The following is a 122639-nucleotide window of genomic DNA, read 5'->3' as shown; positions in this document are numbered from 1 at the left end:
TGGCTACACGCCTGAAATGGATCAAGTCCATTTTATCTTTAAAAAGATTACACTGTAAGCTATAGTAGAGTGTTTCAGTACAAGCGCTTATATGTAACCTTTTTAGGTTTTGTTAATCCTTTTACTTGGTTCAAAATCAAAACAGTATTAAAAAGTGTACAGTAAAATGTCTCACTTGGTTCCTCACCTCCAAACGTACACCTGGGCCGACGCTTTTATTTTTTAACTTTTCCAGGTCTGTGTGCAAACACGAATACGTGTATTTTTATTTCACCCTCTTTTTTCATTTAGTGTGTCTCAGTGATGGCGCCATATCGTGTTCGTTCAGTGTGTCTCAGTGATGGCGCCACGTCGTGTTCGTTCAGTGTGTCTCAGTGATGGCGCCACGTCGTGTTCGTTCAGTGTGTCTCAGTGATGGCGCCACGTCGTGTTCGTTCAGTGTGTCTCAGTGATGGCGCCACGTCGTGTTCGTTCAGTGTGTCTCAGTGATGGCGCCACGTCGTGTTCGTTCAGTGTGTCTCAGTGATGGCGCCACGTCGTGTTCGTTCAGTGTGTCTCAGTGATGGCGCCACGTCGTGTTCGTTCAGTGTGTCTCAGTGATGGCGCCACGTCGTGTTCGTTCAGTGTGTCTCAGTGATGGCGCCACGTCGTGTTCGTTCAGTGTGTCTCAGTGATGGCGCCACGTCGTGTTCGTTCAGTGTGTCTCAGTGATGGCGCCACGTCGTGTTCGTTCAGTGTGTCTCAGTGATGGCGCCACGTCGTGTTCGTTCAGTGTGTCTCAGTGATGGCGCCACGTCGTGTTCGTTCAGTGTGTCTCAGTGATGGCGCCACGTCGTGTTCGTTCAGTGTGTCTCAGTGATGGCGCCACGTCGTGTTCGTTCAGTGTGTCTCAGTGATGGCGCCACGTCGTGTTCGTTCAGTGTGTCTCAGTGATGGCGCCACGTCGTGTTCGTTCAGTGTGTCTCAGTGATGGCGCCACGTCGTGTTCGTTCAGTGTGTCTCAGTGATGGCGCCACGTCGTGTTCGTTCAGTGTGTCTCAGTGATGGCGCCACGTCGTGTTCGTTCAGTGTGTCTCAGTGATGGCGCCACGTCGTGTTCGTTCAGTGTGTCTCAGTGATGGCGCCACGTCGTGTTCGTTCAGTGTGTCTCAGTGATGGCGCCACGTCGTGTTCGTTCAGTGTGTCTCAGTGATGGCGCCACGTCGTGTTCGTTCAGTGTGTCTCAGTGATGGCGCCACGTCGTGTTCGTTCAGTGTGTCTCAGTGATGGCGCCACGTCGTGTTCGTTCAGTGTGTCTCAGTGATGGCGCCACGTCGTGTTCGTTCAGTGTGTCTCAGTGATGGCGCCACGTCGTGTTCGTTCAGTGTGTCTCAGTGATGGCGCCACGTCGTGTTCGTTCAGTGTGTCTCAGTGATGGCGCCACGTCGTGTTCGTTTAGTGTGTCTCAGTGATGGCGCCATATTGTGTTTGTTCAGTGTGTCTCAGTGATAGTGCCATGTTGTTGTGCCTCGAGGTATTCCATGGCACTCCACAGTATGTGCGTCTTGTTTGGCTGATTCCCAGTTAATGGACACTTGCGCTGCTTCTGGTCTTTTGTTAGGACAGATGTTGCTTCAGTGTCAAACCTGATGACATTGTTCCCTGGGTGTTGGTAAATCTGCGCGCCTGCGCATAGCCGATGGTGTCCTGCATAAAGGCTGTTATTGTAGGTGCTCCCACAGCACCGCATCCGGCTGCCACCTGTTTCCTCACAGCCTTGCCAAAACCAAAAAACCCAAACCCATTGCCGTCGAGTTGATTCCAACTCCTAGTGACCCTGTGGGACAAAGCAGAACTGCCCCACAGGGTTTCCAGGGAGCGCCTGGTGGATCTGAACTGCTGAGCTTTTGGTTAGCAGCCGAGCTTTAACCACTGCGCCACGAGGGCTCTGCAGCATCCTTGTGTCCCGTTTGCTCACAGCCTTGCCAGAAAAGGGTGTTAATAAATTTGGAGGATTTTACCAGTCTGGAGATGGAAAAAAATCTGTATTGTTTAATTTGCATCAAAACCATACGAAGATATATATGCCTTGAAAAGTCCTGTTCTCCCCAGTCCCTATCCGCTCTCCTTTCCCCCCATAGGTACCTGTTTTTATTAGTTTTTTGTATCCCCTTTGTGCTCTTTAATCTTATAGTCTTTTCTTACACAAAGATAGCATACTGTATATATGCTCTAATATGCTTTGCTTTTTTTTTTAACAGTATATCAGTAAAACTCAACCCTGTTGCTGTCGAGTCAGTTCCAGCTCACGGTGACCAGGACACAGTATGACATTGTCCAGCTAATCCCCTATTTGCTGCCACCTTGTCTCTAGCCGTCTGCGGTTTCATACAGTGCACGGTAAGTGACCTTACACGATGTCACTTGGTGCGTGTGCAGGTCCGTATTCCTTAGAGTCCCAGAGGTGGAACTGCTGGGTCCTCAGGTAGCTGCAGTGTGGGACTCTGGGAGATACTGGCAGGTTCCACCCAGAGAGGCTGCATCAGTTCTGGTCATACCAGGAGTGTCTTAGTGTCTGCTTTCACCTGTCTCAAGCTTTGCCAGCACAAGTGGGAGTGACTGAGCATCTTTTCATGTCTTAGGATAGTCACTCTTTCAGTAGTCACATCCTGTGGCGGTTTTTTTTCTGTGGGATTGCTGGTCTTGTTATTTTTCCTGGGGTTTCACTTACCTTTACTTGTGATGGGGTTTTCATATTTTACAATGACGTCTTTTGCTCAATTTAGAATTCTTTCAGTGGGGGGGTACAGCTCCTTACCTCACTGATGTGACTGCTCATTCCTCGGCACAGCGATTTGTCTCTGCCAGCTAGCTCATGAGGCCTCCGTTTACTTGTAATTGGGGGTGAAAATAGATAGCATGGGGGAGGGGGGGCAGTTCTGGTGAGGTGCAAATGAGGTAGGCCTAGGAATCTGCTTTGTAACATGCCCCCAGGCAACCCAGTACACACTTAAAACGTGAAGAACCACTGGTTCCTTTAGAAATGTGAAAAAGTCCTCTGCTTTATACAGTATAAAATGGCACTGTCCCTCTTTCCATAACCAGCATACTTGCACTGGGTTTGGGGTTTGGTAGAGGTGCACTACGATGGCACTGGGTTTTGGGTACTGGGTAGAGGTGCACTAAAAATTGTACCAGATCTCATGATTTAATTCATGTCACACAAGACTCTTCAGACAGGGTGGCACACTATTGATCTGAGATCAAGTTATTTAGTGCTCCGATTTAGCCTGTGCAGAGGAGGTGAGAGGGTTAGGAAAAGAATTAGTACCTGCTCTGGTCCAGGCACAGAGCCTGGTGGCACAGTGGTTAAGAGCAAAGGTCAGCAGTTCACATTCACCAGCTGCTCCTTGGAAACCCTATGGTTCAGTTCTACTCTGTCCTATAGGGTTGCTATGAATCACCATCGACTTGACGGCAAGAGGTTGTTTATTTGGTTTCTGGTCCACACACACGGAGAGCAGCATTTCCTTCTGATGGAACCTGCCAGAGCTGGTAGGTGCTGTCGAGTTGGTTCCGACTCATTACAACAGAACGAGATACTGCCTGGTTCTGTGCCATCCTCACAATCTTTGTTATGCTTGAGCTCATTGTTGCAGCGACTCGTGTCAGTCCATCTCAGTGAGGGCCTTCCTCTCTCTCGCTGACACTCTACCAAGCATGATGTCCTTCTCCAGGGACTTGATAACATGTCCAAAGTATGTGAAACGAAGTCTCGCCATCCTCACTTCTAAGCAGCATTCTGGCTGTACTTCTTCCAAGACAGATCTGTTCGTCTTTCTGGCAGTCCATGGTATATTCAGTATTCTTTGCCAACACCATAATTCAAAGGCGTCAGTTGGGCTTTCCTAATAAAGAGGCCATTAGGATTCAAATGCCAGTCTCTGAATTCTTTTTTTCTGCTACCACACTCCCTCATTACATACAGTTGTCCCTCAGTATCCATGGAGGATTGGTTCCAGGATCCCCCTTGGATACCAAAATCTTTAGATGCTCAAGTCCATAGTATAAAACGGTGTAGTATTCACATGTAACCTACACACATCCTCCCGTGTACTTTTAAATCAACTCTAGATCACTTATAATACCTAAAAAACCCACTGCAATCAAATCGATTCCAACTCATAGCGACCGTACAGGACAGAGCAGAACTGTCCCATAGTTTCCAAGGAGCGCCTGGCAGATCTGAACTGCCGACCCGCTGTAACACTTAATGCAATGTAAGTGCTACGTGAATAGTTGTTACACGGTATTGTTTAGGGAATAATGACAAGATGCTAGGTGAACAATGCTTCAACACTGAGTGCCGGAGAGAGACTGAGGCTCTGAGACGGCGGAGGCTACAGCAGGGGACGCTGCACACCACTTTGTTTGCAGGCATTCAGAGGAGTGCTCTGCAAGCAGCAAATTGAAGTTTGCTTTTTGCAACTTCTTTTTTACCCCAAATATTTTTGACCCATGGTTGGTTGAATCCACAGACACAGAACCCACAGATACAGAGGGCCAACTGTAATTATGAATGTTCATGTTATGCTGTTTTATAATCTGATAGGAGAAAAATCAGCATGCCAGTGTGCTTCTGGCAAATTTAATCCTTATTGATCTACATCAGCAGTTCTTAAGATACGCCGCCTAGCTCAACGTTAAAAGCGCAAATTCTCAGGCCCTGCCTCGGACCTACGGAATCAGAAACTGGGGGTGGGGATGGGGCCGGGCAAGTTTAATAAGCTCTGCGGGGGAATCTGATGTACACCCACACTTGATGTACACACACACACACACAGCCACAGTGTGTGCTTTTTCAAAATACATCCCCAGCCAGATTCTGATTCAGCCCGACTTAGGTCTTGCCTTGGAAACCCCGGTGGCGCTGTAGTTAAGAGCTACGGCGCTAACCAAAAGGGCGGCAGTTCGAATCCACCAGGCAGGCGCTCCTTGGAAACTCCATGGGGCAGTCAGTTCTACTCTGTCCTATCGCTATACGTTGGAACCGACTTGACAACAATGTGTCAAGCACAGTGAAACCTGTGAGAGCTGGAACTCAGTGGGACTGCCTTGTTCTTTGGGTCTCACAAGTTTTCTGCCTTTGATAGGGTGCACTCTTTCTTACCACTTTTCCATCGCTCTCTATTAAGAATCCTACCTTGTAAACACCAAGTTTTCCTTCTCTGACACGTTTCCACCTAACATGGGTTCTGGCATTTGCAGGTTTTACTGTTTGACGACTCCTACTGCTGTTTTGGACTGCTGTTTTCTAAAAGCTCCCTGCACCCCTCAACCACAGAGGCAGTAAATCATGATTCTCATGGCACTGCCCAACAAGTATGTCTATTCCTAGTGGTGGCACTATCAGTTTCTTCAGTTTTCCAGCCAAAAGAAAAAAAAATTAACTCTTAACTTACAATTCATCTCAGACCAGCCATCTTAGACAGTCTCTGCTGTTTACAAAGTATTATACACACTATGGTTTTACATACTAATGATGAAATGGGGTATCATACCACAGTAAATATTTAGCGTGAAAACCAGATTTGTAACAGTCCTTCTTCTAAATCACAGATTAGAGTTAAAATCCTGACTTAATAGGATGGAAAAGTATTGCTGCTGTTCTCGGGAAATAGTCTGTCCCCTTTAGAGACATCGTGCACATGGATGGAATGGATGCACTTTGCGATATACCAAGCACCTTCACAAACTTCATTTCCTAAAGATGGTGAGATGCCCAGAAACAGTTAGTATGCAAATTAAAGCGGAGTCCTACTTACTGTCCCAGAGCTTCGTTGAGAACTATTTTACGTGTCAGTTTATTACAACAAGAGTCGTCAACGTTTATTCAGACTTCTCAGCAGCTCACAGGCCACTCCACCCCCAAACCCTGTGTGTGATCCTCAGAATGTTACTTAGTACCTTTGGGGCTACTTACTCATCATGGAAAAAAAAAAAACAATTTGTTCCCGTGTCTCTATCACTTAATTTGTACAGGTGTCACAAGCTCCTATTTCAGTTGCACAGTTGTTCATGAGTTTCTCAAAATCTGGCAGTGCACCACAGTTCTTTGAAAAGCAGGAGGAAGAGCCTGTTAAATGTACTTGGCTAAATGCTGGAGAATCAGTAGCTCCTGGAACCTAAGTTGGGTTGATATTGTGCCATTCCAAAAAGTATTTCAATAATGAAGTGTTTGTTTTCCCAAAGCTGAAATCCAAGTCAGTGAGAAAGTGAGAGTACTGAGCAAGACTATTCAATGAAACTGGTCTCAGCTGAATTTTAAGTGAATAGTTTTTTTTTCCTAGCCAGAAAACTGGAAAACAGCAACAATGTTGTTGCCACCATCATTTTAGATGTCTGAAGGCACTCCTTTTTTAAAAGGACTTAGGTCATTGTTTGCTGTAAGCAAATGTACTTATAAATCTCCTACTCTCATATGGATAAGATACACAGTATTATAAATCTAGCTGTCCACTGCTCTTTCTCCAGTATTACTAGATTGGAACTTGTAATCATCTTAAAACCACTAGGGTTGGTTTTCTTTAACTTCTGCTAAGCTAAAGAAGGTAATTCCTTTTGAACAGATTCTTTCTCTGTAAAGAATATACTATGGAAGTGCTTCAGTAAATGAGGAATTAGTCATGAATCCAACAAGTAAACAATACAACAAATAACAGAATTCATTATAAAAAGAACTTTAATGTAAGGCACTGTTGTCCAAGAGTTAAAAGAATAAGAAAGTCCACACAATACTGCCTCAAACGTGTCATCTGCACCACCACAGACATGAGGGTGGTAACAGCTCCCACTCCCCAAGCCATCTGAAATGGTATTCCTCGGTGGTGATACTGCCCCTCAAAGCACTAACTGGTGGTTTTTCTTTAAAAAAAAAAAAAAAAAAAAGTCTAGTTATTTTAGTAACAGAAGAACTACCGAGTGTCTTCGGAGGATTTAAAAAACAAAAACAGAAAACTATACCAGCTTTTCTGGCCTAGAAAAAGCTTTGAAGCTTTCTAAGAGTTCCCATGTTTTTATGAGAGTGCCAAGAATACATTTTCTCTGTTGTCTAGTATGTCCCCACAATAAAAAGGGACAGAGTTTCCAGATTGCCCTTGGTTCAGGTGGTGCTTAATGGGAAGTTAAGAGCTACCTGCACAGATAGGCTCGAGAATCAACTTTCCATTAGCCCCCTGAAGAGTCAGAACACTCGAATGATGTCACATCACGGAGAGTATCACAAATTCTTAAGAATGTCTTCATTTACTCTCACGGAATACAGTAGCACTCGAACCTCAGGAAAACTGGATTCATGAATCATCGGAAGCCTGCAACGTGACTCTGAGACAAGAACACCCACTTGGTCCTCAGTGCTCAGCTGTTCTTTCGCAGCAATGGTTTTCTGGGGTAACTGTTCCTTCTATGGCTAATTACCAACAAGACACCTAAAGACACATTCTTCCAAGATCTTACCAGAAATTCATCTAAAGGACAGGGTCATCCAGGAAAGCAAAACTCTGCTTTACATAGACAGTGTTGTTTATATGCACTAGACCAAGCAATCCACTCAGGGATTTAACAGTTTTAAAAATTAAACCAGGGTGCGGCTGACCAATGGATGGCGTGGTTCCCATGAGGCATCACTTTGACATTTTAGTCTCGGAAGGGGTTTCCCCAGTATCCAACGTCTTCAACAACCGGAAAAGGCCAGCAGCTTCTCGTATCCTACTGAACTCAATACAGAAGGCCTGCACTTCTATAAACAAGTCCTGCACGTTAATAATTTTGTTACGGATCAGGGACTGGAGGAAGACACAAACAAGACGCACCAAACGATTCTGGAAAAAAAAAATTTTTTTTAGTGTGCTCATTTTGTTGGCATGCATTTATAAAATGTACAAAAATTTCTGTTTCTCACCTGCATATATTTATCCTTAATTTGCTCACAAGTAGAGATGCAATTTGATATATAAAGGTGGATGAATTCAGGAGGTAGATCAACAGCTGTAGTTAGTCTGTTTCATTAAAAAGTCAGAAAATTTAGGCTGTTAAGTTTTATCTGCTAACACTTAAAAAATGACTCACTGTTAACCATAAAAAACAATTTCCTTTGGTCATTTGACGAAAATTTCTGATCTACGAGCCAGTTAAAAAAAAGAGAAATTCTTTTCTAGTTTTAAATACACTCTGGCAAATGAACCTAAGAGCCACACTCGTTCATTCACAAATGCTCAGTCCGTACTTAGCATTACACATCACAGTCAATCGTTCACCAGGTCCTTTTTGAGCACTCTGTCCCTGTGTGCTCTTGGCTGAAATACGTCATTGTCTCTTCCAAGCTCTAATGATACTGGCCATTACTATATCCATTTAAGTCAAGTTTATTGAATTCCTGTTACCTGTAAGTGCAATGAAGACAGTGGAGTGTCTGAGGAACGTTTAATAACTAAGCAGGATGATACATAACTGAGTACTAAAATGACGGGTGTGCAAATAGTGGAACGTAGGTGAGAACCGCTGGGAAGTCTTAAAAGGCAACTGACAAATGTGGTCTTTACCGAGGAACACCGCATAAAGGCTTGGAATCGGGCTAGCGAGGCAAGCTCATGAACAGCAGCAAAGACAAGAGTGGGAAAGGCCGATTTCAGAGTCCTGAAGGCGAATGCCAGTACGGTAATTCCCCTTATCCGCCGCCTGAAAAATTTCAAATGAGTAGGGTAATGAAATCTCAAGTCTTCCCGCTCTGTCCTGCCTGGGGACCATATTCACATAACTGTATTTACAGTATATTGTTATAATCTATTTTTTTTGTTGTTGTTAATCTCTCACTGTGCCTAATTTATAAATTAAACTGTATCACAGGTATGTATGTATGTATAGGAAAAAACAATAATACGTAATAGTCTGGTACCATTTGCAGTTTCAGACATCCATGGGGGGTCTTGGAACTTATCTCCCATGGCTAAGGGGGGACTACGGTATTTCCCAAAGGATTCTATGGAATGATTTAAGAAAAAACAAAGAAAAATGGGGTGCAGGTTGGTACTCCATGCTCCCGTGAGTCTGGAAAATAGTGGGTTACATTAAACAGGCTTCCTTTACGGCAGAGCCTTCGTTCTGCTAATATTCTGTATGAATTTCCACAAGAAGATTCACACACATTGCATGTTCTAAACTCATCTGACCACGGAAGTTTCTCTATAAGGAAGAGGAATGAGTGCTCCCTAGAACACGGCCCTGGAAGTCACTTGTGTGGGTCACCAACCAAAGTGTGAGTGATCCCTGGAACACTGCCCTAGAAGTCACTTGTGTGGGTTAGCAACCAAAGCTAACACTTACGGATGATTCACTATGACAGGCAGGAGGGACGCGCAGGATACCAGAACCCCGTCCTTGAAACTTAAAAGATAACCAGGGAGGTAGAGTAATCCTGATAAAAAGAGCAGTTTTTTTGGACTAAGTTCCCAATGTGAGATAAGGGCAATAACTATTACAGGGGCAATAACTAGTAAAGGGAAGGTGTGACCGCTCAGAGTTTAATCAGTCCGAAGGACTTGGAAAGAATCCAGCCCTGAAAGAAGAGTGAGTCCTAACTTAATAGAAGGGCCTTAACTGAACAAGGAGAACGCAGAAATGAAACAGCATGTTTTTAACAAGCAGCTGACCAGTTTTACTAGTGAAAAGATGACAAAATTAAAACATAAGCTGAAGGTCTCACGCTTTCTGCCTTCTCCACCCCCTGAAAAGAGTGCACCCTCCGCCACTGCACACATTTCCATTACTCCAGTTTCAGGCAGGCTGTTTTGAAAATGGTAATTTGTCTAACCAGTTGATTGGATTAAAAGGATATCTTCTTCAGTACCATTTCAAGTAAACCAAACCAAACCTACTGCCATCGAGTCGATTCCGACTCATAGCGACCCTAAAGGACAGAGCAGAACTGCCCCATAGAGTTTCCAAGGAGCACCTGGCAGATTTGAACTGCCGACCTATTGGTTAGCAGCCGTAGTACTTAACCACTATGCCACCAGGGTTTCCCCATTTCAAGTAGGTGGAAATAAATCCCAAATGACAAACATGCTAAAAAGCAAGCTAAAGAATGAACCTGGACCCTTACCTCACACCATATATGAAAACTAACTCAAAATGGATCACGCACCTAAATGTAAGAACTGAAACCACCAAAGCCTTACGAGAAAACACAGGGGTAACACTTTGGGACCTAGTTTTCAACAGTGGATTCTTAGTTATGACACCGAAAGCATGAGCAACAAAAAGCGAATAGATAAATGGGACCGTCAAAATGAAAAACTCTCGTTCATTAAGAACTTTTATCAAAAAAGTGAAGAGACAACCTAAATATTGGGAGAAAATTTTTGGAAACCATATACTGGATAACAGTTTAATATCCAGGATATATAAAGGAGTCTTAAAACTTAACAAAAAGATAAAAAGGGCAAAGAACTTGAACAGATAGTTCATCAAACAGTATATTCAAATGGCCAACAAGCACATGAAAAGATACTCAGCATCATCAGTAGTCGTTACTGTGTACCATCAAGTCGATTCCCACTCACACTGCCCCACAGGGTTCCCAAGGCTGAAATCTTTACAGGAACAGATCACCCGTGGAGCTGCTGGTGGGTTCAAACCGCCCACCTTTCAGTTAGCAGCTGAACGCTTAACCACTGTGCCACCAGGGCTCCTTCAATAGTCATCAGGGAAGTACAAATCAAAGCCACAGCTGAGCTAGCGCTTCACACCCAACAGGAGTTAGTGAGGCTGTGGAGAAACGGGAACCCTCACTCATTGCTGGTGGGAATGTAAAATGGTTCAGCAGCCGAAGGAAACAGTTGGGCAGTTCCTCAAAAAGTTGAACGTAGAATTAACACACGACCCAGCTATTCCACTCCTAGGTAGATACCCAAAAGGCTTGAAAGCAGGGACTCAAAGAGATACGTGAACACCGATATTCACTGAAGCACCTTTCACAACAGCCAAGAGGTAGAAACAGCTTAGATGTCCATGAATGGATGAATGGATAAGCAAAATGTGATACGTACACACAACGGAGTATTACTTAGCCATAAAGACACATGAAGTTCTGATACATGCTATGACATGTATGAGCCTTGAAAACATGCTGAACGAAATAAGTCAGTCACAAAAAGACAGATACTGCATGACCCCATTTATATGAAAGAGCTGGAATAAGCAAATAGATACAGACCAAAGATGATTAGTGGTTACTAGGAATGGGAGGCAGGAGGGAGAACGGACTCAATCCTTAGGGGACACCGAGCTTCTGTTTAGGGTAATGGAAAACCTGGGAACAGGTAAGAGTGATGGTTCAACAACATGATGAACAGAACACCTGGGAAGACTACTGAACTGGCCAAAGCTCTGTTACATAGACATTTACCACAATTTAAAAAAAGTGCTTTAGTTGAAGTTGTTGTTTGACACTCAGAATGATCTGTCCATATAGTAGAGAAACCATGTAATTTATTACCCAAAGACAGGACACCAAAGGTAAGAGAACCCAGAATAACAAACCTAAATCAGGACCATCTCAGCAAACCGGGGCTTATGGCCACCCTATACATAAACAATCCAGCAGGCTTCCAAGCTAAACTCTACCTAAACAAGCCTATTAAATCCATAATCTACCTAAAATGTGTTTGTAAATAATGTAAAATGTGAATTACAAATAAATCATGAAAGCACCGTATAGCGCACAACGAAGGAATACACTGGGTTTCCCCGACAGCCAACGATGGCAGAGTAAGGAAATCGGGAGTCAAGGTTGGGAGGAGAGAGCAAGGAAGCTCTATGATTTTCCCAGGATTCTCTCAGATCCCGTGATTCATATTTTTCCATGCTACAGCCATTCCTCACTAAGAATGCAATAGCTATGTTTATACAGGGGTAAAGGAAACAACTATGTAAAGAAAGTAAACTTTAGCTACGAAGCTTCATTTATGCTTCTATTAATGCTAAGTATGTTTGAAAGGCTACCTTCTCAGAGTGCTCACTAAACAAACAAAAACCCCGGTGCTGTGATGCCAATTCCGACTCGTGCTAAATTCCCAAGCAGTGAGCACTGAGGCTCAGGTTATCTCTTTAATGGACTATCTCAGGCTAACAAATAGTAACAGGAAAAAGAAAATGGTTGCTAGTTTTTCCCCCGACCATTTAATCAGATGCACATACACTGATCAAATACAAAAAACCGGCACAGTGAAACTTACCGATTTACAACTTCCATTGAGTGTAAGGACATGTCCATATTGACCAGGACTGAGAAATACTCAGTTATCTGGCTCGACTGCATTAATTTCAGCAACATTTCTATGGCAACTAGAGGGTTGTTTTCCACGAGATCAGGAAGTTTGGCGGGAGTCAGGCCAATATGATAAACAAGTTTGGGATCTTTTTCCAACTCACCAAGGAGCTAAACAACCAAATAAAAGACAGAGAGGTTCCTGAGTAAAATGAGAAATTCTTTCATCCCTGTATGCAAAAAAGCAAGTATTTTAAACAAAAATTATCTGTATCAAACCAGCTTCATCAACTCCTCCCTCAAACCCATGAATCATCACGTCTTGGTATTTTTTAGTTTACACTGAATTGTAAAAACATGAAGTGGAAACATCTCAAGGCCATGTATGAACATGCTAGTGATTTCCTGAACATTAAACCAGACTCAGTATTTCAACAATATTGTCCCGTAAATCCTTTGTAGGTTTTCTTTCATTTGTTATAACCCAAAATAATCTTAATTACCAACTAGTGCCCCAGAAAAGCACACACCGTAGGAACTGAGGGACACCTGAAACAGCAGCCCAGGCCGGCGCTGGCCAAGAACAGAGCAGCTGAGAAGGCACAGGGTGGAAGTGAATTCGCCTCTGCTTAGCTCTTCAGGTTGCAGTGTTCACGGCTCAAGTTAGGCTCGCACTTTGTAATTCAAACAGGTATTCTCGAAAACTTTTTTTCTGCCAAATAAGTACTTTTTCTTTTAAACGTTCTTATTCCTATCTATTTGTACATACCACAGTTGGCTGGGTTTCAGGATGGTCTAGAAAAGCAGAGTGAATGGAACTGCGAAGTTACTCAACTTGAAAATAATGGTTCTGGTGGTAAAGCAGGTTGGAGATGTGTCTCCCAATAAATTCTAATTTGCAAACGGAATAAAACCCACCAGCCAAAAACCTTCTGCAAGAAGGTCCTGGCTTTTCCCTAGGTGGGGGGGGGGGGGGGCCATCCCATCGTACATTTAGGCCACAGGGACCATGCTGAATCTCAAACCCACCACCAATCAGCTGAGTCACTTGGAAGCTGGTTTACTTCTCTGCGCCTCATCTTCCTCCTCTACCAAGTGTCAGTCAGTCCACTTACTCTCAGAAGAGTTACTGTCCAGCTTGAATGTAACAATGTACAGTGCCTAGCCTGTACAGAGCAGGAGCAGGCCTGCCAAAAAAGAGGAGATCCAGCCTATCCCACGTCTCCCAGTCCAAACTGATCACAAACAAAATATGAAGCATTTTTAGTCGTCAGACACTGTGCCCTACCAGAGTAAAATCACCAAAAGGGGAAGGCGGAACAAAGCTTCAGAGATCCAAAAGGCCTCTGAAACTTCCCACCTCTTGGCTCATGCTGACAGTATTATTTTATTGGTCATTTACCACTTCATGAAGAATAAAAATGAACGAACTCTTCCCATGGTCCAGAGGAGAAAATGCCCGCGATAAATACATACCTGTGTTTGCTGAGGAGAAGATAAGGGGCTTCTGAAGGCTTTGGCCATTATTCGCTTGATCTCCACACCAGTGCTGTTCTTAACACACATTGACTTATCCCACTGAATGGTGTGCTCGGGCTCCGTGGGGTTCAGCCACGCCAACTCATCCTCACAAACGTGGAGCGGAGGCGGAGGACGAATGAACTCTGGCCGAAAATGGCCTGTAATGACAGGAACAGCTGACTGCTCTCACCAGGAAGCTAACATCTCTCCAAGTATCCACCTCACACACATCTCACTGAGTGACGTGCACTAGTGCCTCTTTTAGTAAGGATAATGTGATAAAGCTCTCAAACTTCAAAATCACAAGTAGGAATGATATAGAAAGCCAGGAGTTCACTCAGAATACAAATAAGAAAATTAAGCACTGATGAAATATTATGCCAGAGAAGAAATCTATAAATTTTTGGAGAAAGGAGAGAAAAGCATCACCATGATGACAATTTTTAATTCACAGATGACACCACATAGGTGCTGAAGGACACAACTACTAGACTGGTGTAGATCTTCTGATGGGAAAAAGGAAATAAAGGTCTTTGTCTTCATGAATCCTGTTTTAGTTATAAAACTCTGTTCAGAGACCGCTATGACTTGTTAGTATATCTTTGCATCTTATAACCTTCAAATAGCAAAACACATGGGGATGAAATGGCAGGAGAAAAAAAGTGTAACTGACTTGTGACATTCTCAAATATATCTGGAGACTTTCATGAATCCCCACAGTCACAAACACCATATTTATTTTTACAAAACAGGAAAATGAAGTGACTCAAGACCTCTTAATCTTATTAAACAAGATTGGTCCCTAAGTTATAAACCTACTAGAATAAATGCTGGCTGGGACCAATTTCACACCTCACTTTGGTTCCTGCGTAGGGCATAAGGTAGTTTATTCCTATCATGGATCTAGGCTCTTGCCAAATTTGAGATTATACTCTTTGATGTATTGAAAGCTTTATCTTCTGGCTGAGAATTGCTTTCTTAGGCGTTCATACTGTCTCTTCACTTATATCACCAGAATTTGTATCTCTTTTCAGGCCGTTTACAAAAAGCAAAAAAGTGTTTAGCACTTCATGAGACTGACTACTTAGGTGACAAAGAGACAGTTCCAATGAGATGGGAATGGCTGGACTCACTCACCGGAGTGATCTGCTTTTCACACACCCTCCTGGTGGCCCATGCAATTCAGAGTCAAATATTGAAATGGAGATATTAAATAGAAACCATTGCATGTCCCAGGCCTTCAGGAACACTGTGACTACCTGAAACTCAAATATTAAATCCATTTATGCCGGAGATCTACTGGGAACCAGGTGGCACAAAAAGTCACGGTGTCAATTTCAAACTCATGGTGACACTATAATCTGGAGAATAAGTTCTTATCCCTAAGCAGAAAGCAGGCCTTCATCATTAAAATCACACAGAAACCTATAAAACCAAAGATGCAGCTATATTATTACAAACTCAACAGGTATTTTCTTTGAATTAAGGTAAATCGAGACGAGTAAAATCAGTAACACTTCAAAATGGAAAAGGTGATGACAGTAACATAATTGAATAAAGATGTATAAAACAAGAAGGTCATCAGCTAAAATAGAGCCATTTCAGTAAAATCAAAGAATTTATATCTTCAGGTATACCAGGGGAAAAACAAACAAACAAACGAACCCCACTGCTGTCAGGGCAATTCAGATTCATAGCGACCCTAAAAGACAGAGTAGAACTACCCCATAGGGTTTCCAAGGAGCACCTGGTAGATTCGCACTTGATCACTGTGCCACCAGGGTTCCATACTGACAACAGGTACGGCATTTAATAAAACACTTGATGTGTACATTTTTCTAAGAAGAAACTAACTTTCACTGAGCCCCTCTACTACATTCTAGACGCTGTACTAGAAAAGTTCACGTTAAATTCAAGTTAAGTAGCCAAGAAAACAACGCAATGTCTCAGAAAACAAGTGATGGGATGCTGATAAAAGAAAACCAAGGCTATGAAATTGATCCTCGTGTACTCACTTTCAATAGGAGGTTTTGGTCCACTGACTAAAGCTTCTGTGATCTGAGAGGCGACCGAGCTGTCAAATCCAGAATTGGAAGAATCCGGGTCTGGGTCACTGAGAATACTAGGGAAGCTAGCTTTACTCTGGGTTGGCAATTCCGACTGGCGCTCTGGAAAAGGTTAAAATAAGGAACATTTAAAAATTGAGGACAATGTAAGAGTGAAAAGACAAGCCATTAATTGGGGAACGTGTCTCCAACATATATAAACAAAGGGCCAGACCCAGCATACACAGACGTATCAAAAAAAAAACAAAAAAAAAAACCGTTGCCTTTGAGTTGATTCCTACTCATAATGACCCTATAACTGCCCCATAGGGTTTCCAAGGAGTGGCTGGTGGTTTCGAATTGCCAGCCTTTTGGTTAGCAGCCGAATTCTTAACCACCATGCCACCAGGGCTCCTCTAGACATAAACTCCTACAAATCCATCTTTTTTTTTTTTTTTTTTTTTAAAAAAGGACAAAGGACCCAATAGGAAAAAATGGGCAAATGACTTCCATGGGCACTTTACGGGGAAAAGTTTGTTCAATTCCACTAGAAACCACGGAAAAACCAGTTAAAACACAAGATACTGTTATACACCCTCCAGACCGGTAAACCTGAACCAACCTGACATAATCAAACACAGAGAAAAACATACAGTAATGGGAACCTGCACACTGACAATGTGTGTACAAAATGGCACAGAAGCACTGGAAACAATGTGACGTTCCCTAGTAAAACTCTACAGGTACACATTTTTCCACCTAGCACCAACACTCTAGGAGTCTGTAAGAAAGTTCAGAGCTCAGCATGTCCGTCAACACAACAGTAGAACAGATAAAGAGCTTGGTCTTCCACTGTATGAACACACCACAACAGCAATAAAAAATAAGCAACAACAGTTACATGCCTTAACAAGGATGCACCCAACAAACACCCAACAAAAAGCACAAAGTTGGCTGTGTATAACCAAAAACCTCATGGGATTTGGACCCTTGGTTTGGAGGTTCAGGGTCATGGTTTCATGGGACATCCCAGTTAATAGGCCTAATGACGTGTTTAGTGCTTCTGTTCTAACTCCTAGTTCACTGTGCAGTGCCTGGGGTCTTAAAAGCTTGTGAGCAGCCATCCAAGGCATAACAGTGGTCTCTATTCACCTGAAACAAGAGAGGAAGAAGGAGAGTCAGGAATAGGAGAATATGGAATGCGTGGCTAATTGCCTCCATGAGCATCTGCCTCTTGTGCCGTGAGACCAGAAGAACTGGATGGTGCCTGGCTACCATTAATGAACACTTTGATCAAAGATTCCACAGAAGAATCCTGATCAAAACGGGGAAAATGCAGAACAGAAATTCCAATTCTCAGGGACTCCAGACTTCCTGGAGCCAAGGGTCTGGTTGAACTCCTGAAACTACTGTCCTAAGATAATCTTTAAATCTTAAACCAAAAATATCCCCTGAAGTCTTCTTAAAACCAAACAATAGTTTAGCTTGACTAGTAAAAATGTCTGCCTTGAGCATTATGCTCTTTTAGGAATGATCTGTATGGTAGCCAAGAGACAAGAGCAATCCAAGGATTAGCTAGGAGCCTTAGAGGGCAGTGAGTTTATGTTAATGGAAAAGGAAACAACTAGAAAAGGAAGGCATGAACGGTTGCACAAGTTGAAGAACGTAATCGATGTCACTGAATTGTACATGTAGACAGGGTTGACCTAGTATATGTTTTGCTGTGGGTATTTTTAACAACGATAAAATTAAAAAAAAAAACAAAAAAAACAAATTCCACATACATAAAGCTCAAGAACATGCAAAATGATCCTACATGGTTTACAGAAACACGGACAAAACGGACTGAGAACGATCAGCACAAAAGTCAGGCTGGCACTCTAACCAGACTCGCAACAGCTGGTACCACACAGAAGGGAAGAAAAGATATGGAGAACACAAATTCTTATTTAAAAAAACAAAAACAAACAGATAAAGTGGAACAGTGGAGGACAGAAGACTCCCTGAGGCTATCACCCTGAGACACTCTTAAAACCAAGCCGATGCCTGAGATCACCTTTCAGAGAAACAGCAGAGTGGCCCACAAAATAAAGGATATTACCCGTAAGATTGGTGCTCTACTTAAAAACCGTCCTATGAGACCAAAAGGGCAACAATTACTCAAAAGCAAAGATGAGAAGGTACACGGGCAGGGAAGCTAGAGTGCTGGAAAGGGAACAAAGAGAACACAATTAAGGGGAGTGCCGACTCACTGTGATGGATGTAACTAATCTCACTGAATAATGTATGGAAATTGTCAAATATCAAATGTGAAAACCGAACTTGCTGTGTACACTTTCCCAAAAACTCAATAAAATATTATTAAAAAAAGCTTAGTGATGGCAGGAGGAGCCACATAAGGGGCCTCTGGGTCCCAACAATGCTCAGTCTCTTCAGCTGCACGGTGAGTGGATCCTCTCAGTTCACTTCATTTTAATTCCTTAAAATGTACTTGCACGTTTTAGGAAATATCACATTTCAGACTTTGTAACTTTAAAAACAGAGGGCTAAATTCCTAATTACCTGAAGAGCTACAAAAGTCAATAAAAAACCATCAACCCAATGGAAAAATGGCCACATATGAAAGGATATTCAACTTCATTCGTTTAATAAGAAAAACACTCATTAAAATTATCTCAAGGTGCCATTTTTTTGGTCTCAGATTGACAAGAGTACAAAAAGTTAGACAACACACTCTCTTGGTCAAGACAGGAAAAATTTTTTAAATTGGTAAACTAGTAAGTAATATGTGTTTGTCAAGAATTTTTAATAAAACCTATGATGTGAAGAGGCAAAAACTCTGCCCCTTGTAGTTACTTATGTCTAAATTGTCTGTCTGTTTTTTTAAAGTTAAGAAAATGCAAACTACATAATCCATAAATGTACCTCTGGTCCAGGGATCCCACTGTAAGACATCTGAATTTCAGGCCTTCACAGAGGCAATCTGTATAGCTAGCTCCAGGGCAGACAAGCGTAGCTAATTGTTTATTTAATTTTGGACTTGTGAAAACGAAAGGGTCAGGACATCTTCAGTCTGGATGGAGGACAGCAAGAAGCAAGCCTGACCTCTGCCAAGCTTCTCAATCCTCATTTAGTCCCGTATAGGCAGTCCCAGGGTTACTAATGCCCGACTTACTGACGTCCTAGGTACTAACAGACTACCATAAAACCTATCGTGTTAAAAATCTGAGTTAAACACAACAGAGAAACCCTGAGGAAGTAGGAGAGCAGTGGGATGCAGACCCCAAATTCTCATAAGACCAGACTTAATGGTCTGACTGAGACTAGAAGAACCCCGGTGGTCATGGCCCCCAGACCTTCTGTTGGCCCAGGACAGGAACCATCCCTGAAGCCAACTCTTCAGACATGGATTGGGCTGGACAATGGGTTGGAGAGGGATGCTGGTGAGGAGTGAGCTTCTTGGATCAGGTGGACACTTGAGACTATGCTGACATCTCCTGCCTGGAGGGGAGATGAGAGGGTGGAGGGGGTTAGAAGCTGGCGAAATGGACACAAAAAGAGAGAGTGGAGGGAGAGAGCGGGCTGTCTCATTAGGGGGAGAGTAACTGCAAGTGTGTAGCAAGGTGTATATGGGTTTTTGTGTGAGAGACTGACTTGATTTGTAAACTTTCACTTATAGTACAATAAAATTTTTTTTAAAAAAAACCTGAGTTAAATACAATGGTTCTAAGTAACACACCCATGCGCTACTTTGTGCCACTGGTGAAAAAACTGCGTGGCTTCAGCAGTTCCTGGGCTCGTGGAAGGAGACTACTGTCTGCCACTGTAAGTCAGATCACACTGCTGGTAACAGTGTGTTGAGTGTGTAATTTCGCACGTGGCTTCAGCTTTCCTGTTATGTACCCTTGTCACCAGGCCTCCAAAGCATACAGCCGATACAAGTACCGGTGATGCATCAATAAAAGGAAAACGACCATGACTAAAGAGCCGGTCAATGAAGACCTCACGGAACTGGAGCAGCAGATGACAGCATCTGAGGAAAAAGACAGGGACCTCAAAACTCTAGAACCGGAAGTTTCTAACAAAAGACTTAGCTAAAGCCTTTCGTCTCACTGAAGCAGGGATGGCAAAGTGAGAGGAACAAGATCCTAACACAGAGAGGTTCACCACTGTTTACCGTACCGTTACCGTGAGCCTCAGCTGCTACAAGGATGTTTACGACAAGAAAAAGAAAAGCTCTGTAGAAACTTCTCTTGATGCCTACGTCAAGAAACGGATCCCAGTAGTAAAGCCCTCTCTCCAGCAGCAGCAGCAAACCCTGACTCTCCAGCACCAGGCCCACCATCCTCTCCTGCTTCATCCAATTATTAATGTTATCGTAACGCCACCTCACCAGTGCCCCTTCCGGTACGCAAGACATCGACCGAACCAGAGTGTTAATCATGATCTTTCTTCTTTCTATCTAAACTGTTTGAAGAACTTTTTTTTTTTTTTTTTTTTACAGTACTGAGTACCTACACACAGATTCTCTCTTCAGTACAGTACTGTATGTACTTTTACTACTATTACTGCATTATTATGTTTAAGATGTCTCAAGTTTTATATGCATGTCATTGTTGTCAGGTGCCATCTAGTGGCTTCCGACTCATGGCGACCTACCTCCCAACCACGTACAACAGAACGGAACACTGGCTGCTCCTGCACCATCCTCACATGGACTCTACTTTGAGGAGACAACTCTTTCCCAGTCCTCTTTTGACTGCCTCCCAGCCTGAGGGGCTCACCTTCCGGCAGTACATCAGACAATGTTCTATTGCTATTAATAAGGCATTTGCTGGCCAGTTTTTTTTAAAAATTAGATCGCCAGGCATTTCTTCCCAGTCTTAGTCTGGACACTCCACTGAAACCTGTCCACCATGGGTGACCCTGCTGGTATTTGAAATACTAGTGGCAGAGATTCCAGCATCACAGCAACACGCCAGCCACCACAGTAGGCCAAACTGACAGACGCGTGGTGGCTGATACACACAGAAGGGTAAAATATATACTATACACTAAGGCAAACATTTGACTGACACTAAGTAAGAACCGCATGTACCTGTTTCAACTTACCTACAAATGTGACTGAAACACAGACAGGAATGGATCTCGTTCGTAACCTGCCTGTATTCATTTCTGAGCTCAATGTACCTTCAAAACTTTCTCAGAGGCTGACTCAAGTCCTCCTAAGTTGAGAGGGAGGTCGGATTTTATTTCCACTTTCTTAAATACTAACAGAGCCATCAGCATACACATCACTTCTGAAGGTAGGGTGATTAAAATTGCCTATCAGCTCTATACTCTGTTTTCATACTATCTCTGGTGAAAGGAATGCTCATTTTTCCCCGTTATTAAATTATATCTGGCACTAGTGGCTAATACTTACTTTTGTGTACCTTCAACCTTAGAAGTCTTAAAACAATTTCTCTTGGTTTCAGAATATAATCAGTGCTGTACTGCTGTACCTGACTGTTAAAAAGGGAGGCTCAGAACGCACCAAGGAAATGAAGTTTATCGAAATACTCGGCTTATATAAGCAAGCTGCCTTATATCAGAAGCCAAGTATCACAGGTGCATGAGGTCTTGAGGATGAGGCGCTGTCAGAATTCAGTACTGCAGTTCAGTTAATCCCAAGTTCTCTGTTCTTTGTCAAGAGTTCACAAATCTGGCCATACATCGGAATTTCCCTAATGAATCAATCTCAAGGGGTAAGACAGAGGCGTAACTAAGGCATGGCAGGTAGGGCTCAGCCCTGGGCATCCCGTGAGGAGGGGCACTAAAGAGCAGTTTATGCTGGCTGTGCAGTTTCCACCGCCAGCTGTGAGAGATCGTTCAACAATTTAACACCAGCTGCCACAGGCGCTAATTTCTGTGGACACCACTGCTGCCCAGGCGCTGATATTTTTGCTTGGGCCAGGCAAGCAAAAGGTGCACCTTCTGAGCCTTCAGAGCTCAGCTTCTCTCTGACCACCCAGTTCCAGAAGGTTCCCCTATTCTTTTCTATACCTATCCCAATACCTGTTTGCTTCAAGAGCACTCACTGATTTGCTTATATGCGTAACACAGAGGTGGTCAAGTATTTATAGGATAAGCAGAAAGCAGAAGGTAGGAAGGGGAGCTTGTATGGCAATGCCTTGGTGAATACAATCAACTCCCAGAGAAAACTCTCGATTAAAGAACCTGTTTTTCAATACCGAAGGGCCTACACGCTCTGCTTATTTACCTGCCAAGCTGCAAGAGAAGACAGTCCGAAATACGCGAACAACCGACAACTGCTGTTACTTTTACATCTTGACACCACTTTGAAACTAAAGTTTAACCACAATCCAACCACAAGGGAAGGGTTCTGAGAGGACAGAAAGCTCTACTAAACTGAAAAAGTGACTCTGTGATACAGAAGTAAGAACCCTGGCAAGACCTTTGCAGGCGAAATTTATTATACTCTTTGAGGTGACTTCACACACATATACCTAAATTCACGATTCAGTACAAACACTCCAAAATTATGCGTCAACTATTTATCCATGACTTACCAACTTAGGGCTAGTCACACTTTGGCTCCCTTTACTGATGCACGAAAGTTACTTTTGCTATTTCACCCGCTGAGCTACCTTTTCATGTACTTTTAGCCCCAATGATTTCCTAGAGTTTTTCTATTTTTCCTTCTTTAATCCTATTTGTTTCAAGTCACCTGATTTCCTACAAAGGCTGAAACCACGTGAGCTCACTGGCAGTGAACAACGTCATCAGACACGGGATGGCACAGTTACATACGGCCCACCAAAACAGCATGGGACAACATGCCTTCCATCATCAACAGTGTCTTATAACTGAAGAAATTACTTTCAGAAAAAAATTAAAAAGGAAAAACACTAAAGTTTACCCAGCATTCCCCTAAAATTGAAAACACAATCAAGTGAAAATTCAAAATGAATTTATATGCCACATTACCATCAAAATGAAGGTCTCGGTTAAAGATTCAGTACTGAAACTACGGTTTTTTTTTTTTTTTTAAGTGGAAGATGCTAACCTTTTGGCACAGTAACAAAGACCTTTAAGTAGAGGTCACAGCCTTGAAACCCCTATGGAGTGCAGCTCTCTGCACACACGGGGTCACTGTGAGTCGGAATCGACTCGGCCGCAACTAACAGCAGCACAGCACAGCAAGAAAAGACGCCCAGTGCCTCCACACCAGAATGCCCGAGCCACCAAATCCTCCTTACCGGCTAAGGCTGGCTGAACGCCCAGTGCCTCCACACCAGAATGCCCGAGCCACCAAATCCTCCTTACCGGCGAAGGCTAGCTGGACGCCCAGTGCCTCCACACCAGAATGCCCAAGCCACCAACTCCTCCTTACCGGCTAAGGCTAGCTGAACGCCCAGTGCCTTCACACCAGAACGCCCGAGCCACTAACTCCTCCTTACCAGCTAAGGCTAGCTGAACGCCCGGTGCCTCCACACCAGAACGCCCGAGCCACCAACTCCTCCTTACCAGCAAAGGCTGGCTGAACGCCCAGTGCCTCCACACCAGAATGCCCGAGCCACCAACTCCTCCTTACCGGCTAAGGCTAGCTGAACGCCCAGTGCCTTCACACCAGAACGCCCGAGCCACTAACTCCTCCTTACCAGCTAAGGCTAGCTGAACGCCCGGTGCCTCCACACCAGAACGCCCGAGCCACCAACTCCTCCTTACCAGCAAAGGCTGGCTGAACGCCCAGTGCCTCCACACCAGAATGCCCGAGCCACCAACTCCTCCTTACCGGCTAAGGCTGGCTGAACGCCCAGTGCCTCCACACCAGAATGCCCGAGCCACCAACTCCTCCTTACCGGCTAAGGCTAGCTGAACACCCAATGCCTCCACACCAGAACGCCCAAGCCACCAACTCCTCCTTACCGGCTAAGGCTAGCTGAAGCCCGCTAATGTCCACAGACTGGCCCATGTTTCCAACGTCCATCAAAGCAATCTGGCGAGGTGTCTTTTTGAAGAGTTCCCTTGGCGGTGCCAGCATTAGCTGGGAAAGAAAAAACTTTTCTGGTGGAGTTATAGGAGGTAAAAATCCTGTAAAGGAAAATGTAATATGATTTCGCCAAAGGTCACTTTTAAAAATTAACATGAATGGGTAAAATTAGCATTTGCGACTTGCCACTTCACCCCACTTTTTTTTTTTTAATTGTACTTTAGATGAAGATCTACAGAACTAGCTTCTCATTAAACAGTACACGTATCGTTTTATGACACTGGTTAATAGCCCCACGACATATCAACACTCTCCCTTCTCGACCTTGGGTTCTCTGTCACCGAACTTCCTGTCCCCTCCCGCCTCTGGTCTTTACCCCTGGGCTGGTGTACCCCTTCAGTTTCATTTTGTCTTACAGGCCTGTCTCATCTTTGGCTAAACGGTAAACCTCAGCAGTGACTTCATTACTGCGCTAAAAGGTTGTCCGGGGGCCGTACTCCTTGGGTCACCCCAGGCATTTTTAAACCCTAATTCATAATTAAGTTTCAGGTAACCAAAAATATATACTATACATACAAATGATGTAAATATACCTTAAAAAAATCTATGACTTGTAGCAATATGAATGAAACTTACGGTTTTTGGAACTACTAAGAACTTTATTTTATAAAGCCTTTTACCTCAATTCAAGTAGAGATTAAAGCTTACGTCATCAAACACAGAAATCGCAGCACGCAGAAATGCTTCTCTTTCCTTTCTGCCGCTTCCAGTGATCGCGCAGAAACTGAAAGAGGCGGCCATCGCTACCAATGCGAATACACCTCACCCACTTGCTTCAGTACACAGTGCGGCCACAAAATCCCCACTTCGGCGAATGTTCCTTCCCTTCTGTCCCACACCCGACAGCCCCTAACCCTCATCTGTCCTACCCCGCCCCCGCTGTCTTCCCCTGCGGCCCAGACTACACGAGAGCCTTCCTGATCACCCCCGGTCCACCGGCCCCAGGCCCCTAGTTACCACAGTGCTGCAACTACGCTTATCTCTCTCCCACCAGACTGCAGGGAAACTGACTTACGCACAGGAATATCCTCAGCCCTACCACTGCATCACCTGCGAGCTTTTTTTTTTTTAAATAGATCTATCAGATGCTTCCAACACTCGTCGGTCAAGTTTGCTATACTGTGGTGGCTTGTGTGTTGCTATGATGCTGGAAGCTATGCCACCAATGTTTCAAATACTAGCAGGGTCACTCATGGTGGAAAGGTTTCAGTGGAACTTTCAGAGTAAGGCTAGGAAGAAAGGCCTGGCAATCTACTTCTGAAAATTAGCCAGTGAAAACCTTATAGAGCATAATGGAACACTATCTGACTCACTTGCTTTGGACACCTTACCAGAACGGATCAATTCCTAGAGAAGGACATCATGTTTGGTGAAGTAGAGGGCCAGCAACAGTATGGGAGACCCTAGGTGAGATGGACTGGCACAACGGCCACAACAATGGAATCGGACATGCAGGTGATCAAGAGGATAATGGAAGACCAGGCGACATTTCGTTCTGTCGTGTGTAAAGTTGCCAGAAGTCTGAGTCGGCCTGACAGCAGCTGACATCATCAGATGCTTACCCTCGACGTACAGTAACAGAAGTTCTAGGAGTGGGCTGGCAGACACTGAGACTTCCTCTTCTGTGTATTTACGTACCATCTGTACCTACTTCAACAGTGATGGGAACAACGGGTAACATCGTAGGAACTTTTACTCTTCGTAACAACCCTGCCAGGGAGGAATTATGATTATCTGCATTTTATAGATAAGAAACTGAGTTGCAGAGAGGTTAAATAACCCATCCAAAAATTCCTTCCCTAGCAACTGCCTCAGCTCCATTGGCAAATTTGTAGGTACAGTACAGTCTATGGGCTGGGATTTGGTTTAGAATCACTGCGTTTGAGAACTGCATTATACAAATGAGGGTTCTTTTGCCGGACCAGCCCTTCAGAATTCAAAGGGCCCTCTGACCTAAATCCTACACTGTCCCCATCCTATAATAATGGCACCCTAGGGTGGTTGGTGGGTTTTGTCCTCACACACACATGCTGCATTCACTTTTGAGGGGTTCTCAAACTTTCTAAAAGCCAGGTTGAGTACCAGTACCCTAAGAGCACCTCAGTCCAACAAAAATGGTGCCTTTCTTAGACAAGAACAGTGCAGGAAACTCATCAGGAGGTACTTGAGATCCAGAGGGGCTGCCAGGCAGAAGACTGATCAGCCTAAAATGTAGAAGCCCTCACATGCCACCAAAAAGCCCCCAGGGAATATCTCAAAAGCTGCTGCCCTAACCATCTCTCCGTATAGCAGGCTCTACCATAGGGCAACCTACCATCTCCCACGGGTTACGGGCTACAAGCTGTTCTCCCTTGTTTACCTGCTTCGCCACTACACTTGTCCTCTTCTAAGGCCCCTAATCCCTGTCACCATCCACTCTCTACCCTTCTCCTCTCCTGGCTTTAAGACTTCACCCAAAGTCAATCCCCACAAAGCACTGGCTGCTCGAGTTCTAGAAACAAACAGAAAGTGCAGCCTGGCATCTAACCCACTGACCTGATCTTACCAACGCTGCACAACTACACGGTTTACATCGTTCAGCAGTCCTGCATTTTCTAATCGGGTCGTCCGTCTGAGACTACCTCCTATCCTCTGCCCCCATCCTATTATCCAAGGTCGACCAACCAGCTGCAAAGTCTTTAAACGCTGTTTAACCACAGGTTTAGCTTCTTTGGGTTCTTAATATTGACCTCCATTTACTCATCCGAGAGTTAAAACCGGGGCCAGATCCAGTTGTGTCTTAATGCTTAACTTCAGACACTTCAAATGGGCTCTAGAAAACGAACCGTTTTTGAGGCACTGAACGTGGCCAGCCTCACACAGAGCTGCACAGGACACGTCGAGAGAGCTTATTTCCAACCCCACGAATCTGTAATTAAGTTCCCTCTCTCAGACGTGAGAACAGATGGGCCAGGAGATAGTCTAACTTCACGAAACCCAAACCCACTGCCGTCGAGTCGATTCCAACTCATAGCGACCCTACAGGACAGAGAAGAGCTGCCCCACAGAGTTCCCAAGGAGCGCCTGGCGGATTCGAACTGCCGATCCTTTGGTTAGCAGCCCCAGCACTTAATCACTACGCCACCAGGATTTCCATAACCTCACAGGGAGACTTACTGTCACTTTGGACGAATTCCCAAAAGCGCAACGGGAAAACGGCCGAGCCCATCCAGACACCCAGCCACCCCCGGGGCACCGGCCGAGCCCAGCCACCCAACCACCCCCCGCCCCCGGGGCACCGGCCGAGCCCACCCCCCCAGCCACCCAGCCCCGGGGCACCGGCCGAGCCCACCCACCCAGCCACCCAGCCCCGGGGCACCGGCCGAGCCCACCCACCCAGCCACCCTCCCGCCCCCGGGGCTCCGGCCGAGCCCACCCACCCAGCCACCCCCCCGCCCCCGGGGCACCGGCCGAGCCCACCCCCCCAGCCACCCAGCCCCGGGGCACCGGCCGAGCCCACCCCCCCAGCCACCCAGCCCCGGGGCACCGGCCGAGCCCACCCACCCAGCCACCCTCCCGCCCCCGGGGCTCCGGCCGAGCCCACCCACCCAGCCACCCCCCCGCCCCCGGGGCACCGGCCGAGCCCACCCCCCCAGCCACCCAGCCCCGGGGCACCGGCCGAGCCCACCCACCCAGCCACCCTCCCGCCCCCGGGGCTCCGGCCGAGCCCACCCACCCAGCCACCCCCCGCCCCCGGGGCACCGGCCGAGCCCACCCCCCCAGCCACCCAGCCCCGGGCCACCGGCCGAGCCCACCCACCCAGCCACCCCCCCGCCCCCGGGGCACCGGCCGAGCCCACCCACCCAGCCACCCCCCCGCCCCCGGGGCACCGGCCGAGCCCACCCCCCAGCCACCCCCCCGCCCCCGGGCCACCGGCCGAGCCCACCCCCCCAGCCACCCTCCCGCCCCCGGGGCTCCGGCCGAGCCCACCCACTCAGCCACCCAGCCCCGGGGCACCGGCCGAGCCCACCCCCCCAGCCACCCCCCCCGCCCCCGGGCCACCGGCCGAGCCCACCCCCCCAGCCACCCTCCCGCCCCCGGGGCTCCGGCCGAGCCCACCCACTCAGCCACCCAGCCCCGGGGCACCGGCCGAGCCCACCCCCCAGCCACCCCCCCGCCCCCGGGGCACCGGCCGAGCCCACCCCCCAGCCACCCCCCACCCCCGGGGCTCCGGCGCAGAGGCGGCGCCCACCTGAGAGCGGGGGCCGGTCGGGCTCCTGGCCGCCGCGGGCGGGCGGCGCGGGGTTGAGCAGGTGCGCGAAGCTGGCGGCGAAGGGGTTGGCGGCGAGCGGCTCGGTGCGGTACATCTCCCAGAGCAGGTAGAGCGCCGTGAGGCGTTGCGCCGCGCTGGGCAGCAGGTCGGGCTGCTGCAGCAGCATGACCAGCACCGAGCCCAGGCGGAAGTGGTCGGCCTTGCTGAAGTAGTGGTGGAAGGCCGTGGACAGGCCCTCGAAGGTGCTGCCGCCGCCCGCCTCCTCCGAGATGATGCTCAGCAGGCTCGACAGCTCCTTCGGCGTCAAGCTCATCCTGCCCGCGGGGCCCCCGGGGCCTCCGCTCCCCGGCCCGGGGACGCCGGCTCGAGCGCCTCTGCCGCCGCTGCAGACTCCCGGGCCGCTCCTGGACGCCGACCCCGCCGCCTCCCGGACCCCGCTTTGCTCCGCGGCGCTGAGAAGCCGGCCAGACGCCGCGCTCGTCCCGCCACCGAGCATCCACCTCGCCCGCCTGCCCTGCTTCCTGGCCGGAGTGGCCCTGGCGCCGGCTGGCTCCGTCCCCGCGGCCGTAAAGCGTGCTGTGGCACGACAGCGTCGCAAACAAAACACGCCGGGAAAGCCAGGGCGCCGGGGAGGCAGCGCCGAGCGAGAGCGAGGCTGTGGAGCGAGGCCGCCGGAAGGATCGGGAGGCGTGGGATGGGCGGGCTGGAAGCGGCCGGAAGTGGGGGCGGGGCCGCAGGGGGCGCGCGGATTGGGCGGGCGGGTCGTGGCTCGTAGACGTCACACGGCGGGACAGCCCGGCGAGCCTGGGTTCCGCCTGCTGCCAGTGCCTGCGCTGCTGGGAAGGCGGGCTGTGTAGGCGCCCCCGGCGCAGTGGTTGGCCGGACGGTCCCAATAAACAAACCAAAAATCAAACCCACTGCCACGGAATCAATTCAACTCGTAGCGACCCTGTACAGAGTGTGACTGCCTCCTAGGGTTTCCAAGGAGCCGCTGGTGGATTCCCACAGCCGACCTTCCGGGCAGCAGCCAAGCGCTTCAAAACTGCACTCCCCCTCCCCCCAGTAAGTACTGGCTACTGTAGTGTTTGGATTCTGTGTAGTTTTCTTAATATAACATCCATGGCTGTTCATTGTAAAAAATCTTAAAGCGTATAACTAACCAAACATTTCCCATATCTAAAGCTAATTTGTCTTATGCTGTCGTTTGCAGAAATGGAATCCTTGCCGTTTGGCTATGCTACTTTTTACTTAGTCTGCCCTATCCTGGCTGCGAAAATGCTAATGTTTGGCCCAACCCAAAGATTCTGATCCAGGCAGCTAAACAAAACAAGCCTCCCACGTGACTCTAACATGCTCTTTGCCAGACTTGTGTTTCGGTATAACTCATAGCGACCCTATATGACCGGGTAGAAGAGCCCCATCGGGTTTAAGGAGGAGCTGGTGGATTCAAGCTACCGACTTTTTGGTTAGCAGCTGAACGCTTAACCACAGCACCACCAGGGCTCCCAATTGGCTCTCAACTATGCTATCAACTCAAGTAGTTAAATGCCTCCTTAATTCTTAGGGAAATTTTAAGGGAGAGAAATTGCTGGGCCAATGAGTATGCATATTTTGAAGACTTCTTCAATTTCCTGCTCAGTTGCCAAAGATCCCACTGGCCAATTAACATTCCTAATATCAGCAAAGATAATTTGCTAATGTTTGGAACATTGGGGAACTGGGTCAGTTAGCGTGAAAGTACTCTTGTTTTTATTCTTTTACTATAATAAACATAATTGTGTTTGAGCCATTACATTCTGGGGTCTATTTGTTACAGCAATTAACCTACCATACACAGGTTTTACCGTTTTGTATTTTCAAGATGCTTTAAAATATTTGAACATTATTGATTACAAAAAAAGAACTAAGTATTGTTCTTTCTGTGGGAGTATTTTCAACATGAACATGACGTCAGACTTTGCTTGTGTTCCCACAAACCAGTTCTCAGGCCCTAAGCCATCATCAGCATAGGTTTCGGTGGTCCTCCTTCATACTCACCTCATCCTTGCCCTCAGACTTCCCACCTGCATTTGGTCATTTAACAAGTACTGTTTTGGGCACCTGTTATCTATGAGGAAACCCTGGTGGCACAGTGGTTAAAGTGCTACAGCTGCTAACCAAAAGGTAGGCAATTCAAATCCACCAGGCGCTCCTTGGAAACTCTACGGGGCAGTTCTACTGTGTCCTATATGGTCACTGTGAGTCAGAATCAACCCTATGGCAACAGGTTTGGTTATTATCTACAAGTTGGAATCCTACAGCAATGGATTTGGTTTTGAGCACCTTTTATCTGCCAGACAGTGCTATAGGCATTGCTGAAAGGCCAGGGACAAAACAGAGGCATTTTTTGGAGCTTAGAGGAGTTTGGTGGCCCCTGGAGGCCTCTTGGTCAGCAGCACAGTAACAATCAGTGCAGGAACCCCCAGGAGAGAATCATTTTCATCTGATACTTGAGTTTACTATATAATTGAAATATCCCACTGAAACCTTTAAAACTCTTTGTAAAATAGAACACAAATTTTCTTCTCTTTTTAGACTGTGTGTACAGAACACAATTTATCCTTGTTATCATTAGAAATATGCTGTAACAGAGTAATGTCTTAGTTATCTAGGGCTGCTATCACAGAAATACCACGAGTGTGTGGCTTTAACAAACAAATCTATCTTCTAACAGTTGAGGAGGCTAGAAGTCTGAATCCAGGGTACTGGCTCTAGAGGAAGGCTTTCTTTCTCTGTAGGCTGGCAGAAAGGCCCCTTTGAGCTTCAGCTCCTGGGAGATCTTCATGAGGCTTGGCTTCTGTCTTCCCCCATCTCTGCTTCTTTTTGCTTGCTTGTTTAATCTCTTTTATACCTCAAAAGAGATTAACTCAAGATATACCCTAATCCTGCCTTATTAACATAACAAACATAACCTAATACTCATTGGCTAGATCTTGAAACGTTCTTTTTGACAATGAATGCAACACCATTCCTCTTCAAGTTGTCATTCCCAGCATAGTAGACTATATGATTGTCCCATTCAAAATGGCCAATGCCAGTCCATTTCAGCTCAATAATGCCTAGGGTATCGATGTTTATGCATTCCATTTCATTTTTGATGATTTCCAATTTTCCTAGATTCATACTTTGTACATTCAAGGTTCCGGTTATTAACAGATGTTTGCAGCTGTTTCTTCTCATTTTGAGTTGTGCCACATCAGCAAATGAAGGTCCCGAAAGCTTTACTCCATCCACGTCATTAAGGTCGACTCTACTTTGAGGAGGCAGCTCTTCCCCAGTCATCTTTTGAGCGCCTTCCAACCTGGGGGGGGGGGGGGTCTCATCTTCCGGCACTATATCAGACAATGTTCTGCTGCTATTCATAAGGTTTTTACTGGCTAATGCTTTTCAGAAGTAGACTGCCGGGTCCTTCTTTCTAGTCTGTCTTAGTCTGGAAGCTCAGCTGAAACCTGTCCTCTGTGGGTGACCCTGCTGGTATCTGAATACCAGTGCCATAGCTTCCAGCATCACAGCAATACACAAGCCCCCACAGTACAACAAACTGACAGACACCTAAAGTACAACGCTGTCAATGATAGGATAGTATCCATATGCCTACAAGGAAGACCAGTTAATACGACTATTATTCAAATTTATGCACCAACCACTAAGGGCAAAGATGAAGAAATAGAAGATTTTTATCAGCTGCTGCAGTCTGAAATTGATCCGACATGCAATCAAGATGCATTGATAATTATTGCCGTTTGGAATATGAAAGTTGGAAACAAAGAAGAAGGATCAGTAATTGGGAAAGATGGCCTTGGTAATAGAAACAATGCCGGAGATCAAATGATAGAATTTTGCAAGACCAACGACTTCTTCATTGCAAATACCTTCTTTCACTAACATACATGGACCTCACCAGATGGAACCCGCAGAAATCAAATTGACTACATCTGTGGAAAGAGATGATGGAAAAGCTCAATATCATCAGTCAGAATAAGGCCAGGGGCCGACTGTGGAACAGACTATCAATTGCTCATATGCAAGTTCAAGCTGAAACTGAAGAAAATCAGAGCAAGTCCACGAGAGCCAAAATATGACTTTGAGTATATCCTACCTGGATTTAGAGACCATCTCAAGAATAGATTTGATGCATTGAACACTAGTGACTGAAGACCAGACGAGTTGTGGAATGACATCAAGGACATCATCCATGAAGAAAGCAAGAGGTCACTGAAAAGAAAGAAAAGACCAAGATGGATGTCAGAGGAGACTCTGAAACTTGCTCTTGAGCATCGAGCAGCTAAAGCAAAAGGAAGAATTCATGAAGTAAAAGAACTGAACAGAAGATTTCAAAGGGCCTCCCGAGAAGACAAAGTAAAGTATTACGATGACATGTGCAAAGAACTGGAGATGGAAAACCAAAAGGGAAGAATACATTGGGCGTTTTTCAAGCTGAAAGAACTGAAGAAAAAATTCAAGCCTTGAGTTGCAATAGTGAAGGATTCCATGGGGAAGATATTAAAAGATGCAGGAAGCATCAAAAGAAGATGGAAGGAATACACAGAGTCATTATACCAAAAAGAATTAGTCAATGTTCAACCATTTCAAGAGGTGGCATATGATCAGGAACCGATGGTACTGAAGGAAGAAGTGACAAGCAAGGCTCCAGGAATTGATGAAATAGCAATTGAGATGTTTCAACAAACAGATGCAGCGCTGGAGGTGCTCACTCATCTATGCCAAGAAATATGGAAGACAGCTTCCTGGCCAACTGACTGGAAGAGATCCATATTTATGCCTATTCCCAAGAAAGGTGATCCAACCAAATGTGGAAATTATAGAACAATATCATTAATAACACACACAAGCAAAATTTTGCTGAAGATCATTCAAAAATGGTTGCAGCAGTATATCGACAGGGAACTGCCAGAAATTCAGGCTGGTTTCAGAAGAGGACATGGAACCAGGGATATCATTGCTGATGTCAGATGGATCCTGGTTGAAAGCAGAGAATACCAGAAGGATGTTCACCTGTGTTTTATTGACTATGCAAAGGCATTCGACTGTGTGGATCACAACAAACTATGGGTAACATTTTGAAGAATGGGAATTCCAGAACACTTAATTGTGCTCATGAGGAACCTTTACATAGATCAAGAGGCAGTTGTTTGGACAGAACAAGGGGATACTGATTGGTTCAAAGTCAGGAAAGGTGTGCATCAGGGTTGTATTCTTTCACCATACCTATTTAATCTGTATCCTGAACAAATAATCCGATAAGCTGGACTATATGAAGAAGAATGGGGCATCAGAACTGGAGGAAGACTCATTAACAACCTGCGTTATGCAGATGACACAACCTTGCTTGCTGAAAGTGTAGAGCACTTGAAGCACTTACTAATGAAGATCAAAGACCACAGCCTTCAGTATGGATTACATCTCAACATAAAGAAAACAAAAATCCTCACAACTGGACCAATGAGCAACATCATGATAAATGGAGAAAAGACTGAAGTTGTCCAGGATTTCATTTTACCTGGATCCACAATTAACAGCCATGGAAGCAGCAGTCAAGAGATCAAAAGAGGCATTGCATTGGGCAAATCTGCTGCAAAGGACCTGTTCAAAGTGTTGAAGAGTAAAGATGTCACCCTGAAAACTAAGGTGCGCCTGACCCAAACCATGGTATTTTCAATCACGTCATACGCATATGAAAGCTGGACAATGAATAAGGAAGACCAAAGAAGAGTTGAAGCCTTTGAATTGTGGTGTTGGCAAAGAATGTTGAATATACCACGGACTGCCAAAAGAAGGAACAAATCTGTCTTGGAAGAAGTGTGGCCAGAATGCTCCTTAGAGGCAAGGATGGCGAGACTGCGTCTTACATAGTTTGGACATGTTGTCAGGAGGGATCACTCCCTGGAGAAGGACATCATGCTTGGCAGAGTACAGGGTCAGCGGAAAAGAGGAAGACCCTCAGTGAAATGGATTGACACAGTGGCTGCAACAATGAGCTCGAGCATAACAACGATTTTAAGGATGGCGCAGGACCACGCAGTGTTTCGTTCTGTTGTGCATAGGGTCGCTATGAGTCGGAACAGACTCGACGGCACCTAACAACAACAATCTCCATTGACATAGCCTAATCATGCCTCAATGTGACAAACACAACCCATTCACAAATGGGATTATAACCACAGGCAGATTTACAACACACATTTTGGGGGGACACATTTCAATGCATAACAAGTAATGAGGAGTCCTTGGTGTTTAGCCAGTCAGGAAGTCGAGACCTTTGAGCATTGTATTTCATACACAGTTTATCTGAGAAATGAAGGCTTGGTACATGAAAGAAACTCTTACAGTAAACGAAGAAATTGGATGGAGCCAACGAAGGAAGTGTCATCTGGGTGCTAATATTAGTGGCAATATGCATGCCTCATTTTTAAAGCGAAGATGTCCTTTCCCTGCAGCAGGAACTAGTAAGACAGAGGTCCCCAGGCTGTGGGAAATTCCACTGCCTTAAGCAGTTTGCTTGACAAGCCCTGTAGCTTTACATTAACATCCTGGTTCCCCTTTTCTTAACTGCTGCCCAGAACTAGATGAAATTGGCTGAAACTGGTTTAGGCCCCATATTGACATTCTGGGTAACCTTTTAGCTCGTTAAGTACCTCATACATAGTAACTTCCCTGCCTTTTGGATGGAGACAGGCTGCCATTTTCGGACAAGAAATGTATGAAGTTACATGTTACCCTTACTGTGCCTGTGTAGCATGATTAAAAATGTTGCATACAAGTATGATCTCTTTGTTTATAAGCCCTATAAAAGCGACCTCCCTAAACCCTATCTTCCAGCAGCCTTGGAGGCACCACCCCCGACTGTTCTTCTTGTGCAACGAAATAAAGCTGCCTTTCCAATCTCCCACCTTGACGTCTTGTCTATTGGCTGTGACCAGTCACTTCGAGCAGGACCTGGAGTGTGCAGCAACACTAGCATTAGAAATGCAAGGAAGGGGAGAAGAACACACTTCCAGAATTTTCTCACTTAATTGCATGTAGACCATAAGGGTAAGTGTTGTAGCTGACTGCAACACAGTAGTGTCATTTCAAGAGTTAGTGGAGCATGCCATATCCAACCAGTGACTTACCGAGAGGTATCCCCTCTTCCTTTGGTGCCCTACGATGTACCCTTGTGTGTGGTAGATAAGTCTTGAAGCTTTCATCAGTTTATGTGTCTTACCAGAACCTCTTTAATCCTACAAAGGGCAGGTTTTTTTTTAACAGATCAGATTTGTGGTTTAAAGGTGGTGAAGATGGTAGAAAAGGTAAGAATCTTGGGGCTTGCTTCACAATTTTGCTTTGGGCCGTATTGAGTATGCAGATAATCCCGGCTACAACCCCTTTAACCACCAGTTAACCTGACTCCAACTCCAGGCAACCTCATGTGTGTCAGAGCAGAACTACGCTTCATAGGGTTTTCAATGGCTGATTTTTCAGAAGTAGATTGACAAGCCTTTCTTTTGAGGTGACTTTAGGTGGACTTAAACCGCTAACGTTTGAGTTAGTAGCTGAGCAGATTAACTCTTTGCACTAGGCACTCCTAGTGCATCCAAAAGGCAGGGAAGTTACTATGTATGAGGTACTTAATGAGCTAAAAGGTTACCCAGAATGTCAATATGGCACCTAAACCAGTCTCAGCCAATTTCATCTAGTTCTGGGCAGCAGTTACGGAAAGGGGAACCAGGATGTTAATGTAAAGCTACAGGCGTGTCAAGCAAACTTCAAGCAAACTGCTTAAGGCAGTGGAATTTCCCACAGCCTGGGGACCTCTGTCTTACTAGTTCCTGCTGCAGGGAAAGGACATCTTCGCTTTAAAAATGAGGCATGCATATTGCCACTAGTATTAGCACCCAGATGACACTTCCTTCGTTGGCTCCATCCAATTTCATCTTCTACTGTAAGAGTGTGTTTCTTTCATGTACCAAGCCTTCATTTCTCAGATAAACTATATATGAAATACAATGCTCAAAGGTCTTGGCTTCCTGACCGGCTAAATATAAATTTATGTCATCCTTCAATAGATTATAAACCATTTGAGGCCAGGGATTGGGGGTCTGTCTGGATTTTGCACAGTGACTAAAAGAAGGTGCCCAGAATTATTTGTTAAATAATGACAGAATGAATGTATGAACTGTCTAAATTTGAATCCTTGAGGATTTGCATAATGAGAAGGGAAAGTAGAAAAAAGGGACTGATGCAAGAAAGTAGGCTTAGATCACTCTATTTTTAAGAGTAATTAATTCACCTATGAATTAGACAGAGCATGGCAACAGTAGGTCTTTGGGACATTCACATAAAAAACCAAACCCATTGCCGTTGAGTAGATTCCGACTCATAGTGACCCTATAGGACAGAGTAGAGCTGCCCCATAGAGTTTTCAAAGAGTGCCTAGTGGATTCAAACTGCCTATCTTTTGGTTAGCAGAGGTAGCTCCTAACCACTAGGTCATCAGGGTTTCCTCTGTATTATCGTCGTGACTGAAGAGTCTCTTACTTCCATGTGTTCCTGCCCTGATGTATTATTTGTGACTGTTAGTAAGTCAACAGACACTGGGCTCTGAAGAGAAAAAGTGAATGAGACCTAGCTCCTGCCCTTCAAGACCCTCAGGCTACATGAGGAGATTAGTGTTTTGCTAGCTTTGTACTGGTTACACAAGATACTATCTTTGGGGAAAAGTGGGTGAAGAGTACACAGACCCTCCCTGTACATTTTTTTTTTTTTTTGCCACTTCTTTTCAGTCTATGATTATTTCAAAATAAAAAGTCTTCAACAATTTGAAAAGTTAAAAGAGTTTCTCCTTGCTTGCTCATTTGCACTCATTTGAATACCGGTGAGATTGAACATTTTTGCCTATGGGCATTGGTCATTTTGGATTTTTTATTTTGTGAACCATCTGACTTCGTTTTTGATCAGATACTATTCACATCAGACAGGGAAACACCAGTGTCCAGGGGAGGCCAGCTAGTCAGGCAAGCCAATTCTTGAAGCATACATGTTGCATTACCCTGACCCAAGATCTGGCCTTAGTTTTGCAGGCCCCTGAACCGTTTTCTTAGGTGTCATGGATTGAATTATGTCCTGCCAAAAATGTGTGTATCAACTTGGTTAGGCCATGAGTCCCAGTATTCTGTTGTGGTCCTCCATTTTGTGACTGTAATTTTATGTTAAAGAGGATCAGGGTGGGATTGTAACACCCTTACCAGGTCACATCCCTGATCCACTGTAAAGGGAGTTGCCCTGTGGTGTGGTCTGCACCACCTTTTATCTCTTAAGAGAGAAAAGGAAAGGGAAGCAAGCAGAGAGTGGCAACCTCATACTACCAAGAAAGCAGCACTGGGAGCAGAGCGTACCCCTTGGAACTGAGGTTCCTGTGCTGAGATGCTCCCAGACCGAGGGAAGACCGATGAATCGCAAGGACCTTCCTTCAGAGCCGACAAAGAGAGAAAGCCTTCCCCTGGAGTTGGCACCCTGAATGCAGACTTCTAGCCTACTAGACTGTGAGAAAATAAATTTCTCTTTGTTAAAGCCATCCACTTGTGGTATTTCTATTATTGCAGCACTAGATGACCAAGACAGTAGAGTACCCAGACATGATCAGGCTCTTGAGGTCAGAACCCTGGCAAATTTAGGAGGGAAGGGTGTACAAACCACAAAGTACATTTACTTCTGGGGATATTCCTTTTGTAGTCAATGGAACACTTGTGTCCACCATTCAGATATCCTCATGGGAAGTTGAAACATTAATGAGAAGGTTGCTTGGTGAAGGTGGGATCAGAAGAGAGGGGAGCAAGCTAGTCTTAAAGAGTCTTTCATCCAGGCCATAGACAGGCCAATGGATTATCCTTGCCCTTTAGTAGTGGTTCTTCAAATCCCTCCACACTAGTGAAGTTGAGCACTTTTTCATATGTTGTCAGACATTTGGTATTTTGTGACGTTCTTGTTGAAGTCCTTTGCCCATTTTTGTATTAAGCTGTTGGTCTTTTTATTGATTTGGAGGAGTTCTTTATATATTCTGAATTTAAATCCTCTGTCAGACATATGGAAACCCTGGTGGCGTAGTGGTTAAGTGCTACGGCTGCTAACCAAAAGGTCAGCAGTTCTAATCTGCCAGGTGCTCCTTGGAAACCCTGTGGGGCAGTTCTACTCTGTCCTGTAGGGTCACTATGAGTCAGAATTGACTCGACGGCAGTGGGCTTGGTTTTTTGTTTTTTTGGTCAAATACATGTATTGCGAATATTTTTTCCCACTTCGTTGGTGGTTTTGCTCTATTAGTGGTTTCCTATGATGAAGTTCTTGATTCCTTGCTGCCATATTTGTTGTACCAACACCTTCAGGACTTTTACGAGGTGTCTGTTGTTGTTGCTAGGTGCCGTCAAGTCGATTCCGACTCATAGGTACCCTGTGTACCACAGAGTGAAACACTGCCTGGTCCTGCACCATGCTCACAATTGTTGTTACGCTTGAGCCCATTGTTGTAGCCATTGTGTCAATCCATCTCATCGAGGGTCTTCCCCTTTTCCACTGACCCTGTACTTATCAACCATGATGTCCTTCTTCTCCAGGGACTGGTCTCTCCTGACAACATGTCCAAAGTATGTAAGATGCAGTCTCGCCTCTTTGCTTCTAAGGAGCATTCTGGCTGTACTTCTTCTAAGACAGATTTATTTGTTCTTTTGGCAGTCCATGGTATATTCAATATTCTTTGCCAACACCACAATTCAAGGCATCAATTCTTCTTCAGTCTTCCTTATTCATTGTCCAGCTTTTGCATGCATATGATGTGATTGAAGATACCATGGCTTGGGTCAGGAGCACCTTAGTCCTGAAGGTGACATCTTTCCTTTGTAACACTTTAGAGAGGTCTCTTGCAGCAGATTGCCCAATGCAATGAAGTCTTTTGATTTCTTGACTGCTGCTTCCACGGGTGTTGATTGTGGATCCAAGAAAAATGAAATCCTTGACAACTTTGATCTTTGCTTCGTTTGTCATGATGTTGCTTAGTTTTCCAGTTGTGAGAATTTTTGTTTTCTTTATGTTGAGGCGTAATCCATACTGAAGGCCATGGTCTTTGATCTTCATTAGTAAGTGCTTCAAGTCCTCTTCACTTTCAGCAAGCAAGGTTGTGTCATCTGCATAACGCAGGTTGTTAATGAGTCTTCCTCCAATCTGGATGCCCCGTTCCTCTTCGTATAGTCCAGCTTCTCGTATTATTTGTTCAGCATACAGATTAAATAGGTATGGTGAAAGAATACAACCCCGCCGCACACCTTTCCTGGCTTTAAACCAATCAGTATCTCCTTGTTCTGTCCAAACAACTGCCTCTTGATCTATGTAAAGGTTCCTCATGAACACAATTAAGTGTTCTGGAATTCCCATTCTTCGTTATCCATAGTTTGTTATGATCCACACAGTCGAATGCCGTTGCATAGTCAATAAAACACAGGTAAACATCCTTCTGGTATTCTTTGCTTTCAGCCAGGATCCATCTGACATCAGCAATGATATCCCTGGTTCCATGTCCTCTTCTGAATCTGGCCTGAATTTCTGGCAGTTCCCTGTTGATATACTGCTGCAGCAGCTTTTGAATGATCTTCAGCAAAATTTTTCTTGTGTGTGATATTAACGATATTGTTCAATAATTTCTGCATTCGGTTAGATCACCTTTCTTGGGAATAGGCATAAATATGGATCTCTTCCAGTCAGTTGGCCAGGCAGCTGTCTTCCAAATTTCTCGGCATAGATGAGTGAGCACTTCCAGCACTGCATCCGTTTGTTGAAACATCTCAATTGATATTCTTTCAATTCCTGGTGTCTGTAACGTGTTATAAAACTCAGCCACTTCGGCAGGAGTGGTGTCACCTCAGTCCTTAGTGTGCTCCCAAGCAGGCCTAAGCATGTGTGGTTGCTGACTTCTGCAGAAGTATACCTTAACATCAGGGCAAGATGAAATCACGCTGGCTACATCTGCTGATGGGCTCATCTCTCCTGGGTTGTAACCATTGCTCACTGCAACACAACATAGCTGACCTCCAGTAAAGCACATTGCAGTGTCTTCCATCACCCGAACCACAAGCTCTCAGGCTTTATTTCCAATTTCTCTTTTCTATGCCCAGGTATATCTGCTGAGCTTATGTTGCCGGGTTTAGAACCATTGCCTCCTTCAAGCAAAGGTGATGATTCAGATCCTGGCTAGTCTACTGGTCAAGGACCCTGACCGGAGTTTGCCAGCTGTGGACTAGGGTTGCTTTCAGATTTAGTCAGTTTTCTCCAGCAGGCTCCAGGTACTGACAAGTCAGAGTGAATTTCCCACTGTCTTGTGATGAAGGTTAGACTGCTTATAGTACTGGACACATGAATTGAAGAGAATAGCATTTTTTGCCAAAAACCTTCAACTGTTAATACTAGAACGGATGTTTCTCAGAGATATTTGCACTCTGTGGATAAGATGCTTTTGGGATTCAACTTTCCACTCATGAGGTTAGCTGATTAATATTACTAACAACACAACAAGGCTTCCAAGTCAGGGGGTTTAAGTTAAGCTCTGGTCAAACCTGAAGATGGTCCTGACAGAGCTCCCAGCTGGGTGTTACCAGGTCAACATGACAGTGGATGTACTGAACATTCACGTCAGTCACTTGCCCTCTTGGGTCTGAGCTTTTTTATTCTCTCACTTTTCGTTCACTGCTCTCCTCTCAAGGTCTTAGCGTACTTGCAGTGATCGGCCTCTTCTGATCGGCATCTGCAGCCAGCAAATAAATCCTGAGAAGACACAGGTCAGTGACGCACAGGTGTCCTGGTCATCACCGTACCATGCACGTACGCAACTGACAGTTTTCCTCCAATCGTGCTGGTCACAAAGAGCGCAGCACTACACCCAGGTAACTTTAGATCACACATACACAAACCAAGTCCATCTTGGACATACAGTAGGGCTCACTCGGTTCTTCTAAGAATGTTGATTTGACCACAGTTCCTAGATGCGATTTTTTCATGTAGAAGCATTTTGTCGTAAACACACTAGCGGTTCCCAAGCCAAGCTGATCGCTAGAATCACCTGGGGGAGCTTTTTACCAATATTTCTAAAGAATATTAATCAAAGTAATAAATGCCCATGGTTAAAAAAACGTTAAGTAGCACAGAACAGACAGCATGAAATTAAAAACAACTATCCCTGCCTGATCCGTTCCCACTCATAATCTCTCTCTCCATACGTAACCCTTCTTAACTTTTCTTCCTGTAGTTATAGCCAAATTAATGAGTGATAATTAATATAATAAAAATAGACTTTGCTATACAAAATGCACTTTAAATATGATTCTATTTACAAAAAAATTACTTTATGTGACTTTTCAGAATACATCTTGCAGAAAGCAAGTTCATCTTTATAATTCCACTTGTAACTTAGGGGGAAAACAGCTCTTATCTTAATCTCTACGTTGTTCGTGGTACATATTCCTGGATGAGCTTTTGAAAAAGCAATTTGGCAATGTGTATTAAAGAGCCTGAAAAATGTTAATATCCTTTGTCTAAGTGACTCAGCTTCGGAGACTATCTTAAAGAAATAAGAATCAGAAAACCCTTTGTGTACAAGATATTCCATAACATTTATTTTTTTCAGCAACAACCTAGATGTCCAATAACAGGGGAATAGTTAGGAAATCTATGGTATCTCTGTTGGTGGGAATGTTATGGAGTCATTAAAAATGTAGTTTATTCATCTGTCTAAGATTAAACGGTAATAAATTCCATACCATGGAGTACTACTCACAATTAAAAAGGAATGAACTATTAATAAACACAACTTGGATAGATTTCAAAAGAATTGTGTCGAGTAAAAAAAGCCAATTTATTTAAAAATCTTTTTGTATAATGTTATTGCAATAAAAAAATGATAGAGACAGAGATTAGCGGTTGCCAGCAGGGAGGGGTGGGGGGCAGCAGGGCAATGGGTGTGACCACCAAGGAAGAGGTATCACAGGGGGAGCCTTGTGGTGAAAGAATGGTCCTGTATTGTGGTGGTGGCTCCACAAATTTACACACAGGATAAAACTGCATAGAACTATACACACACATATTGTACCAAGGTCACTTCCTGGTTGTGACATTGCCTGTAGTTACCCAAGACAACATCATGGGGGAAAACTGGGTGCAGAGTGCATAGAACCTCTCTGTACTTTTTTTTTTTTTTTTGCAACTTCTTATGAATCTATGATTATTTTCAAATAAAAAATTAAGAAAATATGGCAACATTCCTATGGCATAATGCTAAAAGAAGCAATGTAAATATATAGATATGATTCTATTTCCAAAAACTGGCTTTACATGACTTTTTGGAGTACAGCTTGCAAAAAGCAAGTTCTGACTTTATTATTCAACTTATAACTTAGGGGGGGAAAAGCTCTTATCTTAATCTCTACGTTGTTAGTGGTGCATATTCCTGTACAAGCTTTTAAAATATATATATACTTGAAATGATAAAAAGAGGAGCCCTGGTGGTGCAATGGTTAAGTGCTTGGCTGCTAACCAAAAGGTCAGTGGTTCAAATCCACCAGTAGGTGCTCGGCAGAAAAAACCCAGTGATCTCCGGTAAAGATTACAGCCTGGGAAACCCTATGAGGAAGTCCTGCTCTGGCCTATAAGGTCACACTATAAGTCGGAATTGATTTGAGGGCATACAACAACAATAACAAAGTGGTGAACAGTGCTTGTCTTTAAATGGGTACTTTTTTCCTCTTTACTTTCATGGAATTTCCGATTTTCTCTAATGAACATGTAATATTTTTAGGATGGAGAAAAATTTTATTAGAAAAGGGAAAACATCTGTTTTAAGTGTAAGATTGGATTTTCTTCTTCTTTTTTACTCAGACCTCTGCCTAGGTGTTCCTTTTGAAGTCTCCCACGTTTCCCAAACAGAAAGGAATGCCCACTGCTCTCCTTTGTTCTTCCCGAGACAGCGGCTCCCTCTTTCTCCATTGTTGACAGGAGCTCCAATCCACTTTTCACGTGGAACACTGAAACACAAGGCAAAGCCAGCCAGCCCTCCCTGTGGTACTGTCTAATAAGTCTTGCAGTTGGTTTGTTTCTTGTCCTTCCCAAGTGGTTCTTTCAGAAAAAAGGGGAGAGGAAAAAAAGAATGAGGCCACCTCAGTGGAAACCTTTGGTTTTTCTGCCCACTGGATCAATAATCACCTCCTGTGAATATGTTAGTGTTCAAAAGTTTTTATCCATTTCCCTGATTCTCCCAAGGCCTTCCATATTCCACTTGTAGTTAAATCATTTGGGATTTTTATAACTTCTTGACTTGGACATTCAAAAAACTAGACCAACCGTCAGCTATACTACAGAGTCAGCCAGGGAGGTAAGCACAAGTTTCAGATCAGACTCACCCGGGTGGGATCCCTATTCTACAATGGGGGTGCAGCTCAGCAAGCAGCTGCCAAGCCCCTCCTGAGCGCTAAGTGCTCGCAGGCTCTGGGGTGACAAAGCAATGAGACATAGCCCCTGCCATTAAGGAGCCCCCAGGCTATGTGAGGAGTTTAGCCCTTTGCCAGCTCTGTAACTGTGGGCAAGCTTTAGAATTCTTTGAGCCTCAGTTTCCTTATCTGGATAACAGAAAAAAATCCTCCCTCTGAGGGCTGGAAATTGATGGCACAAAGAAGCTGTTCTCTCGGGCTCTGTTCTCTTTACCTGTATTGAGTAAGGGCGAAAGAGTTTTTATAGAAGAACTAATCTCTCTGTGGAGCTTATATTAATTTTACTCAAATATCCAATAGCTCCTGAGAGACAATCCCTAAGCTCTTTCAACTTCCCGAGTAAATGAGGTGCCTTTGCTATTTATAAAAACCATGGTGGCATAGTGGTTAAGAGCTACAGCTGCTAATCAAAAAGTTGGCAGTTCGAATCTACCAGACTCTCCTTGGAAACCCTGTGGAACAGTTGTACTCTGTCCTACAGGGTTGCTATGAGTTGGAATCGACTCGATGGTAACAGGTTTTTTTTTTTTGCTATCTATAAGGAGTCCTTGAAATGGAATGCATAAACATTGATATCCTAGGCATTAGTGAGCTGAAATGGACTGATATTGGCCATTTTAAATCTGACAATAATATAGTCTACTATGCTGGGAATGACAACTTGAAGAGGAATGGTGTTGCATTCGTTGTCAAAAAGAATATTTCGAGATCTATCCTGAAGTACAATGCTCTCAGTGATAGGATAATATCCATATGCCTACAAAGAAGACCAGTTAATACGACTATTATTCAAATTTATGCACCAACCACTAAGGCCAAAGATGAAGAAATAGAAGATTTTTATCAGCTGCTGCAGTCTGAAATTGGTCGAACATGCAATGAGGATACATTGGTAATTACTGGTGACTGGATTGAGAAAGTTGGAAACAAAGAAGAAGGATCGGTGGTTGGAAAATGTGACCTTGGTGATAGAAACAATACCAGAGATCAAATGATAGAATTTCTCAAGACCAATGATTTCTTATTGCAAATACCTTCATTCACTAACATAAACGGCAACTATACACATGGACCTCACCAGATGGAACACACAGAAATCAAATTGACTACTTCTGTGGAAAAAGATGATGGAAAACCTCACGATTATCAGTCAGAACAAGGCCAGGGGCCAACTATGGAACAGATCATCAATTGCTCATATGCAAGTTCAAGCTGAAACTGAAGAAAATCAGAGCAAGTCCATGAGAGCCAAAATATGACTTTGAGTATATCCCACCTGAATTTAGAGACCATCTCAAGAATAGATTTGACACATTGAACACTAGTGACCGAAGACCAGACGAGTTGTGGAATGACATCAAGGACATCATACAAAAAGAAAGCAAGAGGTCACTGAAAAGACAGGAAAGAAAGAAAAGACCAAGATGGATGTCAGAGGAGACTATGAAACTTGCTGACAAACGTTGAACAGCTAAAGCAAAAGGAAGAAATGATGAAGTAAAAGAACTGAAAGGAAGATTTCAAAGGGCGGCTCGAGAAGACAAAGTAAAGTATTATAATGACCTGTGCAAAGAAACTGGAGCTAGAAAACCAAAAGGGAAGAACGCACTTGGAGTTTCTCAAGTTGAAAGAGCTGAGGAAAAAATTCAAGCGTTGAGTTGCTATAGTGAAGGATTCTATGGGGAAAATATTAAACAACACAGGAAATATCAAAAGAAGATAGAAGTAACACACAGAGTCATTATACCAAAAAGAATTAGTCGATGTTCAACCATTTCAAGAGGTAGCATATGATCAGGAATCAATGGTATTAAAAGAAGAAGTCCAAGCTGCTCTGAAGGCATTGGCAAAAAGCAAGGCTTCAGGAATTGATGGAATATCAATTGAGGTGTTTCAACAAACAAATGCAGCACTGGAGGTGCTCACTCATCTATGCAAGAAACATGGAAGACAGCTTCCTGGCCAACTGACTGGAAGAGATCCATATTTATGCCTATTCCCAAGAAAGGTGATCCAACCGAATGCAGAAATTATTGAACAATATCATTAATATCACATGCAAGCAAAATTTTGCTGAAGATCATTCAAAAACGGCTATAGCAGTATATCAACAGGGAACTGCCAGAAATTCAGGCCGGTTTCAGAAGAGGACGTGGAACCAGGGATATCATTGCTGATGTCAGATGGATCCTGGCTGAAAGCAGAGAATACCAGAAGGATGTTTACCTGTTTTATTGACTATGCAAAGGCATTCAACTGTGTGGATCATAACAAACTACGGGTAACATTGCGAAGAATGGGAATTCCAGAACAGAACACTTAATTGTGCTCATGAGGAACCTATACATAGATCAAGAGGCAGTTGTTTGGACAGAACAAGGAGATACTGATTGGTTTAAAGTCAGGGAAAGTGTGCGTCGGGGTTGTATCCTGTCACCATACCTATTCAATCTGTATGCTGAGTAAATAATACAAGAAGCTGGACTATATGAAGAAGAATGGGGCATCAGGATTGGAGGAAGACTCATTAACAACCTGCGTTACGCAGATGACACAACCTTGCTTGCTGAAAGTGAAGAGGACTTGAAGCACTTACTAATGAAGATCAAAGATCACAGCCTTCAGTATGGATTGCACCTCAACATAAAGAAAACAAAAATCCTCACAACTGTTTTCTAGCACACATGGAACATTCTCTAGAATAGACCACATATTAGGTCATAAAACAAACCTTTGCAGAGTCCAAAACATCGAAATATTACAAAGCATCTTCTCAGACCACAAGGCCATAAAAGTGGGAATCAATAACAGAAAAATTAGGGAAAAGAAATCAAATACTTGGAAACTGAACAATACCCTCCTGAAAAAAGACTGGGTTATAGAAGACATTAAGGAGGGAATCAGGAAATTCATAGAATGCAACGAGAATGAAAATACTTCCTATCAAAACCTCTGGGACACAGCAAAAGCAGTGCTCAGAGGCCAATTTATATCGATAAATGCACACATACAAAAAGAAGAAAGAGCCAAAATCAGAGAACTGTCCCTACAACTTGAACAAATAGAAAGTTAGCAACAAAAGAATCCATCAGGCACCAGAAGAAAACAAATAATAAAAATTAGAGCTGAACTAAATGAATTAGAGAACAGAAAAACAATTGAAAGAATTAACAAAGCCAAAAGCTGGCTCTTTGAAAAAATTAACAAAATTGATAAACCATTGGCCAGACTGACTAAAGAAATACAGGAAAGGAAACAAATAACCCGAATAAGAAACGAGATGGGTCACATCCCAACAGACCCAGCTGAAATTAAAAGAATCGTATCAGATTATTACGAAAAATTGTACTCTAACAAATTTGCAAACCTAGAAGAAATGGATGAATTCCTGGAAAAACACTACCTACCTAAACTAACACATTCAGAAGTAGAACAACTAAATAGACCCATAACAAAAAAAGAGATTGAAACGGTAATCAAAAAACTCCCAACAAAAAAAAGCCCTGGCCCGGACGGCTTCACTGCAGAGTTCTACCAAACCTTCAGAGAAGAGTTAATACCACTACTACTAAAGGTATTCCAAAGCATAGAAAATGACGGAATACTACCTAACTCATTCTGTGAAGCCACCATTTCCCTGATACCAAAACCGGGTAAAGACGTCACAAAAAAAGAAAATTACAGACCTATATCCCTCATGAACATAGATGCAAAAATCCTCAACAAAATTCTAGCCAATAGAATTCAACAACATATCAAAAAAAAAAAAAAATCCTCACAACTGGACCAATGAGCAACATCATGATAAAGGGAGAAAAGGCTGACATTGTCAAGGATTTCATTTTACTTGGATCCACAATCAACAGCCATCACAATCAACAGCCATGGAAGCAGCAGTCAAGAAATCAAACGATTCATTGTATTGGGTAAATCTGCTGCAAAAGACCTCTTCTAAGTGTTGAAAAGCAAAGATGTCACCTTGAAGACTAAGGTGCACCTGACACAAGCCATGTTATATTCAGTTGCATCATATGCATGTGAAAGCTGGACAATAAATAAGGAAGACTGGAAAAGAATTGATGCCTTTGAACTGTGGCGTTGGCAAAGAATATTGAATATACCATGGACTGCCAAAAGAACAAATAAATCTGTCTTAGAAGAAGTAAAGCCAGAATGCTCTTTAGAAGCAAGGATGGTGAGACTGTGTCTTACATAGTTTGGACATGTTGTCAGGTGGGATCAATCCCTGGAGAAGAACATCATGCTTGGCAAAGTACAGGGTCAGCAGAAAAGAGGAAGACCCTCAACGAGGTGGATTGACACAGTGGCCACAACAATGAGCTCAAGCATAACAATGATTGTAAGGATGATACAGGACTGGGCAGCTTTTCATTCTGTTGTGCATAGGGTCACTATGAGTCAGAACCAACTCGCAGGCACGTAACAGAAACAACGTAAGGAGCCCTGGGGGCGAAGTAGGTATAGCAATTGACTGCTAACCAAAAGGTCGGTGATTTGAAACCAGCAGTGTCTTTGAGGGAGAAAGATGTGGCAGTCCACTTCAGTAGAGATTTACAGCCTTGGAAACCCTATGGGGTCACTATGAGTCGGAATCAACTCAATGGCAGCGAGTTAGTGGGTTTTTTTTTTTTTTTAATGGAGCCCTGGTGGTGTAGTGGTTAAGAGCTTGGCAGCTAATCAAAAGATGGGCAGTTTGAATCCACCAGTCGCTCCTTGGAGACCCTAGGGTGGTTCTATTCCGTCTTATAGTACCACCATGAGTCGAACTCAAACTCGACAGCAATGGGTTATTTTGGTTTTACTACCTATGAGCCTCCGGATAGCATCTGAGAGTTTAAGCTAATGAGGTGACTCAGGTGGGGACTGGCCAGGCCAGAGAGACCACCTCACGATATCAGCTGACCTCAGGAGAGGTGGGCTGATTCAGTCAATCACGCCTATGCCATGTTGTTGTTGTCGATAGCTTCCACTGAGTTGGTGCCGACTCATGGTGATCACATGTACAACAGAACAAAATGTTGCCTGATCCTGTGCCATCTTCATGATCATTGGTATGCCGAAGTCCATTGTTGCAGCCAATGTGTATTTTGAGTGCCTTCCAATCTAGAGGGTTCATCCTCCCCTACTATACCAAAAATATTCTATTGTGATCCATAGGGTTTTCAATGACTAATTTTCAATAGTAGGTCATCAGGCCTTTTTTCCTAGTCTGTCTTATTTTGGAAGCTCTGCTGAAACCTGTCCACCATGGGTGACCCTGCTGGTATTTGGGATACAGATGGGATAGCTTCCAGCATCGTAATAACACAAAAGCCACCTCGGTATGACAAACTGACAGATGGGTGGTAGCATACATAATGAGGCCCCAGTAAAGGCTCTCCATACGGAAGCTCTGAGATTCCTGGTTGGTAAAAGACAGCAATGCACATGAAAGGCTTGTTATTAGGTGCTATCGAGTCACTTCCGACTCATAGAGACCCTATGCACAACAGAATGAAACACTGCCGGGTCCCACGCCATCCTCACAACCATTGTTGTGCTTAAGCCCATTGTTGCAGCCACTGTGTCAGTTCATCTCATTGAGGGTCCTCCTCTCTTTGCTGACCCTCTACTTTACCGAGCATGATGTCCTTCTCCAGGGACTGATCCCTCCTGATAACATGTCCAAAGTATGTGAGAAGTCTCGCCATCTTTGCTTCTGGGTGTACTTCTTCCAAGGCAGATTTGTTGGTTCTTCTGGAAATCCATGGTGTGTTCAATATTCTTCACCAACACCATAATTAAAAGGCGTCAATTCTTCGGTCTTCCTTATTCATGAAAGGGTAGCAGGCCCCTTTTTGGGACACAGAAGCTCTGCATTGAGAACCCTCCAAGGCCTTGCCCTATGCATCTCTTCTTCTGTGTCCTTTTTGCTAATAAAACTATAATCATAAACGTAGTGCTTTCTTTGAGTTCTGTGAGTCCTTCCAGAGAATTATTAAACCCAAAGAAGTAGTGGAAGCCAGCAGGTCAGAAGTGAAGGGGGTTGGTGGGAACCCTGAGCTATGGCTGGTATCCTGGATAGAGGGAATCCCCGAATTTGTAAGCAGCAGGTCGGAAATGAGGGGTGCCCTGGGGACTCCCAAATTTGTGGCTGGCATTCTGAAAAGGCGGTGGGAAAACCCCAAATTTATAGCCAGCAGACCAAAAGTGAGGGTGTCATGTAGACTCCCAGGCTCGTGGCTGGTATCTGAAGTCTTGGGCAGGCCTGGCATCTGGAGGGCCGTGCTCCTTACCTTGTGAGGTCTGACCCAGCTCCAGGTGGTCGGCATCAGAGAGCAGCTGGTGTCAGAACAGAAGTGGAAAGGGTAGAATTTGACTATTTTCCCACTCGGTTGGTGTGAGAAGCGGGGATTTTGGTTTAATAATTTTCCCTACACTCTCTCTGAGAATTTTTTTAAAATTATACTTTAGATGAAGTTTTACAGAGCAAATTAGTTTCTCCTTAAACAGTTAATACACATATTGTTCGGTGACACCGGTCTCTTTTGGAGAATTTTTAAGGACAAAAGCTTGCTCTACCTTTCACCTTCTTCAGTAAGACTTTTATTTTAGTATTTACTTCAACAGAACACAACTTGCACAAAATAAGTTTCAAGCATTTTTAAATTCTTTCAAGGAGAAAAATCAAACCCAGGAATGTAGATAATTTTGAACACCTCTTTCACCGATACAGCCATAGAAGACACTGCTGAAGAGAACGGAGTGCCATAATGGCAATGAACAAAACTGAAAACAGCCACAAACTGTAAATTGTGTGTTATGAACTTGTATGAATATGAGTGAATCTTGTTGCTGTTATTGTTGTATGATTCGATTTATATGAACTCATAAGGGAAAACAAGTGAAGAACTAAGCAATTATTGAAGATAATTTCGAACTCTTTGACAGTCTTTGTTTTCATTTCATTGTGTTGAAATTCATTCAGAATGACCAAAGGCGATTTCGTAAGAGCCGCAGTGCATGTGTAGGGTGATAAATAGTGAGACATGATCTTCAGGAACCATCTCAGCTTATTGTGAAAGGAACACCTGGGTCAGGGCAGCATGGCGTCGCAGTGAAGAGCGTGGGATCCCAAACCAGGTGGCTGAGTTTGAGTCCCCACTCTGCCGTTTACAAATTTGTCTCAGTTTCCTCATTTGTAAATGACAGATCTAATAGTGTCAAATTCAGAGGGCTGTTATAAACAACATAATGACCCTGTGTGCCTAGCACATGTAACACCAGCTCTAATGATGTTCAAAACCATATCCATCCAGGTGCTGGGGAAATAAGTACCTGCCTAAGGGTTTGTGGATGGACTGCATCTCTCTGTCCTGAGCACTGCCCTACTGTCTGATGACCTCAGATTTCGCACCTTACATGAGCAGTTCTCAAACTTTTCATCTTAGGACCACTTCACACTCTAAAAAATTACTGAGGACCACAAAGAGCTTTTGTTAACGTGGGTTATATTTATCAATGTTTACCATATTAAAAATTTATACTGTTAAAATATTTATTCACTTAAAAATAACCCTAAGAAAAGCTATATTTTCACAGACTAAAGACATTTTGTGAGAACAGTAGCGTTGTTTTATGCATTTGCAAATGTCTTCAATGTTGGGCTTAATAGAAGGCAGTTGGATTCTATCTGCTTCTGCATTCCATCTGTTGGTATATTGTTTCGGTTGATGTGTATGAAGAAAACTCAGCATTACACAGGTATATAGTTACAAAAGGGGAGAACATTTTAACAGCTTTTTTAGAGCACTGTGACTATTCTTTGATACTTCACCAAAACTCAAGAAATTGTAGCTTATTAACAGTTCATTACCATGTGGAATCTGAAACCATATTAGTGAATATTCATTTTCTGTTATATTAAAATCCACTGGTCTGTCTTACCCATTGAGTAGATATTTTCCTCATGAATGATGTTTGGAATATCATGCAGTAGTCACTTGGAAATTATCACTCACTGAGCTACATACATCTTCCAAATATTGACACGGTTCATTATACAATTTTTTAAAAATCACTCTTATTAATATTACCACTCATGTCCTCAGAAAATTCTTTGAAGCACTGGGAAGTTGTCAAGCTCACAGTGGCAGATACAAGTTATCCAAAATAATTTCATGAGAATGTGCTATAGGGTCGCTATGAGTTGGAATCGACTCGACAGCAATGGGTTTTGGGTTTTGGTGCAAATTTTATCATTGGCAACAAATAATCACGTATTTTCCTCACAGTGACAGGCTCATGTTGTTCATTTTTAAGAAAATGTGTGTCAAGTGCCCAAATCTAAATACCCATAGTTTGTCTGGACAGTCGGTCCTTCTTTCAAATAAAAATGGTGTTCCATGAAAAAAGTGGCTAGTTCAGCTCACAATTCGATCACACAAGTGTTTTTCCTCCAGACAACTGTGTGTGAAGAGAAGTGCTTTATGCAAACTTTTCATTTTGTTACACTGAATACTAAAAAGGTATGTGTTCAAGGGATGAGATCTGATAAAATTAATTTTTACTGCCTTTTCAAAGACATTCTTAAGTGAAAGGCTTTTTGTTCTTCGTTTATTCCAAGTTGCTTAAACGCAGATTTCTCTGTCAGAAGTGGGTCACTCGGGCCTCGGTCACTCCTCATGTCAGGCACAGTATCTTCTCTTTAGTGAGAGGTGAGGACCAAGGGATCTCCCTTGGTTCCTGGAGACGCTGTCACCTTCCTGCGGTGGGTGGCAGGAGGAGAGGGCTTGGGTTCTGGCACAGCTTCTGCCCTCAGCTGGCTGTGTGTCCTTGGGCACGTCTACTCCAGCCTTCCGGTGGCTCTCTCTAGGAAAATTAGATGGTACGTCCTCCAAGGAGCCTTCAGCACTTAAATGAGGTATTCCACATAAAGTACTTGTCACACTGCCCAGCACACGGCAAACACTCAACGAATCTCTAACAGCTGTTAAATCAAAAAAACGAACCCGTTGCCGACAAGTTAATTCTGACTCATAGCAACTGCCTTAGTCATCTAGTGCTGCTATAACAGAAATACCACAAGTGGATGGTTTTAATAAAGAAAAATTTGTTCTCTCACAGCCTAGGAGGCTATGAGTCCGAATTCAGGGCACCAGCTCCAGGGGAAGGCTTTCTCTCTCTGTCAGCTCTCGGGGAAGGTCCTTGTCATCAATCTTCCCCAGTTGAGGAGCTTCTTAGTGTAGGGACGCTGGGTCCAAAGGATACATTATTCTCCTGGCTCTTGTTTCTTGGTGGAACGAGGTCCCCAAGTCTCTCTGCTACCTTCTCTCTTTTGTATTTCAAAAGAGATTAATTTAAGACAAACCCTAATCTTGTAGATTGAGTCCTACCTCATTAACATAACTGCCTCTAATCCTGCCTCATTAACATCATAGAGTAGGATTTACAACACAAAGGAAAATCACCTCAGATGACAAAATGGTGGACAATCACACAATACGGGGAATCATGGCCTAGCCAAGTTGACGCACATTTTGGGGGGACACAATTCAATCCATGACAGCGACCCTATAGGACAGAGTAGAACAGCCCCATAGGGTTTCCAAGGAGCAGCTGGTGGATTCGAACTGCTGATCTTTTTGGTTAGCAGCTGAAGCTTTTAACCACTGTGCCACCAGGGCTCCTAACAGCTGTAAGGACGGTATGATTATCAATTCTCTCCTAAATTACTGTAGCACCTCATAACTGGTGTTCCTGATTCCACCCTTGCTCCCCTACAGTCTGTGAGTGACCTTTTGAAAAACATAAACCACACAAATAATAAAACTTCTTTCATTTTAAACTGATGATGGTTGTGCAGTAAAAGATTAACCTTACCCAAAGAAAGGTTTGGCCCTTGCCCAGCTTCTGGGAAGGAACCTCTAAGCCCTTGGAATGTCCTGACTTGATAAGGGTGTCTTTGTTTGCCTGGGGGCCTTGAACCTTGCCAGATCGTCTATGATAACAATGTGATTTGTGGGCGGAGGGGCACTTAAGCCACTCAGTATCAGCTTGTCCCCCGGAAGGGCTGGAGACTAAGGTCAGCTTTGCAGGCAGTCAGCCACCAGGGTGTCCCTGATTGGCAATACTCTGTGTGTGTTGCCACACATTGTTGCTGGAAGAAGTAAGCACTGTCCACGTGCCTCCTCTGGGAGAGGACGACTGGAAACTTGTGCCTGGTCTCTCCCGGACCCTGCCCCGTGGGTCTCTTCCCTTTGCTGATTTTAAGCTGTATCCTTTTGCTGTAGTAAACCGTAACTGTGAGCATAACACCTTTTCTGAGTTCTGTTAGTTCTTCTAGCCAATCGTGGCACCTGAGGGTGGGCTTGGGGACTGGACAACTGCAATGCTTCTTTTAAGTTCAAGTTTAACAAGGACAGAATGTCTGGCTTTACTAAACAATTAATACATATCTAACTACTACCTATAGAAACACTCTTGAATATGATCTCTGTTGTGGGGTGAATTGTGTCCCCCAAAAAGAGATGTTGAAGTCCTAAACCCCAGTACCTGTGAATGTGACTTTATTTAGAAATAGCATCTTTGCAGATGTAATCAGTTACTACGAGGTCGTTCTGGATTGCCCCAAACCGCATCTGCTGCTGTGGCGTCAGCTCTGACGCATGGCAACCCCACGTGTTACCGAGTGGAACTGCTACATAGGGTTTTCCCGGCTGTAATTTTTATGCAAGCAGACAGCCAACCTTCAGGTAAGTATAGAGTGCAAATTGTTTGCACACTCAGGGACCTCATGGTGGATTAGGTGGCCTAACCCAATGACTGGTGTCCTTCTGAGGAGAGGGAAATCTGGACACAGACACACTCAGAGGCAAGACAGCCATGTAAAGATGGAGACGCAGATTGGAGTTATGCTACCACAAGGCAAGCAACACCAAGGATTGCCAACAACCACCAGAAGCTAGGCGAGGCAAGGAAGGACCTTCCCGTAGAGCCTTCAGAGAGAGCATGGCCCTGCTGACACCTTGGTTTTTGTCTTCTAGTCTCCAGAATTATAAGACAATGAATTTCTGTTGTTTTAAGCCACCCAGTTGAGGTACTTTGTTTTGGCAGCCCTTGGAAGCTAATACAACACCCAGTAGAGGAATCTGATGAGAAAGCTTCAATTTTAAGACATGTGAAAGTATTTTGCTTCATGAAATGTTGGTTGCTAATATTTTAGGCTTACAAGCCATGTTACTAAAAGGCCTCTGCTGGCAGTTGGATTAAAATCCCAACTCCTTTCCTGACTTCACAGAGGCTAAATGATCTAACTCCTGCCCCATTCTTTGATCTTATGTCCACTCATGTCTCCCTCCTCCTCCATGCTCTGACCACCTTGGCCTTCTTCCTGCTCCACAGACATGCCAAACTCATTCCATCCTTATGGCCTTTGTGCTTGCTGTTTCCTCTGCCAGGATAGCTAAGCTCCTTCCTGTCATTTCATTCTCAGCTTCTCCCCAGACGTTCATTCCCCTGACCCTCAGGAAAGTAGCCACCTGCCAGTCTCCAGAACATCACCCTCTTTCAATTCTCTGCTTGCTTTAGGATGGTGGGTCTCCATCTCGGCTTCACGTTAGAATCACCTGAGGAGCTTTTTAAAAAGTCCAGATGCCCAGGCCTCACCCCAAACCAACTAACTCCGATTCTCTGAGTGTGGGAGTCAGTATCTGTATTTTTCAAAGCCTTGGTGGCGCAGTGGTTAAGAACTTGGCTGCTAATCAAAAGGTCAGCAATTTGAATCCACCAGCTGCTCCTTGGAAACCCCATGGGGCAGTTCTACTCGGTCCTATAGGGTCCTTTAGGGTCGCTATAACTAGAAAACAACAGGGTTGGTTTTGGTTTTGAGGTGTTTCCAAGACCAAGTCCTAGAGGCCGCCCTCAAAGACTGTGTATGTCATTGCCGCTAGAGGGCGTTAGAAACCGTTCAGATGTCGCCAGCCAAAGTCTTAAATCTAAACCCTGAACTAATGACGAGGCAATTATTTCACTTTTATTTTAAAATTAGTCAAAAATAGAATATCAGCTGGAATTAACAGTCATATAACCCCAATATAATACTCCTTGGAGCTAATCTGAGGAAACAAATACAAATTTATGGTACATGAAATTATTTTTCTGAATGAGTTTTGGCCTGTTCTAATCCCTTGCCCTTAAAAATACAAAAGCAAAGCATTTTAAGCACACAAAAACCATAAACATTACTACAGCAAGCACCTGCATGCCCGTCACCCAGGCTGAGAAATAAAAAATACACACAGAACTGTAATTCGCTAGGTATGTTTCCCCTCCTATATTTCTCTCTCCCAACCCCACCTTTCCTAGTTAAAAAAAATGGGACTCTTTTCACTCTATTCTCTCTTGTACTATTTAATTTTTTCATGTGTTTTTATCTCCTATTCAAAATAATAAATGTATAAACTTTCAAAGATGTAAGCCTATATCTGAGTTTTTAAAGAGTTGTATCTTCTTTTTTTGGCACCCCTGGGTGGTGCTAACAGTTAAGGCACCCAGCTGTTAACAGAAACGCTGATGGCCCAGACCACCCACGGGAGCCTCAGAAGAAAGGCCTGGCCATCTACTTCCCAGAAATCAGCCCTCGAAAACCCTGTGGAGCACAGTCCTACTGTAACACACACGGAGTGCCTGGAGTCAGGGTCAACTCGATGGCAACTATTTTTTTAATCTTCTCTTTTACCAACTGTCTTAGTTATACTGCTGCTATAACAGAAATTCTGCAAGTGGGTAGCTTTAGCAAACAGAAATTTATGTTCATAGTTAGGAGGCTAGGAGTTCGAATTCAGGGCCCTGGAGGAAGGCATCCTCTCTCCGTCGTCTCGGGGTGGGGGTGGCCCTTGTTCCTTGGTGTCTTGATGATCTTCGTGTGGTCTGGCATCTGTCTTCCCCATCTCTGCTTGCTTAGTCACCTGTTCACTATGCTTTTGTTATATCTCAAAAGAGATTGTCTTAAGACACACCCTACACTAATCCTGCTTCACTAACATAACAAAGGAAATGCATTCCCAAATGGGATTATAACCACAGGTATAGATGGGGGTTACACCAAAACCTTCCCAAATGGGATTATAACCACAGGTATAGATGGGGGTTACACCAAAACCTTCCCAAATGGGATTATAACCACAGGTATAGATGGGGGTTACACCAAAACCTTCCCAAATGGGATTATAACCACAGGTATAGATGGGGGTTACACCAAAACCTTCCCAAATGGGATTATAACCACAGGTATAGATGGGGGTTACACCAAAACCAACAGACCCACTGCTGTGGAGTCGATTCCGAATCATAGTGACCCTACAGGACAGAGTGGAACTGCCCCATAGGGTTTCCGAAGGGCACCTGGTGGATTCGAGCTGCTGACCTTTTGGTTAGCAGCCGCACCTCTTAACCACTACGCCACCAGGGTTTCATGGTATAGGGGTTAGGATTTACAATACATGCTTTTTGGGGACACAGATCAATCCATAACACCAGCTGAAACCTAACTTGGTTTGAAATTCTTTTTTATAAAAGTTTTATTGAGATATAATTAATATACCATACAATTCACCAGTTTAAAGTGGACAATTCAATGGTTTTTAGCACGAAATCTTTTTCTTGTAGAGTCTACTATTCATGAAGGGCTCTGGATTCTCCTCCTTTAAAAATGTAGTCTGACTTCCTATAAACTGGTCCTGGTGAAGCACCCACCTGCTTCCTTGGCTTTCCTTTTGAGCCATCAGTAAACCAAACCCGTTGCCACTGAGTGGATTCTGACTCATAGCGACACTACAGGACAGAGTAGAACTGCCCCATGGGGTTTCCAAGTAGCCACTGGTGGATTCAAACTGCCGACCTTTTGGTTAGCAGCCTAACACTTAACCACTGCACCGTCTGGGCTCCGAGTCATCAACACTCCCCCTCATGTACATATTTTTCCCTGTTCCTACGGGAAAGGAAAAGGGCTGATGGAATGCTCAGCAAACTGTGGGCCCCTGGGGGGGACTTAGATGTTTTAGTTAATAAGCTTCTCTAGTGTTTGAAATTTTCACAGTAATATATCTACTATTTTACTTTTTTTAATTAATTTTTTTTTTTAAGGTTTTATCTCTACTCAGAAGTTCCTGGGTGGTGCAAATGGTTAAAGTGCTTGGCTACTAACCCAAAGGTTGGAGGTTCAAGCCCGCCCAGAGGCACCTTGGAAGAAAGGCCTGGTGATCTACCTCCAATAAACCAGCCATGGAAAACCCTATGGAGCACGGTTCTGCTCTGACACACATGGGGTCGCCATGAGGCAGGGCTGACTCCATAGCAGCTGGAACTGGTGCTGGGACCTCCACCCAGCGTTTGTCTGGCTCTGTTGCTCCTACACTGAAAATGCCAGGAGGAGCCAGAAGCAGAGCATCTCCACACTTCAGGAGAGTGAGCCTTGTGTGTGAGGTTTTCCCAGTCCTGAGGGGTTTTATTCCCTTACTCTCGCTCTCCTTTCTTCTTCACCTCTGAAGATAAAGGTCTTCCCCATGCTGACTCACTTGCAAACAAAGAAGTGGGCTACTGCTTTCAGCCAGAGAAAATTTTAAGTCACAGAATTTCTTTTTAATTAAAAAAAAAAAAAAAAAGTACCAAGAGTAGCATCCGGGGTCTTACAAGCCTGTGAGTGGGCATCTAGGATACTCTACTGGTCTCACCCCTTTGGGAGCAAGGAATAATGAGGAAAACTAAAGACACGAGGGAAAGATTAGTCCAAAGGACTAATGGACCACAACTACCATGGCCTCCACCAGGCTGAGTCCAGCACAGCTAGACGATGCCCGGCTACCACCATTGACTGCTCTGACGGGGATCGCAATAGAGGGTCCCCGACAGAGCTAGAGAAAAATGTAGAAAAAACTTCTAACTCATAAAAAAAGATGAGACTTACTGGCCTGACAGAGACTGGAGAAACCCCGAGAGTATAGCCCCAGGACACCCTTTTAGCTCAGTAATGAAGTCACTTCTGAGGTTCACCCTTCAGCCAAAGATTAGACAGGCCCATAAAACAAAACAAGACGAAAGGGGCACACCAGCCCAGGGGCAAGGACTAGAAGGCAGGAAGGGACAGGAGAGCTGGTAATAGGGAACCCAAGGTAGAAAAGGGAGAGTGTTGACATGCTGTGGGGTTGTTAACCAATGTCACAAAACAATATGTGTACTAACTGTTTAATGAGAAGCTAGTTTGTTCTGTAAACCTTCATCTTATATACATTAAAAAACAAACAAACAAAACAAGAGTACCAAATGTACCAAGTGTACCAGTCCACTGGCCTTCAAAACGTAGTAAGCTAAAGCGAGACAAGTGTTAACTTTCATTCAGTTTCCTGGTATCAATAGAGTGAAGAGTTCCGCAGTTAGGTATTGGCTAGCCATGGACTTTGGGCTTAGTTGAGACCCTGTTCCTGAGTTCAGGTGTGCGTCAGCCCTTGAACACACACACTATTTCCAGACTGATAAGCCTGGTGAATGGTAAACTGTGGGCTCTATTTTCCTTTGGGAGGGCATCAACTGGTCAAGAACTGTGAAAGGTGTGAGATTTTACCCACCTTCTAAGCTAGTGCGTTGGCCTGCAACAGTTTCATGGATACTGGCAGAGAAGGAGATTCCTCGGTCAGAGACAAAGGATGACTTATTGCTCACAGCAATAGCAGTAGCGAGAGTATCAGCATTTGCACCAGTTTCCCAAGCCCCAACTCCCAGAGCAACATGCAAGGGCCAGGTGACGCCTGCACACACAGCAGGTTGTGTTACAGGAGAGGAACCCAGAGCTTGGGAACCCACATCTTTTAAAATGGGCAGTAAGTGTGCCTGATCTTTGATCCAAAGACAGGCATCTTTACTCACGTATGCCCTTTGCTCAGGAGGGAGACACTGTATCTTTCAAGACTACCGTATTTTTACAAAAATAAGGTACACCTTCTGTGTTTGTCAGCTGTGCCCTTCCCCCAAGAGGTATATTCTTAAACATTTCATGCTGATTATTTTTACAGCAACATGTAAAAAAAAAATGGCGGCTTATACCTCATGGGCAGAGGGCAAGATTGGCAAACAAGCGCAGAAGGCTTGCGTTATTTGCGTAAAAATTCAAGATAATCCAGAATGAAGGTGATCAGTGCCTTTCTCCACAAGAAAAACAAGAGCCACAGGGAATTGTCTCTCAACAGATATACCCACTGGTATTTATCAGGGTTCAGTCTGAATTCTAAGTTTCAAAATAGGCCTTTAGGAACACATATCTCACATACAATTCACCTTCCCTGCATTTCTTTACTAGAGTATTTTTATAGAGATATAAAAATTATATCACATTTCAGATCTGTCAAAATAAGAATACTATTTAAGCCAATAATATTTGACGTTTTATTTAATACCTGATTTGCAAGTCAGGGCAATATTTTCAACTAGAAAGTAAAAAATGTTCTACAGATTCTTACACTCCAGCTGACTGCTAGTAACTTAATTGCACATTGTTGTGGAAACAGGGTCAGAGTACGTTGTGAATATGCAACATTCTCTTGAAGAACAATTCAGATAATTACCGACTGACCTTAAAACAGACTTTCTAGTCTGATCTTTGAAGTGTTTGTTGTTGGAACTGCATATAGACCATTTTTCAAAGAGTACAATGCCCAAGGCCAAATGTTCTTTACTAATTAAGCCAGACTATTTTTTTTTTTTTTTATTGTTTGACTTGGGAAACCCTGGTGGTGTAGCAGTTAAGAGCTGTGGCTGCTAACCAAAGGTTAGGCAGTTCGAATCTGCCAGCGCTCCTTGGAAACTCTATGGGGCAGTTCTACCCTGTCCTATAGGGTCACTATGAGTCGGAATCCACTAGGCACTGGGTTTGCTTTGTTTTTTTTTGCCTTGTATTTTTGGGTGTAGCCTGGGGTGGGAGCTTTGTTTTTCTGAGCAGGGAGAGTTTTGGGGATGCCAATGAGATGAGGTGTGTAGAAGGTTAGGAGGAAGAGCCTAGAAGGGAAGTCAGGAGTCTGCAGAAAGGAAGGAGCGGAGAGGCTGAAGAGGGGGTGAAGTGGGGTGGGAGCTGGGGGTTGGACCGTGGCGATATTTGTGGCTTAGGAAGTGGACCTTTGGGAGAGAGAGATGTTACAGGAGATTTAAAAAAATAATTTATGTTTTTGTTGAGACTAGCGCCAGCAGAACATACACCAATTCAACCATTTCTATGCGCACAATCCAGGGACACGCTGATGACATCCTTCCAGTTGTGCAACCCTTCTCGCCCTCCTGTCCTGAGCTGTTCCTCTCCTATTAACGTAAACCCACTGCCCCCAAGGTTCCTATCTAATCTTTCCAGTTGCTGTTATCAAGTTGATCCCACACAGATAATTCTTAAAAGAGCACAACGCTCAAGGCAGACATTCTTTACTAATTAAGCTAAACTACCGTTAGACTGGAAACCCTGGTGGCATAGTCATTAAGTACCATGGCTGCTAACTAAAAGGTCGGCAGTTCAAATCCACCAGGTGTTCCTTGGAAACTCTGTGGGGGCTGTTCTGTCCTGTAGGGTTGCTATGAGTTGAAATCGACTCAATAGCAACAGGTTTGGCTTTTTTTTTGGGGGGTATTGTTAGACTTCAGGGGATATTTCTGGTTTAAGGTTTAAAGACTATCACAAGGCAACAGATTCGGGAGTTCGTCCAGCCTCCATGGATCCAGAAAGGCTGGATTCCATGAGAATTTGAAATTCTGTTGCACATATTCTCCCTTTTAATCAGGATACTTCTAGAGAATCTTTGATCAAAACGTTCAGTAATGGTCGCCAGGCACCACCTCCTGGTCTCCTGGCAAAGGAGGCAGTTGTTCATGGAGGCCACGCGCTGCATTTCCTCCTGCTGTTCCTGGCCCTCCCCTTTCCCCTTACAGAGGATTTTTATGCTTTCTGGTGTGGTGTCAGGGTAACATCTCCTTTTCCATGAAACTTTATCCAAAGGACTTGGGAATGTTTTTCAGAGGTTTAGAGGTTTTAAAAGGTACAACCTTGGCCTCAGGGTGTGGGATGACACCCTAGCAGCCTGGGGAGCCCAACCAGATTTGGGTCACAACATCGCTTTTTATTATCCAGAGGAATTCTGCTGGTTTACCTGTGCAGCGATAGGGAATCACCAGGTCCCAGTGCAGATATTTCAGGAAAGACCTCTCGGCCTCTGGTAATGAACCATAATAATCCCCAGCTCCCCTGCGATGAGGGCTATTTGGGAACTACTTGCAAGAGAAAAGAGAAGCATCTGGAAGGCCTTCCTTCCTCTCTTGTCATAGCCACTCTCTGTTGCACAGGGAGTATTCTCTCCCCACTGAGCTGTCCTATGTTGTTTGTGCTTTCCCAGTCCTCATTCTTCTCGCTTTTCTTGCAGTGTTGAACATGCTTTACCGAAAATCGCCTCCTCTTTGAAACTCTCTCTTCTGTTAGCTTCGGGAACACCAGTTAAATAAGCAATGAAATAACAATCGTTTGCATTTTTGAGTGCCTGCTTGTGCCTGACAGTGTTCTAACTACTTTGTATCCCTTACTAGGTTTGGAGCCCCTGGGTGGCACTGGAACATGTAACTACTAGCTGAAAGGTTGGTGGTTCGAACCCACCCAGAGGCACCTTGGAAGACAGGCCCGGCAATCTGCTTCCGAAAGGTTACAGCCTTGAAAATCCTATGGGGCAGTTCTACTCTGCACACATGGGGTCGCCTTAAGTCAGAATTAACAGCAACTAACAACAACTTTTTTTTTTTCTAACAACAACTGTATTTAATCTTCACAACAGCTCGAGTGGATGGATAATAAAAGTTTTCTCATTTGCAAATGAGTAACCTGAACTTCGAAGAGGTTAAGAGGCTCTCCTGGTTGCTCAGAGGCAGGGCTGGGATAGAACAGTGTTTTCTCTGACATCAGGGTCTAAGGCTGAAAAGGATGGGTTGCCAAGAGAACAAAAGAAATTCAGCCCTCATCCATCGACGGTGGGAATGTAAAATGGTACAGCCACTGTGGAAAATAATTTGGTGGATTCTCAAAAAGTTGAACACAGAACTACTATATGACCCCGCAATCCCAATCAGAGGTGTATACCCAGAAGACGTGAAGGCAGGAATGCAAACAGAAACCTGTACGCCAATGTTCATTGCAACACTATTTACAGCAGCCAAAAGGTGGAAACAACAGAAATGTCCATCGACAAATGAATGGATAAACAAAATGTGGTACACACATTCAATGGAAGACTGCTGAGCCATAAAGAGAAATGAAGGTCCCGTGCACGCCAGAGCATAGATGAACCTTAAAAGCATCATGTTGAGTGAAATGTCAGTTACAAAAGGACAAATATTATATGATCTCATTTATATGAAATAAGCAGATATATAGAAACGAAAGATTATTAGTGGTTATGGGGGTGGCTGGGGGTAGTTTGGAGACCCTGGTGGCGTAGTGGTTTAGTGCTTCGGATGGTAACCAAAAGGTCAGCAGTTGGAATCCACCAGACACTCCTTGGAAACCCTATGGGGCAGTTTTACTCTGTCCTATAGGGTCGCTATGAGTTGGAATAGGTGTTTTTGGGTTTGGGGGTAGTTTTTACTTTGGGAGCACTGAGTTTATGTTAATGGAGGTGGGATAATTCAGAAAAGGACAGGGATAACGGTCGCACAGCCAGAAGAATGTAGTTGGTGTCACTGAATTGTGCACGCAGAAATTGTTGAGATGGAGTATTTTTCTTATGCATATTTTCACTACGATAAACAAAAGAAAAGAAATACGGACAGACAGATGCAGCAGGGACAGGTAGCATTCCTGGAGTGCTGACCGTGCAGCAGGCTCGGCACGCGACCTCTCTGGCCTCACTATAATCCCGGGAGGTAGGTGGCGGTAGCCCCGGGTTACAGTTGGGGACGCGGGCCCCGGGAGGGTAAGTGACTGGTACAGCACCAGAATCAGTGAGTGGCAGAGCCAGATTTTTGCCCCGAAGTGGGTGTCCTCTCCCCTTCATCACGCTGTGTCCAAAACAAGCTTTGCCTTCCAGCTGAGTGTGCTGGGGAGTCAGCCCGCCTTGGGAATCGTCCTTCCAGTCACCTTTGGCAGGCAGGTCAGACTGACCCATGCGCAGACTGACAGCTTAGGCCTGCTCCTCCCCTGGGAGAACCCACCACCATCAAGTACCTCGGATCCTGGGCCCACGCTGGACCTTTAATAACCTTTTTAATGACTGTTCTTCACTTTATTTTCTTTTTTTTTAAGGTGTTTTTTTTAAATAACCCATTGCCATCCAGTGGATTCCGACTCATAGCAATTCTATAGAACAGAGTAGAAGTGCCCCATAGGGTTTCCAAGGCTGTAATCTTTATAGAAGCAGGCTGCCACATCTTTCTCCAGTGGAGTGGCTGGTGGGTTCGAACCGCTGACCTTTTGGTTAGCAGCTGAGTGCTTAATAACTGCGCCACCAGGGCTCCTTATTTTTTAAATGAACTTTTTATTTTGGAATATTTGCATAGTTACAGAAAAGTTACAAAGATAGTACCAAATTCCCATAGAGTCCTCACCCAGCTTCCCCTAATGTTATCATCTGAAATTCTCATGGTATGTTTGCCACAACTAAGACCCCAGCAGTTCTGTTAGCTGAACTCCAGCTGTAATTTGGTTTCACCAGTTTTTACACGGATGTCCCTTTTTTCTGTTCCAGGGTCCAATCCAGGCTCCCACATTACGTTTGTTCCTGGGGTCTTCCTAGTCTCCTCGGTTCTGTGACAGTTTTTAGTGACCTGGAAGTTTTCCCTTGTTCTTCACAACCTGCACCCTTTTGTTTTGTTTTAGTTTTAATTTTATTGTGGTAAAATAATATAATATAAAATTTGCCACTTTAACCTTTTTTTCTTTTAATTTATTGTGGTAAAACACATATAACAAAAAGTTTGCTGTTTTACTGTTTTTTGAGTATGCAATTCTGTGACATAAATTATGCTCACAGTGTTGGTCAACCACCCCCACTATGTATTTCCAAAACACTCACATCTTCAACAGAAACTGTACCTATTTAGCAACAACGCACTGCTTTCGTTCTCATCACCACAGGCTCAGGCGTTCTCATCCTCCTTTGCGACACCACTTGATGTTGAGAACGCTTTAAATACACTTCAACGAAGCACAAATAGCAATCCTACGAGCTCAGTAGGGACTTATTGATTTTTTTGTGTAAAATATTAATGTGTCTTTCAGGGCTATTTATGTAGTTAGACTGCAGAGCACATGATGTCTCCTGATAGGCCAACAGCACCAAGATCTGTTTTTTTTCTGGGAAAACATATTTACCACTAGCATGATTTTTTTTTTTTCCCCTCCTCGTTTTTATTGTGTGCCCAGGCACTAAATAATAACAATTACAGGCTGGCTCTGTTAATGAATCGACTGTTTAAATGTCTCAGGATTCCTCTCTGGTCTGTAGGTGTGCTGAGCCACACTCTCACGTTATTATCCCACTGGCCTGATTTTCAGTGGGCAATCTAAAGCCATCTCACTTGCTCCTGTTAAATTTTGTCTCTGTTGAAATAAAAACAGAAGCTGGCATGTGATTTTCCGAACGTTCCTTTGTTTTTTATAGAAATGCACTGTTGATGACCGTGTAAGTGCGTGACCAGAACGCGTGCTGCTCTGCCTGGCTTCACAAAGAAGGGCCAACAACCAAGTTGGAGCCTCACCACCAGGAGAGGGTCCAGGAGAAAAGGCCACAGGCTCTTGGGGGACTTGCCCATATGCCGTCAGTCAACAAAGCCGCTTATTCTGAAGCAATATAAGCCAGTCAAGCGGTGCTTCCCAAAGTGTCAGCAGCTGGTATCATGTTGTATGTCGCTAACTTTTTCTCCTAAGTGTATCAAGAGACTGTTGTAACTAAGGAGGTAAGACGAGTTCCCACCAAGGAGCGTGGGCAGAGATGTGTAGGTGACATCCAGGTCTAGCCTGTAAAAATCTCCCCAACCCCTGAGAACCCCCAGTCTGTCTCTCCCGTCGCTGGCTGCTTTGGAGGTCACATGTTCAAACGGTGTAGCTACAAGAGGAAGGAGGGCTGTTGAACTCACTTTGGACTCTGACATGACGTCCTTTTCTCCTGGAGCGTCTCCCCCTGCTTATAAATAAGCTTTTATTGTGTCAGTCACTAAGATTTCACTAAGATAGCCTATCCTGTTGAAGCGTGTACTAGTACACAAAAGGCTAAGTTCCTTGCTTGTAATAGTCTCTTGCTTATGTAATTTGAGACGTTGGGTTAAACATATTTCTTTATTGCAGAACTTCTCGGAGATTTCATTTTTCTAACATGCCTTGTGAATCTTCTAGAGGGATTTAGCAGGCCACTGTTCTTCTTTATTTAACCATGAAACCATTTTTCTACAGGTGTCTAATGGCAAGAATCTTACGAAGATTCACTTAGGGAAATGTTGTATTAGAGGACTGAGATATGGCTAAGGTCTTCCGGAATTTCAAACAGGAAGAGGCGCCACTGCTTTGCTCTGTGAACGTCTCTTCAACTGGAGGGTCCTGAGGTAGATCTCAGGGGTTCGGACACCACCATCATTACCATCTTTGAGGAGAAAGACAAAGACTGTAATTACAGCAATACATCTTGCCTAATAGTATCTTCAAGGCCCTATCCTGGACCAGATCAAGATGAATGTCAACCCGTTGGTTGCTTGGAACGCCAGGTTCTAAAGGGCACTACATCACTGCACAAGCAATCAGAGCAATAATAGATAAGCTGGGCTTCATCAGAATTAAATATTTGTGCTTCAAAGGACACTATCGAGAAAGTGAAAAGACAATTCACAGAATGGGAGAAAGTACTTGTAGTTTACATGTCTGAAGAGGGACTGGTATCCAGACTACATAAAGAACCCTGGACACTCGACAATAAAAAGATAAATAGCCCAGTTTAAAAGTGAAAATCTTCTTTCTCCAGAGAAGAAAGCTATACAAATGGCTAATAAGCACAAGAAAAAATGCTCAAGTTATTATTAGTCATTAGGGAAACAGAAACCAAAGCCACAATGAGACGCCGCTTCACACCCACTAAAGACCCCCCAAACAAACCTTGACTCAGGTTGATTCCATACGCGTCAGAGTAGAACTGTGCCTTTCTTCTTATGCACCTTTGGGTGGGCTCGAACCGCCAGCCTTTCTGTTAGCAGCGAGCACATTAGCGCTTTCACCAACCAGGGGCTCCTCACACCCACTAGGATGGCTATGATCAAAATGATGGACGATAACAAGTGTTGGCGAGGATGTAGAGAAATTGTAACCCTCACACATTTCTAATGGGAATGTAAACCTGCTTTGAAAAACAGTTTGGTAGTTCCTCAGAAAGTTAAACATAGTCAGCAGATGACCCAGCAATTCTACTTCTAGGTACATACTCAAGAAAAATGAAAATATATGTTGTAAAAATGGCATGGGGGCGGTGTCTGACCTCCTCTCACTTTATAAGGGGGACGGAGAATCCACAGTCCAAGGCTGATTCCTATGAGGCGGGGGTCAGGCATGCCTCTGCTCTCTGCCATCTTTACAAATTCTGACACCAATCATCCCTCCCACGGCACTCTCTACTTCTCTGCTGGGTTCGATAATTCATAGCAATGGCCACACAGAACTCACAGACAATACTTAGGATTATAGGGGTTATTCAGGAAGTTAAAAAAAAAAAAAAAAACAGGTTACAATTCAAGCTCAGGAACACTCAGGGAACACTTCTTCCATCAGGACAGCCACTTCTCAGCCATGCTGTAGGCATGCCTCTCCCTGGCCCTGAGCCTCTGCCCAAAGGCACTCAGCCTTCCAACTCTGTGGACTAGGAAGCCCACCGTGCTGTCTCCTGCTGCTGGGTCTCTCCCTTTGGGTCTGACTGTCTTCAGGGTTCCAACTCTGTCTTGGTTCTCTGGCTCCAGGAGCCTCTTAATGCAGGAATCCCAGGTCCAAAGACGTGCTCTCTGCTCCTGGCTGTTCTCCCTTGGTGGTGGTGGGATCCTCTCTTTCTTGCCTCTGGGGTGGCTCATTTCAAGCCCAGCAGGATGGCAAAACTTACCAATTCCTTCAGTGGGCTGCATTTACCCTATCGAATAGTCTTGCCCAATCACCTGGGTGAGAGTTACAAGACCATGGCTAGAAAGGCGCCCCATGTCTACACAAAAAGTACATGAGTGTTCATAGCTGCATTACTCATAACAGCCAAAAAGTGGGGCCAACCCAAATGTCCATCACCTGATGACTGGATAGATAAAATATACCACCACCACTACCACCCACTGCCGTCGAGTCGATTCCGACTCATAGTGACCCTATAGGACAGAGTAGAACTGTCCCACAGAGTTTCCAAGGAGGGCCTGGTGGATTTGAACTGCCAATCTTTTGGTTAGCAACCATAGCTCTTAACCACTATGCCACCAGGGTTTCCAGATAAAATATGGTATATCCATATAATGGAATATTATTTGGCAGTAAAAAGGGATAATGTACTGATACATGCTACAATGTGGATCTAGAAAACAGTACATTAGGTGAAAGAAGCCAGTCACAAAAGGCCACATATTGCATGACCCTGTTTATATGTAATGCCCAGAATAGGCAAATCCCCGGAAAGCAAATGATTGTTAGGGGCTGGGGGAGGAAAAGGGGGTGGGTGTGGGGTTTCTTTTTGGGGTGATGAAACTGTTCTGAAATTAGATAGTGGTGATGGCTGTATAACCACGTGAATACACTAAAACCCACTGAACTGACACGTAAAAAGGCTGAATTTAATGGCATATTAATTCTATCTCAATAATAATAAAATACACACCATTAGAATAAATGGGAAGTAGGTTGCCAGTAAACACCAGCTTCTACACAGAACTCCTCACAGGACTGGCAAAATATAAAACGTCCGCAAGTGGAAAAAGCAAAACCAAGTGAGTAAAAGCACCGTTCCCCAGCAGCACCACCATACTCCCACTGAGGACTTCTGCAACGTGCATATGAATAATCGCCCTTTGCAACTTCAGGTCCAGCCCTGAACCCCAGACCGACCAGCTGACAGTCACCCAAAACTCAAGATCAAGTGATGTCTGGATTAGCTGATAGCTGGGAGTGAGTGATTTATTACCTAAATTTTAAACACTTTAATATTTTTGCCAGATTGAGAAAATTAACAAAAGGAAACTGGAGAACAAAACCACAGAAAGGCAGGGAAGTGTTTACCACGTGCCAGCCAGGAGAAAGGACATATCTTGAGCAGTTCTTTGTTTGTGTGAGTGACTTACATTGTCCAGTAAAATATACCAGAAAAACAATGACATGAAAGACAATTCTAAAAAATTGAAACAGTGCGGTTTAGGGCATGACAGTGGTGACATTCACTTGAGCTCTGTGCTCCTGGAAAACAGCAATGGTTAAGAAACCCCCCATCTACCTGCCCTTTTTGTTCGGGGAAACAGTACCTCTTAACTGCAAAGAGTCAGCCTTCCCGGTTTGACTTAGATAAGACCAGCTGTCCTATCCACTATTTCTCATGTCCCCATAGGGCTCTCGGATGACTCGCTTGTCCTCTGGCCGTGATAAAACCTCAGCCCTCCTTCCTTTTCTCTGAGGAGTTCCTCATTACTGAACGTTCTGCCTCTTGCAACCGTCTGAATAAAATCATGCCCTTGATTGCCTGATGCATTTCGTCTTCACAGGCATACAGTAAACCCTTTATCTTGAACATAAAGAGGTGTGCAGTTTTTATTAGTAGACAATCCATTCTTTCCGCCCCCACTAAGAAAATGTTGAAAAAATATTTAAAGAATGTCAGTTTGAAGGGATGCCAAATTATTTGCCAGCCTGGGGTACCCACACGTCCCAGCCTGAGTTCATCTTGACCAGCTATCTCAAAGACACACTGTGGAGCCAATTCCTTTGAAAGAAAATTCAAGGAAGGTTTTTGTTTTGTTTGTTTTTTTAAAGCAAAGCCTCCCCAAGCACAGCACAGTTCTACATTTCTTTAGTATCCACTGTACTCCGGTTAGTTCTTCTCGGTTCTGGAGCCCACCGAACACCAATCACCTACCTTTGCTCAGTTTTAGATACTAAGGGGGGAAAAGTGAATATATGGAACTAGTTTCATATATCATCAGATCTCCCGGACTATTGCTGCATCTTATTTCTAACTTCTCCTTACACCTAGACTATCTTATCTACATTGCTAGGTGTCTTAGATTCTTAGCGCTGCTATGACAGAAATACCACAAGTGGGTGGCTTTAAAGAACAGAAATTTATTTTGTAACAGCTCAAGAGGCTGGAAGTCCATTCAGGGTGTGGCTCTAGAGGGAGGTCCTTCTTTGTCTGTTTCAGAAGTGATTAGTTTAGGATCTGCTCTACACTGGTAGGACACCCAACTGATTGGTTACATTACATTAGATTACATTATGGAAGGTAATCTCCTCTGCCCAAGGCCAGCTGATTTCATTGTATGATTAAAACTTAACAGTGTGTGGCCAAGATTTTAATACATATTTTGGGGGGACACAATTCAATCCATAAGACTAGGTTCAGAACCATTATAAATCATGGTTGACAAGTAAAATGGAACTACTCTGAGTGATCACAACTCAATAGCTCATTTAACTTTCTAAGTGGGCAAGTGGTGAAGAGATTCACTCTTCAGGCCTGTTAATGAGGACTCTCCCTGAAATGTCTGGATACGCTCCCCTGGCAGCTCCATTCCTGGACTCTTCACAGGAATCTGCTGGGCAGCTTCAGGTGCTAAACCATAGGATTTCCCAGGTTAGGTTTAATTTTACCAATACTGAACCAGGATGATTTCTGGAATCCAAACTACTGTATTATTGAGCATTTATGGAGTCCTTGAGTGACGCAGGAAACCCTGGTGGCATAGTGGTTAAGAGCTACAGCTACTGACCAAAAGGTTGGCAGTTCGAATCCAGCCGGTGCTCCTTGGAAACTCTATGGGGCAGTCCTACTCTGTCCTATAGGGTCGCTATGAGTCCGAATCGACTTGATGGCAATGGGTTTGGTTTTTGGTGAGTGATACAGTTAAACACTCAACTACTAACTCAAAGGTTGGCGATTTGAACCCACACAGACTTGTCTCGGAAGAAAGGCCTGGTGATGTGCTTCTAAAAGGTCACAGCCTTAAAAACCCAAAGAAGCACAGTTCTGCTCTGCATACATGGGGTTGCCATGAGTCAGAATCGACTTGTTTTTGGTTTGAACATTTATGGTAATCTCTTCAGTTACCTATCAAAAGGAGACCTGAGTTTGTCTTACGCAAGATCTCACTTACTGGGGCTAAGTGATTTGGGAGTTGATTACTTTATCAAAGAAGCCATTGAAAACGGAAAATCAGAGCTAAAAAATGGGGTTTATTTTAGAAACTGCCTGGGCCCTCCCATCCCTTTAGGAGGGGGTACAGGATACAGCTTTAAAGGTAGTCTAATAATACCTGTTCTAATGATCGCCTGTTAAAACTTGTTGCCTTCGAGTTGATTCTGACTCCTAGCAGCCCCACAGGACAGAGTAGAACTGCCCTATAGGGTTTCCAAGGAGTGGCTGGTGGATTCGAACTGCTGACCTTTTGGTTAGCAGCTGAGCTCTCAACCACTGCGCCACCAGGGCTGCACTGATAATCGCAGAGGCAGGAAAGCTACCTGCCGCTGAGGCCTTCGGTCTACAGCTTCTGTCTGCTGGTGCTTTGGGAGCAGGAAAACCAAATCTTCTGCCAGTTAGTTAGCTGTGTGCCTGCTGGGGCACGTTCGTGGACCATGCGCAATGGAACGGAATGAAATGCTGCCAGTACTGCACCATTTCCAGGACCATCGTGATCCGTAGGGTTTTTGCTGGCTGATTTTTGGAAGCAGGTCACCAGGCCTTTCTTCCTGCTCCATCTCAGCCTGGAAGCTCTGCTGAAACCCGTTCAGCATCATAGCAACACACAGCCTCCACTGACGGATGGGTGGTGGCTGCACGTGAGGCGCACTGACCAGGAATCAAACCCAGGACTCTTGCATAGGAGGCGTGATTCTACCACTGAGCTGTCAATGTGTCTCTGTTATTAGGTAGCTGTGGTGGCTAAAGTTGTGTGTCACCTTTGCTGGACCATGATTCTCAGTGGTTTGGCAGCTGTGTAGTGATTTAGTCATCCTCCATGATGTGATCTGATATGATCAGCCAATCAGTTGCAAGAAGAATTTCCTCCGGGGCGCGGTCTGCATCCAATATATATGGACGTTGTGGCAAAGCTCGTTCACTTGCTCTGGATCCTGCAGCTGGCTTGTCATCATCTGACCTCCAGTTCATGGGACTTGAGCCAACAGCCTGCCATCTTACCTGCCAATCTTGTGTTCATCAGCCCCTGCAGCTACGTGAGTCAGGAGAAGGCTCCAGTCTGATGTCCAACGCACGGACTTGGGACTTGCCAGCGTCTACAACTGTATGAGCCATTTCCTTGAGATAAATCTCTCTGTATATGTATTTATACACATATGCTTCACTGGCTTTGCTTCTCTAGAGAGCCCAGCCTAAGGCAGGAGCAGAGTGAATAAACAGCCCTGCTCACTGTCTCACCTACAAGTGCTAAGAGTGAGAGGCTGTGTGGTACAGTAGAAAGACATCTGAACTGGGGGACCCAAGTTCCAGTTCTGGGCTGTTACTTTCAAGTTGTGAGATTTTGGACAAGTATTTCCCTTCTTTGAGCCTCTGTCTTCATCTGTAAAATAAGGGGACCAGGCCAAATGACATACGAAGCTCCTTGTTAAACCTAGCCTTTGCTCATCCATCACTTTAAAAGTGAGATAAAAAATGTAATCAACAGTGACCTAACAGGGTTCTTGCTAATTGTGAAATTAATATTAGGCCTGGGTGTTTCTGGCAATATGGTGCTTATCGTTCTTCCTACATGTATTTATTGAACACCAACTAGGCACTTGATGGGACAATGACAAAATCGAAGATGGTTATCCACATGGAATTTACATTCTAGCAGAAAGAGACCCTAAACAATAAACGTAATAAACACAAATTTATATAATTAGGCAACAAATCATTTGTTTGGATAATTCCAGCAAGAACACCTGTCCAAGCAGCTATCCCAAACCAGCCTGCTGTGGAGATCTGACCAAAAAGTGAAATGTTTTATGTTTTGGATATCCTATTGTTTTCTTTAATCAAATAACTAGATTATCTTGTTATGGAAAGGGGGTGGGGGGGGGAAGGTGTGGTCAAGAGGCCTGGATTCTTGCCTCAATTAAAAGTTGTATTTTTAAGCAACAAAACCAATTCAAGCTAGATTAAGCAGAAACAGAGAATTTATGTTAAGCAATCAGGGGTGTGTCACAGAACCCAGAGTTGAACCCAGGACCGAGCCCCACTGTGCAAAACTGAAGGAGGAGCTCTCTCAAGGTTTGTGCAAGGGCAGGGTTGCACCCAAGAGGTATGCCTTTTTCTTTTCACTTTTGCTAATTTTGTTTAATTAATTTTTTAAATTGTACTTTAGATGAAGGTTTACAGAACAATCTAGTTGTCTTTTTCAATTCTTTGCTCTGCATGTCTCTCTAAAAAAAAAATTGTTTATAATTGTGTTAGAATATAAATACAAAACATTCGCCATTGCGACCATGTCTTCCGTATACGATCCAGTGACATGAGTTACCTCACCGTCTTGTACCACCTGCATCACATTCTGTTTCCAGGCTTTCACTACTCTTAGCAGAAGCTCGGCGCCCTTTAAGCAATAGCTCTCCCTTCCCGCCCACTCCCCCAACCCCACCACCGGTAAACTGTCATCTCTGTGCATTCGCTGGTTCAGGATGTCTCTCTTGCCACATCCTCGGCCAGCCCTGGCTGGGTCTCCGCGACCTGGACGTCTTGAAAGCAGACCCGGACGCCTGTCTGGAGCCTGGGAACAGTCTCCCCCAAGACTCCCCTCGCTCCATCACATCAGGCGTACTCAAGACACCGGTATTCCACATTTACGTGCATTTTATTATCAAAATGTTAAAGGTTTTACAGTTTGGTGCTGGAAATTAATATTAATTTGATTTTGCCGTTTTCCCTTTGTATTTTGAAGCCAACGAAATTTCTTTCCAGGACCTCAAACATTTTCCAGGACCTCTGAAAGGCTTGTGGGCCCCGCTCTGCCCTCTGGCTCTGCCTGTCCTCCCTGAGACTCGGTTCTCCTGTCCGCCTTGCAGAGAGCTCCGCTCCCTCTAAACCCTCAGTCAGCCCGCTCTGATTGCTCCCTCTCCAAAGGGCCCCCGCCGAAATCAATCCAGTATCTGATGGCCAGATTTGATACCGGGGCCAGGTAAGAACCTGAGCCGCACTGGGAAGGGCTGTCAACCTCAAAGCAGACACCCGTTCTCCATTAGCCAGCCTCTGAGGAGGCTAATTTCAGCAGAATCACTAAAAGTCCATGATACTGCAAATGTCTTTCTGGCTGCCGGGCTGTGTGGCGGGGGAAGCAGGGAAGGGCAGTTTTCCTGCGAAAAGGATTTAAGCAGGAGGCAAAGAGAGGCAGTAAAATAATCCTGCACTTCACCTTAGGCTGACCACGAAATTCAACATTGAGGGTTTTGAAGGGAGATTCACAAGAAAAGGAGGGCTTGGGTTATCAGGGAAACACCTGAAGGCAAGGAGGTGCAGAAAGCAGGCAAGAAATGTGTGGAAACAAGTTAGAGAGAGCACAGGAGACCAACGCTTAGTGTTACTTTTACCCCCAAAAGAATTTAGCTGATCGCACTGTTTGGACTTGGATAGTTAGTTTAAGATACTAGATAAGGTCACTGTGTTGTCCTCTGATCCAGCCTCTAACCAGGCTGGAGCCCAGCATGTATCTCGACTGAGGCTGGGGAGCACTACAGGCTACAGAAAGAACCTTTGAGATAAACAGATGAACAGGCAAGCTGATGAGAGGTTGTAAACTACTTATCATAGCGGAATTAACTTCCCGATTCCCAGCCTCAGTTTTCCCACTACCACCCGCTACACAGACATTGGAGTCCCTGGGTGGTGCAAGGAGACCTTGGTGACATAGTGGTTAAGTGTTATGGCTGCCAACCAAAAGACTGGCAGTTCGAATACACCGGGTGCTCCTTGGAAACCCTATGGGTCAGTTCAACTCTGTCCTATAGGGTTGCTAGGAGTTGGAATCCGCTCTGCAGTAAGGAGTTTTTGGTTTTAATGGCTGGTGCAAACAGTGAATGCATTTGGCAGCTAACCAAAAGGTTGGAGGTTTGAGTCCACCCAGAGGTACCTCTGAAGAAAGGCCTGAAGATCTGCTTTTGAAAAATCAGCCACTGAAGCCCCCATGCAGCACAGTTCTACTCTGACACACATGGGGTCGCCGTGAGTCGGGGTCACCTCAGTGGTGACTGGTGAGGGTGGGGGCACAGACACAAATTGACTTGTGGAAAAGCTGTAAGTCATTTCTAATGTCTGCACAATATTTCTAGATGATTTGTGAACACTATTTAGGAACATGATTTTTAAATTTTGCTATATTTTTAAAAAATAAAAATAGAGCTGTGTTCAGTGGGTTTTGTTTGTTGATCTACTTCTTTCTGTCTACGTGTTAAAAAAAATTTTTTTTTTTTTTTTTACAGACCCATAATTGACAGGCATAACCACTGGATCAGGGAGCAATGGCTTAAGGGTAGTTTCACTTCATAAAATCTTCCTGCTATTTTTTATTTTTGAACATAGAAAAAATGCGTGTGAACTCATTGAGAGAATTCTTCATGGAATTGGAGAGAATTTTTATAACGTGTATGTCATAGGGTGAATATACCATGGACTGCCAGAAAAATGAACAAATCTGTCTTAGAACTACAGCCAGAATGCTCCTTAGAAGGAAGGATGGCAAAACTTCGTCTCACATACTTTGGACGTGTTATCAGGAGGGACCAGTCCCTAGAGACAGACATCATGCTTGGTAAAGTAGAGGGTCAGTGAAAGAGAGGAAGACCCTCAGTGAGATGGATTGACACAGTGGCTGCAACAAGGGGCTCAAGCATAACAATTGTGAGGATGGTATGGGCCCAGGCAGTGTTTCATTCTGTTGTACAGAGGGTTGCTATGAGTCGGAACAAACTCAATGGCATTTTGACAGCACCTAACAGTGTCATAGCCATGTGAAATGTTTGCCTTCTCTGCTCTTTTAACTTTTTTCAGGGAGCAGTTCAGGCTGTGTGGCCCTTCTCTCCCAAATGGAGCCCTAGTGGCGCAGTGGTTAAGAGATTGGCTGCTAACCAAAAGGTCAGCAGTTGGAATCCACCAGCGGCTCCTTGGAAACCCTACAGGACAGCTCTACTCTGTCTACTGTGAGTTGGAATCGATTCAAAGGCAACGAATTTTCTCTCCCAAGTGAGCCGTCTGGGATCCTCCTCCCCTGAGAAGAGAAGCTCTGGGTGTCTGGAATGTTGAAGCTCAATGTGTGGGATGTTGCCAGGATAAGGGTGTTCCTGTCCTTCCTCAAGCCCTGAACGGTGTCTCCTTGTCGTCTCCTCTGCCTTATGGAGGGAAAGGGCTGCATGTGCTATAGCTAGGCCACCCGCTGACCTCCCGGAGACCGAGACGGGAGGCTTCAGTTCCTCTCTGTTTACCACAGACCCAGGGGTGACCTTGGCAAGCCCCTTAGCTTGTATTTCTGTCAACTATTAGCAGAAGCTGGAGACAGAGTTTAAGATGTATGTAACCTTTCCTGATACCCCAGCCCTGCTTAGCAGAGGGTTGGGGAGTATAAAGGAAAACCTAAAGGTTGGTAGCTTCTGCTGAGGGGGACACCCACTCCTGAGTGAAAGATACCCATGACTGGAAAATGTCCCAAGATTTAGGCGTTTTTTGAAGTCAGGCTGTCTTTTCCTCTCATCCTATTTCTCCAAGTGCACAAGGAGCCAAGGGATCTGAGACCAGAGAGAAAAGTGAGGGTGACCCTGGATGAGGGAGCATCTCCACATGTGAAGCTCTCCTGATTCATATATTGTTTGTGCCTTGAATGTGCACTAGAGGTGACAGAAGAAACTTGCAGTGTTGGAGCAAAAACAGTACCAAAACCCAAAAACCAAACCCATTGCCTCATAGCGACCCTATAGGACAGAGTAGAACTGCCCCATAGGGTTTTCAAGGCTATAATCTTTACAGAAGCAGACTGCCTCAACTTTCTCCCACAGAGTCTTTGGTGGGTTTGAACCGCCGACCTTTTGTTTAGCAGCTGAACACTTTACTGTGCCAATAGAGCTCCTTAAAAACAGAATGGCAGAGGCCATAGCCAGGGGATGGTCTTTGGAGGAGAGAGCACTGACTTCTCAGACAGTAGCATCCAAAAGAGGGAGGGATCCCTGTGCTTGGAAACCATCATTCATTCATTGATTCAGCCGTTAATTAGCAGCAGTGGGTAGTCACCAAGCTAGGCTCTGGGGAGAGAAGTGACTAGAACACAAATATGCCTCCAGGAGTTGATGGGACTGTTACAGCCTCATGGTAGAGTTAAAACAAAGTGTTCAACTACTTGAGACATCAGGTAAGGGTTCCCAGAGAAGGTGGCATAAAGCTGGGGATGAGGAAGGCTTTGCTGGATGTAAATGAGGTGAAAGGGTAAGGGAGAAGATGGGCATTTCTCCTGAGGAAATAGGAGCACGTAGACGCTGCATGTCAGTGTGGCTTGAACACTGTACGTGGGAGTGCAGGGGAAATGAGGCTGTAGAGGTGGGCAGGGCCTTGTATGCCATGCCAAGGGGACCAGGCTTTACCCTCCAGTTAGGAGGCTCTTGTAAATAATTCAAGCAAGAGATGGTGAGGCTCTCGAATGGCAGCAGCAATGGAGGTAGAGAAGGGATGAAGTTAAGAAGTACTAAGAAGGGTAAGGCATTCAACTGGGGATCATAACAAATTACGGATAACATTGTGAAGAATGGGAATTCCAGAACACTTTATTGTGCTCATGTGGAACCTGTACAAGAGGCAATCGTTGGAACAGAATAAGGGGATACCGCACGGTTTAAAACCAGGAAAGGTGTGCATCAGGGCTGTATCCTTTCACCATACTTATTCAATCTGTATGCTGAGCAAATAATCCCAGAAGCTAGACTATATGAAGAACACAGCAATAGGATTGGAGGAAAACTCATTATGACATGCGATATGCAGATGACACAACCTTGCTTGCTGGAAGTGAAGAGGACTTGAAACACTGATGAAGATCAAAGACCACAGCCTTCGCTATGGATGACACCTCAACATAAAGGAAACAAAAATCCTCACAACTGGACCAATGAGCAACATCATGATAAACGGAGAAAAGATTGAAGTTGTGAAGGATTTCATTTTAATTGGATTCACAATCAACAGCCATGGAAGCAGCAGTCAAGAAATCAAATGACACATTGCATTGGGCAAATCTGCTTCAAAAAAAAAGCTTCAAAGGACCTCTTTAAAGTGTCGAAAAGCAAAGAAGTCACACTGAAGATTAAGGTGTGCCCGACCCATGTCATGGTGTTTTCAGTTGCCTCCTATGCATGTAAAGTCTGTACGATGAATAAGGAAGACCGAATTGTGAATTGTGGTGTTGGAGAAGAATCTTGAATATACCACGGACCGCCAAAAGAACAAACAAAGCAGTCTTGGAAGAAGTACAACCAGAATGCTCTGTAGAAGCAACAATGACAAGGCTATATCTCACATACTTTGGACATGTTGTCAGGAGGGATCAGTTCCTGCAGAAGGATATCATGCTTGGTAAAGTAGAGGGTCATCAAAAAAGAAGAAGATCCTCAATATAGATTGACACAGTGGTTGCAACAATGGGTTTAAGCATAACAACAACTGTGAGAATGGCGAAGGACTGAGCAGTGTTTTGTTCTGTTGTGCATAGGGTTGCTATGAATCAGAGCTAACTCAATGGCATCTAACAACAACAACAACATCCCATACAATACCCATTGCTGTTGAGTCAATTCCGACTCCTTGTGACCCTGGAGGACAGAGTAGAACTGCCACACAGGGTTTCCAAGGAGTGGCTGGTGGATTTGAACTACTGACCATTGGGTTAGCAGCCAGACACTTAACCACTGTGCCACCAGGGCTCCACCTATCCCATGGGAAACTGCTTTTTAACGAGAGGTTTGAATCTGTTCATTCTGGTTCAAACCCCTGCTGAGAATTTGCACCCTAGGCATATTGAACCAGAAGCTACAGTTGAATAAGACTCCCAGGTGATTCTTATGTATAACTTCCCGGGAATTTGTTAGAAATTCTCAACAGGGTTTTGAACCGAAACGAACTGGTTGGAAGCCCTGTTTTTAACCCTAATGAATCAAGCCAAAGGAATCAATCTCTAACTCCAGAAATTGAGGGCTGCATGTAACATGCCGAATTGTGGCATTGGCGAAGAATATTGAATATACCATGGACTGCCAGAAGAATGAATAAATCTATCTTGGAAAAAATACAACCAGAATGCACCTTAGAAGCAAGGATGGAGAGGCTGCACCTTACATACTTTGGACATGTTGTCAGGAGGGATTAGTCTCTGGAGAAGGACATCATGCTTGGGCAAAGTACAGGGTCAGCGGAAAAGTGGAAGACCCTCAACGAGGTGGATTGACACAGTGGCTGCAACAATGGGCTTGAGAATAACAACGATTGTGAGGATGGCGCAGGACCGGGCAGTGTTTCGTTCTGTTGTGCATAGGGTAGCTATGAGTCGGAGCCAGCTCGACAGCACCTAACAACAACAACAACATGTAACATGCTGTAACAGGAAAGGGCTGTAAATTATCGAGCAGAGTTCCTTAAGTCCCTGAAAGGACACTACATGGGTGGCTGCCTTCTCTGCCTGTGCCCGAGGTCAGCCTGGGATCTACTTAATAAGCACCAGAACAATCCAGAATTAACGCAAATCTCATGAAAGCCCTTGACTTCTGCAGCATGTGTCTCTATTTGGGCAAATTTTTTTTTTTTTTTTCCCAAGGAAGAAGCTTGGGATACAATATTGTAGATGCTACAGTTTGTGTACACAATGCTGGGGCAGGGCGGGGGGGAGGCCTCCTTTGCCAGCTGTCAAGCAAAGAGGAACAGTTGGTCTCCTTTCTTCTTTATTCCACTTCCCTTTTCTTTTGTTCACTCACAGAGGCTGGTTAGAGTTAGTTTATACATGTCTTAAGCAAGCAAATTAGAGTAAAGGAGTAGGTGGAAAGGAAAGGAAAATGAGGGGAAGCTGACAGGGAAATTTCAAGGGAAGTTTCTTTCTTTTTTTTTTTTATTGTTCTTTAGATGAAAGCTTACAGAACATTAAGCAGTTAGTACACATATTGTTTTATGACATTCGTTAACAACCCCACGACATGTTAACACTCTCCGCTTCTTAACGTTGGGTTCCCTATTACCAGCTTTCCTGTCCCCTCCTGCCTTCTAGTCCTTGCCCCTGGGCTGGTGTGCCCCTTTAGTCTTGTTTTGTTTTATGGGCCTGTCTAACCTTTGGAGGAAAGGTGAACCTCAGGGGTGACTTTGTTACTGAGCTAAAAAGGTGTCCAGGGGCCATACTCTCGTGGTTTCTCCAGTTTCTGCCAGGCCAGCAAGTCTGGTCTTTTTTTTGTTTGAGTTAGAATTTTGTTCTACATTTTTCTCCAGCTCTGTCTGGGACCCTCTATGTGATCCCTTATAGGGAAGTTTTAATCATCACTGCCATAAGGGAAACTTTTTTTTTCTTTTTAAAACTGTAACTCTCAAGGGGTATTCACTAATTAGATAGTAGATAAGAACTACTTTAGATGACGGGAAACACAACACACAATACAGGCGAGGTCAGCACAACTGGACTAAACCAAAAGCAAAGAAGTTTCTGGAATAAACAGAATGCTCCGAAGGCCAGCGTAGCAGGGGCGGGGGTTTGGAGACCATAGTTTCAGGGGACATCTAAGTCAATTGGCATAATAAAATCTTTTAAGAAAACATTCTGCATCCCACCTTAGAGAGAGCCATCTGGGGTCTTAAACGCTAGCAAGTGGCCATCTAATATGCATCAATTGGTCTCAACCCACATGGATTAAAGAAGAATGAAGACCACCAAGGACACAAGGTAATTATGAGCCCAAGAGACAGAATGGGCCACATAAACCAGAGACTACATCAGCCTGAGACCAGAAGAGCTAGATGGTGCCTGGCTACAACTGATGACTGCCCTGACAGGGAACACAACAGAGAATCCCTGAGGAAACAGGAGAGTAGTGGGATGCAGACCCCAAATTCTCATAAAAAGACCAGACTTAATGGTCTGACTGAGACTAGAAGGACCCTGGTGGTCATGGCCCCCAGATCTTCTGTTGGCCCAGGACAGGGACCATTCCCAAAGCCAACTCTTCAGACAGGGATTGGACTGGACAATGGGTTGGAGAGGGATGCTGGGGAGGAGTGAGCTTCTTGGATCCGGTAGACACTTGAGACTATGTTGGCATCGCCTCCCTGGAGGGGAGATGAGAGGGTAGAGGGGGTTAGAAGCTGGCGAAACGGACACGAAAAGAGAGAGTGGAGGGAGGGAGTGGGCTGTCTCATTAAGGGGAGAGCAATTGGGAATATGTAGCAAGGTGTATACAAGTCTTTGTGTGAGAGAGTGACTTGTAAACTTTCGCTTAAAGCACCATAAAAATTAAAAAAAAAAAAACAAACCTGTAACTCTCTTTCTCACAAATATTTTGCAATAGAACTCCATTAAAAGTGTTTATGCAAATTCCACTTCAGATAGCACGAAAAACAATAAAAACGGACTAACGGAAATGGGGGACCCCGGCAGGAAATGGGAAACCCAGGGAGGAAATGGAGAGTGTTGACACATTGCCAGGATTGCAACCAAGATAAATAATAATAATAATAAAATATTTAGGAAGTTTAGTCAAAGAAGGACAAGACTTGTATTTTGAAAACTACAAAACATTACCGAAATAAATGAAAGCCCTAAATAAATGAAAAGATATCAATGCTCATGGATTAGGAGACTTAATTCTATTAAGATGGCGTGATGGTTAATGCTAGATGTCAACTTGGCGAAACTGTGATTCTTAGAGGGTTGACAGACACTGGACTGTTCTGCCATAATGTAATGTAATGTGATCACCTTCTATGATACGATCCGATGTGATCAACCCATCAGTTGAAAGAGGAGTTTCCTTGGGGCTGTGGTCTGTCTCTAGTATATAAATGGATGTTCTGAAAAAGCTGGCTTTCTCTCTCTTGACCCTTCACTCTTCTTGTCACCTGACCTATGGGTCTTGGAACATAAGCCTGCAGAAGCCTGCTGCCTGACCTACAGATTTGCGACTTGCCAGGCCCCACGATTGTGTGAGCTATTTCTTTGAAGTAAATCTCTCTCTCTTGATTGATGTACCTATACGTATAAAACCAAAACCAAACCAAACCCAGTGCCGTTGAGTTGATTTCGACTCATAGCGACCCTACAGGACAGAACAGAACTGCCCCACAGAGCTTCCAAGGAGCGCCTGGTGGATTCGAACTGCCGACCCTTTGGTTAGCAGCCGTAGCACTTAACCACTATGCCACCAGGGTTTCCATCTATACGTATAGATGTATGTATATGTTTCACTGGTTTTGCCCCTCTAGCCTGTTGCCGTCGAGTCAGTTCTGACTGATAAGACAGATGCCAATATTCCCCAAATTGATCTATAGATCCAACACAATCTCTATCAATATCCTAGCTGGCTTTTTAAATTTTTTTTGCAGAAATGGGCAAGCTGATCCTAATATTCATAAGGAAGTTCAAGGGACCCAGAGTAGCCAAAACAATCTTGGAAAAAGGAGAATGAAGTTGAAGAACTCACATTTCATGATTTCAAAACTTACTACAAAGCAACAGTTATCAAAGACAGTGTGGTACTGGCACAACGATAGACATATAGATCAATGGAACAGAACTGAGAGTCCATCATACTTATGGTCAGTTGATTTTCAACAGGGTGCTAAGATAATTCTATGGGGAAAGAATACCCTTTTCAACAAGTGGCGCTGGGACAATTGGGGATCCACATGCAAAGAATGAAAACGGAGGCCTACCTCATATCATGCCACCTGTATTTCAAATACTTGCAGGGTCACCCATGGTGGATAGGTTTCAGCAGACTTCCAGATTAAGGTAGACTAGGAGGAAAGGCATGGCAATCTACTTCCAAAAATTAGCCAATGAAAACCTTATGGATCACAACAGAACACTGGCCAACACACTTGCTTTGAACACGTTGTCAGAAGGGATCAATCCACAGAGGACGACATGATGTCTGGTCAAGTAGGAGGCCAGCGAGGGTGTGGGAGACCCTGAGTGAGAGAGATGGGTACAATAGCTGCCACAATGGACTTGAACTTGCTGGCAATCGTGAGCATGACACAGGAGTGGGTAACGTTTAGTTATGTTGTCCATAGGTCACGATGAGTTGGCGTCAACTCATCCGCAGCTAACGAGCAACAGCAGTCTCACACTATGTACAAAAATTAACTCAAAGTAGATAACAGACGTAACTGTAAAAGTTAAAACTATAAAACACTTGGAAGAAAACATAGGGTAAATCTTCATGACCCTGGATTTGGCAATGGTTTCTTAGATATGAAACCAAAAGCATAAGCAACAAAGAGAAAATGTAGATAAACTGATATTTTCACAATTAAAAAACTTCTGTGCTTCAAAGGGCACCATAAAGGAAGTGAAAAGACAACCCACAAATGGAAACGATTCTTACAGATCAGACATCTGATGAGGGACTTGTATCTAGAATATATAAAGAAATATTACGACTGAGTAATAAAAAGATCAATAACTCAATTTAAAAAATGGGCAAAGTGTCTACAGGGACATTTCTCCAAAGAAGATATTCAAGTGGCCAATAAGCACGTGAAGAGATGCCGAATGTCATTAGCCTTCAGAGAAATGCAAATCAAAACCATAAAACCGCTAAAAAAAACTAAAAAACCCATTGCTGTTGAGTTGATTCTGACTCATAGTGACCCTATAGGTCAGAGTGGAACTGCCCCATACGGTTTCCAAGGAGCAGCCGGTGAATTCAAACTGCCAACCTTTTGGTTAGGAGCCTGAGCTCTTAACGACTGTGCCACCAGGGCCCCTGCTAGGATGACTAAAATAAAAAAGACAGACAATAACAAGTGTTAGCAAGGAGTGAAGAAATCCTCATCCATCGCTGGTGGGAATGTAAAATAGTGCAGCCACTGTGAAAAACATTTTGGCAGTTCCTCAAAATGGTTAAATATAGAGTCACCACATGACCCAGAGATTCCACTCTTTCTCTTTCATTTCAAAGAGAAATGAAGACATATTTCCACACAAAATATTGTACATGAATGTTCACAGCAGTATTATTTGTAATAGCCAAAAAGTGGAGACGACTCAAATGTCCAATCGACAGATGAGGAGATAAACAAATTTGGGTATATCCGTACAATGGGGCGGTACGAAGCCACAACGAGACACGCACGAACCTTGAAAACACCGTGCTAAGTGAAAGAAACCAGTCACGAAGGGCCACATATTCTATGACTCCAGTTACATAAAATGTCCACAGGTGGCAAATCCATTGACACACAACAAAGACTGGTGGTTGAAGGGGAAATGAGGAGTGATTGCTAACGAGTACAGAGTTTCTGTTCTAGTCGTTGTTAGGTGCCATCGAGTCAGACTCACAGCGACCCTATATACAACAAAACGAAACACTGCCTGGTCCTGCGCCATCCTTACAGTCATTGTTATACTTGAGCCCATTGTTGCAGCCACTGTATCAGTCTATCTTGTTGAGGGTCTTCCTCTTTTCTAGTAGTTGGTGAAAATGTTCAAGAGTTAGAGAGTTGTGATGATTGCACAACCTTGTGAATATAATAAAAACCACTGAAACATACACTTTGAAAAGGATGAATTTAATGGTATGTGAATTACATCTCAATAAGGCTGCTATTAAAATAAAAGCTAAAAAAATTTCATGCAGACACATGAACTAAAAGAATTTTAAAATGTAAATACAACAGCTGACATATTATTTTGCCCACTAGGTTAAAATATCTTGGAAACCCTAAAAAAACAAAAAACTTAATTTTTGTTCTTTTGCTTTCCTGGGTTTTCTCCCACTTCCCTGAAGGATGAGTTCTTGGAATGCTTACCATTTTCTCCCCTAAGAGCTGTGGTGGCATAGCGTTTAAGAGCTTGGCTGCTAACCAAAGGATCAGCAGTTCAAATCTACCAGCTGCTCCTTGGAAACCTTACGGGACAGCTCTACTCTGTCCTACAGGGTCGCTGGGAGTCAGAATCGACTGACGGCAAAGGGTTTGGTTTTAGTTTTTTCCTAGAGCTGTACCCAAAAGGGGCGTTCTGAGAAGACAGCAGGTGCTGCAGGCAGCTCCCCTCCGCTTCCCCCATTCTGGGCTCAGGAGGGCAGAGGCCGGGGCAGTGCTGGTTTGTAAGGTCAAGGGCTCACCACCCTGGGCAGGCCTGAGCACGTGGCCCGCCACTCCTTTTTTGTAGAGGTTACACCACACGATCTCTGTCTTTAAAGAACTTACATTGAGGGGCATGTAAAAAAAAAAAATTTTTTTCTTTTGGTGACCCATGTGTTTCAGAGTAGAACTGTGCTCCATAGGATTTTTTTTTCATTGTACTCCAGTTGAAGGTTTACAGAACAAACCTGCTTCTCCTTAAACAGTACACACATTGTTTTGTGACATTGGTTACCAACCCCACGACATGTCAACATTCTCCCTTCTCATTTTGGGTTCCCTATTACCAGCTTTCCTGTCCCCTCCTGCCTTCTAGTCCTTGCCCCTGGGCTGGTGTGCCCCTTTAGTCTTGTTTTGTTTTATGGGCCTGTCTAATCTTTGGCTGAAGGGTGAACCTCAGGAGTGACTTATTACTGAGCTAAAGAGTATCTGGGGCCGTGCTCTCAGGGTTTTTTCAGTCTCTGTCAGGCAAGTAAGTCTGGTCTTTTTTTTGTGAGTTAGAATTTTGTTCTACGTTTCTCCCCAGCTCTGTCCAAGACCCTCTATTGTGATCCCTGTCAGAGCAGTCAGTGGTGGTAGCCAGGCACCATCTAGTTGTACTGGACTCAGTCTGGTGGAGGCTGTGGTAGTTGTGGTCCATTAGTCCTTTGGACTAATCTTTCCTTTGTGTCTTCGGTTTTCTTCATTCTCCCTTGTTCCTGATGGGGTGAGACCAGTGGAGTATCTTAGATGACCACTCACAAGCTTTTAAGACCCCAGACACTACTTACCAAAGTAGAACGTAGAACATTTTCTTTATAAACTGTGTTATGCCAATTGAGCTAGATGTTCCCAGAGACCATGGTCCCCACAACCCTCAGCCTAGTAATTCAGTCCCTCAGGGAGTTTCGGTGTGTCTCTGGAGCTTCCAGGGACATGTAAAATTTTGATGATAACATGTATTTGAGGACTTGGTACTTGAAGGTTAGGTGGGTGGAGGACTCATTTTTCAATGTGTATCATTTCACACTGTTTTGAGTTTTCACAATGTGCATGTACTTTTTCCCATAAAATAATTACAGTAAAAGTGCTTACAATCTAATTTAAAAAACAAGAGGATAAGTGAAATGAAGTAATATATTGTTAATTACCAAACGAATGAATAGAGAGTACCAATCTCCTTGTTCTCCTAGTCTCTCAGGCGTACCACCCCCAACAGGCCTTCCTCAGCCAGGTTTCACTCTGTGCCCTCCCCTCTCCCTTGTCCCCTCTTTCAAGCTCCCTGAGTTCACCCCTGCTTGGGAAGAAGTTTTTCCCACTAACCTGGAAAGAAATGATCTTGTCTTTCTGTGGATTCTGAGGGAAACCACTGCCTTCAAGCCTCATTGTAACAAACACTTTTGCTTTATTCCCACTTATTTTGTGAACTCTGTGGAGTCTAGAAGGATCTCCCTGGAAACATTTTTGTGGTTACTGATGAAGTCTAATAAGCACTTCCAACCAGAACAGGAAAGAAGATTAGCACCCAATCAACTCTTTGTACTCAGTTGCTTTGGTTGAAATAGAAACGTCTTAATTTCTGTAATTATGGGGTTGGAAGGGTTGTTCTAAGAATAGGAGTTTTAAAAATGTTTACATCGCTTTAATCTTAGCCTTTTGTCAAAGTAAAATTTTCGGAAGTGTAAAATCATGACCCTCACATAAATATAAAATGAAAACTTGTCAAAGAGTTTTTCAACTCATTAATTAGTGAGGGAACAAGTAAGATGTTGTGACTAGTAAGATGTTACAAACACTGGGGAGTTAGGTATAGACAGGCAATTAAACAGCTCGCTGGGTTTGATTCAAAACTGGTTCACGTTCAACAGGGCTGTAAACTACCCCTTTGGGCTTCTCTGTTCACTGGGCAGAAATTAATTTGCATTTCACACAAAAATCTAGAAGTTAACCTCAGTCCCAGAGGTTTGTACTGTAGCCCTGACAATGAAATGGGAAGTCCAGCATGTTGTTCTGAAAGAATGCCCAGTAATCTCTTTTGCCCACTTGGAAGTATCTAAAACAATCCCAAATCCTTTAGGGTGGGGGGTTAAGCAGGTGCTGAACAGAGAAATGGCAGTCTGTGCCACAAGAGACCCAAACCTTCATTGTAGTTGTGAGGCAATGGGGAGAAATCTTCCTTTGTCCTTTTCTTGTAAAACTCATTCCCCCTGGAGTTAAACATTTCCTCCTTTAAAATTTTACTTAGTTTTCCGGTGTTCCGCACAAATTCTTTCTCAAACCTTCTGTGAGAGTTATAAAGTTCCTCCCCACTCGGTTCTTCTCAATCAGGGACTCTGAGGTTCGTAGCTCTGCTAGAGTCCTCACACTGGATGGGGAACTTTCTGGGCTTTTGCACAGTGAAGATTGGAACTTCCCTTCATTCTCATTGGAGAAGTTCTTTTTGACTCTCTCCCGAGTTGGGGCCCTGGTGGCGCAGCGGTAAAGGGCTGGGCTGCTAACAAAAATGTTGGCAGTTTGAATCCACTACCCGCTCCTTGGAAACCCTATGGGGCAGCTCTACTCTGTCCTATAGGGTCACTATGAATCGGGATCGAGTTGATGGCAACAGGTTTGATTTGGATTTTGAGTTGAGTCCTTGATTTCCTGGCTCTCCTGTCTACCCTTTCTTCTTGACTTAACTCCCTCATTCCTCATTCTTCAGTATTTCCCCAGAAAGCATATTTGGTAAGTGAAAGTTTTGAAGTATATGAAAATATTTTTATTCTACCCTCATACTTGATTAATCATTTGGCCAGGTGTAGAATTCCTAGGGTAAAGTCATTCTCCCTTCAGACTACTTACTGAATGAAGGCTTTGCTCTGCAGTCTTCCAGCTTCCAGTACGGTCTGTGATGCCGTTCTGATTCTGAAACTTTACTTTGTGATCTATTGCTTCTCCTTGGAAGGTTTTAGGGTCTTCTTTTTATGCTGGGGTTCTGAAATATCATGTGAAATATGATGTGCCTTGGGGTGGGTCTGTAAACTTCAAACTGAATCCTTAAATTTTATCTTCCATTGAAAGTGGGCCCTTGTGATCTGGAGGCATTTATTAACTCTCGTGGCCTATGTTGGTTGTGTTTTAAATAATTTCCTCCCTTCTATTTTATCTGTTTTTTTTTTCCTTACAAACTCCTATTTGTCAGACATTCAACCATTTAGATTGACTCTTCCATTGTCTTATCTCTCTCCTATTTTCTGTATCTTTTTGTTGTTGTTGCTCTACCTTCTGGGATTATATCCCCAACCACATCTTTCAGAACTTCTATTGAATTTTTCATTTCTGCAATTACATTTTCCAGAGTCTTTCTTGTTCTCTGTTCCTTTTTTATGGTTTCCTGCTCTAATTTTATGGTGTAATATTTTCTCTTCTCTGAGAATATTAATTATAGCTTTTTAAAAAGTTTTCTTCTGCTTCCTGCTTTGTCTCCCTGCCCTCCCCCCCTCCCCCCAATATCTTGTTTGTATTGCTGTCTTCCTTTAAAAAATATTCTCCAGGTGTCCTGAGGTACTGTGGCCCACTCGTATTTCAGAATGAGTCACTAAAAAGCTGATTGGAAGCTGTGTGTGCCTTGCATGAATGGTATGTATTCATTGGTTAGCTCACTGTAGGGACAAGGTATTGAGCTGGATTTTTCACTGAGGGAACCCCAAATGTCAGCTTATGTAGATCATTTTTCTTGAGCTAGTCACTTTCCCCATTTTCCTGACTATGCATGTGGGAAAACGGACCTGGAGTGCTCTCTGAACTTTCAGGAAATTCTTAGTTTTCTCCATGTCTCAACCTTGCCTTCAGAGGAAACTGGGACCTCCAATTCTCAAGACATTTCTCAGCTTTGTGTGACTAAGGCTCCCCTGAATCTCTTTAGACTTGTACTTTTTTTAATCTTCTAGATCAGTGTCCATTCCATACCGTCTTCTAAAACATTATTAACGTCTAGTCTGCTGTTTTCTACCTTCCTGTTCTCTTTGTGGGTTTATAGCCTTTCAATCCCATTTACTATCATTTTAATGACGTTTTGGAAGAGATATATGCTTACCTTCAGTAAAACAAAAAACCTTCAGTAAGTCTTATTTAACCTAAAGTCTTCTTTCCAATTTTTAAATTATTAAATTCTAGATAATCGAGTCTCAAATGCTCCAGCCCACAAGTTCTGTGGGCATCAATGCTCTGTTCTCTACACATTCACCACCACTGCTCCTGACATGCATTTTCCCACCATCATCACAACTGAACAATTACAACTCATAGAGTGTCTAGGGCCTTCCATACAGGTGCTCCCATCTTTTCAGAAATCTGGTCTGAGCTCTTTTACGACGCACATGATTAGCTGAAAAAGGTCTAGCTTTTATCTTCCTCACAGATGTCCATGCTAAAGAGAGCACTGTAATTCAATGTGGTGGTTGTTTATCAAAGGAAACTTCGGAGAGTAAAATAAAGATTTACAAGATATGATTATATTGATCACAGAGTCATAATTATGTGCGTTCCAACTGTGGTCTCTAAGGTTGCACTCCGCAACAGAGCTTTCTGTGAAGATGGAAATGTTCTCTATGTGCATCGTTCCCTGCAGCAGCCACTAGCCAAACGCGGCTATTGAGCAACTGAAAAGTGGCTATGTGAGTAAGAAACTGAATTTTAATTTTTTAATATTTTAATTAGTTTAAACCTAAATAGCCACATGTCTTAGTCAACTAGTGCTGCTATAACAAATATCACAAGTGGATGGCTTTAATGAAGAGAAATTTATTTGCTCACAGTCTAGGAGGCTAGATTTCTGAATTCAGGGCACCAGCTCCAGGGAAGGCTTTCTTTCTCTGTCGGCTCTGGGGAAAGGAACTTGTCATCAATCTTCCCCAGTCGAGGAACTTCTCAGCACAGGGACCCCAGGTCCAAAAGACGTGCTATTCTCCTAGCTCGTTTCTTGGTGGTATGAGGTGTCCGTGTCTCTCTGCTTGCTTCTCTCTTTTTATATCTCGAGAGAGATCGACTTAAAACACAACCTAATCTTGTAGATTGAGTCCTGCCTCATTAACATAACCGCCGCTAATCCCACTCATTAACATCATAGAGGTAGGATTTACAACATATAGGAAAATCACATCAGATGACAAAATGGTGGACAATCACACAATACTGGGAATTGTGGTCTAGGCAAGCTGGCACACACTTTTGGGGGGACACAATTCAATCCATAACACCACTTATGGCTGGTGGCTACTATATTGGAGAGCCCAGCTCTAGAGGCTCACGGAAACTTTTCCTCTCTTCATTTCATAGCATTTTCTGTGATATGAGGGGAATTAAACATTTGGTTTTGCTTTCAATGAAGCTATGGATTTATATGCATATGTAACAAAATAACTGTGACATGCATAGTCTTACACATGTTTATGTAATTAGGGAGAAAGATTAAATAATGTGATAATCAACACATATTTGAAAGAAAATCTAGGAGGAAAAAAATGTTAACGTCAGTAGCTATGAAGAAGTGAAAGAGGGAGGCTAGCGATATATTCTGGTGAGTAACAATCAGAAATCAGACCAGTGTGCAATTTGCCAACGTTGTGTTATATACATTTTTACAACAACAAAAAATATATATACCAGGATAAGAGGAGGTATCCTACTCTTATTTGTTCAGAGACAGCTGAATATGCAAAGAAAACATTTTCAGGTCAAATCCTGGAATCTCAGAAAGAATACTGTAACTTGTACCATTATGTTTACGAAGGTACAACATACTGTACGAAAGTTCTTTAATTTGTCAAAATCCTTCTCTTTCTACTTAAGAAGCTTATTATTGAAACAAAATGCAGATTCTGTATCCACTATAGATCAGTCACTTTTCAGAGCTAATTAGAGAGTGTTTCGAGGTTTTGTTCTTTTATTTAATTCTGTTACGGTGTAAATTATGGATCATTTATGTTATGGGGTTATTAGCATCGATTTTCTGTCTTATAAAAAACTGAAACAAACTGGTGGTAAAATAGGGAAAGAACAGGGCAGGGGAGCAAAAGTATCACTGAAGAGACTTTTACCTTTTTCCAGCTTTCCACTACAATGAAATCATTTCAGAATCCTGCCAATTGTGTCCTCATTCTTTTTATCTCTAAAGTATAATTTTCAAAAGCTTAAAAGCATGACTCTCATGCAAATATAAAATGAACATAGATCAAAGATTTTATTCAACTCATTAATTCTGAGGGAACCAATAAGATGTTAAGACTAGGTGAAAGCAGAATTTGAAGAACAGAAATATAGATATAGAAGAGATATACAGAAAGGCTGACATGAAGTTGCTAATTAATACATGCAGAACTGGTTAATACCCTATAGGTGACATCTCTATGGAACAAAGTTCATTTGCAGTGCTTTGGACAAGAATCATTTGTATTACTGTCAGTTTTCAACAAGCCACCCAGGGATCCCTCTACTCTGACAAAGAGTTATAAAATAGCCTTCTTGCTGTTGTTAGTTGCCATGGAATCAGCTCCGACTCTTGGCAACCTAATGTATAACAGAACAAAACGTTGCCAGCCCTGTGCCATCTTCATGATCGATGACATGCTGGAGTCCACTGCTGCAGCCATTGTGTCAATAAAGGTGTCCCTTGTTTTCACTGGCCCTCTGCCAAACATGATATCCTTCTCAAGATTGGACTTTCCCGACAATGCATCCAAAGTGAGTCGATTCCAAAGTCCACCTTTCAGCCAAAGATTAGACAGGCCTATGAAATGAACTGTAAATGAACAATAACACATGTGAGAAACATGCTTCTTAGTTAACTCAAGTATTGGAGACCTAATGGGCAACACCTGCCCAAAAGCAAAGGTGGGAGGCAGGAAGGGACAGGAAACCTGGACAAATGGACACTGGGAACACAGGGTGTGAAGGCAAAGAGAGAGAGTGCTGATATACTGTGGGGATTGCCACCGTTGTCACAAAACAATCTGTATATAAATTTTTGAATAAGAAACTAATTTGCTCTGTAAACTTGCACCTAAAGCACACACACAAAAAATTTTTTTTGTGCTTTAGGTGAAGGTTTACAATTCCAGTGAGTTTCTCATACAAAAACTTATACATAGTTACGTGACCCTAGTTGCTCTCCCTACAATGTGACAGCACACTTCCTCTCTCTACCCTGCATTTCCCGTGTCCATTCAACCAGCTCCTGTTCCCCTCTGCCTTCTCATCTCACCTCCAGATAGAAGCTGCCCACACAGTCTCTGGTTTGCGGCTGTACCTCTTAACCACTGAGCCACCAAGTCTCCATCTATCCTACAGGGGATAGATATATGTCAACATCATGATAAATGGAGAAATGACTGACGTTGCCAAGGATTCGTTTTACTTACATCCACAATCAACTTCCAGGGAAGCAGCAGTCAGGAAATCCAACAAAAGACCTCTTTCGAGTGTTGAAAAGCAAAGATGTCACTCTGAGGACTAAGGTCCACCTCACCCAAGCCGTGGTATTTTCAGTTGCTTCATATGCATGTGAAAACTGGACAATGAAAAAGGAAGATTGAAGAAGAATTGATGCCTGTGAATTATGGTGTTGACAAAGAATATTAAATATACCATGAACTGCCAGAAGAATGAACAAGTCTGTCTTGGAAGAAATATGGCCATAGTGCTCCTTGGCAGTGAGGATGGTGAGATTTTGTCTCCTACTTTGGACACGTTATCAGGAGGGATCAGCTCCTGGAGACAGACATTACGCTTGATAAAGTAGAGGGTCAGCGAAAAAGAGGAAGGCCCTCAACGAGATGGATTGACATAGTGGCTGCAACAATGGGATCATACATAACAAAGATTGTGAGGATGGCGCAGGACTGGGCAGTGCTTCGTTCTTTTGTACACAGGGTGGTTATGAGTCTGAATTGACTCGACAGCACCTAACAGCAACAACATCTATATCTGTATAAAGAGATTTATTTTAAGCAATTGTCTCACATCTCACATGATTGTGGGTCTGGCAAGTCTGAAATCTGTAGGACAGGCCAGCAGGTTAGAAACTTAGGCAGGAATAGATATTGCAGTCTGGAGCCAGAATTTCTTCTTTAGGAAACCTCAGTTTTTGCTCTTAAGGCCTTCAACTGATTAGATGAGGTTCACCCACATTACCCAGGGGTTCAGTATCCCCAGCTTCATCACAATCTGCCCATATGTCCTCATTCCAATCTTCAGAGTCATTCTATCCCAATCAGTGCCCTCACTTTATCAACAGATGCCCTATGCCTACGAGGTTGGAAATTAAATTTCTGTTGTAATTCACTCGTTTGGAGGATGAGACTCTGGGTTTGGTTTTCAGAAATGTCAGTTCTGTGGCTATAGGAAATAAGGGTTTCTTCCACGGCACACATAGAAACTTTCAGGTCACTTCTGTGGTACTTGAGCTGGGAAACTGAACCCCTGAGTTCATTCTCCACACCACCCCCTCGCCTCCTGCCACTTTCTCCAAGACAATTAGGAGCAACTAGCCAATCTCATTATACTCATTAGTTTGACAAAAATGTTCTAAGGTATAAAATACATGAACACCCAGAACCTTGCCTCTTCTAAGTTATTTAATTAGGAGTATCCATTGGCAAAAAGAAAGGCCCCAGGAATTGAAGGAATATCAACTGAGATGTTTCAACAGACAGATGCAGTGCTGGACGTTCTCACTCTTCTATGCCAAAAAATTTGGAAGATAGCTACCTGGCCAACTGACTGGATGAGATCCATATTTATGCCTATTCAAAAGAAAGGTGATCCAACCAAATGGGGAAATCACCGAACAATATCATTAATACCACCACACTTAAGTAAAACTTTGCTGAAGATCATTCAAAAGCGGTTGCAGCAGTACATCAACAGGGAACTGCCAGGAACTCAAGCTGGATTCAGAAGAGGATGCAGAACGAGGGATATCATTGCTTATGACAAATTAATCCTGGCTAAAAGTAGAGAATACCATAAAGATGTTTACCTGTGTTTTCTTGACTATGCAAAGGCATTCGACTGTGTGGATCATAACAAATTATGGATAATACTGCGATGGATGTGAATTTCAGAACACTTAATTGTGCTTATGAGGAACCTTTACATAGAGCAAGAGGTGGTTCTTGGAACAGAACAAGGGGATATTGCGTGGTTTAAAGTCAGGAAAGGTGTGCGTCAGGGTTGTATTCTTTAACCATATTTACTCAATCTGTATGCTGGGCAAATACTCTGAGAAGCTGGACTATATGAAAAAGAACGGGATATCAGGATTGGAGGAAGATTCAATAACAACCTGTGATATGTAGATAACACAACCTTGCTTGCTGAAACTGAAGAGAAGTTGAAGCACTTACTGATGAAGATCAAAGACTACGCCTTCAATATGGATTACACCTCAACATAAAGAAAACAAAAATCCTCACAACTGGACCAATATAAGCAACATCATGATAAACAGAGAAAAGATCGAAGTTGTCAAGGATTTCATTTTACTTGGATCCACAATCAACAGCCACGGAAGCAGCAGTCAAGAAATCAAAAGACGCATTGCGTTGGGCAAATCTGCTTCAAAAGACTTCTTTAAAGTGTTAAAAAGCGAAGATGTCACTTTAAGGACTAAGGTGTGCCTGACCCAAGCTGTGGTGTTTTCAATTGCCTCATATGCATGCAAAAGCTGGGTGATGGTTAAGGAAGACCAAAGAAGAACTGACGTCTTTGAATTATGGTGTTGGCAAAGAATACTGAATATAGCATGAACTGCCAGAAGAAGGAACAAGTATGTCTTGGAAGAAGGGTAGCTAGAATGTTCCTTGGAAGTGAGGATAGGGAAACTGTCTCACATACTTTGGACCTATTATCAGGAGGCATCAGTCCTGAGGAAGGACATCATGCTTGGTAAAGTAGAAAGTCAGCAAAAAAGAGGAAGACCCTCCATGAGATGGACTGACATCTGCAACAATGGCTGCAATAGTGAGTTCAAGCATTTAACAACGATCAGGAGGATGGCGCAAGTCAAGGCAGTGTTTCGTTCTCTTGTACACAGGGTCACTATGAGAAGGAACTGACTTGATGGCACCTAACCACAACATCCAATGGTGGTATTTTGCGTATTGCCACATCAGCCCATGGACTATCAGTGCTCTCTTTATTACTTGAAAGAGAATCATCGGTGCCTTTGTATCTAATCAGATTCAATGAGCAATTCCAAAGACCCCAGGATCAATTCAGAAAACACATCTTTAGAACAAAATTCAAATTCCTAAGAAAAGGCCAGACTTACTGGACTGATAGAGACTGGAGGAACCCCTGAGACTATCGCCCTAGGATACCCTTTGCACTTAGAACTGAAGCTGTTCCTGGAGGTCACCTTTCAGCCAAATTACAGGTTGGCTTATAAAACAAACAATATCACCTGTGAGTAATGTGCTCCCTTAAACAATCAACTATATGAAACCAAATGGTCAACATTTACCCAAAGCAAAAAGGTTAGAAATCAAGGATGGGCAGGGAAGCTGGATCAATGGCAACAGAACAAACAGAATGGAAATAACGAGAATGCTGACACATTGTAAAAAATGTAACCAATGTCACAGAACAATTTGTATAAAAATTCTTGAATGGGAACCTAATTTGCTGTGTAAACTTTCACCTAAAACATGAAATATTTAAAGAAAAAAAAATAAAACCAAGAAAAATCTTCCTTTAGATTCTGCTCCTCTAGAACCACCCTTGATAACTCAAATCTGTATCAGTCAGGGTTCTACAGATATGATATACCCGTCTCTGCCTGTATCTCTGTCTCTCTGCAGATCTATATCTACATCTGTGTCTAAGGGAGAGAGAGACAAATGCATAGATTTAATTTAAGGAATTGGCAAGTCTGAAATCCATAGGGTAGGCTGGCAGGCCGGAAACTCAGGCGGGATTTTTATGTCACAGTCTTGAGGCAGAATTCCTTCTCTCAGGAACCTCAGTTTTGCTCCTGGAAACCTCTTGAACTGATTGCATGAAGCCCATCTACATTACTGAGAGGTGTCGTTAGTTGCTGTCAAGTTGGCTCTGACTCAGCAATCTTACGTGTAACAGAATGAAATGTTTTCCAGTCTCCTGTGCCATCTTTGCAATTGTTTGTGTGAGCCCATTGTAGCTACTGAGTCATTCCATCTCATAGGGGGTTTCCCACTTTTTCACTGATATTCTACCAAGCACGATGACCTTCTCCAGTGATTGGTCCCTCCTAACAATGTGCCCAAAGTAAGCGAGATGAGTCTTGCCATCCTTAATTCTAAGGAGCATTCTGGCTGTACTTCCTCCAAGGCTGATTTGTTCTTTCTTCTGGCAGTCCACAGTATACTCAATATTCCTCACCGTTGTCACAATTCGAATGCATTAATTCTTCTTTGGTCTTCCTTTTTCACTGTCCAGCTTCCTCATGTATATGAGGCCACGGGGTACTTTCTTTTATTTGAAATCAACTGATTACAAACGTTAATCACATCTACAAAACCTTCTAGTATTTTAGACTAGTATTATGCTCAGCTACTACCTGAAAGGTTGGTGGTTAGCATCCACCCAGCAGCACTGTGGAGGAAAAGGCCTGGCAATCTACTTCCATAAGATTGTCGTTGTGAGGTGCCACTGAGTTGATTCCAACTCATAGTGACTGTCTTAGTCATCTAGCGCTGCCATAACAGAAATACCACAAGTGGATGGCTTTAATGAAGAGAAATTTATTCTCTCACAGTAAAGTAGGCTAAAAGTCCAAATTCAGGGCATCAGTTTCAGGAGAACACTTTCTCTCTCTGTCAGCTCTAGAGGAAGGTCCTTGTCCTCAACCATACCATGGTTGGGGAGCTTCTCAGGTGCAGGGACCCTGGGTCCAAAGGACATGCTCTGCTCCCAGCACCACTTTTTTGGTGGTATGAGGTCCCCAACTCTCTGCTTGCTTCCCTTTCCTTTTACCTCTTAAGAGATAAAAGCTGGTACAGGCAACACCCCAGGGAAACTCCTTTTACATTGGATCAGGAATGTGACCTGGTGAGAGTGTTACAATCCAACCCTAATCCTCTCTAACATAAAATTACAATCACTAAACAGAGAACAACCACAGAATACTGGGACTCATGGGCTAACTAACCAAGTTGATACACAGGTTTTTTTGTGGATATAATTCAGTCCATACCAGTAATCTCATGTGAAAGGAAGAACTGCTCCACAGGGCTTTCTAGGCTGCAGTCTTTATAGGAACAGATCTCCAGGTCTTTTCTCCCATGAAGCCTCTGGGTGGGATCGAACCTCTAACCTATCGGTAAGCAGCTGAATGTTTAACCATTGTACCACCAGAGCTCCTTATTCTGTAAGATTACAGCCATTGAAAACCGTGTGGAGCACAGTTCTACTCTGACACACGGGGTCACCACGGGTCAGAACTGACTTGATGGCAATGGATTTGGTCTGGGTTTTATTCTAGTTTTCTACCAAATGCCTGGGCACCACAGCCCAGCCAAGTTGATGCATAAAATTAAGCATCACATTATCTCATTTCTTGCATTTGTTACTAATACATACTCCACTCTGCACCTGATAACTTCAATGTCTGGCGATTCTATGAATCAGTTGCTAATAGATTCTGCTCTTTTTCTCTTGCGTTTTGGTCATGTAATCTTGCTTCCTATCATGCCTGGTAACGTACTGATGCTGACTACGGTGTATGAAAAATTATAGAAAAAAAATCGAGGCTCTGAATGGTGTTATCATCCTTTGGGAGGATTTACTCTGGCTTCTGACAAGTAATAAGAGTGGGGAAAGATCTTCTATCAATCAGAGATGGAGATGCTTGGGGGAAAGGGAGGCACTAGTCTTTGTGGAGTTTTTTTTTTTTTTTGGAGGGGGGTTCCCCTCTACTCTGAGAACGTATCACTTTGGTGATCCTAACCAAAAACCTGGGTTACTTACTAAGGTCCCTTCTCTGGGTAGGGTCTGAATTCCAATTTTTGTCTACCTTGTATGTATAAGTTCCAGAAGCTTTGCTTGGATTCTTTGCCTTCCAGCAAAGACTTTGAAGAGAAAAACAAGACTGTATGTCAGTTTCTCCTCTCAGGTCTTGGTCCCTCAAGTCTTTGCTGCCATGGTACCTCCCTCATGGCTTCAAATGAATGGCTCTTTTTGTTTGTTTGTTTTAACAATGTCCAGATTTTATGGCTGTCTTCAGAAGGAGGACTGGTCTTTAGCCGCCATTACTGGAAGTAGAAACTCCCCCCATTTTTTAATGTGTTGATAAAGAACGTTTCTTGGGCTCTTTGGTGAGGGGGTGGGGGCTGAGTTGGGTGCACAAAATAGTTCCACTGGAACATTCCTTTCTTCCTAAACGTTTAAACTCTTAGTCTTTATTCACCAGGGAAGTTTTGGCATCTCAACCTCATTGACTACAGGCCTTTGTTGAAGCCAAGTTTCAATAAACCAAGGAAGCAAACTTTAGAGTCTCACAGATGCTGGATACAACACACAAAATCAGGAATCTCGGGTGGCTATATGCATATTCATAACCCTTGCTGAATCCAATGTTATATTTCTTTCTCTTTGGTCTAACACTCTAAACTCTATTCTCATAATACTCCCCAGCTTCCTGACAATACATATTGGCAAGATTTTCCAATGTTCTTGGTATATAAGCTAGGTCCTGGCAGACCTTGCAATTCTCTTATGAGCCTGTTGTTATGGACTTGGAGTCAAGAAGGCATAGGATGTAAGTTTTGAGGGGAACAGACATCCACTTGGGAGGCAAACGTCCCAGGTGAAGTCTTGAAAGCTCTTCATTCAAGCGGTGACTAACACTGTCATTTGGGGGAGGACAGGCTGCTTCTGTAGGCAAACAAGACTTGGGATTTGGGAGTTCAGCTTTGTCTGTGTCTCCCCAAATGATCCCATCTCGTCTATGGTCCCACTCCTTCCCATTTAGTGTTCTGATCTTAGCAACAGGGCCTTGTTGAGGCTGAGCACTTAACCTCTGTAACAGTCCTGTAACCTGCACAATCAGATTTCAGATGGGAACACAAATCTTGTCTGCCCTGTGGCTATACCAGATAAAGGATTCTTTGAATTTCACCATATTTGTACCTGGAGATGAGAATTTAATACCTGTGTGTTTATATTTTTTTCTGTGAACTCTCCAGGGCAATCAGATACAGCCACCTCACTCTACAATCTTGGTAATTATCACTGTTGCCGTAACAATCAAGTTCAACAGCAGCAAGAGCCCTCAAAGCTTGTCCCCCAGCTGGCCCTGACACCACCACCGGTGCTAATCTGAGTCACCCTGCTGCTGCTGTGTGTCACGGACTACCAGCAACTTTTTGCTCCCTGTGCATTCATAAATATGTGTGTAACCCGTTCAGAATTCCACGCTGAAGAACTGTGTTTCCTGAGACCACTCTTGGACCAACTACTGTGTCAGTCAGGGTCCTGGCACGAAACAGAATCCAACTCAGGATGGTTCAGGAGACTTCGACGGAAGGACTACTGAAGAGATGTGGGCACGATTAGGGAACCAGCAAGGGACGGTGAGCACCCAGAGATGAGCAACAGTAGGAAGCTGTTACTACCTGTGCTGGGTATTCTCCATTTGTCCCTCCAGAGACATTCTCCATCCCTCTTCACCCTGCTCTGAGTCCAGGAGGCTGCTCTCAGCAGACAGCATCTCCTGGGTTCCCTTGCCTTTTGGCATCTATTTGATTTGGCTCAGAGAAAACAAAAATCCTCACAACTGCACCAATAAGCAACACCATGATAAATGGAGAAAAGATGGAAGTTGTCAAGGCTTTCATTTTACTTGGATCCACAATCAACACTCATGGAAGCAGCAGTCGAGAAATCAAATGACACATTGCAATGGGCAAATCTGCTGCAAAAGACCTCTTTAAAGTGTTAAAAAGCAAAAATGTCACTTTAAGGACTAAGGTGCACCTAACCCAAACCCCCAAAATTAAACCCACTGCTGTCGAGTCAGACTCATAGTGGCCCTATAGGACCTAATGGCCCTATAGGACCGAGTAGAAGTGCCCTATACGGTTTCCAAGGAGTGTGCCTGGTGGATTTGAACTGCCAATCTTTTGGTTAGCAGCCATAGCTCTTAACCAGTATGCCACCAGGGTTTCCAGGCCTAACCCAAGCCATGGTATTTCCAATCGCCTCATATGCATGTGAAAGCTGGGCAACGAATAAGGAAGATCAAAGAAGAATTGATGCCTTTGAATTACGGTGTTGATGAAGAAGGTTGAATATACCATGGACCACCAAAAGAATGAACAAGTCTGTCTTGGAAGAAGTACAGCCAGAACGCTCCTTAGAAGGAAGGATGGCGAAACTCTGTCTCACATACTTTGGACATGTTTTTAGGCGGGACCAGTCCCTGGAGAAGGACTTCATGCTTGGTAATGTAGTGGGTCAGTGAAAAAGAGGAAGGCCCTCAAGGAGATGGATTCACACAGTGGCTGCAACAACGGGCTCAAGCATTTAACAAGGATCATGAGGATGGCGAAGAACCAGGTAGTGTTTTGTTCTGCTGCACACAGGGTTGCTATGAGTCAGAATCGACTCAACGTGAAGACAGAGGTTAGGGCACAGTATTCTTTTCATCCCCTCCCAGTTGCTTTAATACCTCTTTCCATGTTTACTTTAATCATATTTAATATATATAGCAGATAGTTCAGATTAATAATATTTAAAATATGGATGTGTGTATTGTTTTACCTCCAGGAACCTCTGTACATTTAGTAATAACAGCTGACATTTATTTAATGCTTACTGTTTGTCCCGAGCACTTGAACATATTATACACTAAAAAAAACTAGATGGTGCCAATAAAGGAGGTAGTATGGTTATCCCGATTTTATAGTTGAGCAAACTGAAGCTCACTAAGATTTATATCTTGCCCAAGGTCAAGGTTGTACAGCTGACTTGTAGCAGGAGTGGGGTTTCATCTAGGGTAGTCTGCCTCCAGAGGTGTGCCCTAAACAACGTTGTATCCATTGGCATTTGCCAGACTTGCTTCCTCTACCTGACCTGGTGGTGAACACTTACTCCATTTTTCAAGCCCCAGTCAAGCAGCAGCTATCCAGGGGGGCTTTCTCAAAGCCCTCCCCCAGGAACTGTTCACTGTGTGTACCTCTTCCCCGCCATCACTGCCTCCTCCGCACTGTCCCTTCCTACACTCTCGTCATGGTGCCCACCACACTTTTCTGCACCCGTTTTCCTGCTTGTGATTATTTACAACAGGGTCCATGACCCATTCATCTCTGCAATTCCAGAGTCTGGCAGTAGGTCTGAGAAGAGGTACCCAGTAAACATGTCCGGGAGGGATATTTACTTGTCATTCCTGACTGCTCTGTATGCTCCGGTGCACCCCAATCTCAGATTATAGCTGACTTCCTCCTCAGTTTTACTCAGAAGATACTTATCAGTGGCCTTATAGTCCCTGGACCACCAACCTGGCTTCTGAACTTCCCTGCCTCCCTTGATGGGCATTCCTGCTTGCTCCCCTTGGGCAACCTGGCGGTGCCTTTGCACAGGGCTCTTGCTGTGGTCTCTCACCATGCCAGGTCAGGTCAGGGCTTCTCAGCCAACCCTTTCTGACTGTCTGCAGATAGGTTCCCTTGCTTCCAGTGAAGAAGGGGTTTCACTCAGTCCACAGGCATCCTGTGGCGGATTTACTTCTAGTATTCGATTCTGTGCTAAACAGCAGTCATGTTTTGTCAGGGACTCCTTTATCAAAACCCAAAGGACATTCCAAAAGTTCTTCTTTTCCTCTTTTGCTAAAGTGTTGAACTTAACTGCCTTCCAGGCCTGGCGGTGCAGTGGTTAAGAGCCTATGGCTGCTAACCAAAGGGTCTGCAGTTCAAACCCGCCAGCCACTCCTTGGAAACCCTGTGAGGCAGTTCTACTCTGCCCTACAGGGTCACCATGAGTAGCAACTGACTCTATGGCAACAGGTTTGGTTTTGTTGGTTCTGTTGTGGAGATCTCTGGGAGGTCACCCTGCCTGTTCAGGGCCAGCCACCTCGCCTCTGTTTCTACAACAGCCTTAAGGAAATTCAGTGGTGGTATTTAAAAATCCTAAAAGCCTACCTCCACATTTCATTGAGCTTTTCTTTACTCCGTATTTTCCAGCTTTTCATTTCTCTCAGAACAAACGTGACTGGCTTCAGCCCTGGGTAGGGTGGCCCTAATATTGGTACCTTCTGTGCCCCAAGAGGGATGTCCGCAGCGTGGAGTTTGATCCGACAACATCGCTGCTCTTTCAGTGACTCAGTTGAATCTCTTGCGAAAGCCTCAAAAGCGTGTGCTACGCATTAAAAATAAAAAAGGAGAAAGGAAAACAGTTGTTTTTAATAATTTTAAATGCTTTTTCAGTAAAAAAAATTTTTTTTTGTTGTTGTTACTGTGAATGCTGTTATTGCAGACTCACCCGCGTTTTCTGGGGCGCATTTTCACCCAAAAGATAAAAGCCCTGGGGGGGCAGCTTGCAGCTGTGGGAAGGACGCTTTTAGCTCCCACCTCCTGCTCCTCTCGGACGAGGCGGCCGGGAGGCGGCGCCCCGGGTCTCCGGAGCCAGGAGGGGCGGAGGGGGGCTCCCCAGGCGCCGGGCTGCTCCCCGGCTCTGGTCGGCGGAGCGCACGGGGAGGGAGGGTGCGGAGGAGCGGGGACCTGGCCGAGGGAGCTGGACTTCCTCCCTCCGTTCCGGAGCTGTGCGCCCGAGCGTGGGGCGCGGAAACCCGGGCTGCGCTTCGGGAGCGGGGGGGGCGCGGGCCGGGGTGGCCGGGGAGGGGGGCGGAGCCGAGGCGGAACCGGGGGCGGAGCCGGGGGGCCCCCAGTTGGGCGGTGGGAGGGGTAGGGGGCGGGCCCGGGGCGGGTCGGAGGGCGGAGTCGGGGTCGGGGGCGGAGTCGGGGGAGGTGCCGGGAGCCCCCAGTTGGGTCCGGAGGGCGGGGACCAGGGGGCGTGTCCAGAGCGGGGTCCGGGGGCGGGTCCAGGAGGCATGTCCAGGGCCTGGCCCAGGGGCGAGTCCAGGAGGCGTGTCCAAAGCCGGGTCCGGGGGGCGTGTCCAGAGCCGGGTCCGGGGGCGGGTCCAGGGGGCGGGCCCAGGGGGCGGGCCCAGGGGGCGCCGGTGGGCGGAGCCGTGCGCTGGGGCGCTGCGCTCCGGGACCGGCCGCCCGGGCGCCACTTTCCCAGGCGCAGGGCAGGGGCGCGGGCTGCGGTCCCCGCGCCGCCGTCGCTGCCTCCTCCGAGCGGGCTCGGCCCGGCGCGGCCGGCGCCAGAGCGATGTGACCCGGGGCCGGGGGCGCGGGCGGGCCGCAGCGATGTGGCTGAAGCCGGAGGAGGTGCTGCTGAAGAACGCGCTGAAGCTCTGGGTGACCCAGAAGAGCAGCTGCTACTTCATCCTGCAGCGGCGCCGCGGGCACGGCGAGGGGGCCGGCCGGCTCACGGGTAAGGGGCGCGCGGCCGGCGGGCGGGCCCGGGCTCCCGGGGCCTCGCCACCCGCCGGGGACGGCGCTCCCAGCCCGGGGCCGCGTCGCAGGCGGCGAGCGCACGGAGACCCCGGGCCAGGACGGCCCTGCCGGGGCGTGTTCTCCTCTTTCTTCTGAATTTCTCCCCAAAGCCCGGGTCTGGGTTGTGGCACGGGGACTCGCGGGCTCCTGCATTTTCCAGGGCAGGGCAGGTGCCTTTGCTGCTTGGCCTGGTGGGCGCCTGGAGGCCACGCTTCGCTCGGGGATCCAAGGAGGAAAACTGGCTTGAGCGTCGCCCAGAGAGGGAGGGCCTGCGGGGCGCTCCGGGACGCCCCAGAGGAGCGTGAGCCCCGTACAGGTGCCAGGTGACAGCGGGCACGCCGAGGCCGGCTCCGCCCGGCCACCTGGACTCGCCCTAGGCTCCGGGCTGCGTCGAGCGCGGCTGAGGACTCGCGGCCATCGGACGGCGGAGCGCAGCTCGGGAGGCCCGGGCGATCCGGGAGCGGCCAGGGCGTGTGGGCAGGGCGGGCCGGGGACTGTCTCCGCAGCCGGAAGGGAGACAGAGGCACCGCGAACCCCAAAGCTCTTGATCTTAGTGTCAAAATTGAGCAGGCCAGCTATTCTTCTCCTTCAGTTTTTCCCAAGGAATTACATGAGAAAAAGCAAAACTCTTTCTTGTAAAGTCTATGAAAAACAAAGCGTTAAAAAAAAAAAAGTTATGATCCGAAGCACTTTGAAAATGAAACATTTGGGAAATCCAGGCCAGCTTGCATTCGCTGGGACACCTGTTTAAGCAGGTCAAAGCCAACACCAAACCAAACCCTTGGCTTCGGGTTTCCAAGGAGGGGCTAGTGGATTCGAACTGCTGACCTTTTGGTTAGCAACCACAAGGCTTCACCACTACGTCACCAGGGCTTAAGCAGGTCCAGGAAGGAACAATTTATTGAGTCCTTTATGGAATTTTCGAAATTTGGAATATGAAATAAAAGCGGCCTAGATCTTCCTCCCATCACCTCCCTCCTTATACAGAGGAGAGGCCCGAGACCAGATAAATCAAGGGATCCAACTTGGGTCCTGGGCCTGGGTGTTGGTGACTCAAGTGCAAGGGAAATTGTTCTTAGTATACTTTAGGGCAAGAAAGCTGTCAGTTGGGTGAGTTAGAGGGGGTGGTCTGAGGCTCAAGGAGTAGCTGGGAGTTCTCCAGACTTGTGGGTGAGAGGGATTGTGGGTAGTTGGGTGACCGATGTCGGTGGTCAGCAGTGGTCTGGGGGTAGTGGGACAGGTCGAGCAGGGGTGGGGGGAGGGGGGTGCCTCTGGAGCACCTTGTGAGTTTCTGTAAGCTGCTGGAGGGGGTTCGTGTGGGTGTCAGGAGATCCTAGGGGCCTTGGTGGGTCCCTGAGCATCACAGTGGCACTTGATTTCCAGGCTCTCAGGAAGTGGAGGCTGATGGAGCTCTTGGAAAAACATCAGAAGCAAAGAGGCCAGAGGAGAGGGTTTGTCCTCACCTGCTTCGACAGCAAAATAAAACCGAAAACCCATTGACGTGCAGTCTGACTCATAGCGACCCTATAGGACAGGGTAGAACTGCCCCATAGAGTTTCCAAGGAGCAGCTGGTAGATTCGAACTGCTGACCTTTTTGTTTAGCAGCTAAGCTCTTAACTACTGTGCCACCAGGGCTCCTTCTTTGGTGGCAGTATCTTTTAATTTATGGCACATTAAGTGTGGTATCTAGCCTGTAAATGGTCTCCTTTGGTGGGGAATGAAGACAGGGTTGAAGATTTGAAATGGAAAATAAAGAGAATGTTTGCCTAGCAAAGGCTTTCATTCCTTCTCTTGGTTTCCTGCACACTAAGTGCCATGATGCTCTGTAAGGCTGCTTTGTGAAAGACTCCCAAGAGGCACGTGGATGAGGCCTGCTGCCTTCAGGTTAGTCACCATCTAGCAGGGGAGACGGGTCCAGACAAAGAAGGCAGAGCTGTGGATAAGATGCCTGACCTTCTGGAGTGTTTCTGGCACTGTTGTCCACTTGACCTGTAGTTCAACTCAAAATGATGCACTTCCTGTTACATTCAGAATCCAACAGGTCTCATATTGTCATCCCTGCCTGTGGCTTTGGCCTTACTTGGTGTTTACTTTGATTTGGGCTTATTCTTAAAGGCAGTAAGATTAGCTAAAAAAAAAAAAAAAAAAAGGAAAATACACACACACACAGACAGGACGGTGTGTTTTATTTCAGACCTCTGTTGACTGAGAAAGGATGATACCCTTTCTGAAGCCAAACACTTTACCTTCGGGCTCTTAATTGGGAAGCAGAGAGCGTTGCTGTGTGGGTTGAGCAACTCGGAGTTACCACATCTGCCGTCAGGGTAGTCTTAACGGGTGCCACTTGTAACGTTGAGACTGACGTGATACAGAGGGCAGCTCCATGTTGGTGACAAAAAAAAAAAAGACAGCTGGCAGAAAATACAGAATTCTAATTCAGAAGGCTTTCAGCAATTTATTTTAAGGGTTTAAAGCTTGAGTGTTTATATATGAAAACAATAGGTGCTACAGTGATATATGGAGCCCTGGTGGTGCGGTGGTTAAGAGCTCTGCTGCTAACCAAAAGGTCTGCAGTTCGAATCCACCAGCTGCTCCTTGGAAACCCTACGGGGCAGTTCTGCACTGTCCTGTAGGGTCGCTAGGAGTTGGAATCAACTCAATGGCAGCTAACAACAACAACAACAACAAAGTGATATACAGCGCGGTGGTGGTTCATCGATAGACATCTCACCTTCCATGCAGGAGACTCAGGTTTGATTCCCAGCTAATGCACCTCGGGCTCAGCCGCTGGAGTCTGTCAGTGGAGGCTTGTGTGTTGCTATGATTTGGAACAGGTTTCAGTGGCGTTTCCAGACTAAGACAGACTAGGAAGAAAAGCCTGGCACTCTACTTCTGAAAATCAGCCAGGGAAAAAACCCGTGGATCGCAGTGGCCCAAACACAGTGTGCGTGACGCGATACGCATTCTGGCAGGCTGAGGTGTTTGTGTGGAGTTGAAGGGAGCAAACAGAGGTGGCCAAGAGGAATTGGAACCAAGATATTAGGGAGCGGTAATCAAAAAGTGTCTCTTCTTTTATTGCAATACCAAATTTGTTGTTAGATTTAAAGAAAAAAAAAAAACTCACAAACCAAACCCATTGCCATCAAGTCAATTCCAACTCATAGTAACCCTGTCGGGCAGAGTAGAACTGCCCCGTAGGGTTTCCAAGGCTGTAAATCTAAGGAAGCAGACTGCCACGTCTCCTGCAGAGTGGCCGATGGGTTTGAACCACAGCCTTTGGGCTAGCAAATATATGTCTCCATTGGCATTTAAAATATATTTTGACGTGTTTAAAAATTGCCTGCCCTCAAAATATAAACTTTCATTTCTTTGAAGGTTATTATTTGTCCTCCTACCCATGAGTCAGAGCCCTGGGTGGCACAGAGGTTAAGTGCGCAGCTGCCAACCAAAAGTGGGCAGCTCAAATCCACCTGCAGGTCTTCGGAAACCCTATGGGGCAGTTCTGCTCTGTCCTGTAGGGTCACTTTGAGTTGCAGCCAACTCGACAACACCTAACAAGCCTACATACACACTCCCCATGCATCTCTCCAGCTGTATTTTTCTCCTTAACTGTTTCTTGCTTCCTAATACATGACATAATTTACTTATTTATTTTGTTCATCGTTTGCCCCTTACTAGGATGCCTGTCCTGGAAGAGCGGGTGTTTGACCTTTGGTCGCACCTGGCACATGGTATATACTCAGTAAATGTTTGCTGAACGAGCAGAGGAATGAGTATGCGCGTGAACGATCGAGCCCACTTTTTCCTAAAAGTTGGCTGGGAGGCGGGGCCCTGCTTCACCGACGGGGGCTGAGGTGACCCCATGGAACAGGAATAACCCTTCTCTTTTTGAGGCTTCCTGTTTACCTGGCCACCGTGGAGAGCTGGAGGGGGTACTGACTTCTCAGATGGAGGGGACTGGCTGGCACAGATGTGGGTGCCATTACCACCCCCTGGGATCTGTCTGGAGAAGGAAGTCCTGGGCTCTGGGCAGTGCTGGCGGCTGTGGGAACTTGGTGGGGCTAAATTCAGCATTATACGCTGTTTCCAAAACTCTGCTGACAGGGGTGATTCTGCTGTCCTGGAAAGGAAGTAAAGATCTACAGTGTTCACTTGGATACAGTCCCTCGCCTCTGGGAATATTTGGTGTAAAAGTTCACGCTGCCGTGGGAGAACAATGGCATGAAGTTAGCGTTCTGGAGGCGGTGGGCAGAAGGAACACCCAGCATCACCGGCCCCGGGGCCCTCCCCCCGCTTCCTTGGAGGCACTTCAACTTCACTTGAAGACAGAGTGTCATCACCTAGATGTGCCCTTCTGGAGGATTTTATTATTACTTTTTCCATCTTTTATTATGTGCATTTCTGTATAATCTTGCAATTCTTCTTCCAAAGAGGCTGGCAGTTAATTAAAGAGTTAGAATTTGAACACAACAATGATGTTTTTTGCTTTTCAAAACGCCTACCTCATGCCTCTGTTTCTGTCATCGCATTTGTGGTAGTAGTTACGGGCTATCCAGTTCCCTAAACATGTAGGATCAAGGGAGGTAATATGGTATCATGGAAATAAAGCGCTTTGGAGTTAAGTCTGCTGGTTAAGAATCTGGGCCGAGAGGCCTTGGGCTAGTTTATTTAGTTCCTTTGAGTCTTAGTTTTGATGATGTTGTTAGTTGTCCTGAGTTGGCTCCAACTCACGGCAACCCCCGTGCATCAGAATAAAAGGTTGCCTGGTCCTGCTCCATCTTCGTGATTGTTGGTGTGCCAGAGTCCATTGTTAGGGCCACTCTGTATTTTGAGTACCTTACAAACTAGGGGTCTCATCTTCTAGCACTACATCGGACAATATTTTGTTGTGATCCTAGGGTTTTCATTTGCTAATTTTTGAAAGTAGATTGCCAAGCTTTTCTTCCTAGTCTGTCTTAGTCTGGAAGCTCCGTGAAGCCTGTCCACCATAGGTGAACCCTGCTCGTATTTGAAATACAAATGTCATAGCTTTCAGCATCTTAGCTACACACGAGCCACCACAGTAGGACAGACTGATAGACGGGATGTGGGAGACTTAGTTTTACTCATCCTTAACACAAGGATGATAATGAAACAGACCTATCAGGTTGTTAGAATTAAAATAAACAACATATATTAAGGGCTTAAATGCGCTGGGTGCCGAGTTGGTTTAAAAAAAGATAAAGCAAAATGACATTAAAAAAAAATTGAAGAACAAGAGCGCTTCTAAGAAAGAAGGCATTGTAAAGATGTTTACATTGTAATGAAGGATATAAGACATACTCATCTGTTAGAAAATGCAGTATTCAATGAGTATAATCAAACAGGTAAATGTTTAAATAGGGATTTGTGGTAAGTTTTGCCCATAGAAAAGGCAGTTTACAGGATTTGGGTACAAGGGCTTCTTTGACCAAGTTAAATCCGAATCCAAAAGAACCAAGCCCCGTTGCGGTCAAGTGGTTTCCAACCCATAGCGACCCTAGAGGACAGAGTAGAGCCGCCCCATAGGGTTCCCAGGGAGCGGCTGGTGGATTCAAACTGCCGACCTTTTGGTTAGCAGCCAAGTTTTTAACCACTGTGCCACCAGGGCTCCTAAATCCTGATAGTAAAGGGAACCTTCACCTTGCTTCCCCGCGTAAGTGTGAGTACAGAGTGTGTACAGAGCGGACTTGTCTACTTGCTGCCTGTGGGACAGTGTCCTGTCCTTGTTTTTTTGGACCAGGTGAGAGAGGTGAAGGTGACACTCGGGATTCACAGGAGGTCGGAAGGCTTGCTGAGAACCACTCTCTCGGAAAGGTTGAAAACAGGTGAAGCCCAGCATGGTGTTGCATTTCTTGGCAGGTCAGCCCAACACTGGCTTGAGTTCCTCTCAGGTAGCTGAATTTGTTGGTGGGTTTCCTCTCTGCCAACGATGAAAATCTTTGGCTCAACTGGGCAGCTGTTGCATCCTGTAGACTTCCCAGATGCTGGCTCTAGTGTCTTACAAAGGCTTTGGTCTTGTTTTCCAAAAGCACAGTAGGGAAGAAACCACAAATAAAGGAAGTACTTTGATTTTTCTTGGTATCTTTACAATTCAGTAGCATCAATTTGAAGAGATAGTAATACCGTAATTTTATAGGCAAAATAATTGACACTTAAATTCTTTTTATTGTGGTGAAAATATACACAACAAAAAATTCTTTAATTCATTGGTTTCTGCGTGTATAATTCTGTGACATTGACTACATTACAGTCTTCATGTTGTACAACCATGATCACTATCTTTTCCAGATTATTCCGCCACCATTTGTAGCTGTGTAATGTTTTGACCTCCAGGAAGGCACCTTCCACAGGCATACTTGTTCCTTGCTTACTACTCCATTGAACCCTTTTGCGTGTTGTGAAATTTTTCTGGGAAGAATTAGTGAACACGATTGAGGTGGTGTCTTAAGGGTTATATCACGAAAGATAGGGGAGGGGAGGACGAAGGGTCTTTTTACTCGAGCTCAAAGCTCCTGGGAAACCACAGAGGTTGAGTTGTGAGTGGAACTCTTAGGCTTTTCAGCGAGGACTCTGTTGGAGCCCTGGGGAGGAGCCCTGCCCATGTCTCAGATGCTGGAGGGTGGGAGCGGGAGGTGAGCGTGTCGAGGAATGGAGTAGAACACATGCCTTTTTTGAATTATTATTTTTTAAATTATGTATTAGGTGAAAGTTTGCAGAGCAAATTTGATTCCCGTTTGATAGTTTGTACATAAAGTGTATCATGGCTTTGGTTTTATGCCCCACAATGTGTCCACACTCTCCCCATTTCTGCTTTGGATTCCCTGTTTCCTTTCGTCCTGATATTCTTCCCCTTTCTGCCTTTTCATCCTTGCTTTTGGACAAATGTTGCCCTTTTGATCTCCTATAATTGATTGTTTTAAGAAGCAGCTTCCTCTTGGGTGTTAGTGTTTATTTTATGGGCTTGTCTGTTGTTTGGCTGGAAGGTTAATTGATACATTTTTTAAGGTCTGATAAACCATTAATAAAAGCTTTGGGGTTTCCAACTGTTGCATTTAATGAGAATGTAATAAGGGCAATATATTTGTGATGAGATAATCAAACAAGGCACTGGCTTTATCACTCCAGGACTTTAAAAAAAGAAACAAAAACAAAAGACAAACCCGTTGCCGTCAATTCTGACTCGTAGTGACCCTATAGGACACAGTAGAACTGCCCCAGGAGGGTTTCCTAGGCCGTAATTTTTTTAAATCTTTCTGGGGAGCCCTGGTGGCACAGTGGTTCAGAGCTCGGCTGCTAACCAAAAAGGCTGATAGTTCGAATCCACCAGCTGCTTGTTGGAAACCCTATAGAAGCAGTTCCACCCTGTCCTATAGGAGTCACCATGAGTCGGAATCAACTCAATGGACAATGGGTTAATCTTTAGAGAAGCAGACTGCCACATCTTTCTTCTACAGAGTGGCTGGTAGGTTCGAACTACCACCCTTTAGGGTAGCAGCCAAGCACTTAACCACTGTCCTACCAGGGCTCCTCCCAGGACCTATTAGATGGTACAGAGGTTTGGGTGGTGGGGCAATGGAGGCTAGCCGAGTGAGGATAACTGGAACTCCTTCGGGATTGCTGAAGATAATTGAGAGGCTTGTAGCTTTTTAAGAATCCGTTTACTCGCTGTGAAGGGATAAGGCTTTTCTGATCTTGACTCCACATTCTGGTGGCATTAGATAAAGAAGGAATTTATTTAAAATGAAAGTAGTAAATCTGATAATCGTTCCAGTACAGACTTTTTTCTAATTGCTAAACTTTAATCAATTGTATTAAAAAGCCCAGAACAAATTTTAACACCTATTTTTTTTTAACATCTCCTTGGGTATTGCATGAAGGAGTCCTGGTGGCGCAGCGGCTAAGCGCTCGGCTGCCAACCAAAGGTGGGCAGCTCTAATCCGCCAGCCACGCTGTAAGAGAAAGATGTGGCCGTCAGCTTCTGTAAAGATTTCAGCCCCTGAAACCCTATGAGGCAGTTCTACTCGGTCTTATAGGGTCACTATGAGTCAGAATCAACTGGAAGGCAATGGGTTGGGTTTGGTTTTTTGGGTGTTGCCTGCTCTATCTCTGCACCAACTCTCCCCTCCTTCGCGTGCTACTTTTCACTACAGACCCTCCAGTGCGACCCCAGGACCTTCTCACAGCTATTCCTTCTGCCTGGGCTGCCTTACCACCCGCTCCGGCTGGCTACTTCTTCTCACCCTTCGGGTTTCGGCCCTGACTCCACTTCCTCTGAGGTGTTTACCTAAGCCCTGCCCCAATCTGAATTTGGGCCACCCTGATTTCTTGTACCACCTCCTACTTTTCCATTATCCTGCCTACTTTGTAACTGTGTAAGTCCTTGTGGTATCTGTTTAGAGTGCACCAGGCAGTGAGCTCTGGGAGGGGGGGTCGCATGACCCCATTGCTCATCACTGTAACTCCAGTGTATCACGAGAGTACTTTTTTTTTAAAGTAATATTTTATTGTGTTTTTTGGTAAAACTGGAGCACTCTTGATAAATATTTGTCGAATAAACGGATATCCAATAGAATTGATAGATGCGAGCTTGCCAGGTTAAGAATGTCGTTCGTAGTCCTGGAGATAGAAATTATGCAAAAACAGGAATAAATAATAGAAAGAGTGTTGTCATGCTGATTCTCATGGCAGCGTGCCGTAAGGACAAGCAGCAGTTTGTCTGCTGGGCCAGCCCAGCCGGTAAGCTTTAAGAATTCTGTGCTATACCAGGGTAATTGCCCCACTACACCACCACCAGCCAGCACATCTCTAGGAATTCGAGTCATTCATATTCTTCAACATTTGGCAGGTCTGTCGGTTCTGCTGGATTTTATTATATTTATTTTTCTGCTTCCTGCTTTTTACTTAAAAAAAAAAAAGAAATCAATGGCAAATAAATAAATAGCCCCTTAGTAAGATTTTCTTAGGAAAAGGTACCACATTTCGTCGTTGGTTTTATTCTGTGTATGTAACTATTGATAGAGTGGACACTCAAAAACAGAACGGTAAACACAGTGGTAATTCACCTAAAGTTTAATGTGAAATTTTTCATGTGCATGAAAGTAGACAACGTAACAGTAAAATATAAGCAGTAAAAGGAACACCATGTATCCACCACCTGTTGCTAAAAAATGGGACATACCCGGTGCCCGACTGGCCACTTGTGCGCCATCCTGATCACACCCACCTCCCTTTTCTGTGGGAAGTACTGTCCTGAATTATGTGGTAGATTCTCCTTTGCCTTTCTTCATAGTTTTAGCACTTTTATATGTATCCGTAGTCAATACAGTGTTTAGCTTTGTATGTATTTTATGACTTTATCCAAGGCAAGTCATACTTTATGCATTTTTTTCCATCTTGTTTTTTCCTCTCTGTTGTTTCGCTGACGTTCAACCCTGGGGATGCACGTAGCCGTAGGTTATTTATGGTTATTCGTTTTCCTTGATGTGTAGTATCCTTTGAATGAATGTATCATTATTTATTTATTAATCCACCTGTCAGTGGACATTTGGGTTTCTTGTTTTGTTTTTTGATATTACAGACAACGCTGCTATGAACATTCTGGTATAATGTTCTCTCGGGAATACACCTATGAGGGACACTGTTGGGTGTATTAGTCAAGATGGGCTAGCTTATGCTGCGGAAACAAACACCCCAAACATTTTATGGGTTCAACATGTGACTTTATTTCTCCCGCATGCTGAATAGCCGGTGTGGGTCAGCAGAGATCTTTTCTTATCTTTGCTTTTGGGCAGATATTGTACTTTTGTCTCATATAATTGCTTGTTCTAAGGAGCCCATTCCTCTCAGGTGTTAGTGTTTATTTTATGGGCTTGTCTGTTGTTTGGCTGGGAGGTGAATTGATACATTTTTAAGGGCTGATAAGCCATTAAAAAAAGCTTTGGCATTTCCAACAGTTGCATTTAATGAGAACATAATAAGAGCAATACATTTGTGATTAGACAATCAAACAAGGCATTGGCTGTATCACTCTAGGACATAATAATAATTAAACAAACAAAAAAGCAAGACCCATTGCAGTTGAGTTGATTCTGACTCATAGCGACCCTATAGGATAGAGAGTAGTTAGTCAAAGATGGCTGTTGGAGTCTCCATCCCTAGGGCTTCCATGATTACAATGATAAAAAAAAAAAAAAATTTTTTTTTGAAAATTTGCCGAATCTCATGCTAGCTCTTCAGGCTTCCGCTGGAAGTGACGTATATTCCTTCTGCTTATACTTCATTGGCCAAAGCAAGTTGTGTGGCCACATGTGACCTCAAAGAGATGGGGAAGTGCAATCCTACTAAGTGCCTGGGAAAAGAGAACTGGAACATTTGTGGTCAGCTCTAATATTGGGTCATAGGGATGTGCATTTTCAACTTTTCTAGATAATTCCAAAGTGTTTTCCAGAGTGATTCAGTGTATAAAAATTTCCAGTGACACATTTTCTCCAATACTTGGTGTTGACAGAGATGTTACTTTCTCCCAGGTTAAACCAAAACCAAACCCATTGCCCATTGAGTCAATTGCGACTCATAGCGACCCTATAGGACAGAGTAGAACTGCCCCATAGGGCTTCCAAGGAGTGGCTGGTGGATTTGTGCTGCTCACCTTTCGGTTAGCAGCCAAACACTTATCCACAGAGGTATAAAATAGTGTTTCATAGTGGTTTTTGTATTTCATTTATTACTAATAGGGATGAGAATCTTTTTATGTGTTTATTGGCTGTTTGCTTTCCCTTCTGATAAATGTTTGTGTCTTTTAAAACAGTTTTTATTTATTTTGTTGTCGTTGAGAATGAGCACAGTAAAACAGACAGCAATTCAACGGCTTCTACAATTCAGTGCCATTGATTACATTCTTCGAGTTGTGCAGCCCTTCTCACCCTACTTTTCTGAGTTGTTCCTCCCCCATTAACACAAATTCACTGCCCCCTAAGTCTCCTGTTTAATCTTTTGAGTTGCTATTATCAATTTGATACCACATAGATAGACCTCGAAAGAGCACAATGCTCAAGGCAGATATTCTTTACTAACCAAAACCCAAAGCTAAACTATTGTTTGATTTTAAGAAAACTTGAGGGAATATTTTTGGTTTAAGGTTTAAAGATTATCTCAGGACAATAGTTTCAGGAGTTCATCTAGCCTCCATGGCTCCAGAAGGTCTGGAGTCCATGAGAATTTGAAATTCCATTCTGCATTTTCCCACTTTTGTTGAGGATTGTTCTATAGAATCTTTGATCAAAATGTTCAGTAACAGTAACCAGGCACAATTCAGTTCTTTTGGTCTCCTGACAAAGGAGGCAGGTGTTCAGGGAGGCAGTGGGTCACACGTTCCATATCCTCCTTCTATTCCTGTCTCTCCTTCCGCAGTTGCTCCAGGTGAATAGAGACAAGCTGTTGTGCCTTGGTTGACCACTTGCAAGCTTTTAAGACCTCAGGCACTACACAAGGAACTAGGAGGTAGAACAGAAGCACTAAACATGTTATTAGGCTAATCAACTGGGATGTCCCATGAAACCATGACCCTGGACTTCCAAACCAAGGAACTAGGAGGTTGAACAGAAGCACTAAACATATTATTAGGCTAATCAACTGGGATGTCCCATGAAACCACGACCCTAGACCTCCAAACCAAGGAACCAAATCCCATGGGGTTTTTGGTTGTAATGTTTGGGTCTTTACCTGTTTTTCTGTTGGGTATCTTTTTCTTATCTTATTTTTAAGAGCCACGTGTGTGTGTTTTCTGTGTTCTTTTTCAATTGTATGTATTTAAAATTCTCCTTCTATGACCTGGCTTTTAGCTTTCTTTATGGGTCTTTTGAAGAACCAACATTCTCAGTTTTCTTATAGTCAAATGTATCTATTTTTCCGTAATGATTTGCGCCTTTTGGTATTTGTTTAAGAAGAAATTCTTAGAAGGGAATCTCCAGGATGGTGATATCCTGAAATGACATCTGAAAGAGCCCCAGTCCAGACTGGAGTGGCGTAGAAGTTTCCAGGACAACTCCCATGAGAAGAGAAATGGGTAGAAGACCCAATGTGCTTGAGCATATTTAAGGAAGAGCTGCGCACCAGGGGAGAATTAGAGGATAGATTATTGATACATAGAAAATAAACAAGTTGAACATCGCAGGACAGTTGCTAACGCCAGGGAAAATGAAAAATTGTATAGGGTGCAAAAAGTTTTGTAGTTTACTACAAAGCTCAGCTTTCAATAATATAAACCCATTGCTGCCGAGTCGATTCTGACTCATAGTGACCCTACAGGACAGAGTAGAACTGCCCCATAGGGTTTCGAAGGCTGTAAACCTTTACAGAAGCAGACTGCCACATCTTTCTTCCACCGAGCAGCTGGTGGGTTTGAACTCCTGACCTTTGGGTTAGCAGCCGGGCACTTAACCACTGTGCCACGAGGGCTTCTTCTCAATAATATAAATAATGTGAATGTTGACTAGTGATCTAACCAAAATTATTGCATAACTGACTATATTGGGAGGAATGAGCCCTGGTGGTACAGTGGTTAAGTGCTCGTCTGTTAACCGAAAGGTCGGCAGTTTGAACCCACCAGCTGGTTCTCGGGAGAAAGATGTGGCAATCTGCCTCCGTAAAGATTTACAGCCTTGGAAACTCTATGGGGCAGTTCTGCTCTGTCCTGTAGGGTCACTATGAGTCAGAGTTGACTCGGCAGTGATGAGTTTGGTTCTTTTGGTTGAATGGGGAGACATGGGGTGTGGTGGGGGGTGGGGATAATGGTGGGGGTAAATGAGAAGCACCTAATTCCTCTCCTTCTATATCAGACAGTTGACAGATAATCCCTAAACTAAAAATTCAGGAAGTGGTAACATTAACACGTTTTTGGAGATGTGAAAGTAAATACAAAGAGAATCAGTTGAGAATTGAAAGTGGTTGCCCTTGGGGAAGAGGCGCCCTGGTGGCACAGTGGATTGAACCCACCAGCCACTCCATGGACAAAGATGTGGCAGTCTGCTTCTGTAAAGATTATAGCCTTGGAAACCCTATGGGGCAGTTCTCCTCTGTCCTATAGGGTCACGAATCGACTTGATGGCAACAGGTTCTTTTTTGGTTTTGGTCCTTGGGAAGCTGGGAAGTGGGAGTAGGGGAGGACCAGGGGACTGTAGAGTTTCTAATGAGCCTTGTAGAATCATATGCTTCTCTATTAAAAATCAGCAACAACAAACAACCGTTGCCATGAGCCGATTCTGACACAGAGTGACCCTGTAGGACAGAGTAGAACTGCCCCATAGGGTTTCCAAGGAGTGGCTGGTGGATTCAAACTGCTGACCTTTTTGGTTAGTAGCCGTAGCTCTCAATCACTGCACCATCAGGGCTCCAGCTTCTTTACAGGCATATGTAATGATAAAATATAAAACAAGAATCTAAAATTTGAGAGAGCTTGGCATTCTTCTGGATAATGGCTTTATATGGGTAGATGAAGATCAGGATGGGAGTTGAAGCAATAGCCCATCGTTGCCTCATGGACTGCCTTTCCTTCAGATATTTGTCTTCTCAGTAAACTATATTTAGCCTTCAAAATGTCTAGCATGTGTGGGGTGCGTTGATTTCACAGAGGCTTAAAAACTATTTTGGGAAATGCATGTAATCTTGCCAATTATTTTTGTTTGAAATTGAAAGACATCTATCCGGACATTTTTTTCTCTCTAGAGAGGAGATCCATTTCAGAGTTATAAATTTTTTTTTTTGATCTCAGCTTCAGAGAGGTGGTATTATGAAGGTAACCCATTCCCTCTGGAATCTCAGTTTCCTAACCTGTAAAGAACAACAACAACAACGATAATAACTAAAACATTATTTTGTTTGCAGAGGATTTTTATACTTCAGACTGTTATATTTTCCAGATATGTTAGCGAAGTCCATTGAGCTATTGGTAGTTGAAGAAGGAAAATCCGTTCTTTCCCAAAAGTCCATTTCATTCAGTAGTGCAAGACCCTGTGCTCTTGTGAAGCTTATATCTAGGGAGGTGGGGGTGGAGGGTGATATTGAAACTCAAAATACAGACTAGTAAACAGTGGTAAGTGCCCTGGAGGGGAACAGCAGGGGTTGTGAGAGAGAATAACACAAGGCTATTTTAGGCTAGAGTGCCCGGGAGGGTTTCTCCGAAGACCTGTGATTTCAGCTGAGCTGTGCAGGGTGAGTGGGATGGTGCTAGCCAGGTGAGAAGTTGGGGAGAAAGCATACTGAGCAGAGGAAATGGCATGTGCGGCAGCACGGAAGTCTCTGAAAGTCTGGTTGGACAAGTCAACTTTGAGATACTGTGAGCTGTCTAGTAAGGCTTGTAGATGAGGAAACCACCAAGGGGCCTGCGAGCTGGCCAGGAGGGCATCAGCAGAGTGTATTTTCCCAGAAGCCAAGAGAAACATGTATTTCAAGACGGTGGGTGGGGCCACCTCTGCAGTGTAGTAGAGAAAGGCTTGTAGGACGTTGGTGACTCTACCTATACCCAAACCCGTTTCCGTCGAGTCCATTCTGACTTATAACGACCCTATAGGACAGAGTAGAACTGCCCCATAGGGTTTCCAAGGGGTGGCTGGTGGATTTGAACTGCCAACCTTTTGGTTAGCAGCCGAGCTCTTAACCACTGAGCCACCAGGGCTCTAGTGAGAGCAATTTGAGTGCAGGTAGAAGTCGATTAGGAGTGGGCTGAAGACTGGATGGGTGGTGAGGAAGTCAGGGTGGAGTGTGAAGGCAACTCTGTCAAGGTGAGACTGCTTTCTTTTGGTTACAAGTTAGTTTATTATTTGCCTGTAAAGTATCTATTAGGAGCCCTGATGGTGAAGTGGTTAAAGAGTTTGTTAACCAGAAGGTTGGCAGTTTGAAACCATCAGCAGCTCCTCAGGAGAAAGGTGTGACAGTCCACTTCCGTAGAGATTTACAGCCTTGGAAACCCTGTGGTGTCGGTATGTGTCGGAACCAACTCGAGGGCACCTAACAACAGTGCCACTTGTACGTGCTGATCACCATTGTACCTTCTTGTCTGAGTATGATGGTTAAGGTTGTGTGTCACCTTGCCTGGGCCATGATTCTCAGTGGCTTGGCAGTTATGCAATGATGTAGTTTGGCAGTTTATGTAATGATGTAGTTATCCTCCATTTTGTGATATAATGTAATCACATCCATATTGTGATCTGATGTGATTAGCCAATCAGTTGTAAGGGGAATTTCCTTGGGGGTGTGGCCTGCATCCACTGCATATGGACGTTCTGGCAAAGCTCCTGGCTTTTGCTTGCCCTGGATCCTGCATTCAGCTCATCATCATCTGGCCTCCAGTTCTTGGGACTTGAGCCAGTGGCCTGCTGTATTGCCTGCATATCTGGGATTCGTCGGCTTCTGCAGCCTGTGAGCTAGTGGCTTGCTGTTTTTATCTGCCGATCTCGGGTTTGTCAGCCCCTGCAGCTACATGAGTCAGGAAAAGCCTCCAGCCTGATGCCCGACCCGTGACTTGGGGCTTGCGAGCTTCTACAATTACGTGAGGCATTTCCTTGAGATAAATCTCTCTCTACATAAACATTTACCCATCACTGGTTTTACTTCTCTAAAGAACCCAGCCTAAGACACTAGGGTAGGGTAGGTGCAAGAGGGAGTCTGATCTGGTGTCACTAAGTGTTCTGCCCAGGTTCCTTCCATTTTTCAGCTTTGTAGATGTATAAATAGTCTTTTGTTATAAATACATGTTATCAGGATTCAACTAGTATAATCTGTTTCTAGAAGGAGGATTCTACATCAGCTGACCAGGAAGTTTTACTGTACTGAATTATTGGATCTGTTTGTATAAACTTGTGGCCCCTTGGTTGGGGTATGTTGTTGTCGTGTGCTGTTGAGTCAATTCTGACTCGTAGTGACCCTATAGGACAGAGTAGAACTGCCCCATGGGGTTTCCAAGGAGCAGCTGGTGGATTCGAACTGCTGACCATTTGGTTAGCAGCCCAGCTCTTAACCACTTCACCACGAGGCTCCTGGTTGGAGTATAGGTGTGTTTTAATAAGGACATGTAGTGATGTTCTGAAAATGGGATTTACCTAGTGATGAAGGGTTTGGAAAGACCTCCTGGAATTTCTCCCTTGAGCAGCAGTATTTGCAGGACAGAAACACCTTGTTAAGGCATAAACGGCACAGTTCAACCTCGGATGGAGATTTGGCTCTCTTCCCTTTGGTGGGAATATGAAGAGTTGGGCTTACATTCTGAGTGGCTGACGTGTTGCTGTTTTACTGTTACAGTTAAAAAATAAACGTAAAATATAAACAGGGCATTAAGGTTGCCTTCAGAATGAATGGCTCATGATCATCCGTTCATCAAGAATTTAATCAGAGCAAGCATTTGACTAGAGAGAAGCAGATGTATCCCTAGTAAATCGGATGTCCCAACACTGTATATAAAACCAAAAAACCAAACCCAGTGCCATCCAGTTGATTCTAACTCATAGTGACCCTATAGGACAGAGTAGAACTGCCCCATAGAGTTTCCAAGGGGCGCCTGGTGGATTTGAACTGCTGACCCTTTGGTTAGCAGCCGTAGCATTTAACCACTACGCCACCAGGGTTTCCAACACTGTATGTGTGTATGGTTTAATCTGTGCTTCCCATAGATCCTTTAGGCAAAGGAGAGTTTGGACACTGCACCACATGGTCTCATTCAGGTTTCAGAGTGGACACTCCAATGTGACCGAGTTGCCTCTGAACGTGGGAGTTAGGCTCCAAAATCAACGTGAAAGACAAAACTTGCTTAAAGTGAAAATTACCCTTTAATCAGCAGAGCAGCCTGTCGTTTGGCAATCTCACGTCTTCTGTAAGGAGTACCTGGGAAGTGAGGGCTTCTCTGGACATGGCAGATTCCGGCCTCTGTCTGAGCACTCTCCAGGGCGTGTGCTCACTGAGTGGCGGGTAGTCCGTTTGAATTGTTCCTCTCTCTGTTTTTTGGCCGGTGCATATCGTTGGATTTGGTAAATTAAACATGAGATGTGAGTTCACTGTATAGTCAGTTGCTCATTGAAGTACCTGAGATGGCTTCACAGCCAGGTGAGATTAACAGTGATCACACCAAAGCAGTCAATTTGGACTTATTGATTTGGGAATTGCTGTTAAGTGAGATCGATGTTGGAGTTCCCTAGATCTGCAACTCTGATTTCTGCTGTTGAGATGGCTTGCAATAAAAGGGTCTGTAGGAAGGGGGGGGGTTGGTTTGTCTTTCATCCTTTCTCTTGTGTTAATTTATCAAATAAAACATTTAGATGTGAGGATAAAAGGGATTGGAGAGCATCTTGTGAAATGAGAAGGTTCTCTTTGGTAGGCTGTGTATCCTGCAGTAAACATGGCCTTCATCGTTTGGTTTTAACCTCCTATAACCACCTGGAAGGCTGATTTTGAGCATCCTATATTAATAGCCAAAAGTTAGGTTAGAATCATACAACAGGAAAATTATGTACTTTGTCCATATGAAAACTCACGGAAACCCTAATTATAGGCAAAGCCAGATATTTGAACTGTGTTTATGGTGTCTCCACTCATACTAAGATTCAAGACCAGAGATCCTATAGGTGAGCAGCCATTTGTATGAGAAAGATTGTTACAAAATCTGTCTGTGTGTTCACGTGTGTGCGAGAGAGACTTGGATGGCCGATGGACTCACACAAAAAAGCGTTTGGGAACACACATTGTATGTATAATATGGCTGTATGCGTTCTTGAAATCAGAATCAGACTTGGATGAGTTAGACAACTTTCCCACTGCTTACAACTTCAGAGAGATGTATTTTAGATACAGAGCAAACTATTTAAAATAATCATATTTTATAGGAAAATCTATACATTTGAATAAGACTTCAGCTGTTTTAAGAGCATTTTTATTATCAACTAAAAATAATAGCTTGGTTTGTCAAAGAACGGGGAGGGGCGGTGGGGATTTCTGTCTTAAAAAATGTCAACGTCATAAAAGACAAAGAGAGGCTGTGGAAGTGTTCCAGATTAAAGGAGACTGAAGAAACATGATAATCCCTAAAAAAACAAACCCATTGACGTTGAGTCAATTCCAAGTCATAACGACCCTATAGGACACAGTAGTACTGCCCCGTAGGGTTTCCAAGGAGCAGCTGGTGGATTCACTATGACGACCTTTTGGTTAGCAGCTGTCATGAATTGAATTGTGTCCCCCCAAAATATCTGTCAGCTTGTCTAGGTCTTGATTCCCAGTATCATGTTGTCTACCATTTTGCCATCTGATGTGATTTCCCTATGTGTTGTAAATCGTATCACTATGATGTAATGAGGTGGACTAGTGGCAATTATATTGATGAGATCTACAAGATTAGATAGTGTCTTAAGCAGTCTCTTTAGAGATATAAAAGAGAGAAGTGAGCAGAGAGACACGGGGACCTCATACCACCAAGAAAGCAGTGCCGGGAGCAGAGTGTGTCCTCTGAACTTAAGCTTTCTGTGCTGAGACGCTTCCAGATCAAGGGAAGATTGAGATCATGGACCTTCCTCCAGGGCTGACAGAGAGAGAAAGGCTTCCCCTGGAGCTGATGCCCTGGATTTGGACTTGCAGCCTACTAGACTGTGAGAGAATAAATTTCTCTTTGTTAAAACCATCCACTTGTGGTATTTCTGTTATAAGAGCACTAGACAACTGAGACAGCAGATGAATGCTTAACCACTGTGCAACTGGGGCTCCAAACCACTGTG

At 44.3% G+C, this 122639-nt stretch overlaps 2 protein-coding genes and 2 long non-coding RNA genes across 13 annotated transcripts in view; 2 read left to right on the top strand and 2 right to left on the bottom strand.

Moving 5' to 3' along the window:
- Nucleotides 1-2220: 2220 nt before the first annotated feature.
- Nucleotides 2221-28689, bottom strand: CNOT11 (CCR4-NOT transcription complex subunit 11). The gene is made up of 7 exons (XM_064268503.1): nucleotides 28158-28689; nucleotides 23803-23967; nucleotides 15841-15993; nucleotides 13781-13983; nucleotides 12273-12475; nucleotides 7940-8036; nucleotides 2221-7859 (listed from the first exon to the last, which is right to left on the bottom strand). The coding sequence occupies exons 1-7, from the start codon at nucleotides 28672-28674 to the stop codon at nucleotides 7662-7664; spliced, it is 1536 nt and encodes a 511-aa protein (XP_064124573.1). The 5' UTR covers nucleotides 28675-28689; the 3' UTR covers nucleotides 2221-7661.
- Nucleotides 28690-28978: 289 nt separating this feature from the next.
- On the top strand, nucleotides 28979-75404 carry LOC111751555 (uncharacterized). The gene is made up of 4 exons (XR_002786657.2): nucleotides 28979-29240; nucleotides 40960-41140; nucleotides 65407-65701; nucleotides 66195-75404. It is a non-coding gene; the product is annotated as an uncharacterized LOC111751555 (long non-coding RNA).
- A 12475-nt stretch (nucleotides 75405-87879) lies between these two features.
- The window catches only part of TBC1D8 (TBC1 domain family member 8), a 183190-nt gene continuing 148430 nt past the window's right edge, over nucleotides 87880-122639 (top strand). For 4 of the 9 annotated variants that reach the window (XR_010317893.1, XR_010317892.1, XM_064268495.1 and 1 more), the window contains exon 1: nucleotides 103628-103803. Coding sequence is in view for 6 of the 9 variants with exons in the window: in XM_064268495.1 (XP_064124565.1) it covers nucleotides 103677-103803 (127 nt within the window). In the remaining 3 variants the exon portion in view is untranslated. Of the gene's footprint in view, nucleotides 87905-103627; nucleotides 103804-122639 lie in introns of those variants that run through there. The other 5 variants (XR_010317894.1, XM_064268496.1, XM_064268499.1 and 2 more) reach the window with 2 other exon arrangements.
- Nucleotides 88825-102803, bottom strand: LOC135227765 (uncharacterized). 2 transcript variants are annotated; one of them, XR_010317895.1, is made up of 5 exons: nucleotides 102787-102803; nucleotides 102447-102663; nucleotides 92694-92842; nucleotides 92537-92616; nucleotides 88825-92074 (listed from the first exon to the last, which is right to left on the bottom strand). It is a non-coding gene; the product is annotated as an uncharacterized LOC135227765 (long non-coding RNA). The 2 variants fall into 2 exon arrangements; XR_010317896.1 differs by lacking the exon at nucleotides 102787-102803 and having other exon boundaries at nucleotides 102557-102664.

Source organism: Loxodonta africana, chromosome 15, assembly GCF_030014295.1.
Source record: "Loxodonta africana isolate mLoxAfr1 chromosome 15, mLoxAfr1.hap2, whole genome shotgun sequence".
Taxonomy (NCBI): Eukaryota; Metazoa; Chordata; class Mammalia; order Proboscidea; family Elephantidae; genus Loxodonta; species Loxodonta africana.
This window is presented reverse-complemented; position numbering and strand designations above follow the sequence as displayed.

Coding starts and splice junctions, on each gene's coding strand:
- CNOT11 (XM_064268503.1), bottom strand. CDS start 28,674: ATGCTCGGTGGCGGGACGAGCGCGGCGTCTGGCCGGCTTCTCAGCGCC. Junction 13,984..15,840: donor ACCAAAACCTCCTATTGAAA/GTGAGTACACGA, acceptor CTGTCATTACAG/GCCATTTTCGGCCAGAGTTC. Junction 7,860..7,939: donor TTAAGGATAAATATATGCAG/GTGAGAAACAGA, acceptor TTTTTTTTCCAG/AATCGTTTGGTGCGTCTTGT.